At 45.9% G+C, this 144179-nt stretch overlaps 4 protein-coding genes across 4 annotated transcripts in view; all 4 read right to left on the bottom strand.

The window, feature by feature from the left end:
* LOC311188404 (E3 ubiquitin-protein ligase TRIM38-like) overlaps positions 1-5660 on the bottom strand; it is a gene marked incomplete at both ends in the record, with an annotated part of 8776 nt that extends 3116 nt beyond the window's left edge. Inside the window, 2 exons of the mRNA XM_084259504.1 lie at positions 3292-3387; positions 5253-5660. Of these exons, the coding sequence (XP_084115630.1) occupies positions 3292-3387; positions 5253-5660 (504 nt within the window). The remainder of the gene's footprint in view (positions 1-3291; positions 3388-5252) is intronic.
* Positions 5661-41317: 35657 nt separating this feature from the next.
* LOC311188403 (E3 ubiquitin-protein ligase TRIM38-like) lies at positions 41318-48799 on the bottom strand (the record flags this gene model as incomplete). The annotated part of the gene is made up of 5 exons (XM_084259503.1): positions 41318-41841; positions 43035-43147; positions 43248-43270; positions 44202-44432; positions 48392-48799. The coding sequence occupies 5 exons, from the start codon at positions 48797-48799 to the stop codon at positions 41318-41320; spliced, it is 1299 nt and encodes a 432-aa protein (XP_084115629.1).
* Positions 48800-58538: 9739 nt separating this feature from the next.
* Positions 58539-104508, bottom strand: LOC311188402 (E3 ubiquitin-protein ligase TRIM38-like; the record flags this gene model as incomplete). Its single annotated transcript, XM_084259502.1, is given in 6 exon segments — positions 58539-58675; positions 58678-59046; positions 98843-98955; positions 99056-99078; positions 100009-100239; positions 104101-104508. Coding segments are annotated over 6 exon segments (1281 nt in total).
* A 37444-nt stretch (positions 104509-141952) lies between these two features.
* The window catches only part of LOC311188401 (E3 ubiquitin-protein ligase TRIM38-like), a gene marked incomplete at both ends in the record, with an annotated part of 9158 nt that continues 6931 nt past the window's right edge, over positions 141953-144179 (bottom strand). Inside the window, 2 exons of the mRNA XM_084259501.1 lie at positions 141953-142479; positions 144019-144131. Coding sequence (XP_084115627.1) covers positions 141953-142479; positions 144019-144131 — 640 coding nt within the window. The remainder of the gene's footprint in view (positions 142480-144018; positions 144132-144179) is intronic.

Raw genomic sequence — 144179 nt, 5'->3', positions numbered from 1 at the left:
CTGGGCTGTTAAGTTAGAAATGAGGAAAATGGCAATGTCAGGTAATGTGTATTTAGCACAGACACCCCAGGAAAGTTTGCTGAGCTTCTGTGGGTCATTTTCCCCTGGGCCCTGGAGCTCAAAAAGCATCTAGCTCCCTCTGCAGAGTCCTGCCCAAGAGGCAGACACTCAGATGTGGGAAAGCTGATCCTAGCTCTGTTGGCAACTGTTCACTTTCCTTCATCTCATCCCAGAGATAAAAGAAGGAGAGGGTAGGAGTCGCAGAATCATGAAATTTGCCAAGATCAAAGAACTTATCATTTGTAAGAGAAAACCAAGCGTTAGTGGGGATGTAAGAAGCTATCTATGTTTGTGTGTATGTGGGGGGGCAATTTCTTCAAATAAAGGTTTGTAACAAATATAAATGATTCTGAATTGAAGACATCAGACTGGTAGGATCTATGATTTTCAACAGGGGAGGTCTGGATAGTTACCAGAAATATTATTTGCCGGGGACCAGCCTCCAGCAAAATGTCGTGTCAGGGGTTCCTGAAAGGATGAGACGGTGTCAGCGAAAACGAAAGGGCTGAAGGGAAGGGGATGAGGTAGTGAGGAGACACTGACACTTGGTAAGGTGCTAGTATCTTCTGCCGAGAGACTCAGCAGGTCTTTATTTATTCATTATTAGTAATAATAATAACAAAATACATTATCATGTGTAAAGCATAAACAATTAGTATATTCTGTTTCCCATAGACTACTGGCCCCTACAGGTCTCAGCTAGACGGCAGCTTTCAAGGTTAACAGATAATAAACCAAACCTAACATTAAAGCTACTTATTTTTTCATTTAGACAATTATTTAAAACAGTGAATAACCGCCAGTGCATCCCTATCAGCTAAAGCCTAAGCATCAAAGGACTATTCTATTCACATGACCTTCAGCTGGAGACCAGCTGCAGTTCAGCTATCAGAACTTTTTCTACCTAGAAATTCCTTAACTCAAATAGCTTCATATTAAAAACTTTCCCAAGAAACTTCAAGAGAAAACAAAATAGAAGGACCTACTATGATTATTGTATTGTAATGCTTGTCAGGCATGCTCAATAAGTTGTCTTCCATTGTCAAGTAGGCCAAATCATTTAATAATTAGTTTTTAATTTTCCATGCCGTTTATTTGCAATATACTGATGCATATAATATAGTGCCTAATGTACTTTTTTTGGGGAAATTTTTCTCTTATTTATGACCAAGAACAAAAAGTAAAGGAATGTTAGATCTTCAACCTCACGGTGTGAGGCACAAGGAATCTTCAGCCCCATGGTGTGAGGCCCTTTGGCTTTGGCCCCACGGTGTGAGGCCCTTTGGGCTTCGCTGCTTGCCAGTGTCTTATCTGGCTGGGGCATCAAGGCCTCCTGCAGCACCTCCCCCTTTTTTGTTTTTGGCCATCATTTGCATAGTTTGCAACTCAACATGTGTCTGATTGATAGCATGGAAAAGCAATTTAATAAACAATGGGAAGAGTATCAATATAATTATGGTGACAAGCAAAACAACACCTAAAGTAATAAATGATGGGAACCAGGCAGCCTTAGTGGTATAATGTTGCAAAGAATATAATGTATAATGGTATAATGTTCCTTTCAGGAACCCCTGACAAGACGTTTTGCCGGAGGCTGGTCCCCGGCAATTATTGCCTTAAGCCAGGATTCAGTTACCATCCTTATGGATGAGACTAAGAAAAACACTGAGAGACCGGTTTTCTCTGGGGAGGACAGAGTGTAATTTCCATGGGTGCTTTCTCAAGTCACACTGTGCTTCAGTGACTGTGGTGTTGTGGTAGATGTTGTGGCACTGACATGGTTCCTTATTTGATGTGTAGCAACAGAAGTTCTCCCCACTACCTGAGATTCCAGAAGGGAGGAGACAGCGGCAGTTGCAATGCCTACAGTGACAGGGATCTCCACCTGCCAGTTCCTAGTAAGGCCCACCAAACTTAAAGAGGATTTTAAAATGAGGATAGGAGGAGTTTAAATTTCACATGTGCACATCTACAAAGAATAGGAAAATGTGGGAAGAGACCCTGAAAGAGGAAAATGACTCATAAATTTGATTACTAAGGCATGGATTACATCCATATTTCCATAAAAGAATGTGTCTCTGATCCTGCAGGGACTGGTCAGCCACGGACACTGTCTTAGAGACCCACAGTCTACAGTGCAAGTGTGTAAGTTCTTGCAGAGCTCTATCCTCATCAACAGTCTCACAAGCTTGAGTTATGGGATTGTCTCCTGCACTGGTCCTCTTATTTGTATTCACTAAAGTTGATATTGGAAGCAGGAATGTAGAGGGTCAGACCCTGTACTGAGGTAAATGTGCCCAGGTGAGTTCATGATCTTCAGACAGGAGGTAATTTCAGTCATTGAAAACTTGAAAAGTAAGGAGCACAACATTTGTGATTCTCCTGACTGAGTTATTAGTGTAACAGTGTGGTCCCCAGGAAAGCGGGAGGTTCCAGGTTCCCTGCCCCACCCAAATGGAGAGGTGAGCTGAGCAGGAAGAGAAGAAGCTGGAGGAGACTGAGGAAGGAAGGAAGCAGGATGGAGACAGAAGGAGACCTGGAGGAGGCGCATGGAGCCTAGAGACACGTGAAGAACCTGCGCTTGTCTTTTGGTCGTGGACTGGGTGACACAGATGTGGGTGAGACCCGTGGGGAGGTGACAATGGCAGCTTTTATCTTGATGTTGATTTTGCTCTTTTCCTTCTGGGCTTGTCTGGTTGTTTCTGACCCTTTTCTGTGGGTCCCCACCGGAAGATGCTTTAGACTTGCAGCAGGCTTTGGGGCCTTGCTCTGGGCCAATCCCTTTTGTATGCAGTTTTACTCACGAGGGGACGGGTAACTTTGGGTGCCTGATTTAGAAACTAGATTCTTTGCCTTTCCTGTATTGTTTCCTAATTGTATTAAAGTTCCTTCCCATTAAAGTCTCCTATGTTTCGTGTTGATGCGGCGGATGGCGGATGGCAAAACCCATTTAGAATAGGCAGGTTTGCGGGGTTTGGGCTGCCCCTCTCCCTGCCCTGTAACATTAGGACACCTAGCTAATTACTATTAATAGAAACAGAAGGCAGAGGAAAATACTCCTAGATTCAGACAACGAACTGCAAATATTAAAGAAAAAGGCATATTCTTTGGGTTTCTACAGTTTTGTCTGATTTAGTGAGAATAAATCATCAACGAGTACTTTTCCCAATCACTATACGCCTATATTCTAGACTGGAAAATAGTTTGACAACAAGAAAATCAAATTCTTACCTCCCATTGTCTTATATCATCTTTTTGTAAAACCTTCAGAAACTTACAGTAGTCTTGCTCTCTCTTCAGTTTTGTCACAATTGCCTGGAGCTTTTCCTGAAGGAAAAATTGGGTGAGTTATGGCTTATCCACTTCACAACTCTCATTTGGTCCTAGAAGAATCCCAGCCTCCAAGATGTACAATAACATTGAATTTATTTTTGAGTCCTTAGACTTTGAGAAGAAGCAACATAAGGGCATTAATGTAACTCATGCCCTCAGTGGCCCTGGGCAGTGACAGGATTGTAACATCTTTCTGTGCTGTAGGCGATCTGTGATTCCCAGCTCATCTGTGGACCATAGACTAAGCTATTTACATTACTGCAGTCTGCCAGGGACATGCTGCATAAAGTACAAGATTAAAATCATCTAAAAGTATATTTTATAAAATAATGTACTGGACCAATCATAAAACAGAGTGTTTGAAACACATGAAAACTGTTTACATGTGACGCTGAGTCAGGTAGGAGAGCCAGTTCATGGAAGGGAGGGAGGGAGCTCTGCTGTCACCTGAAGAATTGTCATGAGGTCACCTTATAGTGATTAGTTTCCGTACTAAACTCTAGGGTTACTGTCACAGTTTCTCACATTTTCAGCCTCCATTGAGAGATGGGGAAACCATTCACGTAGACAATAACTAAGTTGCTCACAGCTTCCCATCTAGTAAGAACTGAAACTCTTACCATCTTTCGACCTGTGCAGTCTGACTCCTGAGGCCACGTCCATCACCTTTTGTTGCTTTTTTTAAACAACTTGGTGGGCAAGTTATGGGATCTGTCCCATTACAGAAATAAGCTGCTTATGAAGTTACAGGGCGAGGTGAGTGGGCTGATGGTGCTCCGGACTGACACACCCTGACACAGGATCCAGAACCGTCACACAAGACACAGGCACATCAAGGATGAGGGGACACAGAGCCCCACACTGGGGAGGTTTCCTTCAAATGTCAACAGGGCAGAGGAGGAAGGAATCCTGCTTCCTCATTCCTGCACAGCACAGGGAGCCTCACTTTAGCAGCTATTGTGTGAGAAACGTGGGAGGTGCCTGAACCTCTCAAGGCTTCATCACTCACTGTTTCTAAATCCTTTAACTGTCCTTCTTAATCCTTGCTAAAATGTGTTTCCATACCCTTTTCTTAGAGGACTAACTTTGATTTTACTCCTTGATGTTTATATTGTGAACTCAGAGGTTTCTTTTAAATGTCAACCTAGTATTTCCCTCCACAAATAAAATCCCAAATTTGGACCAGGATTTAGACTCTGAGAAATACCAAATTCCTTCTTAATTTCCTTTCTCACGGCCTCGCCTGCCTTTGCCATCACACACCCCCTGACCGAGTACTAGGTAGTCAGGTAAGCTCTCATGACACGGGTTCCCCTGAGTTGGAATCCTCACTCTTCACACACAGTTACTTTGTATGTGTCTTTCTGGATTCAGTTCTGGGCAGTCTCCCCCTGCACCCATTCCCGCCCCTTGGTGCCACCCTCACCACCCACACCAAAGGACATCAGGTGTCCTGTGTTTCTTCCTCACTCCTTATACCGTGGGTATCTAAAAGGCCATGGTTCTGACCCCTGGGGTTTCAGATTCTTCCCTGTGCTCTTGCAAGCTGTGGTGTCCCAATTAAATATGGGAGGTGAAGCCATGAACGAGGCTGGTGTGGCAGAGAGCAAAATCTATTGTCCAGGAAAAGATCATTACAGGAAGTTCTTACAGGAAAGGATTCTGCTCAACCTTGAAGGTCAATATGGACACGGGGTAGACCTGTAATAAATTCAACATGGATGTGTGATAAACTATTTCAGGAAAATGATATGGTCCAAATTTATTTTAGGGTCAGGATAATGGTTTTCACTCCAACTGATTGGAGTGAAAATGTGCAACCTGAGAGGCAGTCCTTGCAAAAGTCTCTGGCTACTCACCTTGTAGCCTGGATACACGTCCTCCACTAGAGCCGTGCGGTGTCCTCTGTGCTGGGGGGAGCGCTCACAGAGCAAGCAGATGGGCTGCCCATCGTCCTCACAGAACAGGTGGAGCCGCTCCCCATGTTCCTCACACAGTCTCTCACGGTCAATCTCCTTGAGAGTTTGAATGAGGTTTTCCAGTTGCTTGTTGGATCGGAGACTCGCCCTTTGAAATGGTGCCCGGCACAGGGGACATTGGGACTTCCTCTGGGATGGCATCCCTTGTAGGTTCTCAAGGATGACCTCTATGCACCGGCGGCAGAAGCTGTGCCCACAGTGGATGCTCACGGGCTCTGTCATCAGCTCCAAGCAGATGGAGCACGTGGCTTCCTCCCTCATCTTCTTGGTAGCTGTGGCTGAGGCCATGGCCCTTCCTGAAAAGCTCCAGTATCAGGTTAGAGGCAGAGATGAAGTTGACAGGATTTTCCAGAATGAAGGACAGAAACCTCACCTGAGCCTCTGCGCCTGCACAGGTGCTGAAGTCTCTCTGGAGAGAGAAATGGATGCAATTTGAAAGATGCCTCGCCTGTTCCTCTGTGGCAGAATAGGGTGATCCCAGTCATATTTGCCCACTTCAGTTTAGATTAAAATTCAGTCACATTTAAACTCAGTGTTTCAGTCTCACCAGCCATAATTAAAGGCTTAATATCTCAGAATGGTTCCAGGATATCCAAGTACAGAATATTCCATCATGGGAGAGAGTGACAGTGCTCCGGTACTAACAGAGCTAGAAAAGGAAAGAAGGGGCTAGCAAAAGTCGCAGGAGAGAAGAGAACTCTGGGAGGGAGAGTGAATCTCTCTCCATGTCTAATGAGCTTTAGGAGGAGTCGGCTCTGATTTACTGCTTTGTCCTGCTAGTAACACTGAGGTGAATGGGTGGGGAGCAGAGTCCAAGGGAACAATCACCCTTGACTCTCTGGTTCTCTGGACCCCCAAAGTAAAAGGGGCTCCAGGTTATTCAATTTCCCATGGAGCCCACACTGACGCAGGAGAGCTGGAGAGAGTGGTAGAGAAAGTGTTGGTGCTGGGAGCAGAGGCCTTTAGCACAAAGAAGGTCATGTCTCCATCCCAGGAGGACAGGTCTCCCAGGACAAAGTCGGGGTGCCTGAGGCAGATGGAATTGGCAGAACCAGGATGGGGGGAGGAAGGAAGCAGAGGACAAGGCCTGACCATTGTGGGCTCCTATCCTGGACCCCCAGTGTCCACCAGTGAGGACTGAGAGCTGGAGACAGAGGAGCAGGGACCAGAGCAGAGGGTCTGCCCTCCCCCACAGCGGCAGCTGCTCAGGCTCCCAGCCCTGCTGCCCTCCCCTTGCTGGGATTGTGTGGGGAGGTGCTGAGGGAGGAAGTAGAGATATTTACTTTGCCCTCACAGGGCCTGGACTAAAAGCAGATCCAAAACAAGGACCGGGATAGATTATTTCCCCCTATTTTCAGGTCTTGCCCTCGGAGCCAGAGCACATCTCTGCAGACTGCTCTCCCACGGAGGGGATTTCTCCCAGGGGCTGCACCAGCCTTCCTTATGCCTGGGGTTGTGCTCCTGGGGATGCCCTTCCTCTGAACCCCAAGTGCCTGCCCTTCACTCACCTCACATCCTGATCTGAGAAGTGAAATGGAGTCTTGAAAGGGAAAGCAGAGGGAGAGAGAGCTTGAAAGCAAGTCCTGACTAATTTGACTTGCCTGAGATCCTTTTATTGCCTCCCACCCCACACACCCAGACATCACAGAACACCCCAGAGCAAACCTTAGCCTGGACGTTTTCACTCCTCCTCACAGGGCAGTCAGTCACAAAATCTCTGCCAGTTGCTCTGCAGCTCCACTTCCGGATTCCTGGAGGGAAGTTCCTCTGACTAGAGTCAACTCTGAAATGAAACTCTGTGGGGGTGGGTCCAGACAGATGAGGGAGGAGAGTTGTCAAAATGCCAGAAGTTTTACACTCAGGAATCCTACCTGGAGGGCCTGGTAGGAACAGCACCCTTCCTTCAGAGCAACAGCAGAGGGGACAAATTAAAATCTCATCATGACCTGACACAGCATGTGAGGCTGGCCCTTCATGGGGAAGGGAGAGGCCCCTCTTGAGGCATCAGATGCACAGACAGAGGTCCCTGTTCCCATGATGACTCCTGGCATCGCCCTCCACTGTCACTGTCGTGGATGGGACTCTGCACCTGGCACAGCTCATCCCGAGTTATCTTGTCAAAGGACCAGGAAAGGAGATGACGGACCCCACAGGGGATTTACTACCAACTCTCCCTCCTCACAGCAGAAGCCAGACAAAGTCAAGCTCATGACAGGGTCTGTCCTGTGGCCTCTGCTCCCCGGCACCTGTTTACTGAAGGAGGGGATCATGCAGAGCTCAGGGCTGAGAGGGGTGGGACGCAAAAGAGGCTTCAGAGACATGTCCCCTAACTAGGGAGATTCCAGTGCTTCAGGTGATGTGTGTGATGTGGTGAGACAATTAGGCGAACAGTGGGAACAGAACCTGTGGGTGCTTACCTGTTTATGGGGAGTCTAGGATGTCAGATCTGTTCATTCTCTCTCTCTGTCCTTTCTCTGTCTCTCAGTATAGATGATCCTTTCAGCTGAGCTTGCTCTGATGTACGATGAAGCTGACACATGGTAATTTTTCTTCACTGGCCCTGAAACAGCTGGGAATTTATTGAACACCAACCTTGGGCCTGGCCCTATCCCAGTGCTCCCTGTGTGTTAATATAATCCTCCTCAATACAATTTCTGGAGTTTAAACATGGTAATATGAATAAAAATTTTCTAAGGAGCTCATAACTAATTTGAGCAGGCAGAAGAGTATGGTCCTCCCAGTCTGAGGAAAAGAATGAAGAAAATGTAAAGAGAAAGGAATAGCGCTGCAGAGACATGTGGATACCATCAGATATACCTTTTTACCTAGAATGACACTCACACAAGAAGAGCACAGGGTGAAAAATAAACAGCACACTCTCAATTATCAATGGATGAAAGAGAATACGACAAGGAAAGTTAGAAATATGGAGGCTTTGACATGAGTGAAGATGAAAGACAACACACCAAACCTTAGGGGCTGCCGTCACAGCAGGGCCTAGGAGATGACAGATGCAAAAGCCACTATCATAGTTTAAAGCTCTTAAGTCACTAGCTTTGCCTTCTTGTTCAAGGGCAGAAAGAGCAAATGAAAACCAAAGCAAGCAGAAGGACACCAAGGGCCGTGAGATGGGGGATCATGAAGAACAGGAAATCAGTGTCAACAAAGGTTAGTTCTTTTGAAAAAGACTAACGAATTCAAGAAATCTTTTAGCTGCAATAACCAATGACAATACAGTAAGACAGAAATTACTGAATTGTTCTAACTACTGAGAGTGGCACAACAGCACATCTGCAAGCAAAAGAATGAATATGGAGACTTGCATCATGTCATATACAACACTCAGAATGAATCACAGATATAAATGTACTAACAGAAATGGTTAAAACCTTTTGAGAGAAAGACAGGGAATAACCCTTGTTACATTGGGTTTTCAAAGGTTATTTGCATTTGCCGCTACACAGCAAAACACTGCGTAAGTCCTGAGCAGATGACCTAGCATGGGAACCACACAAAAAAGAACTACAAACCTATGAGCTAATGTGTGTTGTTTTAAGTGAAAAATATCTTTATAGCAATGCAGGATGATTATGGCCACCAAAACAATTCAGGTTCACTCTGATTTTACAGCCAAAAGAATTATTAAAATATATTGAGTGTGAATCTCTTAATTGTGGACATATGGATGATGACAAATACTAAGTAAAAATCAAGGGATTGGGGCCTCCCTGGTGGCACAGGCGGTTGAGCACAGCACTGTGAAGCTGTCTGCAGCCTCTGACATGCCGGTTCAATCCCCGCTGGCCTCGGAGCAGTGCACATGGCGAGCAGACCTCTCCTGTCTCTCCTGCTGCTCCCTTCAGCAGTGTATTTCGTCAGTCTGCCTGTTCTGCTCCCCTTTCTGTCTCTGGTGAATCCTCTCACCCTCTGGCGCATCTGGCCTGTACCCCAGTTCTTGTATAAATAAATCAATCTTAAAAAAAAAAAGATAACGACTGCCATTGTGTCTGCCAAGGAGGAGGTGCAGACTCGCAGGAATCTGTCACCCAGATGTGTCTTCCAGGCACCTCCCCTCCAAGTCCATGGGGCAAGTTCAAGGGGTAGAAGAAAGAGGGAGAGGGGCCACCTGCTTCTGTGTGATATAGACCCGGGGGGCCACTCAGCACCCATAGTTCCCACTAGTGCCTCTTGTTAGGAAGTCCAGTTCAGGGGCTACTGGGACTTGTCATCCAAGGAGGCTCATCTGAGCAGGGGCGGGGAGAAGAGAGCTTCCCCTGCACACATGTGAATCTGTAAATTTAGCCCAAGACTATTGTGCGCCTGTTGAACACTTACATCACAGCACCTGTACAAATGCTTTCTCCCTCATCTCTCTTTTATTAGTTGACCTTGTAAGGCCCTCCCTGCAGAGCCTATGATGAGTAAAGGAAAAGACTTTCTTGCCTCCGCTACACAGGAAACCGCAGTGTTGTTTGTTATTCCCGGAGGCCCAGTGTCCGGACCCGCTTCTGGAGTCTCAGAGCACTGGAGAGTGAGAGACCCCACCTTCCCGCTCTGGACACACTTGGACTCTCCCCGAGCTTATCGCCTCTCTAGGGTCCTGCAGGCCTCACTTTGGGATGGTCTCCCTCCTCTGGGCAGGCCATGTATAAAGTGCTCATAGGAAATGATGTTCCTGTCAGCATTTAGATTCTGAATAAGAAAAAAAAATTGATAATCGTTCAGATAAGGAAATTAAAAACTAATAATTTTTTGCAAACTGTAACAAAAAATAGAGGGAAAATTAGAAAGTGTTTTGCAATATCTCATCAGTCATCAATTCCCTTCCTGTACCTTTATTTCCTGTGCCTTAGTTTCCACTGATAGGAGTTTTTCTTGGAACTTTAAAAACTCGTTGAGGTGTCTACACAATTTTGAATATATGTAAATCACTTATAATAACTACCCATAGATCATTCTTTATAAGAGGTGTGTTGATGCTCGTCAATTTTGATTGATTGATTCTTGTCTGTATTGATTGTTTCTTGTCTCATACCATGTAACTCCCTTAAATAATGGACACTCTATCCTAGGAATGAAATTTTTTGTCAGGATATATTTTGTCAAATAAAATTCACTGCTTCATAATGCTGTAGTGGTTATAGCATATTCATGAAGTTGCAGAAACGGTACTGCTGTTTAAATTCCAAAACATTTTCATCTCTTCAAACACATACCTCATATCCTTAAACAAGAAATTCCCTGCCCCCATCAGTCAGACTCTGACAAGGACTAAGAATCTGTTTCTCTCTCGAGATTCTCTGTTTTAAGCATTTAACAAAAAGGATCATACAAAATGTGCCTTCTATCAAGTAGAGTAATGTTCTCAATGCTCATCCATGTTGGAGCATGAAGCATTATTTGAGTGTTTCTTATGGATGAGTAATATTCCATTGTGTGGATTTCAAACATTGCATGTGCCGATTCCCAATGGATGGACATTTGTGTTGTTACTGCTTCTGGTAGCACTAATCTTCTGTAGTTATTGGATTGTCTTGGAAACCTCGTCAAAATTCTTTGACTTTCAATGTGTGGATTTATTTCTGGACTCTGCCATATTTCATTGCTATGTATGTCTATCCTTACACTAACACCTCACATTCCTGACTTCATAGTGCTGTTGTATTTTCTGAAAAAGGAAAATGTGAGTCTTGCAACTCTGATCTACTTGGTGAAGATAGCTTTGGCTCTCCTGGGCCCTTTCATTTCAGATGGATTTTTGGACAAACTTGCCAATAATGCAAAATTCAAATCAAAAATCAAACCAACCTACAATATACCATCTCCCAACTACCTTCAGCTCTGGCATGATTCATCTGCCCAAGTGGTAAAACTGGTCCATTGTGCAACCCTTCACTTTCTTACAACCCAGCCCCATTAGCATGACTGGGAGACCTTTTGTTGCTGGGGGTGCAGCTGATAGTAGGAATTATTCTCTTTTCCTGGGTGGTTGCTCCTGCTATCTCTTCCTCATTTACCACTTCTTGGTAAGATGAAACAGAAGTCTTCAATGTCAGTGAACACAGACTTTATATATGAACTGCACATTATCGTAACTTTAAACAATTTGCAGCACGAGTTTGATCCCCAGCCAGGGAGATACCCACATGGTGCAGCAGACCTCTCCTGACTTGTCAGCTGCTCCCCTCAGCAGTATATTTCTGTCAGTCTGCCTGTATGCATAAGTAAATAAATGTTTAAAAAAAACAATCAGGTATTCATACCAGATGGTCTCAGTCATAACAGGAATTTAGAAAACCTATTAAGGGACCAGGAAAAGACTAATTATAATAAAGTAAAAATCAAAATCAACAAGCAATAGGGTCTAAATAAGGGGGTGGGAATTGTATGTGACTATAACCAAGATGAAAATGCATACATTGTGCAAAAATGAAAGATTATGTAAGAAATATATAAAATAAAAAAAATAAAAAAAATAATAAAAGTTATTCAGTATATTACCCTGCACTGGTTTTGTTCATTCTCGAGCACTGTGTCACAGAAGAGATTCCTGAGTCATTATTTCATCACTTCTTTCTATTGCTGCAAGCTGGATACAAAACATATGGGAGCGTCACAGATTCCTCCCTATGGCCAGGACTCTGACCCCATGTTAATTACATTTATAAATTTGCAGTACGTTGACTTCCTCGTCACAGCAGCAAGTAGCAGTGGCTACAAAGGGACTGGCTGGCAGTGCATGTGGGACTGAGTGGCAAAGGTAGTGACCAAATCCAGGCCCATGTTCGTGAGGGAATAGCTGTTGTCTGTGTGTGTCTCAGTGTGTGCAGGTGTGCAGTGAGCATGTGTGTCTGTGTATTAGATGGAAGGCAGTGAGGGAGGCCGGGAATCTAAAAGCTGTCAGGACTTGCTTGTTATCCCTTTCCCCTTGTCTCTTTCCTTTCACAGACCCCCTGCTCCACCTCGGGAGATCTAGGACATAAGGTGAGTGAGAGCCCATCACCGCACCCTGGGGGTCAGAGGAGGGAGATCCTCCTCTGCAGGGGCACAGTGCCCGGGTCAGAGAGAAGGCTGACACAAACAACGATGGAAATAACCTGCCAAGGAATCATAGTCTCTAGAAAAAATTCTCTCTGTCCACAGAAAGTTGTTTGACTTTTGAGGGTCGTGGCCTGATGGGTAATTTAATTGAATCCCAGTTTTCAATTCAGAGCACTGTCACTAGAAAAAAGCTTGTTAAGTTGCCCCATTCCACTGTCTCCCCAAAACCACCCAGCATGGGAAGGGGAAACTCTACAAGGTTCTCTGAGCAGCCCCAGCAGCGGCAGGGGCTGGGGGAAGAACCCCTTCTGCTCCTGTTCCTCCTCCCGTCTGGCTCTCAGATACTCATTGTGAGAATCTAGGGTTCCAGTCCCTAGTGTCCCACACACACCTGACCTCCCCCAGTGCTTCCCACCTCCTCACGCCTGGGTCCTGCAAACCCTGGATTCCCCACCACGGGACTTGCTCTGGGGCAAGTCATGGCTGAGAAGGGACTTGTCCTGGGTGTGCTGGAGCTTGACTCCGGGGATCTACCCTCGTCTTCCCGCTCTCTCCAGTACCCTTTTTCTCCCGTCCCTGAGAGTGGCAGATGGACAAACTGCTTCTGGTGGCCTTGTTGAGTTTATGACCGTCCACTTTATTACATTTTTTTGTTCATCCTTTAGGTGTGTGAGTTGGGGTGGAAACCTGGGTGCATGGAGGTCAGTAGAGTCAGATGAAATTTGTCTTGTTGGAATCCCTCACAGACCCCCATCCTAAGCGGCCCTACTGCTCACAGAGAAGCAGTTCCGGCACTGATTCTCTGGACCTTCACTCCAGTGTGAAGGAGTCTCCCTCTCCCTCACTGTGCTTTCTCTGGCTGCAACTTTTGTGAGGAGTCTGCCTTGCTTCTTTGTCTCTTGAGCACCTGTCTAGGAAGATTTTCCACATTGATGGAATGTTCTGTGTCTGGCGTATGATGCAGCCATGTTGACGGGCTGACATGAAGCAATGGAAACACAGCTAGTGAGACTGAAGAACTGAAATTTAAAATTTGCCACTCTTTTTTTTTTAAATAATAAATTTTATTTTTATATTCCCCATACAATTGCAACCCCCCCATTCTGCCCCCAATCCCTCCCCTCCCACCCCCACACCCCAAAAAGTGTCTCTGGTTCATAGCTTTTGTTGATTTTGATTTTCACTTTCTTATAGTTATTCATTTTCCTGGTCCCTTATTTAAGTTTTCTAGATTCCTGCTATGAGTGAGACCATCCAGTATTTTTCTTTTTCTTTTTGGCTTATTTCACTGAGCATGATCCCTTCCAGCGCCATCCATGTTGCTGCAAATTGCATGTGTTTATCTTTTTTGAATGCTGAGTAATATTCCATGGTGTATATGTACCACACCTTCTTGATCCAGTCATCTATTTTGGGCAGTTGGGTTGTTTCCAAAGCTTAGCTATTGTAAACAGTGCTGCTATAAACATAGGGGTGCAGGTGTTCTTTAGAATTGATGTTTCTGTGTCCTTTGGGTAAATACCTAGGAGTGGAATTGCTGGATCATATGGAAGCTCTATGTTTAGTAGGTCCAGAAATCTCCACACAGCTCTCCAGAGTGGTTGGACCAGTTTGCACTCCCACCAACAGTGTAGAAGAGTTCCTTTTTCTCCACACCCTCGCCAACATTTGTTGTTGCTAGTTTTTTAATATGTGCCATTCTCACTGGTGTAAGATGGTATCTCATGGTAGTTTTGATTTGCATTTCCCTGATTACAAGTGATGTTGAACATTTTTTCATATGCCTGTTGGCCATTTGCATTTCCTCTTCAGAGAAGTTTCTTTTTAGCTCTTCTGCCCATAAAATTTGCCACTCTTTAATAACAAATTTTAGTGGCCAGTTGTGATAGGGATCACCATTTTCTACGACACAGCCACGTGGCATGCACCTTCCAAATTCCAAACCTTTTCTTTTTCAGACACATTTCAAGACTTGTAGAGGCACCTATATGTCCTTCACTGTAGAATTCTCTCTACTTCATCTCTGCCTCTAAAGCTGATATTGGAGCTTTTCAGGAAGAGCCAAGGCCTCAGCCACAAAAACCAAGAGGATGATGGAGGAAGCCACATGCCCCATTTGCCAATAGCCGGTGACAGAGCCTGAGAGCATCAGCGGTGGTCACTGCTTCTGCCTCCTGTGCAGAGAGGAGAAACTGAGGAGCAACAATGAACATCATGGTTCAAGAGTGCCCTCTGTCCCTTGTGTCAGACACTGTGTCATAGGGGGAGTCTCCAGTCTGTAAAGCAGCTGGAAACCATGGTTGCAACCCTCAGGGATCATGAGAGGCTGTTTGAGGAACACGGAGAGCAGCTCCACCTTTTCTCTGAGACCACAAGGGAGCCCAACTGCTGGGAATGCAAATGGTCCCCCCCAGCACAGAGAACACCACAATGTTCTTGTCTAAGAGGCATGTCCAGGCCCCAAGGTGAGTGACTACCCTGAACTCCTGCTGCAGCCCTTGCTCTCAGGCTGAACTTCCAGATCTAAGGTTGTTTAGACTGAACACCGACATCATGATCGAGAGTTAAAACTTTCATCATCTCATTTTGTGAAAAACAGTTCATGTTGTTTCCCCAACAACACATTCCCCAGGTCATATGGACTTTCATGGGATGGTTAGAGTATTGTCCTTACTCTCTCTTGCTGTGATCACCCCTGCTGTAGAATATGGTTACTGAAATCCACACCTGCCTGTTGTATCTTCACATGTGTAAAATATCTGAGAAACCACATTGCGCATGGCCCTATGACAGCTTCTCAAAACAGGCACAGAGACCACAAGTGTTTAATTCTCCTGAAGTCTGCTAAGGCAAACCAATCAGCAAGGAACTGCCTGGAGTTCCTTGATGTGGGTGGTGGGTTTGGGCCCCACCAAATTGGGAGAAGTATAGGGGGGCTTTCTGGGAGAGACTCCTGATGGACACATACAACTTACCTTATACAGGAGGTGGAGAAAGGCTTCTTTTAGGTGGTTACTGTCTTGTTCTGAGTGCAGCATTTCCCAGCGAGTCTGTAAACGTCCAGGTAGCTCCGCCTGAGGATCAGCAGGTGAGGCTCAAGAAGCCAATAGTCATAGCCCTTGGACAGGTTAGTTACTCCTTCCCCAGCCTCCGATTCTACAGCAGACATGATGGCAGCCATCCTGCCACATGCTCTGGAAATGAGAGGTCAACTGATTCACTGCACAGAGTCCCCTGGGGAGCTCCTTTTGAAAGAGATAGGATTCAACAATATTTCATGTCATTAGCCTCTTGGAAGGCAGGGATTCCTCTCAGAAACCTGATGAATTTGTCATCCTAACTACACTTTCTTTCTTCACCTAATTTTTGACAGGAAAAGATCCAGGAGGTTGTGACAGGAACTCAGGAACAGAAGGAACAGTGCCAGAGTCTGAAGTTGAGCACAAGAGAACATACAAGGTAACACGAGGTAAGAAGTTGAGTCTTTTCCATCCCACAGCATACACAGAGCGCATGATAGTTTATTCTCACTAACCCACGAGAAATAGATGACCACCAAAGAAGCAATATGCTTTATTTTTATGTCCCTTGTGTCTATGAGAATTTCTGTATCTTTTCAGCCTTAAAATAGTGATTGGTTAGGGGCCTCCCTGGTGGTGTAGGCAGTTGAGCACAGCGCTCTGATGCTGTTGGCAGCTTCTGCAGTGCCAGTTCGATCCTGGCCGGCCGTGGAGCAACCCACGTGGTGTGGCAGACCTCTCCTGTCTGTCCACTGCTCCCCTCAGCAGTGAATTTCAGTCAGTCAGCCTATTCTATTCCCTGTTCTATCTCTGGTGAATCCTTTCACCCTCCCACACATCTGGCCTGTACCCCAGTTCTTGTATTCATAAAAAAAATAAATCTTTAAAATAAATAAATAAATAATAGTGATTGGTTAGGATGCCCAACACCTCAGGCTGTAGAAACAGAATTTTGATCTTCCTTGCATAGAACATCCTAGACTGGGCTTCACATTACAAATACCTCAGTTTAAAAAACTGAAATGTTAAATACCTTTATGACTTGAAGACCTAAAGAATACTACTTCACACTTTCACCACAGTACAGGATTTGCATTGGCCCCGACATCTCTCCCAGGTTCCAGAGACTGTTCTTTGTGAGCAATGAGAACAGGGTCCCTCCAGGTGAGCATGTGTTACTCCAGCTCATGAGGCTGGTGATGTGGACAGATCTGCTGCTGCTCATGCGCACTTGCACTGGGCACACTGGGGTCTCTAAGACTTTCCATAGCTGCCCATCTCCTACCATGTGAGACCCCGCCTTTAGCGATAGGTTGAGGTCATCCCTCAGTTGGCAGTTAGTCCTACAGACTGTTTAGTCATCCTGCCTCTCTCAGGGGCCTTTTCCAGCCTCTGCACTTATCCTTTATGTGTGGATGTTCTACTTATCACTTAATGGACAGTCACAGTTCTCTCATTTTAAGTTGTTTGCAGAGTGGGGAGAACCTCCATTGTTACCAGCATGAAGGGAAACCATGTCAATACCAGAGTTGAGCTGTCCTCTCCCACCAAAGTTCCATTTCATCCTGTGCAGTGACCCTTGACCACAGTATCACAGTCAGGGCGACACTGCGTGAGCTGATACCACAGCAGTAGAAATTGCAATTCTGTATCTGCCATGTGAAAGTGAGTCCCACCAAGTAGGTTGTTTGGTTTCTCTTAGTTGTAAACATACAGATGATAAATGGGCTCTGGCTGGTGGGTGATTGTTGCTGGTAACTATGATCAAATTCTGGCACACGGTCTTCCCCTCTGAGGACATGGCAGTCACCTGCCATCCTTGCCTGGTGTGTTCATCAAAAGCCTTCCGAAACGGAGAATTACTTGTCTCTGTACCTGGTGGGGCCCAGGTGGGGGAAGAACAATAGGGGTATTGGCTTACTGGGGGAGAGTTTCAGGTTGGGAGGATGAACTCGTTGTGCAGATGGAGAGTGGAGATGGGGGTGTTAGGGAGAAATGATGTCCTGAGTTAATCCCATACAGGCTTTGTGGACTCCACCCCGACTCCAGACTAAAGCCATCAGGACATTGGGAAAGACAAGTCCCATCAGCACCAAAGGGAGGGTGGCTGGGACCTGAGGGTGGAGTTGGGGCACCCCGTTTTGTATCGGGGTTGCTCTACAACAGGGGCATCACAGTGTGAAGGTTGCTGTGAGCCAGCCTCAGCAGCCTAGGTGTCAGGGGTTCTTGAAGGATGGGAATACATTGGTGCAATTGTGGAAATGAGCAGGAGGGGGAGTGAGGAGATGCAGACACTTGATCATGGTGCAGACATCATCCTGCTGAGGATCTCAGCAGCCCTTTATTTATACATTACAAGCAAACCAGGAGAGTGCATAAGCATATGCATTAAGGCAGGAAGATAACAATCATCACATCTTTCTCAAGATCAGCCAAGGGTCAATATGCCCTCCTGCAGATGTCCTGACATTTATTATTTTTTGTTTTAAAGAGGCACAGTTGCTGAACAAAAGTGTTCTTAGAATAGTCATTTACCTTAAATAGTCATTTTATTACTAGCGAAAAACTTATGTGACTGCATCTAATATTTCTAAGTTTGTCACAGTGAAGGATTAACTAAGCACCAGGGGAAACAAAGCACAAGGAGTTACCTGGGGGAAAGGAGATGCACTGACTCTTCCCTAGCCCCAAGCCCTCAATTAAGGGAGGAATTCTCCTAATCTAACAGAAGAGTTTTTCTACCTATTACTCCTCTACTTATCTCCTCAGCCTAGTTTCTGTATCTAACTTTAAGATCAAGGGAAAAATTCCTTTTTCTGTAAGATTGCTGATTGTTGTTTTACGGAACTACAAACATTTCATCGGAGGCAGGGCCGGGGATGGTTATAGCTTTGGGTTCCCAGAATGGTTAATACGTGACATATCAGTGTTGTAACATTGACTATTTCCAAGTACACATTACTTGTGCTGCCGTGGGTATTGAAATGTTGGGCGCGGTAAAGAAAAGGAGAGCCAGGCTAGATTTCTCAAAGGCAGGGAAAATTTATTGCGCCCAAGGTGGACCTCATGGACCCAAGGTGGGTTCTGTGAAGCCGCGCCTCTTGTGGGAAGAGATGTCCCTTTTATAGGGTGAGGAACCGTTAGGCAGGAACACTGGGTTGGCAGGGGGAAACAGGTTTAGGCTGAACAAAGTTGTTGTTCATGGAGCCGAATTGTTTTTCTCCTGTTTATGGCTTCAGTTTCAGTTTGATGGTATTGTTAGGGGGAAAGGATGTCCTGAGCTACTTCCATGCAGGCTTTGTGGACTCCACCCCCACTCCAGACCAAAGCCATCAAGACATTGGGAAAGACAAATCCTGTCACCAGCAAAGGGAAGGTGGCTGGGACCTGAGGGTGGAGTTAAGCAGTCAGGGTTGGTATAAAAACCAGACACTTGGGCCTTGGGACGCTCTCTCTTGCTCGCCTCCTGGCTTCATGGCTCCTGGCTTAGAGCCAGCTGTCAGAGTGCCATTTGGGATTCCAGATCGGCGGATTGGGTAGGACTCATTTAAAATTTTGTTTCCGATTTTTCTCCCTGAGCTGTACATTCCCTCATTTCCCCTTCCCTTTAAATAAACCTTTTATTAACCTTTCGTGTGTGCCTGCAGTAGAGTATTGATAAGTCCTTTTAAGCGTGAGGGTGAGGACCCACTGTCAGGCACCACGTTTTGTATCGGGGCTGCCCTATAACAGTATCAGGTGTCCTGGTGTCAGGGTCATCTTGTCTTTTTCTATGTGGGCTTCCTCATTCCTGGCGCCTGCATCTACCTCTCAGTTATTAGCTCGACTAGTCACAAAATTGTTGTTGACTTATTCTTGAAAGCACACTCTAACAGCTACCATATCATTTGTCACCTCCAGGGGAGTCAGCCCTAAACAAACAGGAAGAATTTAGCAGGAGCTGGCTATGGGGCCTCCTGGCTTATTAAGAATTCTCTTACACTTGGAGCATGGCTCCCGTCTGCCACCCAACTGTTATCTTCAACTTTATTTTATTTTATTTATTTATCTTTCCCAGCATCCATATGTTTGATCTTCATCACCATGGAAATGGTGGCAAAAAGTGAAAAGGGGGAATTGTTAGGGGGAAAGGATGTCCTGAGCTAATCCCATACAGGCTTTGCGGACTCCACCCCAATCCAGACCAAAGCCATCAGGACATTGGGAAAGACAAATCCCATCATCACCAAAGGGAGTGTGGCTGGGACCTGAGGGTGGAGTTGGGCAGCCAGGTTGGATATAAAAACCAAACACGTGGGCCTTGGGGTGGCTGGCTATCGCTTGCCTCCTGGCTTCAGGGCTCCTGGCTGGTGGCCAGCTCTCAGAGTGCCATTTTGGGATTCCAGATCGGCGGATCGGGTAGGACTCATTTAAAACTTTGTCTCCCACTTTTCTCCCAGAGCTGTACATTTCCTCATTTCCCCTTCCCTTGTAAATAAGCCTTTTATTAACCTTTCGCGTGTGCCTGCAGTAGAGCATTGATAAGTCCTTTTGAGCGCGCGGGTGAGGACCCACAGTCAGGCACCCTGTTTTGTATCAGGGTTGCTCTACAACAGGACCCTCGCAGGCTGCCTGGGAATGAACCAGTGCTGCAGAGGCTGCAGGCAGCCTCCCAGCCCAGCACTCAACAGCTGCACCACCAGGGGAGGCCCTGCTATCTTCAATTTTCAAGTAAAAGAATTTCCTTCTCCATTTAGCCCTTGCCTCAAAAGCCCACATCTCCATATTAAAGACTTGGCCAAGGGATGTTTACAGCCTTTTGTTCCCAGGAGTTTTTTCACTTGTTAATGTAAGGCCCAATGATGAATTACTGCCTTTTGGCAGAGAAATACTTATTTTATAAAAAATGTAATATTTGTATCACGCAGTGCCATTCGCCATCAAATCGGTTATTCAGTAATTGATCAAACAGTATTTGCAGTTTTACTTTAAAATGTGTATTTTAACAATGGTAGAATCTAGCCATAAACAAAAGGAGAAGAATCTAGCAGGAGTGAGCTAATGAGATTCCTGACTTTTCAGGAATCTGCCCCATGCCTGGTCCTTTGTCAGACAACATGAGTAGCCTGGCTCCCAGCAGAGCCCCTCACTGCTGTTAGGACAGAGGGCATCTATCTGACCAGTAACTGCTTCCTGCTGAAAATGGGTGACGCAGGCAAGCAGTCTGGGCTCCACTGCAGGGCAGCCATCTAAGGGCCCTGGGAGGAAGGTCGGAGGAGGCGTCCTATCAGGCTCAGTCTGAAGGACCATCTGATGTCTGCTGGCTTTGAGGCAACAGGAGATGATTCTGACTAGTATGTTGAGGATGCAAGGCCCAAACAAGAAAATCATGAAGAAAATAGTGAGGAAACGAGAAAGAGGAGCAACCAGGACAGAACTTGGTTTCTTATAGAGGCCATGATTGATTGTAGCCAACGAGGCCTTTGCCCCGCCTGTAGGCCATCTGTAATACAGATATATTTTAATAACTTTAAGGTTTCTTTGATCTCACTAGAAGTGTGAAAGTGTCCTGGCTCAGGTTAGTCATCAGGAGGCCAGTCCAAGGAAAATGGAGCAAGGCAGAGTAAGTGCCCCCTGATTCACCAAGAAGGTGATTTGTTTTGGTCTGCTACTGTAAGGGTCACCTTACAGCTTTTCTCACCTCTGGGCTTCTTTAAAAAAAATCTTCTGGGCCTCCCAGGTGGCTCCAGGGGGTTAGCACAGCACTATGAAGCAACCCACAGCCTCTGCAACATGAGTGTGAGGCCCTGCTGTAACAGGGTGGTCCCCAGGAAAGGGGGAGGTTCCCTGCCCCACCCAAGGGAGGGTGGAGCTGAGCAGGAAGAGGAGAAGCTGCAGAAGAGACTGAGGAAAGAAGCAGGATGGAGCCAGGAGACCTGGAGGAGGCACATGGAGCCTAGAGACACGTGAAGAAACTGCGCTTGTCTTTTGGTAGTGGACTGGGTGACACAGATGTGGGTGAGACCCGTGGGGAGGTGACAATGGCAGCTTTTATCTGGATGTTGATTTTGCTCTTTTCCTTCCGGGCTTGTCTGGTTGTTTGTGACCCTTTTCTGTGGGTCCCCACTGGAAGATGCTTTAGACTTGTGGCAGGCTTTGGGGCCTTGTTCTGGGCCGATCCCATTTGGATGGAGTTTTACCCACGAGGGGATGGGTAAATTTGGGTGCTTCATTTAGAAACTAGACTATTTGCCTTTCCTGTATTGTTTCCTAGCTTTATTAAAGTTCCTTCCCCTTAAAGTCTCCCATGTTTTCTGTTGATGTGGCGGATGGCAGAACCCATGTAGAATAGGCAGGTTTGAGGGGTTTGGGCTGCCCCTCTCCCTGTTCTATAACACTGCCAGCCAGGGAACTACCCACATGGCGCAGGAGACCTGTCCTGTCTTGCCTGCTGCTCCCCTCACAGTGTATTTCAGTCACTCTGCCTGTTCTGGTCCCCACTCTGTGTCTGGTGAATCCTCTCATCCCTGGCAGCTCTGGTCTGACCCAGTTCTTCTATGCAAAAATAAATAAATAAATTCTTTGAGAAAAATATAATCCTCATAGGTGTGTGTGTGTGTGTGTGTGTGTGTGTGTGTGTGTGTGACTTGTGAACATGGAAATGAGACACAGGGCAAGCTAGGGTTATTAGGCAGTTTCAGGGACAGTGCAGGAGGGGACCTCTGAAGAATTTAGGGAGGCTTCAGAGATAAGGACAACCAAGGGAATGGAACCAATTCCACTAGGAAAAACAAACATCCCAGGACCACGGACAATATTAATACTGTTAACGATGGTCCTGGTTTTCTTCAGGTGATAAAGGAAGGTGTAGACTAGAGAAATGGAGAGTGGTTTAATTTATGGACAATTTAGAAAGGCAGCTGTTTAACTTCAATGTAGAGATGCTCACCTGGAGGACTAGGCCATAAAGATAAAGTGACAAGCATGACAAATGGGGAAAGGGAAAGCTGTTAGATAAGGAATGTGAAATTCCCCCACTTAGTAAGTGTGAGACCCTCTGGGAGTTAACCAATCAGGGAGAGAGAGAGTAAAATTTAAACATAACGAGGGAGAGAAAGTATATATTGCCAATGTAATATCCCAAACCGGCTCATCTTGGCCCCTCCCAGGTACCTTATACCTGGGAGTCTTTCTTCTTTGTCTCTTTTCTTCCTGAATAAACTCTTGTTTCAAAGACAAGTATTGTCTCTCTCTGCTTACTTACTTCAAAAGGTCTGTGAATTCCTTTCTATGGTTTCAAGAACTCCTGGTAAGGCTGGGGCAGTTGTTACACACGCTGGCATCAGAATGCAGTTATAAAACTTCCTAAAAGTCCTTTTCTACTTATTCTAGCAGGTGGGTCAGTCTGGGTACATTTTGATTAATTCCTCCCTCTCTTCATTATGAATCACTCTTGTCCACAGGCAGGGACTTCCGTTTTCAGACTGCTCCTTCCTGCAACCTTGCATTTCAGGCACCTTCTCCATTGCTCTCTTCTTCCAGCCCAGAACTCTCAGAGGATGGTGGGAATGTGTGGGGTTGGTTGTTTTTACATGGTGCTACCACTCCTGAGCACCAGTTTTAGTGAGATGGACACGCTGGGTCTAACGAAGGTACCAGATGGAGATAAAAATAAATTTTTCCAATGCAGAGCCTGATTTATGTCTGATTTGATTTTCTTTAAAACTGCACAAGTGACACCATCCATCTAGGCCTCGGTTTCCTCCATGTAATACTGGGGCTCTCCTCCCAGGTGGTTGTGAGATGTGCTCAGGCACAAAGCCTGAGGCACGGAGCATAAAAACAGGGTTTTGGGGGTGTTAATTCATATAAAAATGCAGAGAACTTTCACATGTGTGACCTGCTAATGAGGGTTCCTGGGCACCATCATTTCATGTCTGTGGATTCCCGGGGAATTTTCTCCCTTCTTTAGGTTCCATTTCTCCAGAAAAAGAGGGAACTTCAGTTAGAAATCTAGACAGAGGAAAGAATTCCTTCCTGACTTGGATTTAGCCCAGATTAGAGGTTCTTGTCGCTTGCTGTGTATCCCGGTCACCTGGGAAGCTGCCTGATAACACAGTGACCCTCAGCCTGGGCCACACATATGCAAAAGGCCGTGAAGAGGCCCCAGGCAGAGGACTGCCATGTAGTGGAGCTTCCACAGGGACATGGAGGGTCTCTTTTCGCAGAAGTGGTGCCCATGGTCACTTCTTGCTCCTTACTCAGGTCCACGGGAGGCTCCCAGGGAGTGGGGTGAATGATTTGTCTGCAAGTCCCCTCACAGAGCACTGCCTCTGTGTACATGTTGTGGGTGCTGTAGACATTCAAGGTAACACACAGGCTCGGGCCTCTACCCTGGGGCCCCAGGTGGGGGACATTCCTGAGCCACATGCGAGCAGGATAGTGGTATGGCAGCGCCTGGGGCTGTCTTCGACCTCAGTGCCCACTTCCATCCACAGGGAACCCATAGCAGAGGATGAAATCCAGTCTCTGCACAGCCCATGAGCTGACAAGGGTGTTGCCTGTGAGGATGCAGGAATTTCAGAGACAGCCTGTCCCTGGCATTGGCAGCGACATCGTCCTGGAAACTAAAGTGATGAAAGGCCGTGGGGCAAGTTTCTCTCTGATAAAGATGCTTGTCATGACTGGCTCTTGTCTGAGAACAACCCACCATGCTCTCAGGTGATTCTCTCACCGGATGGTCAGTTATTGAGGAGACGCCCGCAGATGAGAAACAAGAGCCCAGAGGCAGGGGCTGCTTAAACAGGGGGGGCTGCGCTTTCCAGTCCCCACAGCACGCAGAGGGAGGAGAACAAGCAAGGGCCCCGCCAGCATCTATGGGAAAGGAAAGCTCCAGGGAGCGCCTACTGGGGGCTCTTTCCTCCCCACCTCCGACCCCCCATCCTCACTTCCCAACTCCCCCCTCCCAAGCCTAACCCCCCTCACAGGGAGCCCCGCCAAGTGCTGGCCCCACCCCGCCAGCCCCCACCCTGCAGCCCCAGAGGTGGATCTGGAAAAGGGAGACACCTAGTCTGACTGGGGGAGTGAAGAGAAGGGAAGAGGGTGTCCTTGTGGGGTGGGGCGGGTCTGCCCGGGGAGCAGAGGAGGGGGAGACAGAATCGGGGTCCTGGGGGCCAGGCTGGTGCTGAGCCAGAGAACCCCCCTCCCCCTGCAGCTTCCTCTGCAGTGACTGTGAGTGATTCTAATGGAAAAATTTAAAAAGTAGAATAATGAAAATCTGCATGTTCAACTATTAATTTAAAAAAGAAAGTGAATATTTCCCTGCTCCCTCAGGTGGTTTGAGAAGGAGGAGGAGAAGGTGAACTCGGGAAGCCCCTCGCCCTCCAGCACAGCCCTGCTCTGGGAGGGGCTGATCAGGCCCGGGAGGGTCACAGGTGTGATACAGGGGAGTCTCCAGACACGGGGCGGGGCCGGCAGCGCCAGGAAGTGGAGACAAGGTCCCTCCCCAATCCGGGCTCCATGGACCCCAAGTCTGGTCCTTCCACCACCCTACTTGGGCATGAACTACAAGTCCCAGTGCTGTGAAGTATAAATGTCAGCCCCTGGTGAATTACAAGTCACTGTGGGAATTGTTAGGGGAGACGGATGTCCTGAGCTCATTCCATACAGGCTCTGTGGACTCCACCCCCAAGACACTGGGAACTACAAATCCCATGATCACCGAAGGGAAGGTTGTGAGGAGGAGTTAAGCAACTAGGCTCTAGGTTTGAGTATTTCACTGACCATGTGGCGGGGATCACTCTCTTGGCCACGCACATGCTGGATTCCTCACCAGCTCAGCTGGTCTTTGGGATTCCAGGTCAGCAGGATGGGTAGGATGCATTTATGAACTTAAAGATAAGTTTAGTGTTAATGATGGGGGACCCCTTGGTGGAAAGGAACCCCCGTTCCTGCCAAATCGCAGCATGACTGGGAGCGATCAGGAAGGCATATGTTGAATCCATATAGATGATGACTTTATTATGTTTGCTGAGGGTGAGGGCCCTGGGAAGTGCTATGAGTTCTGCCCTTTGGGAGGTGATTCCCAAAAGTGCAGCTTTCCTGCCTCGATTACCTAGTAGATGGTGACAATGGCACGGGCAGCCCACGCCGACCTCGCGCATCTCCGCAAGAGCTGCTGTCTACAGGCAGCGTCCAGCAGGCATCTGATAAAGGGGAGTCGGCCAGACCCAGTCTGGAGGTTTGCAGTTTGTCCAGGATGTCAGGACACAAATGAGCGGCAGAAGGGGCGCCAGAGACAGGCAGGCGAGGGGCTGGGCTGAGAGAATTTGACTGAGTGAGACTCACCAGAAGGTTTTTGATAAGGAGCATGTGGAAATCCTGTAAGCGGGAAGGCGTAGGGTGGAGAGAGAGCCGTGAGGCAGGAGGTCCTGAAGGCGGTGCGGGGAATGTGCTTGGACGGGTCTTCCCAGAGTAAGTTTCAGGGATCCCGGGAGAGCAGAGCTGCCGTCACCGGGGCTCTAGGGCAGGGTTGCCAGCCCCTGACGGCGGGATCCATCTGCCTGGAGAGAGAAGCTACAGGACGCAGGGCGGGCCCGAGAGGGGGGGAAAGGCCACCTGCCGCAGTGCCCCGACGTTCGTCTGTGACCAGGAGGAAAGGCTTTTCTGGGTCAGGAAGGGCAAGGACAGGTGCCTTAAGAAGGGTATTTCTGAGTGAAAGGAAGGCCCGCGGACCTCCTGGGGGGATGGGAGAGGGCCTTCAGCGAGGCTTTTGCTGTGTCAGTGGCTCGGCTGGGAAAGCAAAATTAGGGCCCCAATGACGGAAGAATCTGACCAAACCTAGGAAGGAAAGGATTTGTTCTGCGGATTCAGGGGAGGGAAGGTCCCGGATGGCCTGTTTGCAGTCCACTGTCAGCTGTTTGGAGGAAGGAGTCAGTCGAAGACCCAGATAGATGACTGTGGGAACTGAGAGTTGGGCTTTGAACGGGGAGACATGGTATCATTTTGGGCACAGGGAGGTGAGGAGTTGTGCAGTGTGTTGCTGAGACGGTGGCAGAGAAGGCCTGCAGAGGAGGAGTCAGCAACACACTAGAGGAGAGTGCTGGGTGGAGATGACATGATGAGAGATCACTCGCTAATGCCTGACTAAACACATGAGGGCTGTCCCGGAAACCCTGAGGCAGGACTGTCCAGGCCAGTTGCTGGGAGGTGTGTGTGTCCAGATCTTCCCAAGGCCAAGCAAATAGGATGTAACCTTGAGGATCCAGAGGGATGGTTAAAAAAAGCATCTCTGAGGTCAAGTACAGAGAAGCGTGTGGTAGAAGATGGTGTATGAGACGGAAGGGTGTAGGGTTTGGCACTATGGGATGGATAGGCACCACCGCCTCGTTGATGAGTTGAAGGTCTTGAACTAGGTAATAAGAACCATCAAGCTTTTTAATGGGGAGGTTGGAGTATTACAGGGCGGGTTGACATGAGTAAGGAGTCCCTTCCCAGGAGTCTTTGGATGATGGGTCTGAAACCCTGACGGTGAGTGAGGGAAATTGGAAACTGGGGGCGAGGGGGTAAAGAAGAGGGATCCTTAAGGTGAATGAGAACTGGGGTAGGATGGCGACAATTAGGGTAGAGACATCCCATACTACAGGGTCAACAGTAGAAGGAGACTGCGAGTAGGATAAGGAGATGTTTGGAGCAGAATCAGGAGATGTTTATAGAAGGATTAGGAGAAGGGTTAGGAGATGTTTGGAGCGGTCAAGGATGAGAGCAGTGCTGGGGTCTTGGAACCATGAGAGAGTAGCCCTGAGTTTGGTTAGGAGGTAGCGACCCAGGAGTGGTGTGGCCCAAGAAGGCAGGAGTAGGTAGGAGGAACTAAGGGCTTGTTAAGCAGACATTGAAGCGGTCCAGTGGTCCTGAGCAGAGAAGGAACTGAGACCTGAGAAGTTTAAGTTTGACCGGAATAGGAGGGTAGGACAGAGAAAGTAGCCCCCATGTCAACCAGAAAGGAGATGGACTTATCTGCTACCTTGACCATCACCCTGGGCTCCTCGAAGTTTATCGGGGTCAACGAGTCTGGGCCTCTTCAGCCCTCAGCCGCCAAACCCAAGACCTGCCGGTGGCAGAGTTGCAGGACTGGAAGGACTGGCCCACCACGGCTAGGCATGGAGGGACAGTCACTCTTTCAGTGACCCTGGACACCACAGATGGGGCACAGTCCTGGTGGAGGGCGGGGGTTGGTGCAATGTTTGGACAGGTGGCCTTCCAGGCCATGCTTGAAGCAGTCACCTGGGGGTGGTCCACTGGGGCCCACGGCCGTCCTCTATCAGGCAGCAGGCCCTGAGGTCATTGGAGGAGCAGGGCCTGACGGTCTTAAGGAAGCTATTAGGGCCTGAGCTTGAAGCTCAGCCTTCTGGAGACTATGGGTCTCTCTATCCATTCTGTCCTGTTCCTCCCGCTTATTAAATACTTTAAAGGCCATATTTAGCAGATCCTGGAAAGGGGTTTGAGGAATGACCTCAGCCTTGTTAAGCTTTTTTCTCATATCAGGGGCTGACTGAGATATAATATGGGCAGCTAGGGCCTCCCCGGTGGCGCAGGTGGTTGAGCACCACACTGTGAAGCTGTCCACAGCCTCTGCAGCGCGGGTTCAATCCCGGCTGTCTGGTGAGAATCCCTCATGGCATGGTGCATCTTCCTGTCTTGCCCGCTGCTCACCTCAGCAGTGTATTTCATCAGTCTGCCTGTTCTGTTCCCACTCTGTCTCTAGTGAATCATCTCACCCTCCTGCGTATGTGGCCTGTACCCCGGTTCTTGTATAAATAATTAAATCTTCAAAATAAAATGGTTAGCCAAACTGTGGCGCCTCCAGAGAGTCAGAGTCAAGCCTGGTATAACGCTGGAGTGCCTCAGTGAGGCGGCTAAGGAAAGCAGCAGGGTTTTCTGAGGCAGACTGGACAATTTCCCTGAGTTTATCAAAGTTTACAGATTTATTGCCTGTCCACTTGGAGACCAGCTAGGAGACAGGTAATAAAACCATCTGTGTGAGCCTAACTCCGGGGCTGTGTCTGTGTCAGTCTGGTAGTCCCACCCTGGCTCCTGGCTGGGAACTGCTGCAGAGCCTGGGGCCATGGCTGCATCAGTCAAATGGACCTGATCTGCATGGTCTTGGGCAGACCTAGAACAACAGAGAGAAAGGAACGTGGACCCTAACTACTCCTTCAGTCTCTGCCACTTCCCGAGAAGAGGATGATCGCGAGAGCAGGTGTGGCGGCTAGGAGGTGAACAAAGGGGGATTGGATTGGGGAGCTGAAGGGGGTGAAGGCAATCTGGAGGATCAGAGAATGTTCAAGGGAGGTCCCGAGAAGGCAAAGAGTGAGAGGAGTCTCAAGGCTTGGAAAGTATGGCAGGTTTTCAGGAGGGCGGGTTGGTTGGGAGGGAGGGATGGGAGCACAAGAGAAAGGAGGCCTGGACATAAGGGATCTCTGACCATTTTCCACTGTGGTGACAGAAATTGTTTGGGTCAGGAAGGACTGAGAAGTCAAAGTGCCAGGCTCGGGCTAGTGAGAGCCATTGTCCAATTGATATTGGGGCCAAACAGTGTTGCAATAAAAAACAAGATGCTTAGGACATATGTCTGGCCTAATTCCCAATGGATCGAGGTTGAGAGAAGCATCCCAGCGGAGTGGCAGGGCTAGGCTTAGAATTGGCGGTCCCCATCTCCATGGCTAAGTCGACTCCTTTCCCAACTAACCTGGGCACAGAGTCAGGAACACAGCATCCCACGAACCTGATCTGCCATCAGGGGCACAGACCACGAATTGTGGCGTCCCACGATTCTGTCCTGGCCTTTGGAACGGGGCAAACAAGCGAGAGGGATGTCTCCACTACTCGTTTGTTGCCTAGGATTCGGGCACCTAGGCTGGACGGGTGTCCCCAATTCCAGGTCTAGGTGTCATGGGAGTCAACTGACGTGGGCCCACAGTTTACCGGACAGCCAACGGAGGTAAGGGGTTAGGAGAGGAGCTGGAGAGCCAGAGGCGAGGACCTCCTAGGAAGGAGGGTCAGGCAGGTGACTTACTCCAAGAATCAAGGCCGGTGGTGGATGGGAGGTGTCTGCAATGGAGAGGAGAGGCCCCAGGACAGGAAGGTGGCCCCAGCACCAGGGGACACAGTCTTCCTGGGTGTTGGCACCAACATGAAAGTATTGGTGCAGTAAAGAAAATGAGAGCCAGGCCACCTTTCTCACAGGCGGGAAACTTGTCAGGGTGTGTCAGTCCTGACCACTGCTTAGCACACTCACCTCCTCCTGTAACCCCATGAGCAGTCAGGGCTGTAATGGGGCAGGTCTCATTGCTTCACACCATGTCATAAAATAGGAGCAACACAGGATGATGGACTTAGCCTCAAGAGTCAGACTGCTGAGGTCATATATTACTTTAGCCTCTTCCTAGAGGGGCAACTGTGAGCAAATCTGTTCTTGCTTCATAACTTCATTTTCCCATCTGTAAATGGAGAAAAGAGCTGTCTCCTCCCACCTGACACACACACCAGGAGGTTGTCATAAGCTGTAAGAGTTGAGAATAGCACTGTGCTCATAGCAAAAACAAATCAGTATTTTGGTAACTACTCTCCTGAGCACTGTCTTGAGAGCACTGTGATGTTATATTTGTGAGTTTGCAGAGGGCAGGAGGCAATTCCTTTACTGTGGACAACAATGAGCAGTTTAGTAAGCTTCAGATCCCTGCTTTTGAAAATGTGAGAAACGGACGCCTACCTGGTAGCACAGGGGTTTGAGTCTCAGGGCTATCAAGCTATCCCCAGCCACTGCAGCATGAGTTTGATCCCTGGCCAGGGAGAAACCCACATGGCTCAGACCTCTCCTATCTACCCTGCTACTCCCCTCAGCAGTGTATTTCAGTCAATCTGCCTGTTCTGCTCCCCACTCTGTCTCTGGTGAATCCTCTCACCCCCCACACCTCTGACCTATGCCCCTGTTCTTGTATGCATAAATAAAGAAAAAATAAATCTTTAGTAAAAGAAAAAAGAAAATGTGAGAAACTTTTGAATAAACCCTAGAGATGGATGTGGACACTAATCACTGTGAGGTGACGTCATGACACTGTTCTTCAGGTGATAGCAGGGCGCCCCCTCCATGACCTGGTTCTGTAACTTCAGCTGCCATCTTGGGCTTTTTGTCCTGACTCAGTGTTACGTGTGAAAAGTTCCCTGTGTATCAAACACTGTGTATTATCTATGACTGGTCCACCATGTTATTTTATAAAATTTGCTTTTCAGTGATTGTAACCCAAGCATATTCTTGGTTAAATATAGTGGTGGATATAGTCCAATCCCTAGATCCGTGATGGGTATTACATCTCCGCCACATTCCAGTGAGGGCCCCTTGAGCAGGCCCCTTGGGCAGGTTACTGCTCCCTTCCTAAGCCTCTACTTCTACAGAACAGAAAGATGTTACAATCCTAGCAACTGCTCAGGGACTCCTAGGGAATGACTTATGCTATTGCCCTCATGTTGCTTCCTCTCAAAGTATAAGGTCTCAAAAATATACTCAATGTTACTGTATACCTTGGAGGCTGGGATATCCCGTAAGTACCAAATGGAGATTTTGTAATTGATTAGCCAGACCTCACCCAATTTTTCCTGCAGGAAATTCTCCAAGACATTGTGACAAAAAGAAGGGAGTACAAGACTTCCAAGTTGTTCACGACAGAGCAAATAACTGAATGGGAGGTAAGAATTTTTAGTTTAGTGATCACAAACTATTTTTGATCCTGAATTCTTGTATAGGCTATGACTGGGCATAATACTCATTGATTTTTTTTTTTTTTTGGTGCTCTCATTAAACCAGTACAAACTGCTGAACCCCAAAGAATATGCCAGTTTTAAAAAAATAATTCCATTTTTTGTCTAATCTAAGAGAATTTCCCTCTACTTTCCTCAGCCTTGCAGTAGAAACTTACTAGGTGTTCCATTACCTTAGTCAGGAGAAACAGCCTGTTGTGCCCCTTACCTTCAATGGGCTTCATGTTTTAAATAACTGAGATTACCTCCTGTCTGAAGATCATGAACATGTGTACATGGTAAATGTCCTCATTTACCAGAGTATAGGGTCAGACATCCTGGTTCCAACCAACCTTAGGGAACACAAATAACAGGACCAGTGCAGAAGACCTTCCCATAACTCAGGCTTGTGAGGTTGTGATGAGGATAGAGTTCTGCAAAACTTGCATACACTTGCACTGCAGACTGTGGGTCTCTAAGATAGTGTCTGTGGCTGACTAGCTTTGCAGGATCAGAGACACATTCTGTTATGGATATGGATGTACTCCATGATTTAGTAACCAAATTCCCCAGATGTATGAGCCATTTTGCCTCTTTCAGGGTCTCTTCTCACCTTGACCTTGCTTCTTTATGAGTGGATGTGAAACTTGACTCTTCCATCCCTCATTTCGAGATCCTTCGAAGGTGGAGGACCTTATTTGGAAATGACAGGTGAAGTTTCCTGACACTGTAGGTTTACAATGCCTCTGTCTCCTCATTCCTGGAATATTAGGTCATAGGAAGAACTTCTGTTGCTTCAAACCATATAAGGAAACCATGTCAATGCCAGAGTCCACCTGTCCCATGTCTCCTACAAAAAGTTCCACTTCAGGGCTTCCCTGGTGGGGCAAGGGCATAAGTCTCAGATGATGAAGGTATTTGTAGCCACGGCCGCATGAGTTCGATCACTGGCCAAGGAGGTGACCACAGTGCACCCGCCGCTCTGCTCTGCTGTGTATTTAAGTCACTCTGCCTGTTCTGCTCCCCACTCTGTCTCTGGTGATTCCTCTCACCCCCACACCTCTGGCCTGTACCCCAGTTCTTATACGCATAAGTATATAAATCTTTTTTAAAAAGTTCCACTGCGTCCTAATCAATGTCCCATCTACCACAATATCACTGTCACTAAAGCACTGTGGGAATTGAGAAAACAAATTGCAATGCAGATTGCAAATATATAGGCCACAAATGAAAACTGAGTCTCCCAATTTTTTTAAGTGTTACATGTAGAGATGAAAAATGAATCCTGGCTAAGTGCTATAATATATCTGGTAACTCTTCAGGCTTCCCCCTACGAGCCTGATGACTTAAATTCAGTATTGGTTATATTCACTATTACCATTTTACTGAAGAAATTGCCTCAGAACATATATATAGCGTGTCACTTGCCCATAGTTCTTGGTTTTATCTTCATAAATGATAAGTTAATTGGTGTTGGCCAAATTCCATTATTCTCCTATTCAGCATTCCAGGATGCTTCTTCTTCTGCATCGTGGATGAGAAAGAAGGAAATAGATCAGGTGGCTGCAGCTTTGTGATCACCTTTCCACATCAGAGTGCCAGCCTTTAGGTCATTTCTAAGTGTACAGTCCAGTGGCATGAAATGCAATTAGTTCCTTTGCAGCCATCACCACCCTCCATCTGCAGAACTTTTTCAGCATTTGAAATGGAAACTCTATGTCCATGAACAATAACTCCATTACTCCATCCTTCGAGATTGGGGGCCACCATTCTACTCTTGTTTCTCACTGATGAGGGCCAACATATGATAAGACTCATAAGGTCTTTCTCTTTTGTTCTTTGGCTTATCTCCTTCTGCATGAATCTTCAGTGTATGTCCAGTTGGGCACGTGTCACAGTTTGCTTTCCTCCTGTGAGTGTGCAGATTTGCACTGTGTTCGGTCCCACCTGTGTTTACTGACTCACCATAGAAGTACATTTGGTTTGTTTCCCCCTTTTCTGTCTACTTTCTTGATTTTAGGAGAACATAGAGATTCGGAGACAAGAAATCTAGTCTGAGTTTAGGAATCTCCACAACTTCCTCCATGTAGAGAAGAGGGCTTATCTATGGAGACTGGAAAAAGAGAAAAAGAAGCTGCTGGGGAGACTGCAAGACAGTGAAGCCAGTCTGGACTATCAGAGCCGTGAACTGGAGCGCCTCCTCCTGGAACTAGAGAAGAAATGTCAGGGCTCAGCCCAGAATTTATTGCAGGTGAGGGAGACTGTGAACTTGGAGGAAAGAATGTGTCTGTTTCTGATCTATTGAGAGGAGAATGTGGAGGGAGCCTGGGAAGTCTGGCGAGTCTTCTCTGACTCATTCAATATTTAAAGTAATAAATGTTGAAGACTATAGCAGCAGCAGCCCTTTTGCCCATTTGTGTCTATGCAAGTGTCCTTTACTCTTCTCCCCCTTTTTATTATAAACCTCCCCTTCTAGGAACCAAAGAAAAAATCAATATCAATGTCAGATGGTGGCCTGTGCAGGTATCCACAGGGGCAGTATGTGATTCAGACTCTAGGTTCTCTGGGTTGAATGTAGGGTTCTTGGCCAAATAGAACTGCAGAATAACCTTCGTCCCATTTATTCACCTTTGTCAGTTGTTCATGGAACCTTCTTCCCATCTCTTCAAAATGACTGGTATATAGAGAGGGGCAGCCAAGATGAATGATAACCTTCTCCTGAATCACTTGTCTTGAGCAATTAGGGAACCTCATTTCAGCTTCCTGAAGCTTCCAGCCGGTGAACATAATTGCCTGGACTCCAGTTGCTGTTGCAGGACTGGTTGCACTGTGAGTGTGAGGATGTAGCATGACAGCACTCTCAGCAGGTGACACCTGCTGCCTCTGCCTCAGTGAACCAGAGCCAGGGGCTGGGCATGGATTCCCCACTGAGGACCTTTGTCATTAGTGAGAGAGGTGATATGGACTCCTCAGAAGGAAATTGGGTCACTAATAGCAGAAGGGAACACAATCTTGCTCCTGGCCTCGTCCCAAAGGTCACGGGCTAATGAGAATGCAGACTTCACGACTCCCCACAAGCCTGAGCAAGTGCGATCACACACTCACACACACTGGCAGGGACTATCCTACGGGACAGGGATGGGAATCGTTCTATCTGGGTATGTGTGAGTGTGTCAGGCTTTGTCACTCTACTTCCTGGGGTGGAGTGTTCATAACAAGTACCCCCATATGTCAAGTGACACGAAATACTGATTTTCCCACACTCACATTTGTCTTTGTTCGCACTGTAGGATGTAAAAGACACATTGAACAGGTGAGTGTGTATGAATGTGGGAGTGTGAGGAGGTGGGCAGTTGTGTGGCTACCCAGAGCTGAATGGAATGTCCCCTGTTCCTTGTAGGAATTCAGATGTGAAGCTGGAACAGCCCGAGCCTCAAACTGTGTGCCATGCTCATGAGCTTTACTTTGATGTGAAGAAAATGTTAAGGTGCTTCCAAGGTGTGTCAAGTCAAGAGTTCCCTTCATGCTTCACGTAAAATGCCCCTTTGGTGGTAAGAAACTCAGCAGCTGTCCCTGGGTTGACTCAGATATAGAGGCTGTTCAGCTATTGTCAGTGGAGCTGAAACTCTCCCCCTCCTGGGCAGGCAGGGATGTAGCTTCCTGGTGAACTCTTTTTTTTTTTTTTTTTTTTTTTTTTATCCACTTTTTTATTTTATTTTTTTTTTTATAAATCTTTTTTTTTTTTTTTATAAATTTTATTGTTATATTCCCCATACAATTGCAGCCCCCCATTCTGACCCCAATCCCTCCCCTCCCGCCCCCGCCCCCCTAAAAGTGTCTCTGGTTCATAGTTTTTTGTTGATTTTGATTTTCACTTTCTTATAGTTATTCATTTTCCTGGTCCCTTATTTAAGTTTTCTAGATTCCTGCTATGAGTGAGACCATCCGGTATTTTTCTTTTTCTTTTTGGCTTATTTCGCTGAGCATGATCCCTTCCAGCGCCATCCATGTTGCAGCAAATTGCATGTGTTTATCTTTTTTGAATGCTGAGTAATATTCCATGGTATATATGTACCACATCTTCTTGATCCAGTCATCTATTTTTGGGCATTTGGGTTGTTTCCAAAGCTTAGCTATTGTAAACAGTGCTGCTATAAACATAGGGGTGCAGGTGTTCTTTGGAATTGATGTTTCTGTGTCCTTTGGGTAAATACCTAGGAGTGGAATTGCTGGGTCATATGGAAGCTCTATGTTTAGTAGGTCCAGAAATCTCCACACAGCTTTCCACAGTGGTTGGACCAGTTTGCACTCCCATTCCTGGTGAACTCTTCAGGCTCTTCACATTCCTCCTCTCCCAGGCTAATCACCTGCTCATTCTCCCCATCTGAAAATAGCAATATAGAAGATGTCACTTCCCTCACGTAGCATGACATTTAAGAGCATCACTGTCTGTAGTGTTTAGAATGTGTCTACAACCTAATGTTTATTAACATGTCATAAACTCTCAGCACTGCAAGAAAAAGAGATCAGTATTCTAGACTGTGATGAAATGGTTTTAAGGCCTGGAACCCCTTAAATGTTAGAATACTAATTGAAAGGTCGATGCAGGTGCAAGAATATGGGTGGAGAAGGAGTTGGTTAAAGGTGGTGCGGGATATTTCCTGAATGCTGTTACTACATTAAGGGATCGGGCATTGTAGAACAACATGCGGAGTCTTAAAGAAATTACACAGAGACTACAATGGGAAAGAGGGGGCTCCAACTCCTCGCTAACATGGCTACACAATCCCATAATCTCCTGGCTCCCCCGCTCTTGGGGACAATACTAATGATAACATTATTTTTATTTATTTATTTATTTATTTTTAAAGTTTGCTGCTTCTTTTTTTTTTTTTTTTTTTTTTTTAAGATTTATTTATTTATTTATACAAGCACTGGGTACAGTCAGAAGCGCGGAAGGGTGAGAGAATTCACCAGAGACGGAGCAGGGAACAGAACAGGCAGAAGGACCGAAGCACACTGCTGAGGGGAGCAGCGGGCGGCAGGAGAGGTCTGCGCGCCATGTGGGACCCTCGCAGGCGGCCTGGGATTGAACCGGCACTACAGAGGTTGCGGGCAGCTTCGCAGCCCAGCACTCAACCGCTGTGCCACGAGGGGAGGCCCGATAACTTTATTTTTAATATTGCTCCTTGCCTCCTGAAATTTATACAGGCTCACTTTCAGGAAATACCCTGCACCCCTTTAACCAACTCCTCCACTCATTCTCGCCCCTACATTGACCTCTCAAAGTCCACTTTATTTCACGAAAAAATCTGAACCATATACAGCAAAACAACATTCTTCAATCTGGGGTTTGAACATGCAGATTTGCATTACCTTATTTTTGTGTTTTCCACTAGAAGGCTTCCACAGGAGAGCCCAGTAACCGCAGACCACAGCTATAGGCTGGAGGGGTGGGGGATTCTCTGGCTCAGCTGGCTCCAAGGATCCCCAACATCTGTCTCCCCCTCTATTTTCAGGGCAGACCCGCCTCCTATCTTACCAAGGGGTACATTCTTTCCCTTCACCTCTTCATTCTCCTGCCAAGCCAGATTCGGAGTCTCCATTTCCGTGACCTGAAAGTTCCACAGGATCAGCCCCTTTCTCAAGAGCCCTCTCATTCAGCAGGATGGAGAAAGCATCGTTGAACACCCTGCAGGCTCAGGCCTCAGCGCGCTATCCCCAGTGGCTCTAGTGAAGAAGGGTGAGTCCCAGTCAGGTGAAAGGACACTGGGCCTGTTTCTACCAGCCCCTGTCCCTGTGCCCTTGCTTCTCATCTGTGCGCATCTGCTAAATAATTGATCTTAGAGATGAACCCAATAAGCCAAGCATCTTCATCAGAGATAAATGAATTTGTGACCCTGTCCTTTTAAAACTTTAGTCTGTTTCCAGAGCTACATTGCTGACAACGATAGGGTCAGTCCGTAACTTAAATCCACTGCACCCTCATAGGTAACAGCCCTTGCCAGCTCATGGATCTCTTGGAAGCTGGACTTCATCCCGGGACCAAGAGATCCCAGGTATGGAAGGGGAGCCCCCACAGATAAACAACAGTCAAACATGTCATGCCATCCACCCACATTCCTGGTACAGGCACCTCCTCACCACAGGGGGCACAGGGGAGAGGCTTGAGTAGGGGTGGAACCCTGAATGCTCTAGGACCCAGCACAGGAGTGAAGGCGGTGCTCAGTGAAGGTTGTGTGCTCAGATCATCCCCACGACTTTCTGGGATGCTCATGTGGTCCTGGATAAAGAGAAAGACGTGACTTTGGTCACCCTTCTAGAAAAAAGAGACTCTTCAGTGTCCCTATGGAAGCACCACGGGATGGCAGTCCTCTGCCTGGTGCCTCTTCACGTCATTTTAAATATGTGTGGCCCAGGCTGAGTGTCACTGTGTTATCACACAGCATTCCAGATGGTCAGAGTAGACAGCAAGAGTCCGGACCCTCCAATCTGGACTCAGTCCAACCCAGTAAGGAATGCTTTTCCCTGTCATTTCTGAACTGAAGTTCCATCTTTTATGGAGAAATGGAGGCTGAAATAAGGGAGCAATTTACCTGGGATTTTCACAGAGATTAAATAATAGTGGCCCAAGAATTCCTCCTTAGAAGGTGACCCAAGTGAAATTCTTTTAAGTCTTTATAAGAATTAACCCCCCCAAAAGCCCATGTCTTGTTTTATGACTCGAGCTTTGTACCTGAACACTTCTCACAACCCCACACAGCCCCAATATCACACTTTAAGAACTGAGGCCCAGATGGGTGCTGTCACTTTTCCTTTTAGAAGTAAAATCAGAAATTGGAGATAAGTCATTGGAAGGTGGGAAAGCTTATTTCAATCTCCATGTAGTAACTTCATCAGACCCAGCATGTCCATATCTCACTAACAGACACTCAGAGTGGTAGCAACATGAAAAAACAGCCAACCCCACACATTTCCATCACCTTCAGAGAGTCCAGGTCTGGGAGGACAGAGACAAGGGACAAGTCAGAGGGAAGGTGCCGCAGACCAGCACAGCAGTAGACGATGAGGCCGTCTCAGGGTTGAGAGACTGCGCAGGGTGGTCAGGGATTCGGCTAAAGAAATGACAAACAGACACACTTCAAGAGAGAGTGTAAATCTGAGTGCGTCTTTATTAAGCTAGTGGTCAGTATATATATGTTTTTCTAAAAGCATCAAAAAGAGATCAGTTTGCTCATAAATTTAGCTTAATTGACAGGGCAGTGATTTATGTCCGAAGTTACATCTAGCCTCATTCCTAATTGGACAGGCTATAAATTCTTTTTACTGTTCTATATAATTATTTTCTAGTTGCACTAACTATCATAATTAATTGTCATGGGTGAATTTATTTTATAATGCAGTTAATATCAAAGGTACTAAAGTTAAGCACATAATAGAAAGATTATTAAACTAACAATTCTATTATAACACAGTGTTTAGTAATGTTTCATTTGCATTAACCTAATTATTAAATTAGGTATGTTTTTTAATTAGCAATCAATGACCAGAAAAAGGAAAGATTTTAGAAAGACAGTTGTAGCAGAATAAAGTTTGTGGGCCTTGAGAAAGCGAGATAAGGTTCCAGGTGGTCAGCATTTCTTTTAATCATCTTTGTGGCAGCTTCTGGTGGTCATTATTTCTTGGCAGGCATTCGGCTTCTCCGCATCTTAGGGAGTTTGCTGTTCTCCCCCTGCGCGCATGGTTCCTTGCCCACGCTGGACCTCAGGGACCATGGCAACAGCCATTAGCCCTGAGGGTCACTGCAGGGGGAGGTGCAGCAGGAAGGAGCCTCAAGCTGCAGCCTCAAGCCTGGGGACAGGAGTGACAAGGCGACACAGTTTCCGAGAATTGGACATGTTGGCTCAGTGTCCTTGTCATAAGAAACTCAGGATAAACTCAAAGATTTTAGCATATTCCCTTAACCACACGCTCACCAACACGCCACGCATTTTCCTGAACAGTCATCTCTTCGTCTCTTTGTTCCTGGTGAAGAGACTATCCAGGGTGAAGGACCAGCAGTGTATTCTTCATGTCCAATTCCAAGGTCTGGTAATTCCTTCCCACCTTGGAAGTCCCAGAAAACCAGTGCACAGACTCTTCTTAGGTTTTGATGCCAGGGGCCTGATGGTCTAGTCTAGGCTAGAAATGGCGGATGTAAGAATCAGTTCTGCAGAATCTGAGGTGTAGAACCTCGTGTGGGGCAAAGACAAAAGAGTGAGTAACTATGGAATTGAGACTCTGATGGGCCTGGCACCACAGTGTGGTGAGAAGCCCGAGGGTGAATGGGAGGCCCCGTCTCACACTCCCTGGAACTCTCATGAATCTTCTCAGAATCTGAACAAGAAAGTGCTCCAATAGTCACCCACCATCTGGAACAGTAAACTAGTGAGGAAAGTACTGGGGTGTCAGAAAAGTCATGACATATTTTCTAGGGCCATCTGCTGCAAAAATGCATCATGACTTTTCCAACACCCAGTATCTCCCTCAGTTCTGTGAACGTTTCTAGCAAATGATGGAACTGGAAGAGGAAGTCAAAGGCACCTTTGATTCATAGCCAGTTAGTCAGAAGCACAGGTGACAATGTGGGCTTGTGACAGGTGTGAGGTCAGGGGTGGGGTTGGAGACTGTGTGGCACTGAGCCCATATCCTGGGGGTAGGGGGCCCTGTTGGAACTCCATTATATCAGATTTGATTTGGATTGTGAGACACTCAGGTCGATGGAGAAAACTCGCACATCAGGAGAGCAGAGTGAAGAGACGTGGTGTGAATGGGGTAGCAGCGGAAGAGGAAGGAGAAGCAGGAAGTTTTCCTGGACACACGTGCACCGCTATTACTCACAGGAACTCAGAGACTAGGAACACAGGTGGTGTTTAGAACTGAAGCTCCTGGAGAAGGTAACTAATGAGCAGTAGATTCTTAGAGAATTGATAAGACAAAGAGAGATGAATTTCTAGGTGAGGAATGTTGGGAAGGCAAAGATATGGGGCAAGCATGGAAGACAAGGGTTAGTGTTACCTGCTGGTTATGCGGATGCCTGTAGTGCTTTCTCAGGGTCTAGATGTGTCTCTGGTAATTCTGGTAGTTCTATCCTTCCTCTTTGGCAAACAAGGTGAGGGTCAAGAGCTTCTCTTGAACATGTTTTTACACAATTGCCTTTGTCCCCAAATAATTTTTATGCCTAAGTGGGATAACAGGGCATTCTCCTTTCAGGATGAGATATTCAGTAACCTCTGTGCTCACATCTTTCATACACACAGAGCTGCCTCTCTATGAGCTGTGTGGAATAAAGTGGTTGTTGTGAAGTGGGAACAGTATTTCTCCTTTCTCAGCTAACTGAGGTTGACAGGAACCACACTCCCTCAGTGAATACCATTGTTGGAAATTCAGTAGATGTCTTTTCTGCTTCAGTAAGAAAAAACAGTATGTTCTCTTTCTGTGCATGTAATTTCCATGAATAAACCTGGGCCCGAAACTTCAGGTGAGTGACCAGTCAGTCACTCAAGAAATCTGAGGCTGGTCTCCTGAGCCCAGGCCTCAGTTTGACTACATAATCTCTTCAAGAAAATTTCTGTTGTACTAAAAGTAAATTTGCTTCATAATAATAGTTCTCTCAGTTAATGTAACCATCATGTCAGTGGTGAAAAGAAATATTATTTTTGCTGTCCTGCTCTTCTATGCAGCTGACAGATACAATGCAGCTTCCCCTCATCTCCACGGGAGACTCTGCTGGTATCAAACACAATGGGAGCACTCAGCACTCTAGATGTCTGCTCACCCTGCTGGTCAGACCAGGACCCTTGGAATTCAGAGATCTGACCTCGCAATGGAGTGGGTGTTGCATGATCATTGCTGTGCACTTGCTTCCCTGCAAGTCAGGCTGATCTTCTGTAGTGTCTGTACAGTGGCTGTATCCACTCATTCATTGCATAGTCATTGAGTGCCCACTGAGAACTCAGAAATGCTCCAGTTTAAGGGAAAGAGCAGCAAGGAAAACAGATGATATTTCTTTGCCAGTACAACTCACATTATATTTCTATAATGGTTCAACAAAAGAGACTGTTCTTAAAATTACTGCAATGGTGGAGGGAGGAATAAAGAAGAACAATGATTAACCTGGAAATAAGGCCGAAGAGTACCAGAGAAGGAGGCCCTTGGGAAGGTGAAGATGAGGGAGCCTGTGGTCATGTTGTAAAAGGACACAAGTCCAGCCTCATAGTCCAGAAGAACCCCCACCAGCAGGGGCGGCTCCTTCAATGTAAGAGAAGTTGGGGGAGAGGTGAGGGCCATGTAGCCATTCTCCTGGCAGAGTCTGATGTACCAGAATCCAGACTGAGGCCCTCTGATTATTTCCCAGATCTTCTGCACATTTTTCCCACAAACTCCTAACTCCCACCCAGATCTTGCTGCTCCCACATCCACTTCGAAGTAATGTCTTCCTGAGGTGAAGCCCTCACAGCCCAGGACACAGGCTAAGGCATAGAATCCGCTAAAACGGAAATGCTTCTCCTGGGGGCTGCCGCGGGTCACACGTCTCCGTTCCTCAGACAGAATTAATTCATGATGAGCTGTGTCTGGATCCAGAGTCACGCTGACTGATAAAAGAGAAAGACACATTTTATTTGCTGAGAATACAGAACACTTCAAGTACAACCATCCTGGATTCAAGTGCAGCCTAGTTCTTTTACCTCTGTGACTCACTTTCTGAGACTGCATACTATAGTAGGAAATGATCATACCTGAACAGTAATGGTGGGGAGGTTTGAAGGAGCTAATGGACGCCTAGTGCTTGGAGAAATTCCTGGTATTTGGTAAGTAACCAATATGTGGAAGTAATATACTTGAGCTTATTTGAAGACATAATGGCCTTGCTATGCAATCTAAGGGGTGCCTTATAGAGCTGACAGTGTTCCAGAAGATGAGGACACAATCTCTTCAATAGAAGAAAGCCAGGGTCATAAGTTCTATAATCATAAGAGGTGAATTCTGCCAAGTATCAGAGGCAGCTTGGAGGTAGATTATTCCCCAGTCTAGTCTCCAGATGGGAACACAGCCCAGCCAACACATTAACTGCACTCTGTAAGGCCCTATGCATAAGTCCTAGCAGATGTGAGCCACACATATCTGAACCACAACCCTGTGAGATAATATGTGTGTTGATTGACGCAACCGAATATTCTTATAGCCATAGAGACTCATTTCAGCTTCAGTTTTTACAGCCAGAGGAATTATTAAAACAATTTAGTTTGAATAACTAATTGTGGATATGCGGAACATGGCAAGTACTAAATAAGAACCAAGATTTTGGAATTTGTAATGCTGGCTTTCATTAAGATTCAAATATTTATGGCGTCACAATCCATTTTCTCTTTAATCCTGAATACTGATCTATCTTTCTTTAATTTTGCTGAATGTTTAACGAAATATTAACAATAAACATTATGGTGCAGATTGTTCTAAACACTTTACACCTGCTATTGCATTTAATTTTCATGAAAACTCACTAAATAAAGATCTTTTCATATTTTTATTTTTCAGGATGGGAAAATGAGGTAGTGGCTGGCCAGGTTAATACAGCAAATCAACTGGAGAGGAGGAATTCGAAGAGCCTGAAGAGAGAACAGTTTGCTGCTTCCCTGTCTACACTGAAGGGAGAGTTTTCCGGACTCACTGAAAACAGCTCAGCAAGCTCTCTGAGTTTGAGTCTGAGCAGGACAGGTAGGAAGCTTGGCTACCACTTAAGGGGTCTTTGCTGTGAAGCATAAAGGCAGTTATTTCCTTCACATACCTTGGTAGCGCTGTAACATTTTCCTCACATCACAGTAAAGCTCAGAAACATTGCACACAGTTTGAGGGTCCAGAGAGAGGTCCTCTGGTATTTTCAGCTCCACATCTGAATGCCTAGAATAAACAGACAACAGACCTTCTGCAGTGGACGTTCCATTCAGCTCTGGATCCCGTCACATCCTCACTTCTTAACCATGTGTTCAGACAGACTTACCTTTTCATTGTGTCTTTCACACCCTACAGTGAAAACAAAGACAGAAGGTGAGTGTGGGAAAATCAGTATGTCATGTCACTAGACACATGGGGTTACTTGTTACGAACACTCCACCCCAGGAAGCAGAGTGACCCAGCCTGAGACACCCACGCATACCAAGATAGAACTTTCCCATCCCAGTCCCCTAGGATAGTCCCGGCCAGTGTGTGTGAGTGTGTGATCGCACTTGCTCAGGCTTGTGGGGAGCTGTGGAGTCTGCATTCACAGTAGCCTGTGACCTCAGGGACTTGATCATGTTACCTTTTGCTAGAAGTCACCTAATTTCCTTCTGAGGAGCCCGTATCAGAGATCACAGATGACAAAGGTCCTCACTGGGGAATCCATGCCCAGACACTGGGGCTGGGCCACTGATGCAGAGGCAGCAGTTGTCACCTGCTGAGGGCTCACTCTCATGCTACAACCTCACCCTCACAGTGTAACTACCAGTCCTGCAATAGCAGCTGGAGTCCAAGCATCTATGATCACCTGCTGGAAGATTCAAGCAGCTGAAAGCAGGTTCCCTAAGAGCTTATGGCCCAAGACAATATGCATCAGGAGGTTATCATTTATTTCGGCTGCCCCATTCTATTCAAGAGATGGTTAGAAAGGGTCCCACGAACAGTTGACAAGGGCGAATAAATGGCAGGAAGTTTTGCTGTGGTTCCATAAAAACAGGAAGCCTCCACATCTACCCAGAGACAGTTTAAATTTCTGATTCACATGTGACTCCTGGACCTGCAAGACCACAGCGACATGAATATAGATTTTAAAGAATGTTTCTTTAATGTCGGTGCCACAATTAAGTGGAGTAGACAGGTCTCAGAAATCTCCCCAGGCTCCCTCGTCATTCTCCACTCAATAGTCGGGAACAGATGACACCTCCTTTCTTTCCTACAAGTTCTCAGCCTCTCTTACCTGCAGCAAATTCTGGGCTGATTCTTGACATTTCTTCTCTAATTCCAGGATGAGGCTCTCAAGTTCAGAGCTCTGCTTTACCAGACTGGCTTCATCTTCCTGCAGTCTCCTCAGCAGCTGCTCTTTCTCTTTCTCCAGTCTCCTTAAATAATCTCTCTCCTCATCATCGAGGAAGTTGTGGAGATTCCTAAACTCAGACTGGATTACTTGTCTCCGAAGCTCTATGTTCTTCTAGAATCAAGAAAGTAGGCAGAGAGGGGGAAACAAACCAAACATACCTCTATGGTGAGTCAGTAAACACAGGTGGGACCCAAACACTGTGCAAATCTGCTCACCCACAGGAGGAAAGCAAACTGTGACACGTTCCCGACTGGATGTATCTTGGAGATTCATGCAAAAGGACATGAGCCAAAGAGCAAAAGCGAAAGAACAGGGCCTCCCCGGTGGCGCAGCGGTTGAGCGCTGGGTTGCGAAGTGCCCGCAGCCTCTGCAGCGCCGGTTCGATTCCCAGCTGCTCCCTGGCCACCATAGGTCACCATAGGGTCCCACATGGCGCGCAGACCTCTCCTGCCGCCCGCTGCTCCCCTCAGCAGTGTACTTCGGTCCTTCTGCCTGCTCTGCTCCCCGCTCTGGCTCTGGTGAATTCTCTCACCCTCCCGCGCTTCTGACTGTACCCAGTTCATGTATAAACGGAACAAACAAACAAATAAATAAAACATGCCTCTATAAAAGAAAAAAAAATAAAAAAAAAAGTCATTTAAAAAAAAAAAAAGCGAAAGAACATATGAGTCTTCTCATATGAGGTCCCTAGTTAAATTGAGAAATAAGAAGTAGAATGTTGGCCACCAAGAGCTGGGAGGAGGGAGCAATGGAGTTATTGTTAATGGACATAGAGTTTCTGGTTCAAATGCTGAAAAAATTTTGCAGAGGGAATGTGGCAACAGCTGGAAAACAACTGAACATAATGCACTGGGCTATTCAGTTAGAAATGAGGAAAATGGCAATGTCAGGTAATGTGTATTTAGACAAACACCCCAGAAAAGTTTGCTGAGATTCTGTGGATCATTTTCCCCTGGGCTCTGAAGCTCAAAAATTGTCCAGCTCCGTCTGCAGAGTCCAGCCCAAGTGGCAGACTCTCAGATGTGGGAAAGCTGATCCTAGCTCTGTTGGCACTTGCTCACTTTCCTTCATCTCATCCCAGAGATAAAAGAATGAAAGGGTAGGAGTTGCAGAATCATGATAGTTACCAGAAATATTATTGCCTTAAGCCAGGATTCAGTTATCATCCTAAGGATGAGACTAAGAAAAACACTGAGAGACTCGGTTTTCTCTGGGGAGGACAAAGTGTAATTTCCATGGGTGCTTTCTCAAGTCACACAGTGCTTCAGTGACTGTGGTGTTGGGGTAGATGTTGTGCCACTGTCATGGTTTCCTATATGGTGTGTAGCAATAGGAGTTCTCCTCACTACCCGAGATTCCAGAAGGGGGAGACAGAGGCAGTTGCAATGCTACAGTGACAGGGATCTCCACCTGCCAGTTCCTAGTAAGGCACCCAAACTTCCAAGGATTTTAACATGAGGATAGGAGGAGTTTAAGTTTCACATATGCACATCTACAAAGAATAGGACAAATGTGGGAAGAAACCCTGAAAGAGGAAAATGACTTTTAAATTTGATTACTAAGGGATGGATTACGTCCATATTTCCATAACAGAATGTGTCTGATCCTGCAGGGGCTGGTCAGCCATGGACACTGTCTTAGAGACCCACAGTCTGCAGTGCAAGTGTGCAAGTTCTTGCAAAGCTCTATCCTCATCAACAGTCTCACAAGCTTGAGTTATGGGATTGTCTCCTGCACTGGTCCTCTTATTGTGTTCCCTAAAGTTGATATTGGAACCAGGAATGTAGAGGGTCAGACCCTGTGCTGTGGTAGATGTGCCCAGGTAAGTTCATGATCTTCAGACAGGAGGTAATTTCAGTCATTGAAAACTTGAAAAGTAAGAAGCACAGGCATGTTTTATTCTCCTGACTGAGGTGTTAGGATATCTAGCCAATTATTATTCATAGAAACAGAAAGCAGAGGAAAATTCTTCTAGATGCAGACAACTAATGGCAAATTTTAAAGAAAAAGGCCTATTCTTTGGGTTTCCACAGTTTGGTCTGATTTAATGAGAATAAATCTTCAAAAATTACTATTCCCAATCACCTAATGCCTGTATTCTAGACTGGAAAATAGTTTAATATCAAGAAAATCAAATTCTCACCTCCCATTGTGTTCTTTCATTTTTCTTGTCCAACTTCAATATCACACAGCGGTCTTGCGCTGCTTTCAGTTTTGTCACAATTTCCTGGAGCTTTTCCTGAAGGAAAACTTGGGTGAGTTATGGCTTGTCCATTTCACGACTCTCATTTGGCACCTAGAAGAATCCCTGCCTCCAAGATGTACCATAACGTCGAATATATTTTTGAGTCCTTAGGCTTTGAGAAGAAGCAACATAAGGGCGTTAATGTAATTCATGCCCTCAGTGGCCCTGGGCAGTGGCAGGATTGTGGCATCTTTCTGTGCTGTGGGCGATCTGTGATTCCCAGCTCATCTGTGGACCACAGACTAAGCTATTTACAATACTGCAGTCTGCCAGGGACATGCTACATGTACAAGATTATAATCATCTAAAAGTAAATTTTATAAAATAATAGGCTGGACCAATCATAATACAGAGTGTTGGAAACATGTGGAACTTTTTACATGTTAGGGTGAGTCAGGTAGGAGAGCCCAGGATGGCAGCTGAAGTTACAGAACCAGTTCATGGGGGAGGGGGAGCTCTGCTGTCACCTGAAGAACTGTCATGAAGTCAACTTAGAGTGATTAGTTTCCATACCAATCTCTAGGGTTACTTGTCACACAGTTTCTCATGTTTTCAGCCTCTATTAAGAGATGGGGAAACCAAGTCATGAAGGCAATAACTAAGTCGCTCACACCTTCCATCTAGTAAGAACTGAAACTCTTACGATATTTCAGCCTCCACAGTCAGATTCCTGAGGCCACGTCCATCACCTTATGTTGCTTTTTTTCAACTACTTAGTGGGCAGGTTATGGGATCTGCCCCATCACAATGATGAGCTGCTCGTGGGGTTACAGGGGGAGGTGAGTGCGCTGATGGTGCTCAGGACTGACACGCCCTGACACAGGATCCAGAACCTTCACACAAGACACAGGCACCTCAGGGATGAGGGAACACAGAGACGCACACTGGGGATGTTTCCTTCAAATGTCACCAGGGCAGAGGAGGAAGGAATCCCGCTTCCTCATTCCTGCACAGCACAGGGAGCCTCACTTTAGCAGCTATTGTGTGAGAAATGTGGGAGGTGCCTGCACCTCTCAAGGCTTCATCACTCACCAATTCTTTCTAAATCCTTTAACTGTCCTTCTTCATCCTTGCTAAAACGTGTTTCCATCCCCTTTTCTTAGAGGACTAACTTTGATTTTACTCCTTGATGTTTATTTTGTGCATGCAGAATGTTCTTTTAAATGTGAACCTAATCTTTCCCTCCACAAATAAAATCCCAACTTTGGACCAGGACTTAGACTCTGAGAAATACCAAGGTTCCTTCTTAATTTCCTTTCTCACGGCCTCACCTGAGCAAGTGAGAAGAATCCTCACTCTTCTCCACACATGGTTATTTTGTATTTCACCTCTGGGCTCACTTCTGGGCAGTCTCCCCCTACACCCATTCCCGCCCATTGGTGCCCCCCTCGCCACCCACACCAAGGGACATTAGGTGTCCCGTGTTCCTTCCTCACTCCTTACACTGTGGCTAACTAAAAGGACGTGGTTCTGACCCCTGGGGTTTCAGATTCTTCCCTGTGCTCTTGCAAGCTGTGGTGTCTCCAATTAAATATGCGAGGTGAGGCCATGAATGAGGCCGGTGTGGCAAAGAGCAAAATCTGTTGTCCAGGAGAAGTTCATTACAGGAAGTTCTTACAGGAAAGGATTCTGCCCAACCTTGAAGGTCAGGATGGACACGGGGTGGACCTGTAATAAATTCAACATGGACGTGTAATAAACTAATTCAGGAAAATGATATGGTACAAACTTATTTTAGGGTCACGATAATAGTTTTCACTCCAACTGATTGGAGTGAAATGTGCAACCTGAGAGGCAGTCCTTGCTAAAGTCTCTGGCCACTCACCTTGTAGCCTGGATACACGTCCTCCACTAGAGCCGTGCAGTGTCCTCTGTGCTGGGGGGAGCGCTCACAGCGCCAGCAGATGAGCTGCCTGTCGACCTCACAGAACAGGTGGAGCCGCTCGCCGTGCTCCTCACACAGTCTCTCACGGTCTATCTCCTTGAGAGTTTGAATGAGGTTTTCCAGTTGCTTGTTGGATCGGAGACTCGCCCTTTGAAATGGTGCCCGGCACAGGGGACATTGGGGCTCCCTCAGGGATGACGTCCCTTGTGCGTTCTCAAGGATGCCCTCTATGCACCGGCGGCAGAAGCTGTGCCCACAGTGGATGCTCACAGGCTTTGTCATCAGCTCCAAGCAGATGGAGCACGTGGCTTCCTCCCTCATCTTCTTGGTAGCTGTGGCTAAGGCCATGGCCCTTCCTGAAAAGCTCCAATATCAGGTAGAGGCAGAGATGAAGTTGACAGGATTTTCCAGAGTGAAGGACAGAAGCCTCACCTGAAACTCTGCGCCTGCACAGGTGTCGAAGTCTTCTCTCTGGAGAGAGTAATGGATGCAATTTGAAAGATGCCTCACCTGTTCCTCTGTGGTAGAATAGGGTGATCCCAGTCATATTTGCCCACTTCAGTATTTATCTATTTTTTAAATATCTATTTATTTATATATATATATATATATATATATATATATACAAACACTGGGTACAGTCAGAAGCACGGGAGGGTGAGAGAATTCACCAGAGCCAGAGCAGGGCACAGAACAGGCAGACCGATGAAATACACTGCTGAGGGGAGAGTGGGTGCAGTAGGAGAGTTCTGCGCGCCATATGGGACCCTCGCTGGTGGCCGGGGATCGAACTGGCGCTGCAGAGGCTGCGGACAGCTTCCCAGCCCAGTGCTCAACCACTGCACCACCAGGGAATACCCTGCCCACTTCAGCTTAGATTAAAATTCAGTCACATTTAAATTCAGTGTTTCAGTCTCACCAGCCATAATTAAATGCTTAGCATCTGAGAATGGTCCCAGGATATCCAAGTACAGAATATTCATCATGGGAGACAGTGACAGTGCTTGGGTACTAACAGAGCTAGAATAGGATTGAGGTGGCTCACAAAATTCTCAGGAGAGAAGAGAACTCATGGAGGGAGAGTGAAACTCTCTCCATGTCTAATGAGCTTCGGGAGGAGTCAGCCCTGATTTCCTTCCTTGTCCTGCTAGCAACACTGAGGTGAATGGTTGGGGAGCAGAGTCCATGGGAACAATCACCCTTGACTCTCCTCACACCCCCATGTCTGGTTGTCTGGACCCACAAAGTAAAAGGAGCTCCAGATTATTCAAGTTCCCATGGAGCCCACACTGTGGCAGGAGAGCAGGAGAGAGTGGTAGAGAAGGTGTTGGTGCTGGGAGCAGAGTCTCTGGGCACAAGGGAGGTGACTGTCTCCCTCCAGGGGAGGACAGGTCTCCCAGACAAGTTCAGGGTGCCTGAGGCAGAGGGAATTTGCAGAACCAGGTTGTGGGGAGGCAGGAAGCAGAGGGCAAGTCCTGACCATTGTTGGCTCCTTGTTCTGGACACCCGAAAGCCCACCAGTGAGGAATCAGAGCTGGAGACAGTGGAGCAGGGACCAGAGCAGAGGGTCTGCCCTTCCCCACAGCTGCAGCTGCTCAGGCTCCCAGCCCTGCTTCCCTCCCCTTGCTGGGAGTGTGTGGGGAGGTGCTGAGGGAGGGAGTGAGAGGCCTTTCCTTTGCACTCACAGGGCAGATCCAACCCAAGGAACTGGATAGATTATTTCCCCCTATTTTCAGGACTAGCCCTCGGAGCCAGAGCACGTCTCTGCAGACTGCTCTCCCGTGGAGGTGATTTTTCCGAGGGGCTGCACCAGCCTTCCTTATGCCTGGGGTTGTGCTCCTGGGGATGCCCTTCCTCTGAACCCCAAGAGCCTTCCTTTCGCTCACCTCCCACTCTGATCTGAGATGGGAAATGGAGTCTTGAAAGAGAAAGCAGAGAGGGAGAGAGCTAGAAAGCAAGTCCCCACCAATTTGACTTGGCTGAGCTCCTCTTATTGCTCCCACCACACACACACAGACATCACAGTCCACCCCAGAGCAAACCTTGGCCTGGACTTTTTTACTCCTCCTCCCAGGGCAGTCAGTCACAAAATCTCTGCCAGTTGCTCTGCAGCTCCACTTCCGGATTCCTGGAAGGGAAGTTCCTCTGACTAGAGTCAACTCAGAAATGAAACTGATGTAGGGCAGGTCCAGACAGATAAGGGAGGAAATGTGTCAATATACCACAGGTTTTGCATTCAGATATCCTGACAGGGAGGTGCTTGATAGGAACAGTGCACATCTTTCAAGGCAACAAGAAGGGACTATATAAAATCTCATCGTGACTTGGGACAGTCGGGGAGCAGAACTCTCACGGGGACAGGACACCCCTCCTGAGGCATCCAGCTCACAGACAGAGGGAGAATGTGCGCCTGGGTCCCTGATCCCATGATGACTCCCTGCCTCTCCCTCCACCGTCAGTGTCGTGGATGAGTCTCTGCACCAGGCACAGCTCATCCCGAGTTGTCTTGTCAAAGGTCCAGGAAAGGAGAAGAGGGACCCCACAGGGAATCAACCACCCCACACAGCAGCAGCCAAAGACAAGCTCATGACAGGGTCTGTCCTGTGACCATTGCCCCCTGGCACCTGCTGTGTGAAGGAGGGGATCATGCAGAGCTCAGGGCTGAGAGGGGTGGGAACACAGTAGAGTCTTCAGAGACATGTCCCCAATGTGGGAAGAGCCCAGTGCTTCATGTGAAACTCTCATTAAATTTTGACCACCGCAGTCTCACCCCTGAGGCTACGTCCATCACTTTGTGTTGCTTTATTTTTTACTTCTTGGTGGGAAAGTTATGGGATCTGCCCCATTACAGTGATGAGCTGCTCATGGGCTTACAGGGGGAGGTGAGTGCTCTGATGGTGCTCAGGACTGACACGCCCTGACTCAGAATCCAGAACCTTCACACAAAACACAGCCACCTCAAGGATGAGGGGACACAGAGACACACACTGGGGATGTTTCCTTCAAATATCACCGGGGCAGAGGAGGAAGGAATCCCGCTTCCTCATTCCTCACAGCAAAGGGCAGCCTTACTCAGAGCCACTGAGTATGAAACTTTGAAGGTTCCTGAACCTCTCTCAAGGCTTCAGCACTCACCAATTATTTTGAAATCCTTCAACTCTCCTTAATCCTTGTTAAGACCTGTTTCCATCCCCTTTTCTAGAGGACTAACTTTGATTTTACTCCTTGATGTTTACTTTGTGCACGCAGAATGTTCTTTTAAATGTCAGCCTGATCTTTCCCTCCACAAATAAATCCCAACTGTGGACCAGTAGACTCTGAGTGACACTCAAGTTCTTTCCTTGACTTCCTTTCTCATGCCCTCACCTGCCAGTCCCATCACACACCCCCTGACAAGGTACTAGAATGTCAGGCAAGCTGCCGTGACAGGTGGTCGGCTCGAGGGAAATCCTGTTTTTTCTCCACACACGGTTATTTATATTTTCTGGTGAGGACTCACTTGTGGGCAGTCTCCCCCACCTACACCCATTCGAACCTCTTGGAGCCCCCCCCCCCACCTGTCACCACCCACACCAAGGACCGTCAGGCGTCCTGTGTTCCTTTTCTACTCCTTGTCGACTGTAGGCTATCTAACAGTTGGTGGTTCTGACCTCTGAGATTTCAGATGATTTCCTGTGCTCCTGCATGAGTGGTGTCTCCAATTATATATTCGAGGTGAGGCCATGAGAGAGACCAGTGTGAGGCCATGAATGGCAAAGAGCACAATGCATTGTCCAGGAGAAGTTCATTACAGGAAGTTTTTACAGGAATAGGTTCTGACCAACCTTGAAGTTTGGCATAGAAAATCAGGACCTGACTCACTGGGGTCAAAATAAAAATATTCAGAAAATAACATGATGGAAAAACATTTTTAGCATCACAATCATGGTGTTCAGACTAACTAAATTCAATAAATATGTGCAACATAAGGAAGTACTTGCTGAAAGGTATGGCCACTCACTCACCTTGTAGCCTGGACATATGACCTCTGCTAGAGCCCTGCTGTGTCCTCTGTGCTGGGGGAGCACTCACAGTGCCAGCAGATGAGCTGGCCATCATCCTCACAGAACAGGAGGAGCTGTTTCCCATGTTCCTCATACAGCTTCTCATGCTCCAGCTCCTTGATGGTCTCAATGAGGTTTTCCAGTGGCCTGTTGGGTTGGAGACTCTCCCTTTGAAATGATGTTCCACACAGGGCACAGGGACACATCATCACAATAAATGCCCAATAGAAACTGTGACCAATGTAGCCAGTTATGCACCGGTGGCAGAAGCTCTGCCCACAGTAGATGCTCACAGGCTCCATCATTAGCGGCTGGCAGACGTAGCACGTGGCTTCCTCCCTCATCTTCCTGATACTTGGGATTGAGGCCATGGCTCTTCCTGAAAATTCTACTGAGTAGCTATAGGCAGAGATGAATCAGACAGGATTTTCTGAGTGAAGGATTAAGCCTGACCTGAGCCTCTGAGCCTGCACAGGTGTTAAGTCGTCTCTCTGGAGACATAATGAATTACAATTTGAAAGATGCCTCACAAGTCCCTGTGTGGCAAAATAGGGTGATCCCTGTTACATTTGCTCCATTCAGTGTAGATTAAAATTCAATAATCACATTTAAATTCAGTGTTGGAGTCCCACCAACCATCATTCAATGCTTCATACCTGCCAATGGTCCCAGAATATCCAAGTAAAGTACATTCCCTTGTGGCAGAAAGTGTTCTCATCAGGTACTATTAGAAATAGAGAAGCAGACAGGTTTTCTAGCAAAAGTTGTAGGAGACAAGAGAAGTCAGGGAGGGAGAATGATAGACTCTCTGTGTCAAATGAACTTGGGAGGAGTCTGCCTGTCCTGGTAATAACAGAGGGGAATGGTTTGGGAGCAGAGTGCATGGGGTCAGTGATACGACTCTCCTCACACCCCCATGTCTGATTCTGTGGACCCCACAAAGCCTCAAAGAAAAAGTTTAGTCCAGTTTCCATGGAGACCACACTGAGGCAGGATTGCTGGAGAGAGTGGTAGAGAAGGTGTTGGTGCTGGGAGCAGAGGCCCTCGGCACAAGGGAGATGACTATCTCCCTCCGGGGGGGACAGGTCTCCCAGGACAAGGTCAGGGTGCCTGAGGCAGAGGCAATTTGCAAAACCAGGATGTGGGGAGGCAGGAAGCAGAGGGCAAGGCCTGTCCATTGTGGGCTCCTGTCCTGGACCCCCAGTGTCCACCAGTGAGGACTGAGAGCTGGAGACAGAGGAGCAGGGACCAGAGCAGAGGGTCTGCCCTTCCCCACAGCTGCAGCTGCTCAGGCTCCCAGCCCTGCTGCCCTCCCCTTGCTGGGAGTGTGTGGGGAGGTGCTGAGGGAGGAAGTGAGAGACCTTTCCTTTGCACTCCCAGGGCCTGGACTAAAAACAGATCCAACCCAAGGAACTGGATAGATTATTTCCCCCTATTTTCAGGACTAGCCCTCGGAGCCAGAGCACGTCTCTGCAGACTGCTCTCCCATGGAGGGGATTTCTCCCAGGGGCTGCACCAGCCTTCCTTATGCCTGGGGTTGTGCTCCTGGGATGCCCTTCCTCTGAACCCCAAGTGCCTGCCCTTCGCTCAACTCACACCCTGATTTCTGATGTGGCATGGAGTCTCCAAAGAGAAAGCAGAGGGAGAGAGATAGAAAGCAAAGTCCTGATTATTTTCACAGTTGGGAGTAATCTTTATTGCCACCCACCACCCACGCATGCGCTCGCGCGCACACACACATACACACACACACACACACAGAAATCACAGTCCACCCCAGAGCAAACCTCGGCCTGGACTTTTTCACTCCTCCTCACAGGGCAGTCAGTCACAAAATCGCGGCCAGTCCCTCTGCAGCTCAACTTCCAGATTCCTGGAAGGGAAGTTCCTCTGACTAGAGCCAACTCAGAAATGAAACTGATGTGGGGGCAGGTCCAGACAGATGAGGGAGGAGACTTGTCAAAATGCCAGAGGTTTTACACTCAGGAATCCTGCCTGGAGGGCCTGGTAGGAACAGCACCCTTCCTTCAGAGCAACAACAGAGGGGACAAATTAAAATCTCATCATGACCTGACACAGCACATGGGGCAGGCCCCTAATGGGGAAGGGAGAGGCCCCTCTTGAGGCATCAGATTCACAGACAGAGATCCCTGTTCCCATGATGACTCCTGGCATCTCCCTCTACCGTCACTGTCGTGGATGAAACTCTGCACCGGGCACAGTTCATCCTGAGTTGTCTTGTCAAAGGACCAGGAAAGGAGACGAGAGACCCCACAGGGGATCAACCACCCCCATACAGCAGCAGCCAGACAAAGACAAGCTCATGACAGGGTCTGTCCTATGACCTCTGCCCTCCTGGCATCTGCTGTGTGAAGGAGGGGATCATGTAGCGCTCAGGGCTCAGAGGGCATGGGACGCAGAAGAGCCTTCAGAGACATGTCCCCTAATGGGGAGAGTCCAGTGCTTCAGGTGATGTGTGTGATGTGGTGCGACAACTAGGCGAGCAGTGAGAGCAACACTTGGGGGAACTTACCTGTCTATGGGGAGTCTAGGTTGTCAGATCTTAACGAATTAGCGTGGGAGACATCACTGGAGTCCCTTAATAGGGCTGAAGTCCTACTGATAACTTTTTGGGGAACCATCACCCCAGATCCCTAAGGTGTTTTTCCTCAAGTCCTTCAACTGTCCCCTTAACCAGGACTAGTTGGGGACACCATTAAACAGGAGGTCACCATTAAACAGGTGACCTGTTTAATGGTGTCCCCTTCCCCAGGCCCAAACCTTCTCACAGGCTATTTTGTTTCCATTACACTGATCACTGAGTATTTATTTATCTTGCTTACTTTCTGTCTTCCTCATGAGCATGCAAGTCCCACAAGATCATGGGTTTGTGCTGGCATCTTTCACTGATGATCCCCAGTATCTAGTAGCTTCAGCACAGAACTGTGAAATAAGAGATTTTCTAAGCTGCACTCAGCAGTATTGATGACGTGCATGCAGACTGGGTGATGTGTTGTGATTGGGAATATTTGAGGGGTGTGATGGTGTGTGTTGCATGTAAGTGATACAGCTTGTGTGTGTGTAATGTCATGTGTTATGTATGATTATTACCAGCAAAATCCATGTTTGTGTTTTAGAAGTTCTGGGTTTTGTGCGCTATGTTAGAAGGGGCTTTGTAGCAGTGTGATGGATTCTCTGTGGAGTGCTGAGTGGCTGTGTTTGTTGTGTGTGTTTGTGGGATGTGCCCACAGATTAAACTAGAAGTGGTCCAGAAATTACCAGAATCCCTGGAGTGAGAGAACTGTTTCTTACCCTCCCCAAAAATAAAATTGGGAAAAACTAGCTGGGACTGGGAAAGTAGCCTTGAGGAGGTTTGAGGAGACCATATTACAAAAGTGATGACTGCAGGGAGAAGAGAGTAGGATCAAAACAAGTGTGTTGGGAATTTTACAGGGATGATAAAAAAGATGAAAGTGCATAAGTTTTACAAAAATGAAGAATGATGTAAAAATATATCAAATAAAATTAAAACAAACAAGCAAAAAACAAAAGTGATGGCAAACTAATGATTACAAAGGGGGAGAAAGAAGCAAGAATTAGAGGAAGGAAGGGAGAGCCCAGGATGATGGGTGTAAACAATGCAGGTTGGGAGGAGTCTGATAATTCAGAATGATGGTATAACAAAGGACTTCCTCAGGAGAAATCTTAGCATCCTTTGTAACTGTGCATTCTCTCTCTCTCTGTCCTCTCTCTCTATCTCTCAGCATAGATGACCCTTTCAGTTGAGCTTGCTCTGACGTGCGATGAGGCTGACACATGGAAATTTTCCCTCACTGGCCCTGGAACAGCTGGGAATTTATCGAACACCAACTTTGGGCCAGGCCCTAGCCCAGTGCCCCCTGTGTGTTAATATAATCCTTCTTAATACAATTTCTGGAGTTTAAAACATGATAATATGAATAAAAATTTTCCACAGGGCTCAAAACCTAATTGGAGCAGGCAGAAGAGTATGGTCTTCCCAGTCTGAGGAGAAGAATGAAGAAAATGTAAATAGAAAGGAATAGTGCTGCAGAGACATGTGGGATACCATCAAATATACCTTTTTACCTAGAATGACACTTACGCAAGAAGGGCACAGTGTGAAAAATAAACAGCACACTCTAAATTATCAATGGACTAAAGAGAAAATGACAAGGAAAGTTAGAAAATATGGAGGCTTTGAAATGAGTGAAAATGAAAGTCAACACAGCAAACCTTAGGGGCTGCCGTCACAGCAGGGCCTAGGAGATGACAGATGTAAAAGCCACTATCATAGTTAAAAGCTCTTAAGTCACTAACTCAGCCTTTTTGTTCAAGGGCAGAAAGAGCAAATGAAAACCACAGCAAGTAGAAGGACACCAATGGCCATGAGATGGGGGTTCATGAAGAAAATCAATGTCAACAAAAGTTAGTCCTTTTGAAAAGACTAACAAATTCAAGAAATCTTTTAGCTACAATAACCAATGACAATACAGTAAGACAGAAATTACTGAATGGTTCTAACTACTGAGAGTGGTACAACAGCACATCTGCAAGCAAAAGAATGTATGTGGAGACTTGCATCACATCATATACAGCACTCAAAATGAACCACAGATCTAAATGTAATAACAGAAATGGTTAACACCTTTTGAGAGGAAGCACAGGGAATAACTCTTGTTACATTGGGCTCGCAAAGGTTATTTGCACGGCAGCAAAACACAAGGAATAAAAGAGGAAATACCTGAGATGAACAGCAACAATACTGAAGGTTCTTGAGCTTCATTGGACTCCATCCAGAATGTAAAAAGACAACTCAGAGAATGACAGAAAGATTCTGAATAATACAGGTGATAAGGGACATACCTAGAACTGTAATTAGTATGTAAAAGTTTTCACAGGGCCTCCCTGGTGCACAGTGCTATGAAGCTGTCCGCAGCGACTGCAGCTCAAGTTCCAAGCCCAACCAACCAGGTAGCAACCTACACGGCACAGCAGACCTCTCTTGACTCGCCCAATGTTCCCCTTAGCAGTGCATTTCAGTCAGTCTGCCTGTTCTGTTCCTCACTCTGTCTCTAGTGAGTCCTCTCACCCCCCACACCTCTGGCCAGTATCCCAGTTCCTGTATGTATAAATAAACAGATCTTTAAAAAAAAGTTTTTACAATCCAAAATACAAATAACCCAACTAAAATGGGCAAAGCAAATGAATAGACTTTATTCCAAAAAACACCAAATAGCCAATAAATACATGAAGCTGTCACCATCACCAGTCATTAGGAAAATGCAAAAGCCAGAAGGAAACAAAATCTCAAGGAGAGAGCACTTAACATCCACTAGTATAGTCACATTTACAAATAGCCCCAATACAAGGTGGAGAAACTGCAATAGCATATGCAGCTTGTGAGCATATACAATGTTGTAGCTTCTTTGGAAAAGAGACAGTTCCTTATAAAGTTGAACAAGTTACCACAGGAAGTGGCAATTCTACTCCTAGGTACAAACCTCCAAATTTGACCATAATCACACAACATCTTGTACAACACTGTTCACAGTGGCATTGTTTGAACTCGCCGCAAAGTGGAAACATCCACAGTCCATCCTTTGAGGAACGGGCACACACAATGTGTGACATCCATACAGTGGGATGGTTTGTCCATAAACAGAAGCAAATACTGACCCAAACTACAACAATGATGAAGCGTGAAAACTTGACATGAAATGGAAGAGGCCAGACACCCAGCATGAGACCAGGACCCTGGCAGCTCAGAGATCTGACCCAGTGATGTGGGGAGAGCACGAGGGATGGCCCTGCTGTTCGCTCGCTTCCCCGCAGGTCAGGCTGATCTTCTGTGCTGTCTGCACAGTGGCTGTGTCCAGCAGTCATGGCACACTCACTGAGTGTCCACTGAGAACTCAGTGCCGGTCCAGGTAAAGGGAAATAGCAGATGACAAAACAGACCAAGTCCTGTCCTAACATGACTGACGTTATATTTCTAGGACAGGTAAACGAAAGACCATATAAATTTACTCCAGTTTTGGAGGAGAAGAATGATTAACCTGGAAATAAGGTCGAAGAGGAACAGAGAAGGAGGCCCTTGGGAAGGTGAAGATGTGGGAGCCAGTGTTCATGTTGTAAAAGGACACAAGTCCAGCCTCACAGCCAGAAAAACTCCCACCAGCAGGGGGCACTCCCTCATGGCAAGGGAAGTTGGGGGGAAGGTAAGGGCCATGTAGCCATTCTTCTGGCAAAGTCTGATGGCCCAGAAGCCAGACTGAGGCTCTGGGGTCATGTCCTTTTTCCTCCGCACATTTTCCAGACAAACTCCTAAGTTCGACCCAGATCCTTCTCCCACATCCACTTCAAAGTAATGTCTTCCTGAGGTGAAGCCCTCACAGCCCAGGACACAGGGTAAGGAACAGATTCTCATAGAACTGAAATGCTTCTTCTGGCTGCCTCCTTGGGTCGCATGTCTCTGATCCTCAAACAGGATTAGTTCATGATGAGCTGTGTCTGGGTCCAGAGTCACGCTGACTGAGAAAAGAGAAAGACACATGTTATTTGCTGAGAAGACAGTGCACTTCAAGTACAACCTTCCTGGCTTCAGGTGATGCCTACTTCTTCTAGCTCTGTGAGTCACTTTCTGAGACTCTGCACATAGTAGGAAATCATCATACCTGCCATCATACATACAATCCTCCCAATGGTGGGGAGGATTGGGAGCTAATGCACACCTAGTGCTTGGAGAAATTCTTGGTATTCGGGAAGTAAGCAGTAAGTGGAAGTGATATCCTCTCCATTACTGTCACCATCACCAACTCAGTGCCTCAGAGAAGGCAAGGGACTGACTAACCAGAGTGGATGTTGTCCTCTCCACAACCCTTTCCCCTTGCAGGACTACCAAGAATCACGGAATATTGAAGCAAAAAAGAAGCTTATCCCCATTTTTTAGTGATAACCTTTCACACTGATTATCAGAAAGCAAAAGAACATCGGCCCTGTCATATTTTGTTATTGAAACAGTTACCTCAGAACCCAGTATTCTATTCAGTTCTCAGAGCACCTGTCAGTCCCATGAGTTTAGGTGTGAAGTCTTTTATGTTTCTGCAGATGACAGTCCATATTGTCCCAGGGATGAGTAAAAAGTCATACAATGTATACTGGAATAATAATGTACATCAATATGATCTGACTAGCATAAGTAATAAAACATATACTGATCTTTTTAAGTGTGATGCTGGCCAAGAGTGTATTTTGTTATTTTTTAAAAAGATTTATTTATTTATGCAAACAAGAACTGGGGAACAGGCCAGAGGTGTTGGGGGGTGAGAGGATTCACCAGACACAGAGTGGGGAACAGAACAGGCAGATTGACTGAAATACACTGCTGAGGAGAGCAGTGGGCAAGACAGGAGAGGTCTGCTGCGCCATGTGGGTTGCTCCCAGCATAACTGACAGATGAGGCTGGCCAAAAAGTTCACTAAAGTGGGGAAGACTTGGACAATTCAAACAGACCAATTTAATAGACAAATAAAAAGACCAGCAATTAATAAGTAGAGAAAATGCAGTTCACATCACATTTTCTACATGGACTATGTAGTCATGAATAAGACTAGTCAAAATGAAAGAATGAACATATATCTGTAGATCTATATTACATAGACCGGTTATTTGAATGCAATTCAGTATAATACAATAATAAAAACACCAATAAAATTGCTAAGATTCTACAGTCAAAATGCTTATAAATGATAATGAGTAGATATGGGAAAGTCCCTGCAGAAGCAACTTAAATAGAAAATAGTTGACTCCCTCAGGGCACTAGGGGTTAAGCACAGCCCTGTGAAGCTATCCTCAGCCTCTGCAGCATGAGTTCGATCCCTCACTGGACATGGAGCCAACCTACATGGCACAGCAGACCTCTCCAGTCTAGTCAGCTGCTCCCATCAGCAGTGTATTTCCTCTGTCTGCCTGTTCTGTTCCCCACTCTGTCTCTGATGAATGCTTTCACCACCGCCCCAACACCGCTGTCTTGTGCCCCAGTCTTGTATGCATAAATAAACAAAACTTAAAAAAACAAAAAACAAAGTGGAATAAAATACATGCTTTCTATAGCATCACACCAGTGCAATGAATTCAGGTTTGGTCTCTATCAACAAACAGATCATGGGTGGCCTTGCATGACCCCTGCTTCCTGGAATTTGCACTATTATAAAATTCCTTCCACTTGAGTGTGGGCAGGACATGAAAAATGCCTCTTACCAATATGTTTAAAATGACCGGCTATTAGGTCTATGCCTCTTTGTGATTACACAAGACTCCATTCTGCTACCTGCCTTGCTCTAGAGACTGTCCTTCAGATGACTTAAAGACATATGACCACATAAATGAACATTTGTACAAGTAGTCGAGCCTCCAGATGCAAACACAGCCCAGCCACACATTCATTACACTCCGTAAGGCCTGAGTATATGACCTAGCATATATGAACCACACATACCTGAACCACCAACCTGTGAGCTAATATGTGTTGTTTTAAGTGAACAGTATTTTTATAGCAATGCAGGATGACTATGGCCACCAAAACAATTCAGGGTCATTCTGATTTTACAGCTGAAAGAATTACTAAAAAATATTGAGTGTGAATCTTCTAATTGTGGACATACCAAAAATGACAAACACTATGTAAGAATCAAGGGTCTGGAAATCAGGATTGGAATTGGTCATAGTGGATTTCATTAGGATTCTAACATTTAAAGGGGTTAAGACCTTAAAACCATTTTCATCACAGGTTAGAATACTAATCTATCTTTCATGGCTGAGAATTTAATGAAATGTTAATAAACATGGAAAAGACAACTGTGTCTCTGGCCTTGCTAAAAGACAACTTACCTCACTAGCACAGGTCCCTCTCCAAAACTGGCGGGTTCTGGACTTGTGAGTGGCTGACAAGGGGGCACTTGCCTGTTCCTAAGGGAAGAATGCTGTTACTACATTAATGAATCGGGCATTGTAGAACAAAATGTGGAAGCCTTAAACAAATTATGCAAAGACTTACAAAGGGAAAGAGGGGGCCCCAACTCTCTGCTAACATGGCTACAAAATCACATGATCTCATGGCCCCTCCCACTCTTGGTGCCAGTACTAATGATAACCTTACTGTTTCTTTTTGCTGCTTGCCTCCTGAAAGTCATACAGGCTCGCATTCAGGAAATAGTAGTCTGGGAATAGTCCTCTTGCTTCCCAGGCGGCCCAAACTTGCCCATCTCCATCCAGAACACCCTTCTCTCCTTTGCTGATTGGTACAATTCTACTTGTCCTTCCAGATTTGATGTAACTCACATCCCTCTATCTGGGAGTCCATAGACAGTGCTTTCCTCTGTACCAAGTCTCCTTGTTATACCTATCCTGCCATTGTCCGGGTTAATGGATAATATTCTGGATGACTTCCCCTACACTGAAATTCTAGCAGTATAGGGGAAGCATTTCCAACTGACCAAAGGATGGCAAGGCCCTCTGGACTCAGAATTAAGTGACCTGCTCATGGGCTCTTGGTTAATGATAACCAACTCCTCCACCCATACTCCTGCCCCTAAATCTACCTTTCAGATGTGATAATGTTAGGAGTTGGCACCTCAACTCCGTCCGGGGTTCCCAAAGACCACACGGAGCCAGAGATGCAAAAGCAAAAAGGCTTCATTGCTAGTTTAAGTTCGGGCCCAACTCTGCCTGGTGTAACTGACTCAGCAGCCTCACCAGGTTGAGAGAGGGACCCCCGCCCAGAGCAACCAGCTGTTTTTGTACTTTGTTGACAGGATGTGGGGACTTTTCACACCGGGGGCAGGGTCCACCCTGATTGGCTAGCTCTCATGGTGCCAGCTAGGTTTCGTTTCTCCTTATGTTGTGGTTTCTGCCCAGAAACAGAACTAGCTGGGACTTGTAGGCCGGGACCTGCTGGGACTTGTAGGCCAGGGCCTGCTGGGAAACTAGCTGTGCCCTTTTGAGATGGCAGTTATTTCTCAAAATGGCTGCAGTCTTGTTCATCTTACAATAAGTTTAAGGAAGAAAGGCCCCTCCTACCCATTCATGCAGCCATATTTCTGAAATGGGTTTACTGGGTTTCAGATTTGCAGGTTTACAGCTACACGGAGGAGGAGCTTGTAGCCAAGTGATCCCCAGTTCTCAGCCCCCACTCCCGTGGCCTTGGCCTACAAGTCCCAGCAGGCCCTGGCCTATGAGTCCCAGTAGGCCCCAGCCTACAAGTCCCAGCAGGCCCTGGCCTATGAGTCCCAGCATGCCCTGGTCTACAAGTCCCAGCAGGCCCGGCCTACAAGTCCCAGCAGGCCCTGACCTATGAGTCCCAGCATGCCCTGGTCTACAAGTCCCAGCAGGCCCTGGCCTATGAGTCCCAGCATGCCCTGGTCTACAAGTCCCAGCAGGCCCTGGACTACGAGTCCCAGCAGGCCTTGATGGGACTTCCTGTGGAGCCATACTTGGTGCCTGAGTCCCTGCATGTGGGCGCGCGGTTCCTGCTTCTGTGCCCCGGGACTGTGGAGCTTACCTGTTGTTCAGGTGTGTGTCTTGTTAAGGACATGGTGTTTGACAGCTTGTTGGTCTATGGAGTCTCTCCCTCTCTCTCTTGTTTTCTCTCACAACAAACTTGTGACCTCGTCCCTCCTGTCCCTCACACCTGCCCCCGCCACACCCCAGCTGAGTTTGTAAATAACCTTTTTTTGTTTTTGTTTTTGTTTAACCCCTGCATTCTCCCCGGGAGTCTGCTTTTGGCAGGGGAGGATTCACACCCAGGTCTCTGCGTTTCCCCCTAGGGCTGCCCTGAAACACATTCACTGAAGTTTTAGAATTTTTGTCAGCTATTTGTTTTAAAGTTTCTTCTCTTGTAAAGTTTCTGTCTCCCTCTCCTCCGCGCATGGCCAGAGGTGGATTTCATGCCTGTCATGGGCGTTGTTTTGTCTTCAGGTTTCATTTTCCAGAGTTGCTATTGCTGTGTTTCCAGTTCCCATGGGTTCTTCTGCAATGTCTGATCAGCCCTTAATCCTGTTCTTCTGCTTTTGTATCATACGCTGTAATTTCTTTTATTAGAGATTTAAGATGAATGTAAGAGTATCACGGTGACCATAAGAAGACAAATAGGTGAAAAGGAGGTAAGAATTTGAGGTTAATTTTTTCAAGCTATTTTCCACCCTAGAGCATAGCCAGAGGGGACCCACTCAGTAAAACACTTGAAGGTTTATTCTCACTAGACTAGAACAAATAGATGACACCCAAAGAAGAAATATTCTTTGTGAACACTGAAATTGGGCAGTCCAGGTGACATCATACTACACAGCTTTATGAGACTGATGATGAGGACAGAGCTGCTATGAGAACAGACTGTTTTGACTGCAGACTGTGTTTCTCTAAGACTTTCTATGTCTGACCGGTGTCCTACATCAGAGACCTATGCCTTCCAGAAATACTGACATGGAAATTTTGGGAGGAGGCAGATCAACATGGCGGCGAAGAGACACTGCAAGTAAGATCTCTCATTAAAAACAGTTAATAGGGAGGAAAAGCGGCAGGTCCCAGTGAGAACTGGGACACAGAAGATAAACGGATGACTCCAGCAAACTACCCGAAGAAGAAAGTTGCCATAAAAGAGGACTAGAAGGGAGAAAAGCGCAGAACCCTGCTACCCTCCCCCACCCACAAAGTCGGCACTCTCTGACCAACAGAGAGGAGGAAAAAAAACAAACTAAAACGACCAACAAGAACAAAGTACGCATCAAGCGGGACTGTGAGTGGAAAGGAACTATTTCAGCCACCACACCCTGTGAACTGGAGCTGTGGAGAACCCTGTAGGATTCGCCGCGGAGGTGAGCAAACAATTCAGGCGCCATTAGAGAACAACAGAGACCCCCGGAGACCTGCACCACACAGCCCCAGGCCGGCCGGTAAGCTTTCGCGGAAAAGCGGCAGGCTTGAAAAGCAAATGCGGATCGCGGCTGCCCAGGTCGACCTAGGCTTGTGGGTTAGATGCATGGGGGCCCTCACTGAGGTGAAAGTCCTTCACTGAGTAATCAGGAACCAGTGCCCAGGCACGGGAGCGGGGTGCAAAAGGCGCCATTTCTGCGGTCATTGAACTGGGCTACAGCCCGTGTCCTGGACCTGAGGGCTTTGGAACTGAGACCTGGGGCACGAAATTTGGGGCGTGGATTCTCCACGACGGTGGGGCACAAGGCAAACACAGCACCCCAAAGCCGTTGAGGTTTACCCTACCATTCCCGCTCTGTTCCCTGTCCCATGGGGTGAAAAAAACAGCTCCCCAAGGACATTAGGAGAGTACTCTGGCGCCACCTAGCAACCAGAAAAAAAGTCACTAACACCCCATAAAACGGGGACCTTTCTTCAGAAAAGACTGCTTGGAAACGGCAGAAGACTCACGGAGGAGCCAGTGTCCAGCCTGGAAGTTAGCCCATGCCAGGCCCCATCTAATCAGCAGTCTGAGCCCACAGGGAGAAGCGGGCACCCACGGCCGGGGCAGACTGGGCACACAGAAGAGTGTGCCTGAGACTGGACGCGCAGGGAGTGCGTCCCGCATCGCCATTTTAGAACAGGGACATTTCTTCAGTAAAGACTGCCTGAAACCAACAGAAAGCTCCCTCAGGAGCCAGAGGTGAGTGGGGAAGTTCGCCCACGCCAGGCCCCTTCTGGCCTGCAGTCCAAGCCCAGAGGGGGAGCGGGAACCCAGCGCCGGGGCAGACCAGGCGCACAGGGGAGTGTGTCCCCACATCGGCATTTTAGAACAGGGACCTTTCTTTAGTAAAGACTGCTTGAAACCAACAGATGGCTCCCAGACGAGCCAGAGGGGGAGCAGAGAAGTTCACCCAAGATGCCGGCCACTCCCAGCAACACAGTGTCCCAATGCATACGACAAATTAGAAAACAGACAGTAGGGAGTAGAAGAACTGCACGCAACATAACAACTCCTCAGGAAAAAACCACACCACAGAAAGAAAACCAGCCCCCAGATTGCAACGACAGTAACTTGGAAGAACTTCTGAGCCTTCCAGAAAGAGAATTTAAATTGCCATGATTAAAAAAGTGACAGAACTCATAAAGGAAAACGATGATATGAGAAAAATAATCAACGATCAGAAGAAGGAAATTGAGTCGCTAAAGGGGAAGCAAAAGAAACGCAGGATATCAAAGAATTAATGGAGGAACTAAAGAACTCTGGGAAAAGCAATGAAAGCAGAATAGATGAAATGGAAGAATGAATAAGTACTCTTGAAGACACAGAAATAAAAAGAACCAAAACAGAAAAGGAAAGAGAAGTACGAAGGAAAAAGAACGAAGAAAGACTTCGGGAACTATCTGACTCCATGAGGAAAGGAAATAAAAGAGTTATAGGAATACCAGAAGGAGAGGAGAGAGATGTAGGAACGGAGAAAATATTCAAAGAGATAATTGAAGAGAACTTCCCAAATGTGAAGGAGCTGAAAATTGATATACAAGAAGCAAGAAGAACACCAAACTTCGACGACGAAAGGAAAATACAGCAAGACACATAATAGTAAAGCTCCCAAGAATCCAGGACAAGGAAAAAATAATGAAGCTGACAAGAGGGAAGAAACAGATAACATTCAAAGGAAAACCAATAAGGCTGACATCAGACTTCTCTGAAGAAACACTATGGGCAAGGAGAGAGTGGAGGGACATAGTCAACAGACTCCAAGATAACAGATGCCAACCAAGAATACTCTATCCTGCAAAGCTCTCCTTCCTCTATGAAGAAAGAATAAGGATCTTCCCAGACAAACAGAAATTCTGGAATTTCATTACGACTAAACCCCCGCTCCAAAAAATACTACAAGGAATCCTAAAGCCAGAACCTCAGAGGGACGAATAACAACGAAAGAAGGCCAAAAAAAAAAAGTTATTAAAAGAATAAATAAATAAAATCAAAGGAAAGACAAACACAATGGCAAATACAGATGTTAACATATCAATATTAACTCTAAATGTAAATGGACTAAACTCTTCAATAAAAAGACACAGAGTTACAGCCTGGATTAAGAAACAAAACCCAACCTTTTGCTGTCTCCAGGAAACACATTTAGCTACAAAAGATAAAAATAGACTCAAAGTTAAAGGATGGAAAACAATCCTATAAGCAAATGGACCAAAAAAGAAAGCAGGAACAGCTATACTTATATCAGATAAAACAGATTTCAAACTCAAAAAGACAAAAAGAGACCCCAATGGTCACTACATTATGAGCAAGGGGACAATACTTCAAGAAGAAATAACACTCATTAACATATACTCACCAAATGAAGGAGCACCAAATTATATCGGACAACTGTTGTCCTCTCTGAAAACAGACATCAGAGAAAACACATACATAGTGGGAGACTTCAACACACCACTATCAACAATGGATAGATCAACAAGACAAAAAATAAGCAAAGAAACTAAAGCACTAAGTAAGGACCTAGAGCATTTGGGCTTAACAGACATCTATAGAACAATAAACCCCCAAAAAATGGAGTACACATTTTTCTCAAGTGCACAAGGATCATTCTCCAGGATCGATCACATACTGGAGCACAAGACATACATCAACAGATACACTAAGATTGAAATCATACCAACCATCTTTTTTGACCATGAAGGCATCAAACTAGAAATAAACCATAAAAAGAAGGCAAGGAACTTTCCTACCTCATGGGGATTAAAAACCACACTACTGGAAGACCACTGGACTAATGAGGAGATCAAAGAAGAAATTAAAAATGTCTTTGAATTGAATGAAAAGGAGGACACCAATATCCTAAATGTATGGGATGCAGCAAAAGTAGTAATAAGAGGAAAATATATAGCAATAGAAGCTCACATCAAGAAGCAAGAAAGAACTCAAAGAAACAAACTAATCTCGAAGCTCAAAGATCTAGAAAAAGAACAACAAAAAAACCCAAAACCAGTAGAAGAAAAGAAATAATAGAAACCAAAGCAGAAATAAATGAAATTGAAACTAAAAAAACAATCCAAAAGATCAATGAAACCAAGAGCTGTTTCTTTGAAGAAATCAATAAAATAGACAAACCCCTAGCCAGGCTCACAAACGAAAAAAGGGAGAAAGCACAAATAAACAGGATCATCAATGAAAGAGGAGAAATCACAACGGACACAGCAGAAATCAAAAGAATAATCAGTAACTACTATGAACAGTTACATGGAAACAAGTTCAACAATCTAGAGGAGATAGACAAATTCCTACAACTCTACAGTCACCCAAAGCTAGATAAAGAAGAAATAGAACACCTAAACAGACCAATTACAAGCAGCGAAATTGTAATGGTAATCAAAAACCTCCCCAAAAACAAAAGCCCAGGACCTGATGGATTTACAAATGAATTCTACCAAACATTCAGAGACGAATTAGTGCCTATACTTCACAAACTCTTCCAAAAATTGAGAAGGAAGGGACAATACCAAACACGTTCTATGAAGCCAACATTACACTAATACCAAAACCGAACAAGGACAACACAAAAAAGGAAAACTACAGGCCAATCTCCCTAATGAACACTGATGCAAAAAGCCTCAATAAAATTTTAGCTATCAGAATCCAACAATGTATCCATTAGATAATTCACCACGACCAAGTAGGATTCATTCCAGGGACACAAGGATGGTTTAACATCTGAAAATCAATCAACATTATCCAACACATCAACAAAAAGAAATATAAAAACCATATGATAATATCAATAGATGCTGAGAAAGCTTTCGACAAAGTGCAACACCCATTCATGATAAAAGCCCTTGAAATTCTTGGGATACAAGGAACATACCTCAACATCATAAAGGCCATCTATGACAAGCCAACAGCCAGTATCATTCTCAATGGAGAAAAGCTGAAAGCAATTCCATTAAGATCTGGAACAAGACAAGGATGTCCACTCTCACCATTGCTTTTCAATATAATACTGGAAGTCCTAGCCAGAGTAATAAGACAAGAGAAAGACATACAAGGAATCCAAATAGGAAAAGAAGAAGTCAAACTATCACTATTTGCAGATGATATGATAATATACATAGAGAACCCCAAAAACTCCACAGTAAAACTAATTCAACTCATCAATCAGTTCAGTAAAGTGGCAGGATACAAAATCAACACGCCTAGTCAGTAGCCTTCCTATACACAATCAATAAATCTGAAGAAGAAGAAATCAAAAAAACCATCCCTTTTATTATTGAAACAAAAAAAAATCAAATATTTGGGAATAATTCTAACAAAAGAGGTAAAGGACCTATACAAAGAAAACTATAAAACACTGTTAAAAGAAATAGAAGAAGACACAAAGAAATGGAAAGACATCCCCTGCTCATGGATTGGAAGAATAAACATTATTAAAATGGCCATCCTACCAAAAGCAATATACAGATTCAATGCTATTCCAATAAAAATATCAATGTCATTCTTCAAAGAAATAGAACAATTATTGATGAAATTCATATGGAACCACAAAAAACCCTGAATAGCCAAAGCTCTCCTGAAAAAAAAAAAAAAAAAAGAAGGGAATGGAGGCATCACACGCCCAGACTTCAAACTATACTACAAAGCCATAATCATCAAAACTGCATGGTATTAGAACAAGAACAGACATACAGACCAATGGAATCGAATAGAAAATCCCGAAATAAACCCACAGATTTATGGTCAACTAATCTTTGACAAAGGAGCAAAGACTGTGCATTGGAGCAAAGAAAGTTTGCTCAATAAATGGTGCTGGGAAAACTGGGTCGCTACATGCAAAAGAATGAAGCTTGACCACTACCTCACACCATACACAAAAATCAACTCAAAATGGATTAAAGAACTAGACATAAGACCTGAAACCATAAAATACATAGAAGGAAATATAGGCACATCAAAGACATCTTTACAGACACATCACCCAAAGCAGTGATAGTGAAGGCAAAGATAAACAGCTGGGACTACATCAAATTAAAGAGCTTCTGCACAGCAAAAGAGACAATAACAAAAACAAAGAGAAACCCCAGCGACTGGGAGAACATCTTTGCACACAACACTAATGATAAAGGACTGATCATAAAAATCTGCAAAGAGCTGATGAGACTCAACAACAACAAAGAAAATAATCCAGTCAAAAAATGGGCAAAAGAGCTAAAAAGTAACTTCTCTGAAGAGGAAATGGAAATGGCCAACAGGCATATCAAAAAATGTTCAACATCCCTTGTAATCAGGGAAATGCAAATCAAAACTACCATGAGATACCATCTTACACCAGTGAGAATGGCACATATTAAAAAAACTAGCAACAACTAATGTTGGCGAGGGTGTGGAGAAAAAGGAACTCCTCTGCACTGTTGGTGGGAGTGCAAAGTGGTCCAACCACTATGGAGAGCTGTGTGGATATTTCTGGACCTACTAAACATAGAGCTTCCATATGATCCAGCAATTCCACTCCTAGGTATTTACCCAAAGGACACAGAAACATCAATTCCAAAGAGCACCTGCACCCCTATGCTTATAGCAGCTCTATTTACAATAGCTAAGCTTTGGAAACAGCCCAAATGCCCAAAAATAGATGACTGGATCAAGAAGATGTGGTACATATATACCATGGAATATTACTCAGCATTCAAAAAAGATAAACACATGCAATTTGCAGTAACATGGATGGCGCTGGAAGGGATCATGCTCAGCGAAATAAGCCAGAAAGAAAAAGAAAAATACCAGATGGTCTCACTCATAGCAGGAATCTAGAAAACTTAAATAAGGGACCAGGAAAATGAATAACTATAAGAAAGTGATAATCAAAATAAACAAAAAACTATGAACCAGAGACACTTTTTGGGGAGTAGGGGGCGGGAGGGCAAGGATTGGGGTCAGAATGGTGGGGTTGCAATTGTATGGGGAATATGAAAATAAAATTTATTATTTAAAAAAATGTAAAAAGAAAGGGATAGCGATTCAGAGACATGCGGGATACCATCAAATATACTTTTTTACCTAGAATGACACTCATACAAGAAGAGCACAGGGTGAAAAATAATCAGCACACTCTAAATTATCAATGGATGAAAGAGAATATGACAAGGAAAGTTAGAAAATATGGAGGCTTTGAAATGAGTGAAGAAGAAAGTCAACACAGCAAACCTTAGGGGCTGCCGTTACAGCAGGCAGGGCCTAGGAGATGACAGTTGTAAAAGCCACTATCATAGTTAAAAGCTCTTAAGTCACTAACTCAGTCTTTTTGTTCAAGGGCGGAAAGAGCAAATGAAAACCAAAGCAAGCAGAAGGACACCAATGGCCATGAGAAGGGGCTTCATGAAGAACAGAAAATCACTGTCAACAAAGGTTAGTCCTTTTAAAAGGACTAACAAATTCAAGAAATCTTTTAAAAACTCATTGAGGTGTCTACACAATTTTGAATATATGTAATTCAGTTATAATAACTACCTGTAGATCTTTCTTTATAACAGGTATGTTGATCCTCGTCAATTTTGATTGATTGAGTTTTGTCTTTATTGATTGATTCTTGTCTCATACTTTCTTACTCCCTTGCATAATGGACACTCCATCCTAGGAATGAAATTTTTTGTCAGGATATATTTTGTCAAATAATACACTGCTTCATAATGCTATTGTGGTTGTAGTGTATTCATGAAATTGCACATCATTTCCACTGTTTAAATTCCAAAATATTTTCATCTCCTCAAACACACACTCACATCCTTAAACAAGGAATTCCCTGCCCTCATCAGTCAAACTCTGACGAGGACTAAGATACTTTCTCTCTGAGATTCTGTGTTTTAAGCATTTAACAAAAAGGATCATACAAAATGTGACTTCTTTCAAGTAGAGTAATGTTCTCAATGCTCCTCCATGTTGGAGCATGAATCATTATTTGATTCTTTCTCGTGGATGAGTAATATTCCATTGTGCGGATTTCACACATTGCATGTGCCCATTAGAGGATCAACCAGGGATGTCAAGGGAGCAATCCACGTGGAGGAGATGTCCCTTCTACCATCCTTTGATTCAGCAATCAGTTCTTAGGGAGGCTATGCAGCATTTAGATGAAGCCATCAATGCAGCCCACAGGGACTTAGAGGGTGTGAAGCTGTGTGAGATACACGCAGTGCGGCTCCGCCTGTTCTGTGAGGACACCGGGCAGCTCATCTGCAGGTTCTGTGCACGGTTACGCCAGCACAGAGGATACAAACATGTCCGTTCCACAGATGTGTGTCTGCGCTCCAAGGTGAGTGAGGGGCCCGAACTCCTGCAGCAGCACCTGCCGTCAGGCTGAACTCCCAAATCTAAGGTTATTTAGATCAAAAGTCAAGTTTATGATCCAGAAATAAAACTTTCATCGTCTCATTCTTCTGAAAATTAGTTCATGTTAGATCCCCAAAACACATTCCCATGGTCCATATGGTCTTTCGTAGGGTGGGGAGAGTCTCGTTCCTGTCACTCTTGCTGTGATGCCCCCTGCTCTAGAATACAGTTGTCCAAACACACACTGGCCTGTTGTATCTTCACATGTGTGTAAAATTAGAGAATCCATGATGTGCGAGGCCGGTGACAGATTCCCAAAACAGGCACGGAGACCACCAGATTTTATTTCTCCTGCAGTCTGCTAGGGTAAAAAATCAGCAAAAGAAGACTGCAAGAGTTCCTTCATGTGGGATTGGGCCCCACCAATTTGGAAGTGAATCTGGTGAGCTTTCTAGAAGAGAGTCCTGATTTTCCATATAGGATGTGGAGAAAGCCTTCTTTTAGGTGCTGACTGTCTTCATTTGCATCTGAATAAATACACTCAGTGAGTGTGGGTGCATGTGGTGGGTTCTTTGGCCAGAGGGAACCATGGAGAAAATTTTACTCCCGTTAATCTCAGCTCCATGTGCATAGAACTCTGATTGTCAAACTCTCTGCTGAGAGACTGCTAGAGATGACTGGAGCATCCAGGAGTTGTGGGGCATCCATGTGTACGAGAACTTCCTCTATTTGTGGATTGCTCACTTGCTCCAAGAAGCCTGCCTGGATCTTTTTCCAAGGCATTAGGGATCAACCCCAGAAACCTTAATTGCAGGAGCTGTTCATTGTAGTTGCCACTCAGTCCCTCTGAAAAATTTCCATGTCACTGAATTGCTCCACCTGCATGGGCCACCTGCCACCACCACAGTGGCCTCTCTCATGAGCTGTGTGTGGATCTTCAAAGGATAGGCCTGTGTATAAGTGATTTAATGTAGATTATCTGAAGGCAGGCAGGTCCCTGAAAGAGCATCTTGCAGGGGGAAGCACAGGGTCTTCAGGCCTCCTCCTCAGGCCACCACATGCTGCTATGATCACAGTCACAGCAAGCAGGTTCCCAGGCTCTAGGAGGATCAACTTGCTGCTGTGCTCTCAACCCTCAGGGGTGAGGATGGGACTCATCAGACCTGGGCGTCCATCAGCATCAGATGGGCTCACTGCTTTCCTTGTTGGATGGAGGGTTTACAGAGACACCACTCATGCCAAGCCCCATGACATGGGTATTCCTTAACTCTCCTTTTGTCCTTGTGTCTTTGTAGGATGTGAAAGACACCTTGACCAGTTAAGCTCTATCCTTATTTGGAGGGAAGGGGTATGAGTACGTCGAGCTTAAGGAATGCCCCGCTGAAGAAATCCGTCCTCTTCTGACTCTAGGAGCTCAGTCCCAGAGGCGGTGTCTTCGGAACCTCACACTGCAACATTATCTGAGCTCCACTGTGATACGAAGAAAAAATTAAAGACCTACCCAGGTATGGAAAGTCAAGAATTCTTCAGTGCTGGGGATGGAAGTTAACTCCAGTGTTAACCACGTTCACAACCTAACAAGGACAGGCTGAGAGACAGACAGGCTGTGTAGTTGTTCCAGTGGAGGGTTTAGGATGCCCCAGTGCTTCCTCGGGGACACAGGATCCTGGGAACCTCTGGGGCCTCTTCTGATGCCTGCTCGCCCATTGATTAACTGTGTCCCCAAGTGCATCAATTCCTTGATTCCACTTTCCCTTTTGCCGGTTGTCATGAAATTAAGTGCCTCAGCCTTTGTAAGGAGCTTAGTGCAGTAACTGGGCCATAAAGTTTACTGCTCATATTTCAGGAAGTCTGAGAACAATGCAAGAAAGTTGGATGAAGCAAATAGTTTTAGGACCTTGACCCAAATCACATTTCAAATCCCTCATCCGCAATTGCAGAGCTCGAAGGCTCTAAAAACTCAATGTTGCCCCCTAACTCATTTCTGTGCTAAATTAGACCTAACCAGATATTTTTTTTGTTGGTGACTTATTCAGTTATATGTTGCGGTAAAACACTTTAGTGACTTATAGCTAAATACACACATTTTCCTTTTTTTTTTTTTTTAAAGATTTATTTATTTATGTGTACCAGAACTGGGGTACAGGCCAGAGGTGTTGGGGGTGAGAGGATTCACCAGAGAGAAAGTAGGGAACAGAACAGGCAGATGTACTGAAATACACTGCTGAGGGGAGCAGCAGACAAGGCAGGAGGTCTACTGCGCCATGTGGGATGCTCCCTGGCCAGGGATTGAACTCCTGCTGCAGTGGCTGCATCTTAACCCCTTGCGCCACCAGGGAGGCCCTAAATACATACTTTTTCTGAGCAAATCTTCTGTGGGAAATCTGGGCACAGGTGGGGTCACAAAGAGCAGTTATGGGGCTGGCTGGGCTATGTGTCATCTGGAGACTAATGGGGGAATAATCTTCTGCCAATTTTCTAGTGGGCAGAATTCCTTTTTTTGTGAATGTAAGACTTAGGACCTGCTTCTTGTCACCTGAGAGCTGCCTCAGCTTCTGGAAGCCACCACTCCTCACATCGCACATGGGCCTTCCACATGGCCAGTTATTTCTTTAAAGTGATCTGAGCTGAGGAGATAGTCTTTAAGTCAACTGTAATATGGGGTCCTACTTAAGGAAACATGACCATAGTGGCACATCCCATCATATTTGCCATTGCTCAGAGGCAATTCTCAGGTAATGCCCACACTTCCATGGAGGGAGTTTTACCAGAAGGGAAAATGAGAAGTGCGGGATCATGCCAACACCCTGGAGTCATCCTCCATTGTGTTCCTTCCTGAATTGCCCTCATCTGACTCTACTTAACAGCTTTATTAGTCCTACTTGGTACTGAACTGTCAACTACTGCTGACCCTGCTGGAGGTGGGCACATAATTTACAGGATCTGTAGTTATGTCATTATAACCTCAACACTATTCTGAATTTTTATATTTGGCCCTAAGGGTTTCAGATAAGGGATTATGAACCTGTAAGAGATTCCTCTCACCTGTCCTGACTAGTGAATAGCACCAGCAATTTAAAAAAGAGTATCTCTGAGTTTGATCAATAAAGACACATTGAAGGGAAGAGCAGGAATTGATGTGATTGGTGTTCAGATTTCACTGAGTTGATTTATCTAGTGTTACCTTTCATGCAAGGCATTACTTCATGGTTCAGTGTATTTCTGAAATGAGCTTGTGTTGCCCCTAAAGAATACTTTATCTTTTAGAAGCCCTCATTATTAAGACATTTCTTACTATGTAATTGTTACAAATAAACTGTAATCAGTTAGATGGTATTTGTGGAGGCACAGAGGCCCAGGTCACAGTGTGTCCTTCACTGTGAAGAATTGAGTCTCCTTCATCTCTGCCTCTAACCACAGTCTGGAGCATTTCAGGAGGAGCCACGGCCTCAGCCCCCACAGCCAGGACATCAGGAAAACAACCAGGGAAATCAGAGGAACAACCAGAGACATCAGGGGAACAACCACAGAGGAAGAGACCATGTCAGAGGAGATCACCCTCCAACTGTCCTTTGAGTGAGGCAAGAACCCAGCATTTAGAAGAATGCATTGCAGCCTGCAGAGAGGTGGACCGTCAGAATTTGGGTGAGAAACACAGAGAGCAGCTCCACCTATTCTGCAAGAACACTGGGCAGCTCCTCTGTCGGCGCTGTGCACAGATCCCCCAGCACAGAGGACACAACCATGTCCTTGCCAATGATATGTGTCTGCACTCAAGGTGAGTGAGGGCCCGGACTCCTGTAGCAGCACCTTCTCTCAGGCTGAACTCCCAGATCTAAGTTTATTTAGGCTGAACCCAAAGATTGTGATCCAGAAATACACCTTTCAACCTCATTCTTCTGAAAATTAGGTCATGGTAGGTCCCCAAAACACATCCCCACAGTCCATATGGACTTTCACAGGGTGGTGAGAGTTTTGTCCCTGTTCACTCTTGCTGTGAAGCCCCTTGCTGTAGAATACAGTTGTCCAAAGCACACCGGCTGGTTTTATTTTCACATGTGTGTAAACCTGGAGAAACCATGATGTGCAAGGCCATGTGACAGATTCTCAAAATGTGCACAGACACCACCAGATTTCTCCTGCAGTGGGCTAGGCTAAACCAATCAGCAAAAGAAAACGCTCCGGAGTTACTTCCTCTGGGTTTGGGCTCCACCAATATGGGAGTGATTCCAGGGAGCTTCCTGGAAGAGAGTCCTGATGCACACAGACAACTTTCCACATAGAGGAGGTGGAGAAAGTCTTCTTTTAGATGGTTGCTGTCTTGTTCTGTATGCAGAGCTTCCCGGCAAGGCTGTAGAGGTCCATATAGCTCTGCCTGAGGGTCAGCAGATGAGGCTAAAAAAGCTGGTAGTCATAGCCTTGGGCAGGATAGTTACCCCTTCCCCACTCTCCGATCGGAGAGCAGACATGATGGCAGCCATCCGCCACTTGCTCTGGGAATAAGGGGTCACCTGTAATATGGCACAGAAAGTCCCTGGGGTGCTTATATTGAAAGCTAAGGATTCAACTATATTTCATGTCATTCTAGTCTCTTGGAGGTCACGGATTCCTCTCAGGGACCTGATGAATCTGTCATCTTAACTATGCTTTTTTCTTCACCCAATTTTGGTCAGAAAAATCTCCAGGAAGCTGTGACAAAACTGAGGGAACAGGAAGACCAGTAGAAGAGTCAGAAGTTAGGGCCTCCCTGGTGGTGCTAAGGAGCATTATTAAGCACAGCACTGTGAAGGTATCTCCAGCCTCTGCAGCAGAAGTTCCATCCCCTGCCAGCCCGGGAGCTACACACATGACAAGGCAGATGTCTCCTGTCTTGCCCACTACTCCCCACAGCAGTGTATTTCAGAAGATCTGCCTACTCTGTTCCCCAGTCTTTCTCTGGTGAATACTCTCACCACCCCACACACACCTCTGGCCTGTGCCTCAGTTTTTATATGCATAATAAAAAAAATTAAAAATTAAAAAAAAAGTGTCTGAAGTTGAGCTCAAAAGAACAAACAAGGGAATGGGAGGTAAGAACTTGAGTCTTTTCCATCCTAGAGCATTCACAGAGGGCGTGGTTGGGCAGAGCATGAACTTGATTGTTTAATCTCACCAGCCCATGAGAAACAGATGACAGCCAAAGCAACATGCTTTCTTTTTGTGTCCCTAGTGTCTGTGAGAAATTTTCTGTGTCTTTTCAGCCTTATAATAGTGATGGGTTAGGATGCCCAGCACCTCAGCCCGTAGAGACAGAATTTTGATCTTTCTTACACAGAACATCCTAGACTGGGTTTCACATTATAAACAGCTCAGTATCAAGACTGAAATGCTAAATAACTTCATGACTTGAAGACCTCAAACATATCACGGTGACAGCTTCGTTCACCACTGTGCAGGGTTTGCATTTACCCCCACTCTCCCTCCTGCATGTTCCACAAACCATTCTTGTGGGCAGTGAGAACAGGGTCCCTCCAGGTGAGCTCAAATCCCTGCCACTCATGAGGCTGGCGATGAGGACAGAGCTGCTGCAGCTCATGCGCACTGAGACTTTCCACAGCTGCCCCTCTCCTGGCAAGAGAACCGAGCCTTTTGTGAAAGATTGAGGTCATCCCTCAGTTGGCAGTTAGTGCTCCAGACTATGTAGTCATCCTCCTCTCTCAGGGGTGTCTTCCAGCCTCTGCACTAATCCCTTGTGTGTGGATGTTGTAAAAAAATCACAAATGTACATGCTCCCCTTCTTACACACTGTCATTGCTGGCATCAGCTTCACAAGGTGGAGCCCCCAACTCCACTCTGTCTTTAAGGTGACAGTGTTCAAAACATTCATGAAATTATTGTCCTTTTGTCTCTGCCCATAGTGTCTTCCCGGCTCATTCATGTTTTGACACATATCAGAGATTCCTGTTATTTTAAGCTTGAAAGGTTCTGGCAGATTGTCATGAGGGAGCAGGCAGCACTCAGAGAGGAGGAGGAAAGCTCTTTATTTACTCTGGCGGCTTCACACCTGCAGCGGGAAGGAGATCTCTCTCCACAATCTGAGCCCCAAGCAACTAAGTTACAGAGTATTTATTGAGTAAATGGAGAGACACAGCAGCTGGGGATGTGTGACTCAGGGCGCATGTTGCCTGGAGTGCGCTTATCCTTTGTTCCCTGAAATTCTCAGTCTACAGGCTCTGTCCCGACTTCAGCTCATCCAAAGTCAGCCTCACATTTTCCAGTTCATTTCCCCCTTTTTCATTTTTATTGCATCATATCTCTGGTGCACAGATCTCAGGGTGCAACCTTCAAAGATAGTTTTATTTTTAGGGTTCCAGTGTGTGTGAGAGAAACTACAGTCCGTCACCAGGGACTGCCCAGTGTACTGTTTTTGTTCAATTCTCTTGGCCTTTCTGACCTCCCCTCTGGTGTATGTGTGGGCTAGCACCCAGAATTTACTGTCCTTGTCTCAGAAGCCTCTTTAACTCTCCTGAAGTCCCTGCCTACACTGTCCCTGAAGCTGCCTAATTAACCCTAACTTGCCCTGGGACTCAGTATCACTTCTACGGATGGAGCCCCTCACTGCTGTTAGGACAGAGGGCGTCGATCTGACCAGTCACTGCTTCCTGCTGAAAATGGGTGACACGGGAGGGCAGTCAGGGCTCCACTGCAGGCGGTGATCTAAGGGCCCTGGGAGGAAGGACGGAGGAGGATTCCTATCAGGTTCTGTCTGAAGGACCACCTGATGTCTGCTGACTTTGAGGCGCGAGGAGATGATTCTGACGAGGGTGTTGAGGATGCAAGGCCCAAACAAGAAAATCATAAAGAACATAGTGAGGAAACGAGAAAGAGTACCAACCAGGACAGAAATTGGTTTCTTATACAGGCCACAATTGATTGTAGCCAACTGTAATACAGATATATTTTATAACTTTAGGGTTTCTTTGATCTCCCTAGAAGTGTGAAAGTGTCCTGGCTCAGGCTAGTCATCAGGAGGCCAGTCCAAGGAAAATGGAGCAAGGCAGAGTAAGTGGCCCCTGATTCACCAAGAAGGTGATTTGCTTTGGTCTGCTACTTTAAGGGTCATCTTATAGCTTTTCTCACCTCTGGGCTTCTTTAAAAAACATCTTCTGGGCTTCCTAGGTGGCTCCAGGGGTTAAGCACAGCACTATGAAGCAATCCACAGCCTCTGCAACATGAGTGTGAGCCCCAGCCAGCCAGGGAACTACCCACATGGCACAGGAGACCTGTCCTATCTTGCCTGCTGCTCACCTTAGCAGTTTATTTGAGTCACTCTGCCTGTTCTGGTCCCCACTCTGTGTCTGGTGAATCCTCTCATCCCTAGCACCTCTGGCCTGACTCCCGTTCTTGTACGCAAAAATAAATAAATTCTTTGAGAAAAAAAAAAATCCTCTTAGGGGTGTGTGTGTGTGTGTGTGTGTGACTTGTGAACATGGAATGCAGTTATAAAACTGCCTAAAAGTCCTTTTCTACTTGTACAGTCCTTTTCTACTTCCACTTTCTACAGGTGGGTCAGTCCTGGTACATTTTTTTAATTCCTCCCTCTCTTCATTATGAATCACTTTTGTCCACAGGCAGGGTCTTCAGTTTTCAGACTGCTCCTTCCTGCAGACCTTGTATTTCAGGCACCTTCTCCATTTCTCTCTTCTTCCAGCCCAGAACTCTCAGAGGATGGTGGGGGTGTGTGGGGTTCGTTGTTTTTACATGGTGCTACCACTCCTGAGCACCAGTTTTAGTGAGATGGACACACTGGGTCTGATGAAGGTACTAGAAGGAGATAAAAATAAATTTTTCTACCTTCCAATGCAGAGCCTGATTTATGTCTCATTTGATTTTCTTTAAAACTGCACAAGTGACACCATCCATCTAGGCCTCAGTTTCCTCCATGTGATACTGGGGCTCAACTCCCAGGTTCCTGTGAGAAGTGCTCAGGCACAAAGCCTGAGGCAAGAGCACAAAAACAGGGTTTGGGGGTGTTAATCCATATAAAGATACAAAGCACTTTCACATGTGACCTGCTAATGAGGGAACCTGGGCACCATCATTTCATCTCTGTGGATTCCTGGGGAATTTCCTTCCTTCTTTGGGATCCATTTCTCCAGAAAAGAGGGAACTTCAGTTAGAAAAGACAGAGGAAAGAATTCCTTCCTGGCTTGGACTTAGCCCAGTGTAGAGGTCCTTGTCCCTTGCTGTGTATCCCGGTCACCTGGGAAGCTGCCTGATAACACAGCGACACTCAGCCTGGGCCACACATATTCAAAGGGCCATGAAGAGGCCCCAGGCAGAGGGCTGCCATGTCGTGGAGCTTCCACATGACACTGAGGATCTCTTTTCCCAGAAGTGGTGCCCATGGTCACTTCTTTCTCCTTACTCAGGTCCACGTGAGGCTCCCAGGGAGTGGGGTGAATGATTTGACTGCAAGCCCCCTCACAGAGCACTGCCCCTGTTTACATGTTGTGGGTGCTGCAGACATTCAAGGTAACACTCAGGTTTGGGCCTCTACCCAATGAGGCGGGGACATTCCTGAGCCACAGGTGAGCAGGATGGAGGCAGGGCAGCACATGGGGCTGTCTTAGACCTCAGTGCCCACTTCCACCTACAGGGACCTGTGGCAGAGGATGAAATCCAGCTCTGCACAGCCCATGAGCCGACAAGGGCTGTTGCCTGGGAGGATGCAGGAATTTCAGTGACAGCCTGTCCCTGGCATTGGTAGCAACATCGTCCTGGAAACTAAAGTGATGAAAGGCCGTGGGGCAAGTTGATCTCTGGTAAAGACGCTTGTCATGACTGGCCCTTGTCTGAGAACAACCCACCATGCTCTTGGGTGATTCTCTCACCGGATGGTCAGTTATTGAGGAGACGCCCGCAGATGAGTAGCAAGAGCACGGAGGCAGGGACTGCTTAAACAGGGGGGGCTGCGCTTTCCAGTCCCCACAGCATGCAGTGGGGAGCAGAACAGGCAAGGGCCCTGCCAGCATCTATGGCAAAGGAAAGCTCCAGGGAGCGCTTACTGGGGCCTCTTTTCTCCTGACCTCCTCTCCCCCTTCCCCATGGCCCTTACCTCTCAACCTCCCTTTCCAAACCTACCACTGTGACCAGGAGCCCAGCCCCAGCACTGATTTGGCCATGGGACCTGTTTGCCCTGTCCCCACCAGCCCCCACCCTGCAGCCCCCAGAGGGGGGTCTGGCAAAGGGAGAAACTGAGTCTGAATGGGGGGTGAAGAGAAGGGAATGAGGGTGTCCTTGTGGGGTGGGGCGGGTCTGCCTGGGGAGCAGAGGAGGGGGAGACAGAATCGGGGTCCTGGGGGCCAGGCTGGTGCTGAGCCAGAGAAACCCCCCTCCCCCTGCAGCTTCCTCTGCAGTTTCTGTGAGTGATTCTAATGGATAAATTTAAAAAGTAGCTTAATGCAAATCTGCATATTCAACCGTCAATTTAAAAAAAATTAACATTTCCCTGTTCCCTCAGAAGGTTTGAGAAGGAGGAGGAGAGGAGGAGAAGGTGAATTTAGGATGCCCCCTCGCCCTCCAGCACAGCCCTGCTCTGGGAGGGGCCTGGTCAGGACATGGAGGACCAAGGGTGTGATACACATGAGTCTCCAGACATGGGCCAGGGCAGGGCCGGCAGGGCCAGGCAGTGGAGACAAGGTCCTGCCCCAATCTGGGCTCTGTGGGCCCCAAGTCTGGTCCTTCCACCACCGTACTAGGGGCATGAACTACAGATCCCAGCGCTGTGAAGTATAAATGTCAGCCCGTAGTGAATTACAAGTCACTGTGTTAAGTGGAAAGGATGTCCTGAGCTCATTCCATACAGGCTTTGTGGACTCCAGCCCCACTCCAGACCAAAGCCATCAAGACATCAAAGACAAATCCCATCTTCACCAAAGGGACAGTTGCTGGGACCTGAGGGTGTAGTTAGGCTGCCAGGTTTGGTATAAAACGTGACACATGGGCCTTGGGTCTCTCTCTTGGCCTTATGGCTTTTGGCTCTCTGCCAGCTCTCAGCATGCCATTGGGATTCAAGGTGCCACTGAACTGGTAGTGATACCAGAATTGTAGGTTTTCAGGCCTAGTCTCCCAGCCAGGAATGATGCAGTGCTGATCCCCAGCCACTAGACCCACTTGGGTCTAGTGAAGCCGCAGCAGGAACTTCGCAGACGCTCAGGCAAGCAAGCAAGAAGAGGCAGGTTTGTTTAGAGAAAGAAAAAGTTTTTTGAGGAGAAAAGGAAAGAAATAAAGCTGGACTCCCAGGCCATGAAACCAGGCCAGAGAGGGGCAAGGCAGCCAAAGTGGAGTCGTGTCTCTGGGAATATAGACCTTCTTTCCCTCATTGTTCTAAGGCCCCACCAGTCTCTCTGTGATTGGTTAGTTCTCGGCTGTCTGGCTGCTGCCTAAATGTCTCTGTGCCAGGAACTAAGTGTCCCAGCCCGTATCATTTTTCTTCATTGTCCTCTATTTGGAATATCTTGCTGAGCCTAAGGTCATAAAATAAGTCCCTAATGTCATAAGTCCTGGGTGTTTGATGAGTCCCCTTTGGAATTTGTGGCCCTTATCTCTGAGTCTTCCTTCACTCTCCTGAAGTCCCTGCACTGTCCTTGAGGCCGCCTGATTATCCCTAACTTGCCCTAGGAGTCAGGAGGACGCATTTAAGACTTTATCTCCCTCTTTTCTCCCTGAGTTGTACATTTCCTCATTACCCCTTCCCTGTAAATAAACCTTTTATTAGCCTTTTGTGTGCGCCTGCAGTGGAGTATTCATAAGTCCCTTTTAAGCGCGTGGGTGAGGACACAGTCAGGCAACCCATTTTATATCGGGGCTGCCCTGTAACAAGTGCAGGCCGGGAATGGACTTTCAGTGGTGGCGTCTGTGCTGCAGAAATAAGGAGCTCTTCTGCCATGGAGATCCCGCTCCTGCCAGTGCCAAGTCCCTGTCAGCAGGATGGAGGTTGTACCCACTGTTGGTCCACAAAGGCTTGCTCTCCAGTGCCTGCTCCCCAGGAACTCCCTCTCTCTCCCTCCCCCCTCCCTCTCCCCCCATCCCCCACCCTCCTCAGCTCTCTCCCCCTCCTGCTCTCTCCCCCCAACTTCCTCTTTCTCTCTCTCTCCCTCCCTGCTCCCCTTCTCAGCCCCTCTCCCCTACCCTAGCTACTTCTTTAAATAAAATCCACCCTTCACCCCCCTTCATTCTCTCAGTGAGTCTGTTTTGGGTGGGGTGAGGGGGAACCTGGGTGGGGGGGGACCCACCCCCTGGTCACTCTTTCCCCTGGGGGCATCCTGGGTCATTTCAGGGAAAGCTTTAACATGTTTCCAGCTGTTATTTCTCCTCATGTTCTTTCTGCTCCTTCCCCTGTTCTCTCCTTTACAAAAGGCCGGTTGCAGTTGTTGCCTTGCAGAGCTCACAGATACCTTGGTCATTATTGGATTTTTGTTCTCTTTCCCTTTCATTGTCTAGAGTCTCTGTTGCTGGGCCTGCTGCTTCCTCATTGGTTTCCCCCAAGGGAAATTGCAGAAATCAGTGCTCACCTTCACCCAGGCAAGGGAAGAACAAGTGGTCCTGCAGGAGTGGGGAGGTCAGGAGCAGCTTTAGGCTTTGGGGCCTTGTTCTGGGCCAGTCCCGCTTGGGTGGACTTTACCCAGGAGGGGACGGTAACCTTGTGATACAGGTAACAAGTTTGTCTTTCCCCCATTTCTTGCAATTCCCCCTTATCTAGCACTAACAAGCTTAATAGCTTGTCTTTCCCCAGTTGTTGCAGCTTCCCCACCTCAATGAGAACCAGCTGGTAATCACCCCTCTCCATGCTGACCCCCTCCCTTAAGAGGATAAATGAGCTGACAACATCAGTCTCTGTGCAGACCCTGCCCCCCCCCCCCCCATGAACCCAGTTGGCACTCCTTCCTCTTCCTGTGGAGCTGCACCCACTTGTCTCCATATGGACCCCCCCTTCCCCTTCGCAGACCACGGCCCATCTCCCCCTTGTGTACACACCCCTGCACTCTGCCAGAGAGCAGGACAGGTCTTTCTGACATGAGTCTGCCGCCCTCCTCACTTGTCCACAAGTAAAACCGTTTTCCTTTTCCTCAAACTCGGTTTCCTTTTACCGACTGAGGGAAGCTGAGGCTGCGTTTGGTAACACTTGGGTTCTTGATTCAGAAACTATATTCTTTGTCTTTTTTGTTTCATTCACTAATTGTATTAAAGTTCCTTTCTGATGTGGTTTGAGTGAGTGCGGGGTCCTTGGGGTCACCCGGGGAAAGGTGTCCCCAGAGCTCCCCTTTCAGCAGCAATCGGCGAGTTCTCCAGGAGACACAGACAGTCCTTATATTGAAAGGGCAGGTTTATTAGGAAAAGGGTCAAAAAAGTGTAGTACACTAGCGCAGACACAGCGGGCAGGAAGAGCTGCCCCAGAAGGGACAGGTTTTCTGAGAGAGGCCTGCATGGTTGCAGGCAGGAGGCCTTGACAGGTCACTATAGGATTTTGAAACCATGTCAGCGGAGAGTTGGAGCCCCCGCTTTTCCTACTAACAACATTCTTTCCTGAGGAACAGGCAGGTGCCCCCTTATCAGCCAATAACAAGTCCAGAGCCCGCCGGTTTAGGATAGTGACCTGTGCCACGGAGATGAGCTGTCTTTGTTATGATGCTAAAGACACAGAGGTTTTTTTCTAAGGAGGCATCTATTCGTTCATAAAAATCCTGGGCAGAAATAAGGCTGTGTCCCAGCACCCCACCTGCCACACCTGAGGCCGCCATCGATGATCCCAGGCTGATTCCAACCATGACTGGAAGAAAGGCCGCCCGCTTAGTCTGGTGTGGTGAGAGTAGCCACCCAGCTCAGACCATCTGTACAGAATTACCTGTGGGGTCCCCAGGACTTGGATACATGGGCCTGGAGTGGGAGAATGAATGCACCGAGAGCCATTGCACCAGAAAAAGTTCCCCTTGTTGTTTGGAGCGCAGAAGTCACTGAAATGTTAGAAGTGCAGGAGTGAAAGCCGACAAGGGCATCAGTTTGCTAGCAGGGGCAGCTGTGATCGGAGTCCCATAGGGGGACTGAGAGTTGGGGAGTCTGGCAAGCAGCGTCCATTATCTTGGTCGTAGTGGTATTGAGAGTAATTGGAACTGCTGCCAGTAGAGGCCTCTGAAGGGAAGCGCAGAGGAAACAGGAGGAGGCATTAGTCTCGAGTCATTTAGGAAGGTTATAGCGTTTTGGATTATAGGAATCCAGATTGAGGGTGTCTTGGTCTTTTCTGATGATGTCAGCTGGTTTTGCAGGACTTGTTCTGAGTGAAGGATATCTTGGCAGACCTGGACGGGAGCATTTTGTGTTGGGACATAGGCTCTGACTATGTCAAGGGCCGCAACGGGTAGGAGCTGTGTCCTGAAGCATGTAGTTTAGCTACCACTTCAGCTACCCATCTGGTGTCCCAGGGGTCCTTTCTGTAGTAATCCCGGCTTTGATCATAGATAAAGCAGAGGAAAGGTTGGCACATGGTGCTTACCGAGCCAAGTTTAAGAGTTATTGAGATTCTGCAGAACAGCCAGCTAGGGGGCAGTCCGCTGTGCCCAAGTGGGTGGGCTCGGTAGACCCTGAGACATAGGTCTCCCTAACTTTGAATTTCCATACATAGGACACTGGGCTAGGGGAGATTTTGATAAGAAATGTGCATCCTAGTAGGACCCAGGTTATGACATACATACTGTTGGTCTTCGGGGGCATCTTTGACCCGTGAGAGCTGGTGCCAGGAGGGGTCTCCCAGAAGTTTTACTGCTGTAGGTGTGGTGAGGATGACCATGTGCGGTCTGGTCCACCGAGGCTGCAGTGGTGAGCAGGAGTTTGTCTCCTACATGCAGTGGTGGAGAAGGTCGGTTGAGAAGGTCGAGATCTGAGGCAGGATGGGGTAAGTTCCAGTCTGCATGTTCCCGGAGCAGTTGCCTGAGTAGGGAGAGGTCAATCCTGTCCAGGAAAGTGTCCACGCTGTTGGTGAGCTGCAAAAGAAGGTGGGCAATTTCCCCCTTGAGGTGATGCATGAGCACAGGTTTGACAACAGGAACATTCTGCCAGACTTCTGCACTCAGGGCGGGGTGGAAGAAGAGTGGACTCAGGACTTGGGTAAGTGGGTGAGGCCAGATGTGGAGTTGAATGACCCAGTCAGCCTGCTTGGCAGGTAAGGCCAGTTTGTTATTTACATAATCCAGCCCTGGGCTAATTCAGGTCCTCCTTTTGAAGTGAGGAATTGATGTTCATGAGGCTCCTAAACTGGAGTGATGAGGGGATTGATAGAAAGAGACTAGGGGCAGGGTCTGCAGCAGAGTCAGTCATGAGAGCCCTTGCCGCTGCATCAGCCTTGTTAGTACCTGTGGGAATATGAGAATTGTCAGTTGGTGTCCTTTACGGTGGATAATGGCGACTTCAGTTGGAAGCTGCAAGGCCGCTAGAAGCTTAAGGATAAGTTTAGTGTTAACGATGGGGGACCCCTTGGTAGGAAGGAACCCCCTTCTAGCTGATCGTGGCATGACTGGGAGCGATAAGGAAGGCATATGTTGAATCCGTAGAGATGCTGACTTTCTTGTGTTTGCTGAGGGTGACATGTCTGTTCTTGCTTCATGACTTGGTTTTCCCATGTGTAAATGGAGAAAAGAGCTGTCTCCTCCCACCTGACACACACACCAGGAGGTTGTCATAAGCTGTTAGAGTTGAGCATAGCACTGTGCTCATAGCAAAAGCAAATGAGTCTTTTGGTCACTACTTTCCTGAGCACTGTCTTGAGAGCACTGTGATATTATATTTGTGAGCTTTCAGAGGGCAGGAGGCAATTCCTTTACTGTGGACAACAATGAGCAGTTTAGTACACTTCAGATCCCTTCTTTTGAAAATGTGAGAAATGGGCACCTACCTGGTAGTACAGGGGTTCAAGTCTCAGTGCTATCAAACTATCCCCAGCCACTGCAGCATGAGTTTGATCCCTGGCCAGGGAGAAACCCACATGGCTCAGACCTCTCCTGCCTACCCTGCTATTTCCCTCAGCAGTGTATTTCAGTCAATCTGCCTGTTCTGCTCCCCACTCTGTCTCTGGCGAATCCTCTCACCCCCCACACCTCTGACCTACACTCCACTTCTTGTATGCATAAATAAATAAAAAATAAATCTTGTAAAAGAAAAAAGAAAATGTGAGAAACTTTTGAATCAACCCTAGAGATGGATGTGGACACTAATCACTGTGAGCTGACGTCATGACACCATTCTCCAAGTGACAGCAGGGCACCCCCCTCCATGACCTGGTCTGTAACTTCAGCTGCCATCCTGGGCTCTCCTTCCTGACTCAGTGTTACATGTGAAAAGTTCCCTGTGTATCAAACACTGTGTATTATCTGACTGGTCCAGCACGTTATTTTATAAAATTTGCTTTTCAATGATTATAACCTAAGCATATTCCTGGCTGACTATAGTGGTGGATGTAGTCCAATCCTTAGATCCGTGATGAGCTGAGAATTACATCTCAGCCACCTTCCAGTGAGGGCCCCTTGGGCAGGTTACTGCTCCCTTCCTAAGCCTCCACTTCTACAGCACAGAAAGATGTTACAATCCTAGCCACTGCTCAGGGACTCCTAGGGAATGACATGCTACTGCCCTCACGTTGCATCCTCTCACATTGTAAGGTCTCAAAAATATACCCAATGTCATTGTATGGCTTGGAGGCTGGGATTCCCTGTAAGTACCAAATGAAGATTTTGAAATGGATTAGCCAGACCTCACCCAATTTTCCTGCAGGAAAATCTCCCAGACATTGTGACAAAACTGAAGGGAGCGCAAGACCTCTTTACGAGTGCAAAGTTGTTCACGACACACCAAATAACTGAATGGGAGGTAAGAATTTTGAGTTTAGTGATCACAAACTATTTTTCATCCTGAATTCATGTATAGACTATGACTGGGCATAACACTCATTGATTTTTTTTTTCACTGTCATTAAACCAGTACAAACTACTGAACCCCAATGAATATGCCAGTTTTTTAAAAATAATTCCATTTGTTCTCTAATCTAAGAAAATTTCCCTCTACTTTCTTTAGCTTTGCAGTAGAAACTTGCTAGGTGTCCCATTACCTCAGTCAGAGAAACAACCTGTTGTGCCCCTTACCTTCAATGGGCTTCACATTTTAAATAACTGAGATTACCTCCTGTTTGAAGATCATGAACATGTGCACATGGTAAATGTGCACATTTACCAGAGTACAGGGTCAGACATGGTGGTTCCAACCAACCGTAGGGAACACAAATAACAGGACCAGTGCAGAAGACCTTCCCATAACTCAATCTTGTGAGGCTGTGATGAGGATAGAGCTCTCCAAGACTTACATACACTTGCACTGCAGATTGTGGGTCTCTAAGATAGTGTCTGTGGCTGACCAGCCTCTGCAGGATCAGAGACACATTCTGTTATGGATATGGATGTACTCCATGATTTAGTAACCAAATTCCCCAGATGTGTGAGCCATTTTGCCTCTTTCGGATCTCTTCTCACCTTGACACTGCTTCTTTGTGAGTGGATGTGAAACTTGACTCTTCCATCCCTCATTTCGAGATCCTTGGAAGTTGGAGGTCCTTATTTGGAAATGACAGGTGAAGTTTCCTGACACTGTAGGTTTACAACTTCCTCTGTCTCATTTCTGGAATATTAGGTCATAGGGAGAAGTTCTATTGCTACAAACCATATAAGGAAACCATGTCAATTCCAGAGTCCACCTGTCCCATGTCTCCTACAAAAAGTTCCACTTCAAGGCTTCCCTGGTGGCACAAAGGCATAAGTCTCAGATGATGAAGCTATTCGTAGCCACGGCTGCATGAGTTTGATCGCTGACCAAGGAGGTGACGACAGGGCACCCGCTGCTCTCCTCTGCTGTATATTTAAGTCACTCTGCCTGTTCTGCTCCCCACTCTGTCTCTGGTGATTCCTCTCACCCCCGTACCTCTGGCCTGTACCTCAGTTCTTGTATGCATAAGTAAATAAATCTTTTTAAAAAAGTTCCACTGCATCCTAATCAATGCCCCATGTTCACGATATCACTGTTATTAAAGTATTGTGGGAATTGTGAAAACATCAATGCAAATTGCAATTTCATATGCCACAAATGAAAACTGAGTCTCCCAATTTGTGTAAGTGTTACACGTAGAGATGAAAAATGAATCCTGGGTAAGGGCTATAATATATCTGGTAACTCTTCAGGCTTCCCCATATTGAGTATTATAGACTCTCCTACGAGCCTGATGACTTAAATTCAGTATTGGTTATATTCACTAAAGCCTTTCATTGAAGAAATTGCCTCAGAACATATATATAGTGTATCGCTTGCCCACAGTGCTTGGTTTTATCTTCCTAAATGATAAGTTACTTGGTGTTGGCCAAATTCCACTATTCTCCTGTTCAGAATTCCAGGGTCGTCTTCTGCATTGTTGGCTGAGGAAGAAGGAAATGGACCAGGTGGCTGCTGCTTGTGATCACCTTTCCACATGAGAGTGCCAGCTTTAGGTCATTTTTAAGTGTACAGTCCAGTGGCATGAAATGCATTTAGTTGCTTTGCAGCCATCACCACCCTCCATCTACAGAACTTTTTCAGCATTCGAAGTGGAAACTCTATGTCCATTAAAAATAACTCCATTATTCCATCCTTTGAGATTGGGGGACACCATTCTACTCTTGTTTCTCAATTTGACTAGGGCCCACATATCAGAAGACTCATTGGGTCTTTCTCTTTTGCTCTTTGGTTCACGTCCTTCTGCATGAATCTTCATGATAAGTCCAGTTGGGCACATGTCACAGTTTGCTTTCCTCCTAGGGGTGAGCAGATGTGCACTGTGTCTCAGGCCCACCTGTGTTTACTGACTCAACATAGAGGTATGTTTGGTTTGTTTCCCCCTTTTCTGCCTACTTTCTTGATTCTAGGAGAACATAGAGCTTCGGAGACAAGAAATCCAGTCTGAGTTTAGGAATCTCCACAACTTCCTCAAAGAAGAGGAGAGGGCTTTTCTATGGAGACTGGAGAAAGAGAAAGAGCAGCTGCTGAGGAGACTGAGGACTGTGAAGCCAGTCGGGACTATCAGAGCCGTGAACTGGAGCGCCTCCTCCTGGAACTAGAGAAGAAATATCAGGGCTCAGCCCAGAATTTATTGCAGGTAAGGGAGGCTATGAATTTGGAGGAAAGAAAGAAGGTGCCTGTTTCTGATCTACTGAGAGGAGAATGTCGAGGGAGCCTGGGTAGTTGGCAAGTCCTCTCTGCCTCATTCAATATTTAAAGTAAAAATGTTGAAGACTATAGCAGCAGCAGCCCTTTTGCCCATTTCTGTCTATGCAAGTGTCCTTTACTCTTCTCTCTCTATTTATTATAAATGTCCCCCTTTGGGAACCAAAGAAAAAAATCAATATCAATGTCAGCTGGTGGCCTGTGCAGGTATCTACAGGGGCAGTATATGATTCAGACTTTATCTTCTCTGGGTCAAATGTAGGTTTCTTGGCCATATGGAACCTCAGAATAACCTTCATCCCATTTATTCACACTTGTCAGTTGTTCATGGAACCTTCTCTCCATCTTTTGAAAATGACTGGTGGTATAGAGTGGGGCAGCCAAGATGAATGATAACCTCCTGAGTCACTTGTCTTGGGCCATGAATTCTTATGGAACCTCATTTCAGCTGCCTGAAGCTTCCAACCGGTGAACATAATTGCCTGGACTCCAGTAGCTATTGCAGGACTGGTGGTTGCACTGTGAGGGTGAGGATGTAGCGTGACAGCGCCCTCAGCAGGTGACACTTGCTGCCTCTGCCTCAGCGGCCCAGAGCCAGGGGCTGGGCATGGATTCCCCACTGAGGACCTTTGTCATAAGTGAGAGAGGTAATATGGGCTCCCCAGAAGGAAATTGGATCACTAATAGCAGAAGGGAATACAATCTTGCTCCGGGCCTCTTCCCTAAGGTCACAGGCTAATGATGAATGCAAACTCCACAACTCCCCACAAGCCTGAGCAAGTGCGATCACACACTCACACACAGTGGCAGGGACTATCCTAGGGGATGGGGATGGGAATCATTCTACCTGGGTATGTGTGTGTGTGTCAGGCTTTGTCACTCTACTTCCTGGGGTGGAGTGTTCATAGCAAGTAACCCCATGCATCAAGTGACACAAAATACTCATTTTCCCACACTCACATTTGTCTTTATTCGAACTGTAGGATGTGAAAGACACATTAAACAGGTGAGTCTGTATGAATGTGGGAGTGTGAGCATGTGGGCAGTTGTGTGGCTACACAGAGATGAATAGAATATCCTCTGTCTTGTAGGAATTCAGATGTGAAGCTGGAACAGCCGAGACCTTCTGTTTGGACCCTCAAACTGTGTGCCATGCTCCTGAGCTTTATTTTGATGTGAAGAAAATGTTAAGGTGCTTCCAAGGTGTGTGAGGTCAACAGTTCCCTTCATGCTTCACGTAAAATGCCCCTTTGGTGGTAAGAAACTCAGCAGCTGTCCTTGGGTTGACTCAGATATAGAGGCTGTTCAGCGATTCTCAGTGGAGCTGAAACTCTCTCAACCCTCAGTAGGCAGGGATGTAGCTTCCTGGTGAACTCTTCAGGCTCTTCACATTCTTCCTCTCCCATAATCACCTGCTCATTGTCCCCATATGAAAATAGCAATATAGAAGATGTCACTTCCCTCACGTAGCATGACATTTAACAGCATCGCTGTCTGTAGTGTTTAGAATGTGTCTACAACCTAATGTTTATTAACATTTCATTAAACTCTCAGCACTGCAAGAAAGAGAGATCAGTATTCTAGACTGTGATGTAAATGCTTTTAAGGCCTGGAACCCCTTAAATGTTAGACTCCTAATTGAAATGTTGATGTAGGTGCAAGAATATGGGTGGGGAAGGGGTTGGTTACAGGGGGTGCGGGATATTTCCTGAATGCTGTGACTACATTAACGAATCGGACATTGTAGAACAACATGTGGAAGCCTTAAACAAATTACACAGAGACTACAAAGGGAAAGAGGGGGCTCCAACTCCCCACTAACATGGCTACAAAATCCCATAATCTCCTGGCTCCTCCCGCTCTTGGGGACAATACTAATGATAACATTATTTTTATTTATTCATTTATTTATTTTTAAAGTTTGCTTCTTTTTTTTTTTTTTTTTAAAGATTTATGTATTTATTTATACAAGCACTGGGTACAGTCAGAAGTGCGGCAGGGTGAGAGAATTCACCAGAGCCAGAGCGGGGAGCAGAGCAGGCAGAAGGACCAAAGCACACTGCTGAGGGGAGCAGCGGGCGGCAGGAGAGGTCTGCGCGCCATGTGGGACCCTCGCAGGCGGCCTGGGATTGAACCGGCGCTGCAGAGGTTGCGGGCAGCTTCGCAGCCTAGCGCTCAACTGCTGCGCCACCAGGGGAGGCCTGATAACTTTATTTTTAATATTTGCTCCTTGCCTCCTGAAATTCATACAGGCTCACATTCAGGAAATACCCGGCACCCCTTTAACCAACTCCTTCTCCACTCATATTCTCGCCCCTACATTGACCTTTCAAAGTCCACTTTATTTCTAGAAAAAATCTGAACCATATACAGCAAAATAACATTTTTCAATCTGGGGTTTGAACATGCAGATTTACATTACCTTATTTTTGTGTATTTCCATTAGAAGGCTTCCACAGGAGAGCCCAGTAACCGTAGACCACAGCTATAGGCTGGAGGGGTGGGGGATTCTCTGGCTCAGCTGGATCCAAGGATCCCCAACTTCTGTCTCCCCATCTATTTTCAGGGCAGAGCCGCCTCCTGTCTTACCAAGGGGTACATTCTTTCCCTTCACCTCTTTATTCTCCTGCCAAGCCAGATTCGGAGTCTCCATTTCCGTGACCTGAAAATTCCACAGGATCAGTCCCTTTCTCAAGAGCCCTCGCATTCAGCAGGATGGAGAAAGCATCGTTGAACACCCTGCAGGCTCAGGCCTCAGCGTGCTGTCCCCAGTGGCTCTAGTGAAGAAGGGTGAGTCCCAGTCAGGTGAAAGGACACTGGGCCTGTTTCTACCAGCCCCTGTCCCTGTGCCCTTGCTTCTCATCTATGCACATCTGATAAATAATTGATCTTAGAGATGAACCCAATAAGCCAAGCATCTTTATCAGAGATAAATGAATTTGTGACCCTGTCCTTTTAAAACTTTAGTCTGTTTCCAGAACTACATTGCTGACAATGATAGGGTCAGTCCCTAACTTAAATCCCCTGCACCCTCATAGGTAACAGTTCTTGCCAGCTCATGGATCTCTTGGAAGCTGGACTTCATCCCGGGACCAAGAGATCCCGGGTATGGAAGGGGCGCCCCCACAGATAAACAACAGTCAAACATGTCATGCCATCCACCCACATTCCTGGTACAGGCACCTCCTCACCACAGGGGGCACAAGGGAGAGGCTTGAGTAGGTGTGGAACCCTGAATGCTCTAGGACCCAGCACAGGAGTGAAGGCGGTGCTCAGTGAAGGGTGTGTGCTCAGATCATCCCCACGACTTTCTGGGATGCTCATGTGGTCCTGGATAAAGAGAAAGACATGACCGTGGTCACCCTTCTGGAGAAAAGAGACTCTTCAGTGTCCCTGTGGAAGCACCACTGGATGGCAATCCTCTGCCTGGTGCCTCTTCACATCATTTTAAATGTGTGTGGCCCAGGCTGAGTGTCACGGTGTTATCAGACAGCGTCCCAGATGATCAGAGTAGACAGCAAGAGTCCAGACCCTCCAATCTGGACTCAGTCCAACCCAGTAAGGAATGCTTTTCCTTGTCATTTCTAAACTGAAGTTACATCTTTTCTGGAGAAATGGAGGCTGAAATAAGGGAGCAATTTACCTGGGATTTTCACAGAGATTAAATAATAGTGGCCCAAGAATTCCTCCTTAGCAGGTGACCCAAGTGAAATTCTTTTAAGTCTTTAAAAAATTAACCCCCCAAAGGCCCATGTCTTGTTTTATGACTCGAGCTTTGTACCTGAGCACTTCTCACAACCCCACACAGTCCCAATAACACACTTTAAGAACTGAGGCCCAGATGGGTGCTGTCACTTTTCCTTTTAGAAGTAAAATCATAAATTGGAGATAAGTCATTGGAAGGTGGGAAAACTTCTTTGGAAGTTGGGAAAACTTATTTCAATCTCCATGTAGTAACTTCATCAGACCCAGCATGTCCATATCTCACTAACAGACACTCAGAGTGGTAGCAACATGAAAAAACAGCCTACCCCACACATTTCCATCATCTTCAGAGAGTCCAGGTCTGGGAGGACAGAGACAAGGGACAAGTCAGAGGGAAGGAGCCTCAAGCTGCAGCCTCAAGCCTGGGGACTGGAGTGACAAGGCGGCACTGCTTCAGAGAATTGGACATGTTGGCTCAGTTTCCTTGTCATAAGAAACTCAGGATAAACTCAAAGACTTTAGCATATTCCGTTAACCACACGCTCACCAACACGCCACACATTTCCTGAACAGTCATCTCATTGTCTCTTTGTTCCTGGTGAAGGGACTTTCTGAGGTGAAGGACCTGCAGTGTTTTCTTCATGTCCAATTCCAGGGTCTGGTAATTCTTTCCCACCTTGGAAGTCCCAGAAAACCAGTGCACAGACTCTTCGGTTTTGATGCCAGGGGCCTGAGGGTCTAGTCTAGGCTAGAAATGGCGGATGTAAGAATCAGTTCTGCAGAATCTGAGGTGTAGAACCTCATGTGGGGCAAAGACGAAAGAGTTAGTAACTATGGAATTGAGACTCTGATGGGCCTGGCACCGGAGTGTGGTGAGAAGTCCTGGGTGAATGGGAGGCCCCATCTCACACTCCCAGGAAATCTCATGAATCTTCTCAGAATCTGAACAAGAAAGTGCTCCAATAGTCACCCACCATCTGGAACAGCAAACTAGTGAGGAAAGTACTGGGGTGTCAGAAAAGTCATGACATATTTTCTAGGGCCATCTGCTGCAAAAATGCGTCATGACATTTCCAACACCCAGTATCTCCCTCAGTTCTGTGAACTTTTCTAGCAAATGATGGAACCGGAAGAGGAAGTCAAAGGCACCTTTGATTCATAGCCAGATAGTCAGAAGCACAGGTGACAATGTGGGCTTGTGACAGGTGTGAGGTCAGGGGTGGGGTTGGAGACTGTGTAGCACTGAGCCCATATCCTGGGGGTAGTGGGCCCTGTTGGAACTCCATTATATCAGATTTGATTTGGATTGTGAGACACTCAGGTCGATGGAGAAAACTCGCACATCAGGAGAGCAGAGTGAAGAGACGTGGTGTGAATGGGGTAGCAGCGGAAGAGGAAGGAGAAGCAGGAAGTTTTCCTGGACGCACGTGCACCCCTATTACTCACAGGAACTCAGAGACTAGGAACACAGGTGGTGTTTAGAACTGAAGCTCCTGGAGAAGCTAACTAATGAGCAGTAGATTATTAGAGAATTGACAAGACAAAGAGAGTTGAATTTCTAGGTGAAGAATGTTGGGAAGGCAAGATATGGGGCAAGCGATGGAAGACAAGGGTTAGTGTTACCTGCTCGTTATGCGGATGCCTATAGTGCTGTCTCAGGGTCTAGATGTGTCTCTGGTAATTCTGGTAGTTCTATCCTTCCTCTTTGGCAAACAAGGGGAGGGTCAAGAGCTTCTCTTGAACATGTTTTTACACAACTGCCTTTGTCCCCAAATAATTTTTATGCCTAAGTGGGATAACAGGGCATTCTCCTTTCAGGATGAGATATTCAGTAACCTCTGTCCTCACATCTTTCCAACACACAGAGCTGCCTCTCTATGAGCTGTGTGGAATAAAGTGGTTGTTTTGAAGTGGGAACAGTATTTCTCCTTTCTCAGCTAACTGAGGTTGACAGGAACCAACCTCCTTTAGTGAATACCATTGTTGGAAATTCAATAGATGTCTTTTCTGCTTCAGTAAGAAAAAACAGTATGTTCTCTCTCTGTGCATGTAATTTCCATGTATAAACCTGGGCCCGAAACTTCAGGTGAGTGACCGGTCAGTCACTCAAGAAATCTGAGGCTGGTCTCCTGAGCTCAGTCCTCAGTTTGACTACATAATCTCTTCAAGAAAATTTCTGTTCTAACAAATGTTGGCGAGGGTGTGGAGAAAAAGGAACTCTTCTGCACTGTTGGTGGGAGTGCAAACTGGTCCAACCACTGTGGAAAGCTGTGTGGAGATTTCTGGACCTACTAAACATAGAGCTTCCATATGACCCAGCAATTCCACTCCTAGGTATTTACCCAAAGGACACAGAAACATCAATTCCAAAGAACACCTGCACCCCTATGTTTATAGCAGCACTGTTTACAATAGCTAAGCTTTGGAAACAACCCAAATGCCCAAAAATAGATGACTGGATCAAGAAGATGTGGTACATATATACCATGGAATATTACTCAGCATTCAAAAAAGATAAACACATGCAATTTGCTGCAACATGGATGGCGCTGGAAGGGATCATGCTCAGCGAAATAAGCCAAAAAGAAAAAGAAAAATACCGGATGGTCTCACTCATAGCAGGAATCTAGAAAACTTAAATAAGGGACCAGGAAAATGAATAACTATAAGAAAGTGAAAATCAAAATCAACAAAAAACTATGAACCAGAGACACTTTTAGGGGGGCGGGGGCAGGAGGGGAGGGATTGGGGTCAGAATGGGGGGCTGCAATTGTATGGGGAATATAACAATAAAATTTATTAAAAAAAAAAAAAAAAAAGAAAATTTCTGTTCTACTAAAAGTAAATTTGCTTCATAATAATAGTTCTGTCAGTTAATGTAACCATCATGTCAGTGGTGAAAAGAAATATTATTTTTGCTGTCCTGCTCTTCTATGCAGCTGACAGATACAATGCAGCTTCCCCTCATCTCCACGGGAGACTCTGCTGGTATCAAACACAATGGGAGCACTCAGCCCCCCAGATGTCTGGTCACCCTGCTGGTCAGACCAGGATTCTTGGAAATCAGAGATCTGAACCCCGCAATGGAGAGGGTGTTGCATGATCGTTGTTGTGCACTTGCTTCCCCGCAGGTCAGGCTGATCTTCTGTGGTGTCTGTACAGAGGCTGTATCCACTCATTCATTGCATACTCATTGAGTGCCCACTGAGAACTCAGCAATGTTCCAGTTTAAGGGAAAGAGCAGCAAGGAAAACAGATGATATTTCTTTGCCAGTAGAACTCACATTATATTTCTATAATGGTTCAACAAAAGAGACTGTTCTTAAAATTACTGCAATGGTGGAGGGAGGAATAAAGAAGAACAATGATTAACCTGGAAATAAGGCCGAAGAGTACCAGAGAAGGAGGCCCTTGGGAAGGTGAAGATGAGGGAGCCTGTGGTCATGTTGTAAAAGGACACAAGCCCAGCCTCATAGTCCAGAAGAACACCCACCAGCCGGGGCCGCTCCTTCAATGTAAGAGAAGTTGGGGGAGAGGTGAGGGCCATGTAGCCTTTCTCCTGGCAGAGTCTGATGTACCAGAATCCAGACTGAGGCCCTCTGATTATTTCCCAGATCTTCTGCACATTGGTCCCACGAACTCCTAAGTCCCACCCAGATCCTTCTCCCACATCCACTTCAAAGTAATGTCTTCCTGAGGTGAAGCCCTCATAGCCCAGGACACAGGCTAAGGCATAGAATCCCCTAAAATGGAAATGCTTCTCCTGGGGGCTGCCGCGGGTCACACGTCTCCGTTCCTCAGACAGAATTAATTCACTATGAGCTGTGTCTGGATCCAGAGTCACGCTGACTGATGAAAGAGAAAGACACATTTTATTTGCTGAGAATACAGAACACTTCAAGTATAACCATCCTGGATTCAAGTGCAGCCTAGTTCTTTTACCTCTGTGACTCACTTTCTGAGACTACATACTATAGTAGGAAATGATCATACCTGAACAGTAATGGTGGGGAGGTTTGAAGGAGCTAATGGACGCCTAGTGCTTGGAGAAATTCCTGGTATTTGGTAAGTAACCAATATGTGGAAGTCATATACTTGAGCTTATTTGAAGACATAATGGCCTTGCTATGCAATCACTAAGGGGTGCCTTCTAGAGCTGATAGTGTTCCAGAAGATGAGGACACAATCTCTTCAATAGAAAAAAGCCAGGGTCATAAGTTCTATAATCATAAGAGGTGAATTCTGCCAAGTATCAGGCAGCTTGGAAGTAGATTATTCCCCAGTCTAGTCTCCAGATGGGAACGCAGCCCAGCCAACACATTCATTACACTCTGTAAGGCCCTACGCATAAGTCCTAGCAGATGTGAGCCACACATATCTGAACCACAACCCTGTGAGATAATATGTGTGTTGATTGAAGCAACCGAGTATTCTTATAGCCATAGAGAATCATCTCAGCTTCAGTTTTTACAGCCAGAGGAATTATTAAAACAATTTAGTTTGAATATTCTAATTGTGGATATGCAGAACATGGCAAGTACTAAATGAGAACCAAGATTTTGGAATTTGTAATGCTGGCTTTCGTTAAGATTCAAATATTTATGGTGTCATAATCCATTTTCTCCTTAGTCCTGAATACTGATCTATCTTTCTTAAATTTCGCTGAATGTTTAACGAAATATTAACAATAAACATTATGGTGCCGATTGTTCTAAGCACTTTACACCTGCTATTGCATTTAATTTTCATGAAAACTCACTTAATAAAGATCTTTTCATATTTTTATTTTTCAGGATGGGAAAATGAGGTAGTGGCTGGCCAGGTTAATACAGCAAATCAACTGGAGAGGAGGAATTCGAAGAGCCTGAAGAGAGAACAGTTTGCCGCTTACCTGCCTACACTGAAGGGAGAGTTTTCCGGACTCACTGAAAACAGCTCAGCAAGCTCTCTGAGTATGAGTCTGAGCAGGACAGGTAGGAAGCTTGGCTACCACTTAAAGGGTCTTTGCTGTGAAGCATAAAGGCAGTTATTTCCTTCACATACCTTGGTAGCGCTGTAACATTTTCCTCACATCACAGTAAAGCTCAGAAACATTGCACACAGTTTGAGGGTCCAGAGAGAGGTCCTCTGGTATTTTCAGCTCCACATCTGAATGCCTACAATAAACAGACAACAGACCTTATGCAGTGGACGTTCCATTCAGCTCTGGATCCCGTCACATCCTCACTTCTTAACCATGTGTTCAGACAGACTTACCTTTTCATTGTGTCTTTCACACCCTACAGTGAAAACAAAGACAGAAGGTGAGTGTGGGAAAATCAGTATGTCATGTCACTAGACACATGGGGTTACTTGTTACGAACACTCCACCCCAGGAAGCAGAGTGACCCAGCCTGAGACACCCACGCATACCCAGGTAGAATGATTCCCATCCCCAGCCCCTAGGATAGTCCCTGCCAGTGTGTGTGAGTGTGTGATCGCACTTGCTCAGGCTTGTGGGGAGCCGTGGAGTCTGCATTCACAGTAGCCTGTGACCTCAGGGACTTGATCATGTTACCTTTTGCTAGAAGTCACCTAATTTCCTTCTGAGGAGCCCGTATCAGAGATCACAGATGACAAAGGTCCTCACTGGGGAATCCATGCCCAGACCCTGGCGCTGGGCCACTGATGCAGAGGCAGCAGTTGTCACCTACTGAGGGCGCTCTCATGCTACAACCTCACCCTCACAGTGTAACTACCAGTCCTGCAATAGCAGCTGGAGTCCAAGCATCTATGTTCACCTGCTGGAAGATTCAGGCAGCTGAAAGCAGGTCCCCTAAGAGCTTATGGCCCAAGACAATATGCATCAGGAGGTTATCATTTATTTCGGCTGCCCCATTCTATTCAGGAGATGGTTAGAAAGGGTCCCACGAACAGTTGACAAGGGCAAATAAATGGCAGGAAGTTTTGCTGTGGTTCCATAAAAACAGGAAGCCTCCACATCTACCCAGAGACAGTTTAAATTTCTGATTCACATGTGACCCCTGGACGTGCAGGACCACAGCGACATGGATATAGATTTTAAAGAATGTTTCTTTAATGTCGGTGCCACAATTAAGTGGAGTAGACAGGTCTCGGGAATCTCCCCAGGCTCCCTCGTCATTCTCCACTCAATAGTCAGGAACAGATGAAACCTCCTTTCTTTCCTAGACGTTCTCAGCCTCTCTTACCTGCAGCAAATTCTGGGCTGATTCTTGACATTTCTTCTCTAATTCCAGGATGAGGCTCTCAAGTTCACAGCTCTGCTTTACCAGACTGGCTTCATCCTCCTGCAGTCTCCTCAGCAGCTGCTCTTTCTCTTTCTCCAGTCTCCTTAAATAATCTCTCTCCTCATCATCGAGGAAGTTGTGGAGATTCCTAAACTCAGACTGGATTACTTGTCTCCGAAGCTCTATGTTCTCCTAGAATCAAGAAATTAGGCAGAGAGGGGGAAACAAACCAAACATACCTCTATGGTGAGTCAGTAAACACAGGTGGGACCCAGACACTGTGCAAATCTGCTCACCTACAGGAGGAAAGCAAACTGTGACACGTTCCCAACTGGACGTATCTTGAAGATTCATGCAAAAGGACATGAGCCAAAGAGCAAAAGCGAAAGAACATATGAGTCTTCTCATATGAGGTCCCTAGTTAAATTGAGAAATAAGAAGTAGAATGTTGGCCACCAAGAGCTGGGAGGAGGGAGCAATGGAGTTTTTGTTAATGGATATAGAGTTTCTGGTTCGAATGCTGAAAAAAATTTGCAGAGGGAAAGTGGCAACAGCTGGAAAACAACTGAACATAATGCACTGGGCTATTCAGTTAGAAATGAGGAAAATGGCAATGTCAGGTAATGTTTAGACAAACACCCCAGAAAAGTTTGCTGCGATTCTGTGGATCATTTTCCCCTGGGCTCTGAAGCTCAAAAATTGTCCAGCTCCCTCTGCAGAGTCCAGCCCAAGTGGCAGACTCTCAGATGTGGGAAAGCTGATCCTAGCTCTGTTGGCACCTGCTCACTTTCCTTCATCTCATCCAAGAGATAAAAGAAGGAGAGGGTAGGAGTCGCTGAATCATGAAATTTGCCAAGATCAAGGAACTTATCATTTGTGAGATAAAACCATGCGTTAGTGGGGATGTAAGAAGCTATCTATGTGTGTGTGTGTTGGGGGGAGATATCTTCAAATAAAGGTTTGTAACAAATATAAATGATTCTGAATTGAAGACATCAGGCTGGTAGGAATCTATGATTCTCAAAGGGGAGGTCTGGATAGTTACCAGAAATATTATTGCCTTAAGCCAGGATTCAGTTATCATCCTACGGATGTGACTAAGAAAAACACTGAGAGACTCGGTTTTCTCTGGGGAGGACAAAGTGTAATTTCCATGGGTGCTTTCTCAAGTCACACAGTGCTTCAGTGACTGTGGTGTTGAGGTAGATGTTGTGCCACTGTCATGGTTTCCTATATGGTGTGTAGCAATAGGAGTTCTCCTCACTACAAAAGACTCCAGAAGGGGGAGACAGAGGCAGTTGCAATGCTACAGTGACAGGGATCTCCACTTGCCAGTTCCTAGCAAGGCCCTCCAAACTTCCGAGGTTTTTAACATGAGGGTAGGAGGAGTTTAAGTTTCACATGTGCACATCTACAAAGAATAGAACAAATGTGGGAAGAAACCCTGAAAGAGGAAAATGACTCATAAATTTGATTACTAAGGGATGGATTACATCCATATTTCCATAACAGAATGTGTCTGATCCTGCAGGGGCTGGTCAGCCATGGACACTGTCTTAGCGACCCACACTCTGCAGTGCAAGTGTGCAAGTTCTTGCAAAGCTCTATCCTCATCAACAGTCTCTCAAGGTTGAGTTATGGGATTGTCTTCTGCACTGGTACTCTTATTTGTGTTCCCTAAAGTTGATATTGGAACCAGGAATGTAGAGGGTCAGACCCTGTGCTGTGGTAGATGTGCCCAGGTAAGTTCATGATCTTCAGACAGGAGGTAATTTCAGTCATTGAAAACTTGAAGAGTAAGAAGCACAGGCATGTTTTATACTCCTGACTGAGGTGTTAGGAGACCTAGTCAATTATTATTCATAGAAACAGAGAGCAGAGGAAAATTCTTCTAGATGCCGACAACTAATGGCAAATTTTAAAGAAAAAGGCCTATTCCTTGGGTTTCCACAGTTTGGTCTGATTTAATGAGAATAAATCATCAAAAATTACTATTCCCAATCACCTTATGCCTGTATTCTAGACTGGAAAATAGTTTAATATCAAGAAAATCTAATTCTTACCTCCCATTGTGTTCTTCCATTTTTCTTGCCCAACTTCAATACCATACAGCGGTCTTGCGCTGCTTTCAGTTTTTACACAATCTCCTGGAGCTTTTCCTGAAGGAAAAATGGGTGAGTTATGGCTTGTCCATTTCACAACTCTCATTTGGCACCTAGAAGAATCCCAGCCTCCAAGATGTACCATAACGTTGAATATATTTTTGAGTCCTTAGGCTTTGGGAAGAAGCAACAAAAGGGCATTAATGTAACTCATGCCCTAAGTGGCCCTGGGCAGTGGCATTATTGTGGCATCTTTCTGTGCTGTAGGCGATTTGTGATTCCCAGCTCATCTGTGGACCATAGACTAAGCTATTTACATTACTGCAGTCTGCCAGGGACATGCTACATGTACAAGATTATAATCATCTAAAAGTAAATTTTATAAAATAATAGGCTGGACCAATCATAATACAGAGTGTTGGAAACATGTGGAACTTTTTACATGTTAGGGTGAGTCAGGTAGGAGAGCCCAGGATGGCAGCTGAAGTTACAGAACCAGTTCATGGGGGAGGGGGAGCTCTGCTGTCACCTGAAGAACTGTCATGAAGTCAACTTAGAGTGATTAGTTTCCATACCTATCTCGAGGGTTCCTTGTCACACAGTTTCTCACGTTTTCAGCCTCTATTGAGAGATGGGGAAACCAGGTCATGAAGGCAATAACTAAGTCGCTCACACCTTCCATCTAGTAAGAACTGAAACTCTTACAATATTTCAGCCTCCACAGTCAGATTCCTGAGGCCACGTCCATCACCTTATGTTGCTTTTTTTTAACTACTTGGTGGGCAAGTTATGGGATCTTCCCCGTCACAATGATGAGCTGCTCCTGGGCTTACAGGGGGAGGTGAGTGCGCTGATGGTGCTCAGGACTGACACGCCTTGACACAGGATCCAGAACCTTCACACAAGACACAGGCACCTCAAGGATGAGGGGACGCAGAGCCCCACACTGGGGATGTTTCCTTCAAATGTCACCAGGGCAGAGGAGGAAGGAATCCTGCTTCCTCATTCCTGCACAGCACAGGGAGCCTCACTTTAGCAGCTCTTGTGTGAGAAACGTGGGAGGTCCCTGAACCTCTCAAGGCTTCATCACTTACCAATTCTTTCTAAATCCTTTAACTGTCCTTCTTAATCCTTGCTAAAACGTGTTTCCATCCCCTTTTCTTAGAGGACTAACTTTGATTTTACTCCTTGATGTTTATTTTGTGCACCCAGAATGTTCTTTTAAATGTGAACCTAATCTTTCCCTCCACAAATAAAATCCCAACTTTGGACCAGGACTTAGACTCTGAGAAATACCAAGGTTCCTTCTTAATTTCCTTCTCACGGCCTCACCTGCCTTTGCCATCACACACCCCCTGACCAGGTACTAGACAGTCAGGTGAGCTCTCGTGACACGGGTCCCCCTGAGTGGGAATCCTCACTCTTCTCCACACATAGTTGTTTTGTATTTCACCTCTGGGCTCACTTCTGGGCAGTTTTCCCCCTACACCCATTCCCACCCATTGGTGCCCCCCTCGCCACCCACACCAAGGGACATCAGGGGTCCAGTGTTCCTTCCTCACTCGTTACACTGTGGCTAACTAAAAGGCCGTGGTTCTGACCCCTGGGGTTTCAGATTCTTTCCTGTGCTCTTGCAAGCTGTGGTGTCTCCAATTAAATATGCGAGGTGAGGCCATGAACGAGGTCGGTGTGGCAAAGAGCAAAATCTGTTGTCCAGGAGAAGCTCATTACAGGAAGTTCTTAGAGGAAAGGATTCTGCTCAACCTTGAAGGTCAAGATGGACACGGGGTGGACATGTAATAAATTCAACATGGACGTGTAATAAAGTATTTCAGGAAAATGATATGGTACAAACTTATTTTAGGGTCATGATAATGGTTTTCACTACAACTGATTGGAGTGAAATGTGCAACCTGAGAGGCAGTCCTTGCTAAAGACTCTGGCTACTCACCTTGTAGCCTGGATACACGTCCTCTGCTAGAGCCGTGCGGTGTCCTCTGTGCTGGGGGGAGCGCTCACAGCGCCAGCAGATAAGCTGCCCGTCATCCTCACAGAACAGGTGGAGCCGCTCCCCGTGTTCCTCACACAGCTTCTCACTGTCTATCTCCTTGATGATCTGAATGAGGTTTTCCAGTTGCTTGTTGGATCGGAGACTCGCCCTTTGAAATGGTGTATGGCACAGGGGACATTTGGGCTCCCTCAGGGATGACGTCCTTTGTGGGTTCCCAAGGATGCCCTCTATGCACCGGCGGCAGAAGCTGTGCCCACAGTGGATGCTCACGGGCTCTGTCATCAACTCCAAGCAGATGGAGCACGTGGCTTCCTCCCTTATATTCTTGGTAGCTGTGGCTGAGGCCATGGCCCTTCCTGAAAAGCTCCAATATCAGGTTAGAGGCAGAGATGAAGTAGGCAGGATTTTCCAGAGTGAAGGACAGAAGCCTCACCTGAGCCTCTGCGCCTGCACAGGTGTGGAAGTCTTCTCTCTGGAGAGAGAAATGGATGCAATTTGAAAGATACTTCGCCTGTTCCTCTGTGGTAGAATAGGGTGATCCCAGTCATATTTGCCCACTTCAGTATTTATCTATTTTTTAAATATTTATATATATATATATATATATATATATATATATATATATATATATATATATACAAGCACAGGGTAGAGTAAGAAGCACGGGAGGGTGGGAGAATTCACCAGAGGCAGAGCAGGGCACAGAACAGGCAGACCGACGAAATCCACTGCTGAGGGGACAGTGGGTGCAGTAGGAGAGTTCTGCGCGCCATATGGGACCCTCGCTGGTGGCCGGGGATTGAAGTGACGCTGCAGAGGCTGTGGACAGCTTCCCAGCCCAGCACTGAACTGCTGCGTCACCAGGGAACACCCTGCCCACTTCAGCTTAGATTAAAATTCAGTCACATTTAAATTCAGTGTTTCAGTCTCACCAGCCATTATTAAATGCTTAGCATCTGAGCATGGTCCCAGGATATCCAAGCACAGAATATTCATCACGGGAGACAGTGACAGTGCTCGGGTACTATCAGAGCTAGAAAAGGAAAGAGGGGGCTCCCAAAAGTGGCAGGAGAGAAGAGAACTCAGGGAGGGAGAGTGAAACTCTCTCCATGTCTAACGAGCTTCGGGAAGAGTCGGCCCTGATTTCCTTCCTTGTCCTGCTAGCAACACTGAGGTGAATGTTTGGGGAGCAGAGTCCATGGGAACAATCACCCTTGACTCTCCTCACACCCCCATGTCTGGTTGTCTGGACCCCAAAAGTAAAAGGGGCTCCAGGTTATTCACATTTCCATGGAGCCCACACTGAGGCAGGAGAGCTGGAGAGAGTGGTAGAGAAGGTGTTAGTGCTGGGAGCAGAGTATCTGGGCACAAGGTAGGTGACTGTCTCCTTCCAGGGGAGGACAGGTCTCCCAGGACAAGGTCAGGGTGCCTTAGGCAGAGGGAATTTGCAGAACCAGGATGTGGGGAGGCAGGAAGCAGAGGGCAAGGCCTGACCATTGTGGGCTCCTGTCCTGGACCCCCCAGTGTCCACCAGTGAGGACTGAGAGCTGGAGACAGAGGAGAAGGGCCCAGAGCAGAGGGTCTGTCCTTCCACAATGCTGTAGCTGTCAGGGTCCCAGCCTGCTGCCCTCCCCTTGCTGGGATGTGTGGGAGTGTGTGGGGAGGAGCTGAGGGAGGAAGTGAGAGACCTTTCCTCTGCACTCACAGGGCCTGGACTAAAAGCAGATCCAACCCAAGAAACTGGATAGATTATTTCCCCCTATTTTCAGGACTAGCCCTCGGAGCAGGAGCACGTCTCTGCAGACTGCTCTCCCACGGAGGTGATTTCTCCCAGGGGCTGCACCAGCCTTCCATATGCCTGGGGTTGTGCTCCTGGGGATGCCCTTCCTCTGAACCCCAAGGGCCTGCCCTTCGCTCTCCTTACTCCCTGTTCTGAATGTGAAATGGAGTCTTGAAAGAGAAAACAGAGGGAGAGAGAGCTAGAAAGCAAGTCCCCACCCATTTGACTTGGCTGAGCTCATCTTATTGCTCCCACCACACACACACAGACATGACAGTCCACCCCAGAGCAAACCTTGGCCTGGACTTTTTCACTCCTCCTCACAGGGCAGTCAGTCACAAAATCGCTGCTTGTCTTTGCAGCTCCACTTTCGGATTCCTGGAAGGGAAGTTCCTCTGACTAGAGTCAACTCAGAAATGAAACTGATGTGGGGCAGGTCCAGACAGATGAGGGAGGAAATTGCCAATATACCACGGTTTTGCATTCAGATATCCTGACAGGGAGGTGCTTGGTAGGAACAGTACCCTTCTTTTAAGGCAACAAGAAGGGACTATATAAAATCTCATTATGACCTGGGGCAGTCAGGGAGCAGACCCCTCACGGGGACAGGACACCCCTCCTGAGGCATCCAGCCCACAGACAGAGGGACAATGTGCCCCTGGGTCCCTGATCCCATGATGACTCCCTGTCTCTCCTTCCACCGTCAGTGTCGTGGATGAGACTCTGCACCGGGCACAGCTCATCCCGAGTTGTCTTGTCAATGGTCCAGGAAAGGAGACGAGGGACCCCACAGGGGATCAACCACCCCACACAGCAGCAGCCAAAGCCAAGCTCATGACAGGGTCTGTCCTGTGACCATTGCCCCCCGGCACCTGCTGTGTGAAGGAGGGGATCATGCAGAGCTCAGGGCTGAAAGGGGTGGGGACAAGGTAGAACCTTCAGGTACTTGTTCCCAATGTGGGAAGAGCCCAGTGGTTCATGTGAAACTCTCATTAAATTTTGACCACTGCAGTCTGACCCCTGAGGCTACGTCCATCACTTTGTGTTGCTTTATTTTTAACTACATGGTGGGAAAGTTATGGGATCTGCCCCATTACAGTGATGAGCTGCTCATGGGGTTACAGGGGGAGGTGAGTGCGCTGATGGTGCTCAGGACTGGCACGCCCTGACACAGGATCCAGAACCTTCACACAAGACACAGGCACCTCAAGGATGAGGGGACACAGAGCCCCACACTGGGGATGTTTCCTTCAAATGTCACCAGGGCAGAGGAGGAAGGAATCCTGCTTCCTCATTCCTCACAGCAAAGAGCAGCCTTACTCAAAGCCACTGAGTATGAAACTTAGGAGATTCCCGAACCTCTCTCAAGGCTTCAACACTCACCAATTATTTTGAAATCCTTCAACTCTCCTTCTTAATCCTTGTTAAAGCCTGTTTCCATTCCCTTTTCTTAGAGGAGTAACTTTGATTTTACTCCTTGATGTTAATTTATTATTTAAAAATTTATTATTTAAAAAAATGTAAAAAGAAAGGAATAGCGATTCAGAGACATGTGGGATACCATCAAATATACTTTTTTACCTAGAATGACACACACACAAGAAGAGCACAGGGTGAAAAATAATCAGCACACTCTAAATTATCAATGGATGAAAGAGAATATGACAAGGAAAGTTAGAAAATATGGAGGCTTTGAAATGAGTGAAGATGAAAGTCAACACAGCAAACCTTAGGGGCTGATGTCACAGCAGGCAGGGCCTAGGAGATGACAGTTGTAAAAGCCACTATCATAGTTAAAAGCTCTAAGTCACTAACTCGGTCTTCTTGTTCAAGGGCAGAAAGAGCAAATGAAAACCAAAGCAAGCAGAAGGACACCAATGGCCATGAGATGGGGGTTCATGAAGAACAGAAAATCACTGTCAACAAAAGGTTAGTCCATTTAAAAAGACTAACAAATTCAAGAAATCTTTTAACTCATTGAGGTGTCTACACAATTTTGAATATATGTAAATCAGTTATAATAACTACTGTAGATCTTTCTTTATAACAGGTATGTTGATCCTCATCAATTTTGATTGATTGATTCTTGTCTTTATTGATTGATTCTTTTTTTTTAAATAATAGATTTTATTTTTATATTCCCCATACAATTGCAGCCTCCCCATTCTGACCCCAATCCCTCCCCTCCCACCCCCCGCCCCCCAAAAAGTGTCTCTGGTTCATAGTTTTTTGTTGATTTTGATTTTCACTTTCTTATAGTTATTCATTTTCCTGGTCCCTTATTTAAGTTTTCTAGATTCCTGCTATGAGTGAGACCACCCGGTATTTTTCTTTTTCTTTTTGGCTTATGTCGCTGAGCATGATCCCTTCCAGCGCCATCCATGTTGCTGCAAATTGCATGTGTTTATCTTTTTTGAATGCTGAGTAATATTCCATGGTATATATGTACCACATCTTCTCGATCCAGTCATCTATTTTTGGGCATTTGGGTTGTTTCCAAAGCTTAGCTATTGTAAACAGTGCTGCTATAAACATAGGGGTACAGGTGTTCTTTGGAATTGATGTTTCTGTGTCCTTTGGGTAAATACCTAGGAGTGGAATTGCTGGATCCTATGGGAGCTCTATGTTTAGTAGGTCCAGAAATCTCCACACAGCTCTCCATAGTGGTTGGACCAGTTTGCACTCCCACCAGCAGTGCAGGAGAGTTCCTTTTTCTCCACACCCTCGCCAACATTTGTTGTTGCTAGTTTTTTTAATATGTGCCATTCTCACTGGTGTAAGATGGTACCTCATGGTAGTTTTGATTTGCATTTCCCTGATGACAAGTGATGTTGAACATTTTTTCATATGCCTGTTGGCCATTTGCATTTCCTCTTCAGAGAAGTTTCTTTTTAGCTCTTCTGCCCATTTTTGGACTGGATTATTTTCTTTGTTGTTGTTGAGTCTCATCAGCTCTTTGCAGATTTTTGTGCTCAGTCCTTTATCATTAGTGTTGGTTGCAAAAATGTTCTCCCAGTTGGTGGGGTTTCTCTTTGTTTTTGTTATTGTCTCTTTTGCTGTGCAGAAGCTCTTTAATTTGATGTAGTCCCAGCTGTTGATCTTTGCCTTCACTCTCACTGCTTTGGGTGATGTGTCTGTAAAGATGTCTTTGATGTGCAAATCACGCAGTGTTTCACCTATATTTCCTTCTATGTATTTTTATGGTTTCAGGTCTTATGTCTAGTTCTTTAATCCATTTTGAGTTGATTTTTGTGTATGGTGTGAGGTAGAGGTCAAGCTTCATTCTTTTGCATGTAGCGACCCAGTTTTCCCAGCACCATTTATTGAACAAACTTTCTTTGCTCCAATGCATAGTCTTTGCTCCTTTGTCAAAGATTAGTTGACCATAAATCTGTGGGTTTATTTCTGGATTTTCTATTCGATTCCATTGGTCTGTATGTCTGTTCTTGTTCCAATACCATGCAGTCTTGATGATTATGGCTTTGTAGTATAGTTTGAAGTCTGGGAGTGTGATGCCTCCATTCCCTTCTTTTTTTTTTTCAGGAGAGCGTTGGCTATTCGGGGTTTTTTGTAATTCCATATGAATTTCATCAATAATTGTTCTATTTCTTTGAAGAATGACATTGAAATTTTGATTGGAATAGCATTGAATCTGTATATTGCTTTTGGTAGGATGGCCATTTTAATAATGTTTATTCTTCCAATCCATGAGCAGGGGATGACTTTCCATTTCTTTGTGTCTTCTTCTATTTCTTTTAACAGTGTTTTATAGTTTTCTTTGTATGGGTCCTTTACCTCTTTTGTTAGATTTATTCCCAAATATTTGATTTTTTTTGTTTCGATAATAAAAGGGATTTTTTTTTTGATTTCTTCTTCTTCAGATTTATTGTTTGTGTATAAGAAGGCTACTGACTTTTGCGTGTTGATTATGTATCCTGCCACTGTACTGAACTGATTGATTAGTTGAATTAGTTTTTCTGTGGAGTTTTTGGGGCTCTCTATGTATATTATCATATCATCTGCAAATAGTGATAGTTTGACTTCTTCTTTTCCTATTTGGATTCCTTGGATATCTTTCTCTTGTCTTATTGCTCTGGCTAGGACTTCCAGTATTATATTGAAAAGCAGTGGTGAGAGTGGACATCCTTGTCTTGTTCCAGATCTTAATGGAATTGCTTTCAGCTTTTCTCCATTGAGAATGATACTGGCTGTTGGCTTGTCATAGATGGCCTTTATGATGTTGAGGTATGTTCCTTGTATCCCAAGAATTTCAAGGGCTTTTATCATGAATGGGTGTTGCACTTTGTCGAAAGCTTTCTCAGCATCTATTGATATTATCATATGGTTTTTATATTTCTTTTTGTTGATGTTTTGGATAACGTTGATTGATTTTCGGATGTTAAACCATCCTTGTGTCCCTGGAATGAATCCTACTTGGTCGTGGTGAATTATCTTATGGATACATTGTTGGATTCTGATGGCTAAAATTTTGTTGAGGATTTTTGCATCAGTGTTCTTTAGGGAGATTGGCCTGTAGTTTTCCTTTTTTGTGTTGTCCTTGTTCGGTTTTGGTATTAGTGTAATGTTGGCTTCATAGAACGTGTTTGCTATTGTCCCTTCCTTCTCAATTTTTTGGAAGAGTTTGTGAAGGATAGGCACTAATTCGTCTCTGAATGTTTGGTAGAATTCATTTGTAAATCCATCAGGTCCTGGGCTTTTGTTTTTGGGGAGGTTTTTGATTACCATTTCAATTTCGCTGCTTGTAATTGGTCTGTTTACGTGTTCTATTTCTTCTTTATCTAGCTTTGGGTGATTGTAGAGTTGTAGGAATTTGTCCATCTCCTCTAGATTGTTAAACTTGTTTCCATATAACTGTTCATAGTAGTTACTGATTATTCTTTTGATTTCTGCTGTGTCCGTTGTGATTTCTCCTCTTTCATTGATGATCCTGTTTATTTGTGCTTTCTCCCTTTTTTCCTTTGTGAGCCTGGCTAGGGGTTTGTCTATTTTATTGATTTTTTCAAAGAACCAGCTCTTGGTTTCATTGATCTTTTGGATTGTTTTTTTAGTTTCAATTTCATTTATTTCTGCTTTGGTTTTTATTATTTCTTTTCTTCTACTGGTTTTGGGGTTTTTTTGTTGTTCTTTTTCTAGATCTTTGAGCTTCGAGATTAGGTTGTTTCTTTGAGTTCTTTCTTGTTTCTTGATGTGAGCTTCTATTGCTATATATTTTCCTCTTATTACTGCTTTTGCTGCATCCCATACATTTAGGATATTGGTGTCCTCCTTGTCATTCAATTCAAAGAATTTTTTAATTTCTTCTTTGATCTCCTCATTAGTCCAGTGGTCTTCCAGTAGTGTGGTTTTTAATCTCCATGAGATAGGAACATTCCTTGCCTTCTTTTTATGGTTTATTTCTAGTTTGATGCCTTCATGGTCAGAAAAGATGGTTGATAAGATTTCAATGTTGGTGTATCTGTTGATGTTTGTCTTGTGCCCCAGTATGTGATCGATCCTGGAGAATGATCCTTGTGCGCTTGAGAAAAATGTGTACTCTGTTTTTTTTGGGTTTAGTGTTCTATAGATGTCTGTTAAGCCCAAATGCTCTAGGTCCTTATTTAGAGCTTTGGTTTCTTTACTTATTTTTTGTCTTGTTGATCTATCCATTGTTGATAGTGGTGTGTTGAAGTCTCCCACTACGTATGTGTTTTCTCTGATGTCTGTTTTCAGAGAGGACAACAGTTGTCTGATATATTTTGGTGCTCCTTCGTTTGGTGAGTATATGTTAATGAGTGTTATTTCTTCTTGAAGTATTGTCCCCTTGATCATAATGTAGTGACCATTGGGGTCTCTTTTTATCTTTTTGAGTTTGAAATCTGTTTTATCTGATATAAGTATAGCTGTTCCTGCTTTCTTTTTTGGTCCATTTGCTTGTAGGATTGTTTTCCATCCTTTAACTTTGAGTCTATTTTTATCTTTTGTATTTTGTAGCTAAATGTGTTTCCTGGAGACAGCAAAAGATTGGGTTTTGTTTCTTAATCCAGGCTGCAACTCTGTGTCTTTTTATTGAAGAGTTTAGTCCATTTACATTTAGAGTTTATATTGATATGTTAACATCTGTATTTGCCATTGTGTTTGTCTTTCCTTTGATTTTATTTATTTATTCTTTTAATAACTTTTTTTTGGCCTTCTTTCATTGTTATTCGTCCCTCTGAGGTTTTGGCTTTAGGACTCCTTATAGTATTTTTTGGAGTGGGGGTTTAGTTGTAATGAAATTCCGGAGTTTCTGTTTGTCTGGGAAGGTCCTTATTCTTTCTTCATAGAGGAAGGAGAGCTTTGTGGGATAGAGTATTCTTGGTTGGCATCTGGTTTCTTGGAGTCTGTTGAGTATGTCCTTCCACTCTCTCCTTGCCCGTAGTGTTTCTTCGGAGAAGTCTGATGTCAGCCTGATTGGCTTTCCTTTGAATGTTATCTGTTTCTTCCCTGTTGCCAGCTTCATTATTTTTTCCTTGTCCTGGATTCTTGGGAGCTTTACTATTATGTGTCTTGCTGTATTTTTCCTTTCGTCGTGGAAGTTTGGTGTTCTTCTTGCTTCTTGTATATCAATTTTCAGCTCCTTCTTCACATTTGGGAAGTTCTCTTCAGTTATCTCTTTGAATATTTTCTCTGTTCCTACATCTCTCTCATCTCCTTCTGGTATTCCTATAACTCTTATATTTCCTTTCCTCATGGAGTCAGATAGTTCCCGAAGTCTTTCTTCGTTCTTTTTCCTTCGTACTTCTCTTTCCTTTTCTGTTTTGGTTCTTTTTATTTCTGTGTCTTCAAGAGAACTTATTCGTTCTTCCATTTCATCTATTCTGCTTTCATTGCTTTTCCCAGAATTCTTTAGTTCTTCCATTAATTCTTTGATCTCCTGCATTTCTTTTACTTCCCTCTTTAGGGACTCAATTTCATTCTTCTGATCGTTGATTATTTTTCTCTTATCATTGTTTTCCTTTATGACTTCTGTCAGTTTTTTAATCACGGCAATTTTAAATTCTCTTTCTGGAAGGCTCAGAAGTTCTTCCAAGTTACTGTCGTTGCAATCTGGGGGCTGGTTTTCTTTTTGTGGTGTGCTTTTTCCCTGAGGAGTTGCTAGGTTGCGTGTGGTTCTTCTACTCCCTACTGTCTGTTTTCTAATTTGCCGTATGCGTTGGGACACTGTGTTGCTGGGACTGGCCGGCATCTTGGGTGAGCTTCTCTGCTCCCCTCTGGCTGCTCCTCCGGGAGCCATCTGTCAGTTTCAAGCAGTCTTTACTGCAGAAAGGTCCCTGTTCTAAAATGCCGATGTGGGGACACACTCCCCTGTGCGCCTGGTCTGCCCCGGCGGTGGGTTCCTGCTCCCCCTCTGGGCTTGGACTGCAGGCCAGAGGGGGTCTGGCGTGGGCGAACTTCCCCCGCTCACTTCTGGCTCCTGAGGGAGCCTTCTGCAGGTAGTCTTTACTGAAGAAATGTCCCTGTTCTAAAATGGCGATGCGGGACACACTCCCTGCGCGTCCGGTCTCAGGCACACTCTTCTGCGCGCCTGGTCTGCCCCGGCTGTGGGTGCTCGATCCCCCTGTGGGCTCAGACTACTCAGACTACTGGTCGGAAGGGCCCGGCGTGGGCTAACTCCCCAGCTGGCCACTGGCTCCTCCAGGAGCCTCTGCTGGTTTCAAGTCGCTAGGTGGCACCAAAGATCTCTCCTAGAGCCCTTGGGGAGCTGATTTTTCCCTCCCGTGGGACAGGGAACAGAGCGGGAATGGTAGGGTAAACCTCAACGGCTTTGGGGTGCTGTGTCTGCCTTGTGCCCCACCGTCGTGGAGAACCCACGCCCCGAATTTCGTGCCCCGGTCTCAGTTCCAAAGCCCTCAGGCCCAGGACGTGGGCTGTAGCCCAGTTCAGTGTCCACAGAATGGAGTCTTTTGCACCCCGCTCCCGTGCCTGGGTTCCTGGTTCCTGTTTACTCAGTGAGGGACTTTCACCTCAGTGAGGGTCTTCGCACGCGTCTCCCCGCACGCCTAGGTCGCAGGCGTGGGGACCTGGGCAGCCGCGATCCCGATCCGCGTTTGCTTTTCAACCGCACTGCTTTTCCGCGCAATCCCGATCCCGATCCGCGTTTGCTTTTCCAGCGCGCCGCTTTTCCGCTCAAGCTTACCGGGCCCGGGGCTGTGTGCTGGTGCTGGTCTCCTCCTGGGGGGGGCGGTCTCTGTTTAATGGCACCCGGAGCTCACCTCCGCGGCGAATCCTGCAGGGTTCTCCGCAGCTCCCGTTCACGGGGTGTGGTGGCTGAAATAGTTCCTTTCCACTCACAGTCCCGCTTGCTGCGTAGTTTGTTCTTGTTGGTCGTTTTGGTTTGTTGTTTTCTTCCTCTCTGCCGGTCGGAGAGTGCCGGCTCTGTGGGTGGGGGAGGGGAGCAGGGTTCTGCGCTTTCCTCCCTTCTGGTCCTCTTTTATGGCCACTTTCTTCTTTGGGTAGTTTGCTGGAGTCGTCCGTTTATCTTCCGTGTCCCAGTTCTCACTGGGACCTGCCGCTTTTCCTCCCTATTAACTTTTTTAATGGGAGATCTTACTCGCAGTGTCTCCTCGCCGCCATGTTGCTCCGCCCCCTTTTATTGATTGATTCTTGTCTCATACTTTCTTACTCCCTTGCATAATGGACACTCTATCCTAGGAATGAAATTTTTTGTCAGGATATATTTTGTCAAATAATACACTGCTTCATAATGCTATAGTGGTTGTAGTGTATTCATGAAATTGCACATCATTACCACTGTTTAAATTCCAAAATATTTTCATCTCCTCAAACACACACTCATATCCTTAAACAAGGAATTCCCTGCCCTCATCAGTCAAACTCTGATGAGGACTAAGATACTTTCTCTCTGAGATTCTCTGTTTTAAGCATTTAACAAAAAGGATCATACAAAATGTGCCTTCTTTCAAGTAGAGTAATGTTCTCAATGCTCCTCCATGTTGGAGCATGAATCATTATTTGATTCTCTCTCGTGGATGAGCCATATTCCATTGTGTGGATTTCACACATTGCATGTGCCCATTTGAGGAGCAACCAGGGATGTCAAGGGAGCAATCCACGAGGAGGAGGTGTCCCTTCTACCATCCTTTGATTCAGCAATCAGTTCTTAGGGAGGCTATGCATCGTTTAGATGAAGCCATCAATGCAGCCCACAGGGACTTAGAGGGTGTGAAGCTGTGTGAGATACACGCTGTGTGGCTCCGCCTGTTCTGTGAGGACACCGGGCAGCCCATCTGCAGGTTCTGTGCACGGTTCCACCAGCACAGAGGACGCAAACATGTCCGTGCCACAGATGTGTGTCTGCGCTCCAAGGTGAGTGAGGGCCCCGGACTCCTGCAGCAGCACCTGCCGTCAGGCTGAACTCCCAAATCTAAGGTTATTTAGATCAAAAGTCAAGTTTATGATCCAGAAATAAAACTTTCATCATCTCATTCTTCTGAAAATTAGTTCATGTTAGATCCCCAAAACACATTCCCATGGTCCATATGGACTTTCGTAGGGTGGGGAGAGTCTCGTTCCTGTCACTCTTGCTGTGATGGCCCCTGCTCTAGAATACAGTTGTCCAAACACACACTGGCCTGTTGTATCTTCACATGTGTGTAAAATTAGAGAATCCATGATGTGCGAGGCCGGCGACAGATTCCCAAAACAGGCACAGAGACCACCAGATTTTATTTCTCCTACAGTGTGCTAGGGCAACAAATCAGTAAAAGAAGACTGCAAGAGTTCCTTCATGTGGGTTTGGGCCCCACCAATTTGGAAGTGAATCTGGCGAGCTTTCTGGAAGAGAGTCCTGATTTTCCATATAGGATGTGGAGAAAGCCTTCTTTTAGGTGCTGACTGTCTTCATTTGCATCTGAATAAATACACTCAGGGAGTGTGGGTGCATGTGGTGGGTTCTTTGGCCAGAGGGAACCATGGAGAAAATTTTACTCCCGTTAATCTCAGCTCCATGTGCATAGAACTCTGATTATCAAACTCTCTGCTGAGAGACTGCTACAGATGACTGGTGCATCCAGCAGTTGTGGGGCATCCATGTGTATGAGAACTTCCTCCATTGTTTGTGGATTGCTCACTTGCTCCAAGAAGCCTGCCTGGATCTTTTTCCAAGGCATTAGGGATCGACACCAGAAACCTTAATTGCAGGAACTGTTCATTTTAGTTGCCACTCAGTCCCTCTGAAAAATTTCCATTGTCACTGAATTCCTCCACCTGCATGGGCCACCTGCCACCACCACAGTGGCCTCTCTCATGAGCTGTGTGTGGATCTTCAAAGGACAGGGCTGTGTATAAGTGCTTTAATGTAGATTCATCTGAAGGCAGGCAGTTCCCTGAAAGAGCATCTTGCAGGGGGAAGCACAGGGTCTTCAGGCCTCCTCCTCAGGCCACCACATGCTGCTATGATCACAGTCACAGCAAGCAGGTTCCCAGGCTCTGGGAGGATCAACTTGCTGCTGTGCTCTCAGCCCTCAGGGGGGAGGATGGGACTCATCAGACCTGGGAGTCCATCAGCATCCAGATGGGACTCACTGCTTTCCTTGTTGGATGGAGGGTTTACAGAGACACCCCTCATGCCAAGCCCCTGACATGGGGATTCCTTTACTCTCCTTTTGTCCTTGTGTCTCTGTAGGACAAGAAAGACACCTTGACCAGGTAAGCTCTATCCTTATTTTGAGGGAAGGATATGATTACTTAGAGCTCAAGGGATGCCCCGCTGAAGAAATCCGTCCTCTTCTGACTCTAGGACTCAGTCCCAGAGGCCGTGTCTTCGGAACCTCACACTGCAACATTATCTGAGCTCCACTGTGATACGAAGAAAAAATTAAAGACCTACCCAGGTATGGAAAGTCAAGAATTCTTCAGTGCTGGGGATGGAAGTCCACTCCAGTGTTAACCATGTTCACAACCTAACCCGGGACATGTTGACAGACAGGCAGGCTGTGTAGTTGTTCCAATGGAGGGTTTAGGATGCCCCAGTGCTTCCTAGAGGACACAGCATCCTGGGAACCTCAGGGGACTCTTCTGATGCCTGCTCACCCATTGATTAACTGTGTCCCCAAGTGCATCAATTCCTTGATTCCACTTTCCCTTTTGCCGGTTGTCATGAAATTAAGTGCCGCAGCCTTTGTAAGGAGCTTAGTACAATAACTGGGCCATAAAGTTTACTGCTCATATTTCAGGAAGTCTGAAAACAATGCAAGAAAGTTGGATGAAGCAAATAGTTTTAGGACCTTGACCCAAATGAAATTTCAAATCCCTCATCCACAATTGCAGAGCTCTAAGGATCTAAAAACTCAATGTTGCCCCCTAACTCCTTTCTGTGCTAAATTAGCCCTAACCAGATATTTTTTTTGTTGTTGACTTATTCAGTTATATGTTGCGGTAAAACACTTTAGTGACTTATAGCTAAATACAAACATTTTCCTTTTTTTTTTTTTTTTAAAGATTTATTTATTTATGTGTACAAGAACTGGGGTACAGGCCAGAGGTGTTGGGGGTGAGATGATTCACCAGATAGAAAGTAGGGAACAGAACAGGCAGATGTACTGACATACACTGCTGAGGGGAGCAGCGGACGAGGCAGGGGGTCTACTGCGCCATGTGTGTTGCTCCCTGGCCAGGGGTTGAACTCCTGCTGCAGTGGCTGCATCTTAACCCCTTGCGCCACCAGGGAGGCCCTAAATACACACTTTTTCTAAGAGAATCTTCTGTGGGAAATCTGGGCACAGCTCTGGTGGGGTCACAAAGAGCAGTCATGGGGCTGGCTGGGCTACGTGTCATCTGGAGACTAATGTGGGGAAGAATCTTCTCCCAGTCTTCTAGTTGGCAGAATTCCTTTTTTGTGAATGTAAGACTTAGGACCTGCTTCTTGTCACCTGAGAGCTGCCTCAGCTTCTGGAAGCCACCACTCCTCACATGGCACTTGGGCCTTCCACATGGCCAGTTATTTCTTTAAAGTGATCTGAGCTGAGGAGATAGTTTTAAATTAAGTCAACTGTAAAATGGGGTCCTACTTAAGGAAACATGACCATAGTGGCACATCCCATCATGTTTGCCATTGCTCAGAGGCAATTCTCGGGTTATGCCCACACTAACATGGGGGGAGTTTACCAGGCTGGGAAAATGAGGAGTGCGGGATCATGCCAACACGCTGGAGTTGCCCTCCATCGTGTTCCTTCCTGAATTGCCCTCATCTGACTCTACTTAACAGCTTTATTAGTCCTACTTGGTCCTGAACTGCCAACTACTGCTGACCCTGCTGGAGGTGGGCACATAATTTATAGGATCTGTAGTTATGTCATTATAACCTCAACACTATTCTGAATTTTTATGTTTGGCCCTAAGGGTTTCAGATAAGGGATTATGAACCTGTAAGAGATTCCTCTCCCCTGTCCTGACTAGTGAATACCACCAGCAATTTAAAAAAGAGTATCTCTGAGTTTGATCAATAAAGACACATTGAAGGGAAGAGCAGGAATTGATGTGATTGGTGTTCAGATTTCACTGAGTTGATTTATCTAGTGTTACCTTTCATGCAAGGCATTACATCATGGTTCAGTGTATTTCTGAAATGAGCTTGTGTTGCCCCTAAAGAATACTTTATCTTTTAGAAGCCCTCATTATTAAGACATTTCTTACTATGTAATTGTTACAAAGAAACTGTAATCAATTAGATGGTATTTGTGGAGGCACAGAGGCCCAGGTCACAGTGTTTCCTTCACTGTGAAGAATTGTGTCTCCTTCATCTCTGCCTCTAACCACAGTCTGGAGCGTTTCAGGAGGAGCCACGGCCTCAGCCCCCACAGCCAGGACATCAGGAAAACAACCAGGGACATCAGAGGAACAACCAGAGACATCAGGGGAACAACCACAGAGGAAGAGACCATGTCAGAGGAGATCACCCTCCAACTGTCCTTTGAGTGAGGCAAGAACCCAGCGTTTAGAAGAATGCATTGCAGCCTGCAGAGAGGTGGACCGTCAGAATTTGGGTGAGAAACACAGAGAGCAGCTCCGCCTATTCTGCGAGAACACTGGGCAGCTCCTCTGTTGGCGCTGTGCACGGACCCCCTCCAGCACAGAGGACACAACCATGTCCTTGCCAATGATATGTGTCTGCGCTCAAGGTGAGTGAGGGCCCGGACTCCTGTAGCAGCACCTTCTCTCAGGCTGAACTCCCAGATCTAAGTTTATTTAGGCTGATCCAAAGATTGTGATCCAGAAATACAACTTTCAACCTTATTCTTCTGAAAATTAGTTCATGGTAGTTCCCCAAAACACATCCCCACAGTCCATATGGACTTTCATAGGGTGGTGAGAGTCTAGTCCCTGTTCACTCTTGCTGTGAAGCCCCCTGCTGTAGAATACAGTTGTCCAAAGAACACCAGCCAGTTTTATTTTCACATGTGTGTAAAACTGGAGAAACCATGATGTGCAAGGCCATGTGACAGATTCTCAAAATGTTCACAGACACCACCAGATTTCTCCTGCAGTGGTCTAGGCTAAACCAATCAGCAAAAGTAAACGCTCTGGAGTTACTTCCTGTGGATTTGGGCTCCACCAATATGGGAGTGAATCCAGAGAGCTTCCTGGAAGAGAGTCCTGATGGACACAGACAACTTTCCACATAGAGGGGGTGGAGAAAGTCTTCTTTTAGATGGTTACTGTCTTGTTCTGTGTGCAGCGCTTCCTGGCAAGGCTGTAGAGGTCCATATAGCTCTGCCTGAGGGTCAGCAGATGAGGCTCAAGAAGCCAGTAGTCATAGCCTTGGGCAGGTTAGTTACCCCTTCCCCAGCCTCCAATCGGAGAGCAGACATGATGCAACCATCCGTCACTTGCTCTGGGAATAAGGGGTCACCTGTATTATGGCACAGAAAGTCCCTGGGGTGCTTATATTGAAAGCTGAGGATTCAACTATATTTCATGTCATTCTAGTCTCTTGGAAGGCAGGGATTCCTCTCAGGGACCTGATGAATCTGTCATCTTAACTATGCTTTTTTCTTCACCCAATTTTGGTCAGAAAAATCTCCAGGAAGCTGTGACAAAACTGAGGGAACAGGAAGACCAGTAGAAGAGTCAGAAGTTGGGGCCTCCCTGGTGGTGCTAAGGAGCATTATTAAGCACAGCACTATGAAGGTATCTCCAGCCTCTGCAGCAGAAATTCCATCCCCTGCCAGCCCGGGAGCTACACACATGACAAGGCAGATGTCTCCTGTCTTGCCCACTACTCCCCACAGCAGTGTATTTCAGAAGATCTGCCTGATCTGCTCCCCACTCTTTGGTGAATACTCTCACTGCACCCCCCCACACACCTCTGGCCTGTGCCTCAGTTTTTATATGCATAATAAATAAAAAATTTTAAAAATTAAAAAAAAAAAGAGTCTGAAGTTGAGCTCAAAAGAACAAACAAGTGAATGGGAGGTAAGAACTTGAGTCTTTTCCATCCTAGAGCATTCACAGAGGGCGTGGTTGGGCAGAGCATGAACTTGATGGTTTAATCTCAGCAGCCCATGAGAAACAGATGACAGCCAAAGCAACACACTTTCTTTTTATGTCCCTAGTGTCTGTGAGAAATTCTCTTGTGTCTTTTCAGCCTTATAATAGTGATGGGTTAGGATGCCCAGCACCTCAGCCCATAGAGACAGAATTTTGATCTTTCTTACACAGAACATCCTAGACTGGATTTCACATTATAAGCTGCTCAGTATCAAGACTGAAATGCTAAATAACTTCATGACTTGAAGACCTCAAACATATCACGGTGACAGCTTCGTTCACCACCGTGCAGGGTTTGCATTTACTCCCACTCTCCCTCCGCCATGTTCCACAAACCATTCTTGTGGGCAGTGAGAACAGGGTCCCTCCAGGTGAGCTCAAATCCCTGCCACTCATGAGGCTGGCGATGAGGACAGAGCTGCTGCAGCTCATGCGCACTGAGACTTTCCATAGCTGCCCCTCTCCTGGGAAGAGGACCCAGCCTTTTGTGAAGGATTGAGGTCATCCCTCAGTTGGCAATTAGTCCTCCAGACTATGTAGTCATCCTGCCTCTCTCAGGGGTGTCTTCCAGCCTCTGCACTAATCCCTTGTGTGTGGATGTGTTAAATCACAAATGTACATGCTCCCCTTCTTACACACTGTCATTGCTGGCATCAGCTTCACAAGGTGGAGCCCCCAACTCCACTCTGTCTTTAAGGTGACCTTGTTAAAAACATTCATGAAATTATTGTCCTTTTGTCTCTGACTGTAGTGTCTTCCCGGCTCATTATGTTTTGACACATATCAGAGTTTCCTGTTATTTTAAGCTTGAAAGGTTCTGGTAGATTGTCATGAGGGGGCAGGCAGCACTCAGAGAGGAGGAAGGAAGCTCTTTATTTACTCTGGCAGCTTCACACCTGCAGCGGAGGAGATCTCTCTCCACAATCTGAGCCCCAAGCAACTAAGTTACAGAGTATTTATTACTAAATGGAGAGACACAGCAGCTGGGGATGTGTGAGTCAGGGCGCATGTGGCCTGGAGTGCGCTTATCCTTTGTTCCCTGAAATTCTCAGTCTACAGGCTCTGTTCCAACTTCAGCTCATCCAAAGTCAGCCTCACATTTTCCACTTCATTTCCCCCTTTTTCATTTTTATTGCATCATATCTCTGGTGCACAGATCTCAGGGTGCAGCCTTCAAAGATAGTTTTATTTTTAGAGTTCCAGTGTGTGTGAGAGAAACTACAGTCAGTCACCAGGGACTGCCCAGTGTACTGTTTTTGTTCAGTTCTCCTGGCCTTTCTGACCTCCCCTCTGGTGTATGTGTGGGCTAGCACCCAGAGTTTACTGTCCTTGTCTCAGAAGCCTCTTTAACTCTCCTGAAGTCCCTGCCTACACTGTCCCTGAAGCTGCCTAATTAACCCTAACTTGCCCTGGGACTCAGTATCACTTCTACGGATGGAGCCCCTCACTGCTGTTAGGACAGAGGGCGTCGATCTGACCAGTCACTGCTTCCTGCTGAAAATGGGTGACACGGGAGGGCAGTCAGGGCTCCACTGCAGGGCGGCGATCTAAGGGCCCTGGGAGGAAGGACGGAGGAGGTGTCCTATCAGGTTCCGTCTGAAGGACCACCTGATGTCTGCTGACGTTGAGGCGACAGGAGATGATTCTGACGAGGGTGTTGAGGATGCAAGGTCCAAACAAGAAAATCGTAAAGAAAACAGTGAGGAAATGAGAAAGAGTACCAACCAGGACGGAAATTGGTTTCTTATACAGGCCACTATTGATTGTAGCCAACTGTAATACAGATATATTTTAATAACTTTAGGGTTTCTTTGATCTCACCAGAAGTGGAAAGTGTCCTGGCTCAGGTAGTCATCAGGAGGCCAGTCCAAGGAAAATGGAGCAAGGTAGAGTAAGTGGCCCCCTGATTCACCAAGAAGGTGATTTGTTTTGGTCTGCTACTGTAAGGGTCAACTTACAGCTTTTCTCACCTCTGGGCTTCTTTAAAAAACATCTTCTGGGCCTCCTAGGTGGCTCCAGGGGTTAAGCACAGCACTATGAAGCAATCCACAGCCTCTGCAACATGTGTGTGAGCCCCAGTCAGCCAGGGAACTACCCACATGGCACAGGAGACCTGTCCTGTCTCGCCTGCTGCTCACCTTAGCAGGGTATTTCAGTCACTCTGCCTGTTCTGGTCCCCACCCTGTGTCTGGTGAATCCTCTCATCCCTAGCACCTCTGGCCTCACCCCAGGTCTTCTACGTAAAAATAAATAAACAAATTCTTTGAGAAAAAAAATCCTCTTAGGGGTGTGTGTGTGTGTGTGTGTGTGTGTGTGTGTGTGTGTGTGACTTGTGAATATGGAATGCAGTTATAAAACTGCCTAAAAGTCCTTTTCTACTTGTACAGTCCTTTTCTACTTCCACTTTCTAGCAGCTGTGTCAGTCCTGGTACATTTTTTTAATTCCTCCCTCTCTTCATTATGAATCACTTTTGTCCACAGGCAGGGTCTTCCGTTTTCAGACTGCTCCTTCCTGCAGACCTTGTATTTCAGGCACCTTCTCCATTTCTCTCTTCTTCCAGCCCAGAACTCTCAGAGGATGGTGGGAATGTGTGGGGTTCGTTGTTTTTACATGGTGCTACCACTCCTGAGCACCAGTTTTAGTGAGATGGACATGCTGGTTCTGATGAAGGTAGTAGAAGGAGATAAAAATAAATTTTTCTACCTTCCAACTTAGAGCCTGATTTATGTCTGATTTGATTTTCTTTAAAACTGCGCAAGTGACACCATCCATCTAGGCCTCAGTTTCCTCCATGTGATACTGGGGCTCTACTCCCAGGTTTCTGTGAGAAGTGCTCAGGCACAAAGCCTGAGGCAAGAGCACAAAAACAGGGTTTGGGGGTGTTAATCCATATAAAGATACAAAGCACTTTCACATGTGTGACCTGCTAATGAGGGAACCTGGGCACCATCATTTCATCTCTGTGGATTCCTGGGGAATTTCCTTCCTTCTTTGGGATCCATTTCTCCAGAAAAGAGGGAACTTCAGTTAGAAAAGACAGAGGAAAGAATTCCTTCCTGGGTTGGACTTAGCCCAGATTAGAGGTCCTTGTCGCTGCTGTGTATCCGGTCACCTGGGAAGCTGCGTGATAACACAGTGACCCTCAGCCTGGGCCTCACATATTCAAAAGGCTGTGAAGAGGCCCCAGGCAGAGGACTGCCATGTAGTGGAGCTTCCACATGACACTGAGGGTCTCTTTTCGCAGAAGTGGTGCCCATGGTCACTTCTTTATTCTTACTCAGGTCCATGTGAGGCTCCCAGGGAGTGGGATGAAAGATTTGACTGCAAGCCCCCACACAGAGCACCCCCTGTGTACATTTTGTGGGTGCTGCAGACATTCAAGGTAACACCCAGGTTTGGGCCTCTACCCAATGAGACATTGGGATATTCTTGAGCCACAGATGAGCAGGATGGAGGCAGGGCAGCTCCTGGGGCTATCTTGGAGCTCAGAGCCCACTTCCATCTACAGGGACCCGTGGCAGAGGATGAAATCCAGCTCTTCACAGCCATGAGCTGACAAGGGCTGTTGCCTGTGAGGATGCAGGAATTTCAGTGACAGCCTGTCCCTGGCATTGTCAGCGACATCGTCCTGGAAACTAAAGTGATGAAAGGCCGTGGGGCAAGTTGATCTCTGGTAAAGACATATTTCATGACTGGCTCTTGTCTGAGAACAACCCACCATGCTCTTGGGTGATTCTCTCACCGGTTGCGGTTGGTCAGTTACTGAGGAGACGCCGCAGATGAGAAACCAGAGCTCAGAGGCAGGGGCTGCTTAAACAGGGGGGGCTGCGCTTTCCAGGCCCCACAACACGCAGAGGGAGGAGAACAAGCAAGGGCCCCGCCAGCATCTATGGGAAAGGAAAGCTCCAGGGAGCGCCTACTGGGGGCTCTTTCCTCCTCCCCTCCTCTCCTCCCCCCACCCCCATGGCCCTTACCTCTCAACCTCCCTTTCCAAACCTACCCCTGTGACCAGGAGCCCAGCCCCAGCACTGACTTGGCCAGGGCCCTGTTTGCCCTGCCCCCAGCAGCCCCCATCTTGCAGCCCCCAGAGATGGTTCTGGCAAAGGGAGAAACTGAGTCTGACTAGGGAAGTAAAGAGAAGGGAATGGGGGTGTCCTTGTGGGGTGGGGGCGGGTCTGCCCAGGGAGCAGAGGAGGGGGAGACAGAATCGGGGTCCTGGGGCCAGGCTGATGCTGAGCCTGAGAACCCTTCCCTCCCCCTGCAGCTTCCTCTGCAGTTACTATGAGTGATTCTAATGGATAAATTTAAAAAGTAGCTTAATGCAAATCTGCATATTCAACTGTCAATTAAAAAAAAAGTTAACATTTCCCTGTTCCCTCAGAAGGTTTGAGAACGAGGAGGAGAAGGTGAATTTAGGATGCCCCCTCGCCCTCCAGCACAGCCCTGCTCTGGGAGGGGCCTGGTCAGGACCGGGAGGGCCACGGGTGTGATACAGATGAGTCTCCAGACACGGGCCAGGGCAGGGCCAGCAGGGCTAGGAAGTGGAGACAAGGTCCTGCCACAATATGGGCTCTGTAGGCCCCAAGTCTGGTCCTTCCCCCACCCTACTGGGGGGCATGAACTACAGGTCCCAGCGCTGTGAACTATAAATGTCAGCCCGTAGTGAATTACAAGTCACTGTATTAAGTGGAAAGTATGTCCTGAGCTCATTCCATACAGGCTTTGTGGACCCCAGCCCCACTCCAGACCAAAGCCATCAAGACATTGGGAAAGACAAATCCCATCTTCACCAAAGGGACAGTTGATGGGACCTGAGGGTGGAGTTAAGCTGCCAGGTTTGGTATAAAACCTGACACGTGGGCCTTGGGTCTCTCTCTTGGTCTTATGGCTTTTGGCTCTCTGCCAGCTCTCAGCATGCCATTGGGATTCAAGGTGGGCTGAACTGGTAGTGATACCAGAATTGTAGGTTTTCAGGCCTAGTATCCCAGCCAGGAATGATCCCAGGCTGCAGGGGCAGCCCTGAGCCCCAGCCACTAGACCCACTGGGGTTGATGGCTCATGAAGCCGCTGCAGGAACTTCACAGACGCTCAGGCAAGCAAGCGAGAGCAAGCGAGAAGAGGTAGGTTCGTTTAGAGACACAAAAAGTTTATTGGGGAGAAAAGGAACAGAAATGAAGTGGGACTCCCAGGCCAGGAAACCAGGCCAGGGAGGGGCAAGGAAGCCAAAGTGGAGTCGTGTCTCAGGGAATATAGACCTTCTTTCCCTCATTATTCTAAAGCTCCACAGTCTCTCTATGATTGGTTAGTTCTCGGTGGTCTGGCTGCTGCCTAAATGTCTCTGTGCCAGGAACTAAGTCTCTGTGTCCCAGCCCATATCTTTTTTTTCTTCATTGTCCTCTATTTGGAATACCTCGTTGACCCTAAGTTCATAAAATAAGTCCCTAATGTCATAAGTCCTGGGGTGTTTGATGAGTCCCCTTTGGAATTTGTGGCCCTTTTCTCTGAGTCTTCCTTCACTCTCCTGAAGTCCCTGCACTGTCCTTGAGGCCGCCTGATTATCCCTAACTTGCCCTAGGAGTCAGGAGGACGCATTTAAGACTTTATCTCCCTCTTTCTCCCTGAGTTGTTCATTTCCTCATTTCCCTTTCCCTTGTAAATAAGCCTTTTATTAACCTTTTGTGTGCGCCTGCAGTGGAGTATTAATAAGTCCCTTTTAAGCGCGCAGGTGAGGACACAGTCAGGCAACCCATTTTATATCGGGGCTGCCCTGTAACAAGTGCAGGCCAGGAATGGACTTTCAGTGGTGGCGTCTGTGCTGTAGAAATAACGTGCTCTTCTGCCATGGAGATCCTGCTCCTGCCAGTGCCAGGTCCCTGTCAGCAGGATGGAGGTGTCCCCACTGTTGGTCCACAAGGCTTGCTCTCCAGAGCCTGCTCCCCAGGAACTCCCTCTCTCTCCCTCCCCCTCCCTCTCCCCCCATCCCCCACCCTCCTCAGCTCTCTCCCCCTCCTGCTCTCTCCCCCCAACTTCCTCTTTCTCTCCCTCTCCCTCCCTGCTCCCCTTCTCAGCCCCTCTCCCCTTCTCTAGCTACTTTTCTAAATAAAATCCACCCCTTCACCCTCCTTCATTCTCTCTGTGGGTCTGTTTTGGGTGGGGGGGGAACCCTGGGGGGGAGGGACCCACCCCCTGGTCACTCTTTTCCCTGGGGGCGCCCTGGGTGGTTTCCGGGAAAGCTTTAACATGTTTCCAGCTGTTATTTCTCCTCATGTTTTTTCTGCTCCTTCCCCTGTTCTCTCCTTTACAAAAGGCCAGTTGCAGTTGCCTTGCAGAGCTCACAGATACCTTGGTCATTATTGGGTTTTTATTCTTTTTCCGCTTTCGTTGTCTAGAGTCTCTGTTGCTAGGCCTGCTGCTTCCTCACTGGTTTTCCCCCAAGGGAGTGTTGCAGAAATCAATGCTGGCCTTTAGCCAGGCAAGGGAAGAACAAGTGGTCCTGCAGGAATGGGGAGGTCAGGAGCAGCTTTAGGCTTTGGGGCCTTGTTCTGGGCCAGTCCTGCTTGGGTGAACTTTTATCCACAAGGGGATGGGTAACCTTGTGATACAGGTAACAAGTTTGTCTTTCCCCCATTTCTTGCAATTCCCCCTTATCTAGCACTAACAAGATTAATAGCTTCGTTGTAGTACGGCCCCGATACAAAACGGGGTGCCTGACTGTGGGTCCTCACCCACGTGCTTAAAAGGACTTATCCATGCTCTACTGCAGGCACTCGCGAAAGGTTAATAAAAGGTTTGTTTACAAGGGAAGGGGAAATGAGGAAATGTACAGCTCTGGGAGAAAAGTGGGAGACAAGGTTTTTAATGAGTCCTACCCGATCCGCCGATCCGGAATCCCAAAATGGCGCTCTGAGAGCTGGCCACCAGCCAGGAGCCGTCAAGCCAGGAGGAGAGCGATAGCAAGTCACCCCAAGGCCTACGTGTTTTGGTTTTTATATCCACCTGGCTGCCCAACTTCACCCTTAGGTCCCCGCCAACCTCCATTTGGTGGTGACGGGATTTGTCTTTCCCAATGTCTTGATGGCTTTGGTCTGGAGTGGGGGTGGGGTCCACAAAGCCTGTATGGGATTAGCTCAGGACATCATTTCCCCTAAGAGCTTGTCTTTCCCCGGTTGTTGCAGCTTCCCCTCCCCTTAATGAGAACCAGCTGGAAATCACCCCTCTCCATGCTGACCCCCTCCCTTAAGAGGATAAATGAGCTGACACCATCAGTCTCTGTGCAGACCCTTCCCCTCCCCTTAATGAAACCCAGCTGGCACTCCTTCCTCTCCTTGTGGAGCTGGCACCCACTTGTCTCTGTGTGGACCCCTCCCCTTCCCCTTCGCAGACCCCAGCCCATCTCCCCCTTGTATCAATACCCCTGTGCTCTGCCAGAGAGCAGGACAGGGCTTTCTGACATGAGTCTGCTGCCCTCCTCATGTGTCCACAAATAAAACCGCTTTCCTTTTCCTCAAACTGGGTTTCCTTTATGTGACTTAGGACAGTGACAAATTCTCAGTAAGAATCAAGGGATTGGGGCCTCTCCTGGTGGCACAGGCGATTGAGCCCAGGGCTGTGAAGTTGTCTGCAGCTACTGCAGTGCCGGTTCGATTCCCGCCTGCCTCAGAGCAACCGACATAGCAAACAGACCTCTCCTGTGTCGCCCGCTGCTCCCCTCAGCAGTGTATTTTGTCAGTCTGCCTGTTTTGCTCCCTGCTCTGTCTCTGGTGAATCCTCTCACTCTCTGGCACCTCTCGCCTGTACCCTGGTTCTTGTGTAAATAAATAAATCTTTTATTTAAAAAAAAGATAACGCCTGCCATTGTGTCTGCCAAGGACGAGAAGCAGCCTCGCAGGAATCTGTCACCAGATGTATCTTCCAGGCACCTCCCCTCCAAGTCCATGGTGCAGGTTGAAGGGGTAGAAGAAAGAGGGAGAGGGGCCGCCTGCTTCTGTGTGATATAGACCCAGGGGGCCACTCAGCACCCCCAGTTCCCAGTAATGCCTCTTGTTAGGAAGTCCGTTTCAGGGGCTACTGGGACTTGTCATCCAAGGGGGCTCATCTGAGCAGGGGCAGGGAGAAGAGAGCTTCCCCTGCACACACGTGCATCTGTAACTTTAGCACAGACTACTGTGTGCCTGTTGAACACTTACATCACAGCACATGTACAAATGCTTTTTCCCTCATCTGTCTTTTATTAGTTGACCGTGTAAGGCCCTCCCTGCAGAGCCTCTGATGAGTAAAGGGAAAGACTTTCTTGCCTCTGCTACACAGGAAACCCCAGTGTTGTTTGTTATTCCCGGAGGCCCAGTGTCCGGACCCGCTTCTGGAGTCTCAGAGCACTGGAGAGTGAGAGACCCCACCACCCCGCTCTGGACGCAGTCGGACTCTCCCCGAGCTCATCGCCCCTCTAGGGTGTGGCAGGCCTCACTTAGGGATGGTCTCCTTCCTCCGGGCAGGACACGTATAAAGTGCTCACAGGAAATGATATTCCTGTCAGCGTTTAGATTCTGAATTACAACAAAAAAAATGACAGTCCCAGTAGCCCCCAAAATTAAAAACTAATAAGGAAATTAAAAACTAATAATTCTTTGCGACTGTAACAAAAAATAGAGGGAAAATTAGAAATCGTTTTGCAATATCTCACAGGCCATTAATTCCATTCCTGTACATTTATTTCCTGTGCCTTAGTTTCCACTGATAGGAGTTTAACTTGGAACTTTAAAAATTCGTTGAGGGGCCTCCCCTGGTGGCGCAGGCAGTTGAGCACTGTGCTGTGAAGATGTCCACAGCCTCTGCAGCACTGGTTCGATTCCAGCCCACAGGCGAGAGTCCCACATGGCAAGCAGACCTCCTGTGGCACCCGCTGCTCCCCTCAGCAGTGTATTTCATCAGTCTACCTGTTCTGTTCCCCACTCTGTCTCTGATGAATCTTCTCACTCTCCGGGACCTCTGGCCTGTACCCCGGTTCTTGTGTAAATGAATAAATAAATCTAAAAAAAAAAAAAAGGAGTTAACCCCACCCAAAGGCCCATGACATGTTTTATGACTCCAGCTTTGTGCCTGAGCTCTTCTCACAACTGCCTGGGAACACAGCCCCAATATTACACTTTAGCAAACTGAGGCCCAGATGAATGGTGTTGCTTGTCATCTTAGAAGTAAATTCAGAAATTAGATCTAAGTCAGGCTCTGTGTTGGAAGGTGGAAGACTTATTTTAATCTCCATGTAGTGTCTTCATCAGACCCAGCTGTCCATCTCACTAAAAAGACACTCAAAGTGGTAGCAACATGAAAAAACAGCCAACCCCACACATTTCCATCATCTTCAGATAGTCAAGATCTGGGAGGGCAGAGACAAAGGGGGAGGACAGCTGAGATACAAGTCAGAAGGAAGGAGCAGTCTGCAGCCTCGAGCCCCTGCATAGGGCCTGGAGTGATGAGGCGACACCCGCTTCTGAGAATTGGACACATTGGCTCAGTGTCCTTGTCATAAGAAACTCAGGATAAACTCAAAGACTTTAGCATATTCCCTTAATCACATGCTCACCAACACGTCACTCGTTTTCCTGAACAGTCACCTCTTCGTCTCTTCATTCCTGGTGAAGGGACTTTCTTGGGTAAAGGACCCACAGTGTTTTCTGCACGTCCAATTCCAGGGTCTGATAATTTCTTCCCACCTTGGAAGTCCCAGAAAACCAGTGCACAGACTCCTCTTCAGGTTGGTGACACCAGGGGCCTGAGGGTCTAGTCTAGGCTAGGAATGGCAGATGTGAGAGTCAGTTCTCCAGAATCTGAGGTGTGGAGCCTCTTGTGGGGCAAAGAAGAGAGAGTGGGTAATGATGGAATTGAGACTCTGACAGACCTGGCACCTGGGTGTGGGGAGAAGTTTCAAGGGGGAATGGGAAGCCCCGTTTCACACTCCCAGGGGCTCTCATGAATTTTCTCAGAATCTGAACAAGAAAGTGCTCCCATAGTCACCACTGCTTGGAACAGAAAACTCGTTAGGAAAGTATTGGAGTGTCAGAAAAGTCATGACATATTTTCTAGGGCCATCTGCTGCAACAATGTGTCATGACTTTTCCAACACCCAGTATCTCCTTCAGTTCTGTGACTTTTTCTACCAAATGATCAAACCGGAAGAAAAAGTCAAAGGGATCTTTGATTCATAACCAGTTAGTGAGAAGCACAGGTGACAATGTGGGCTTGTGACAGGTGTGAGGCCGGGGGTGGGGTTGGAGAATGTGTGGCACTGAGCCCATAACTTGGGGGTCGGGGCTCTGTTGGAACTCCGTTATATCAGATTTGAATTGGAATGTGAGACATTCAGGTCAATGGACAAAACCCACACATCAGGAGAGCAGAGTGAAGAGATGTGGTGTGAATGGGGTAGCAATGAAGAGGAAGGAGAAGCAGGAAGTTTTCCTGGATGCACGTGCACCCTTATTACTCCCAGGAACTCAGAGACTAGGAGCACAGGTGGTGTTTAGAACTGAAGCTCCTGAGAAGCGAACTAATGAGCAGTAGATTCTTAGAGAAGTGACATGTAAAGAGATGAATTTCTAGGTAGGGAATGACGGGAAGGCAAAGATATGTGGCAAGTGATGGAAGGCAAGGGCTAGTGTTACCTGCTCGTTATGTGGATGGCTGTAGTGCTGCCTCAGGGTTTGATGTGTTCCTGGCAATTCACTTCTATCCTTCCTCATTGGCAAACAAGGGGAGAACCAAGAGTTTCTCCTGTACATTTTTTTACACAACTGCCTTTGGTCCTAAATAATTTTTATGCCAAAGTGGGATAATAGGGCGTGCTCCTTTCAGGATGAGATATTCAGTGACCTCTGTCCTCACATCTTCCCAAACACACAGCGCTGCTGCTCCACGAGCTGTGTGGAATAAAGTGGTTGTTGTAAGTGGGAACAGTATTTCTCCTTTCTCATTAACTGAGGTTTACAGGAACCAACCTCCTTTAGAGAATACCATTGTTGGAAATTCAGTAGATGTCTTTTCTGTTTTAGTAAGAAAAAACAGTATGTTCTCTTTCTGTGCATGTAATTTCCATGTATAAACCTGGGTCCAAAACTGCAGGTGAGTGACCCAGTCAGTCACTCAAAAGAAATCTGATGCTGGTCTCCTGAGCCCAGCCCTCAGTTTGACTAAATAATCTCTTCATTAAAATTTCTGTTCTACTAAAAGTAAATTTGCTTCATAATAATGATTCTCTCAGTTAATGTAACCCTCATGTCAGTGGTCAAAATAAATATTATTTTTGCTGTCCTGCTCTTCTATGCAGCTGACAGGAGTCTCCAGGGGAGACTCTGTTGGTATCAAACACAATGGGAGCACTCAGCCCCCTAGATGTCTGGTCACCCTGCTGGTCAGACCAGCACCCTTGGAAATCAGAGATCTGAACCCTGCGATGGAGAGGTTGATGTATGATCACTGCTGTGCACTCGCTTCCCCGCAGGTCATGCTGATCTTCTGTGAATCTGTGCAGTGGCTGTATCCACTCATTCATTGTGTACTCATTGAGCGTCCATGGAGAACTAGGCACCATTCCAGGTTAGGGGAGAGAGCAGCAAGGAAAACAGACCAAATTTCTTTGCCAGTAGAACTCACATTATTGCCGGGGACCAGCCTCCGGCAAAACGTCGTGTCAGGGGTTCCTGAAAGGATGAGACGGCGTCGGTGAAAACGAAAGAACTGAAACTTAAGGGCTGAGGGGGAGGGAAATGAGGAGACACCGACACTTGGTGAGGTGTTAGTATTTTTTGCCGAGAGACTTAGTAGGTTTTTATTTATTTATTATTAGTAATAATAATAAGGAAATACATTATTATGTGTAAAGCAAAAACATTTAGTATATTATGTTTTCCATAGACTACTGGCCCCTACAGTTCTTAGCTAGATGGCAGCTTTTAAGGTTAACAGATAATAAACCAAACTTAACATTAAAGTTATTTATTTTTTTATTTAGACAATTATTTAAAACAGTGAATAACCGCCAGTGTATTCCTATTAGCTAAAGCCTAAGCATTAAAGGACTATTTTATTTACATGACCTTTAGCCGGAGACCAGTTGTTGTTTAGTTATTAGAATTTTTTTTACCTAGAAATTTTTTAACTTAAATAGCTTTATATTAAAAACTTTCCCAAGAAACTTCAAGAGAAAACAAAATAGAAGGACCTATTATAATTATTGTATTGTAATGTTTGTCAGGTATGCTCAATAACTTGTCTTTTATTGTCAAGTAGGCCAAATTGTTTAATAATTAGTTTTTAATTTTTTATGTCGTTTATTTGTAATATACTGATGTATATAATATAGTGCCTAATGTACTTTTTTGGAAAATTTTTTTTTATTTATGACCAAGAACAAAAAGTGAAGGAATGTTAAATCTTCAGCCCCACGGTGTGAGGCACAAGGAATCTTCAGTCCCACGGTGTGAGGCACAAGGAATCTTTAGCCCCACGGTGTGAGGCTCTTTGGCTTTGGCCCCACGGTGTGAGGCCCTTTGGGCTTTGCTGTTTGTCAGTGTTTTATTTGGCCGGGGCATTAAGGCCTTCTGTAGCACTTTTTTCTTTTTAGTTATTATTTGTATAGTTTTTAACTTAATACGTGTTTGATTGATAGCATGGAAAAGCAATTTAATAAACAATGGGAAGAGTATTAATATAATTATGGTGACAAGCAAAACAATACTTAAAGTAATAAATGATGGGAACCAGGTGGCCTTAGTGGTATAATGTTGCAAGGAAGCCAGGAAGGAAGCAGCAACTTTTGTAGGTGTGGAGGAGGGGGCATGAGTTAAACTAATTGTCTTAATATTTTTTTGCAGAGTAGTAAGGTTCAGGGAAACGTTTGTATTATTCCAAACACCCAGTAAATGATTTTTGACATTATTTTAAGAAACAGAAGAAGAGTTATAAATATGTGGAGTGACACAAATTTATTTGTAATTAGAATGACATTTGGTAGTCAAATATGTTTTTATGTGTTGAATTTGATTGCCAATATGTAAAAGTGATTTCTCAAGAACATTTAAACGAGTTTTAAACTTATTATTAATGTGGTCTTGGATAATTAAAGCATGTGTGATGTTACGAGACAAATTATTAACATGGGAGGCAGTGTGAACTTGTTGCACGAGAGCAGTAGTAGAAACAGCAACAGAACTAATAATAGTAATAAGTGCCGCTACAAACCTTTTGGAGCAACGCAGTCCCTGTCCCACAAGCTGAAGAGTATACAGTCCAATGTTATTATACCACGGCTGTTGTAAGTTTACAGGGAGCATGACATAAGGAGGTTGATGTAAGATAACAAAAGTAGCTTTAGACAATGAGCCAACAGAGGTAATACAGTTGGTGAGAATACAGTCAGTACAATTAACATGAAAAGTATGGTGATGATAAGTAATGGTTAAATGTCCGGGGCCCTCAATGAGGAGGGCATGAGGGGGGCCCACACAAGCCCGCACGGTGACAGCATGAAGAGAATGTTTAGGTCGGCGAAAAAGCACAGGTGAAGTGGCGGCAAGGAGGCGAAATAAGTCCGGGTATGCACGGGAACCATTTGAAGTGTTGATGATGTAGGTGGGAGTAATTCATCTCGCTGAATACCATCGAGTGATAGGTTTAAGGGGTGGGATGAGGCGATTTTACTGGTTGTAGATGAGTGCATCCTGCAGAAGAAACCTATAATCCTTGGGGACATTAGTGGCAGATGTAACTGCTCCAAAAACTGAAAAATTATAAATAGAAAGGTTAGTCTGGTAAGGCTGGTAACGAATTTCTGCAGAGGGAAACCTACAATTATGCCAGGTGGGAAATCTGTGATTTGTGTTAATAATATTTTGGGAATTATTTGAGTTATAAATTGAACAGGCTGGGAGAGTGGAGGATACTGAAACTTGAGCTATGTTTTTATTAGTGTTGCGAGGACCAAGGAGAGCTATAAGCAGTACCCATAAATTACGGTTAGGTCCGGAGGAGGAAGGCTTTGAAGTTACTGTTAAAAAATATTTATCGTTAATAGGTAGGCAGCCAGGTAGTTGAGACTTTATATAGACAGGATTGGATGTAAAACACATAGGAGGCGAATCCATGCGTCCCTGAAAAGAAAAGTTATTAGTGTTTTTAAATAAAACAAAAGAGTTTGAATTTCCACCTAGTAAATCAGAATAATTAGTGAACACACGGGGTGAGTGAAATTCCCAAGGAGTGGGATGGAAAAAGGGGGGATCTGGGATGTAAGCCCAATAGGAAACAGAAGGCATGAGAGAAGCAGGAGAAGCTGGTGATATGCTATATGAGAAGATTGTTAGCACGGCAAGGAACATAATTTTTGGGGTGATGCGCGCATTTTGTTGTATAAGTAGTTGTTTAGAATTAGAGGCTAGATTTTTGAGTAAATTTTAATTGTCATGATGAGACGTTTTACGAACCCAAAGGTGGTGCAGGGAAGAGGACAATTTTTCAACAGGGGATCTGGAGCGATGACATCTTGGAGGAGGTGGGTGGTGTCCCAGAGGGCTGCACTTATTCATTTTGGAGCCTTGGTTGTCTGACGGGGGGCGTGTCGGTGAAGGCTTTTGAGACATGATGTCGGATCAGTCTGTCAGGAATTTAAATCGGGCTGTCCGAATTTTGTGGAAAGATACAAGTATAGCCTTTCCCATTTGCTAATAACACATCAGGGCCTTTTCATGTTCCGGAAAGGAGATTTTTTTACATAACTTGAGGTTTAGGGGCCAGTTGGTCAGGATCCCAATGTTTATTAATTGGTGACATTTTTTGAGAATTACAATTTAATTAATGACAAACATAGCATGAGTTAAAATATGATGAGCCGAACTATGTTTAAAATCAGATTGTTGTAGTTTATATATTTGAGACTTTAAAGTCTGGTGGGCTCTTTTAACAATAGTTTGTCCTTGTGGATTATAAGGAATTTTTGTAGAATGAGCAATTTGAAATGAAGCACAAAATTTTTTAAAGGCAGAGGATGTATATACAGGAGTATTGTTAGTTTTAATAGCACGAGGTTTGTCTGCGTAGGCAAAACAAAACATTAGATGTTGAGAGACATCTTTAAAAGCTTTTTCTGTCCGGGCAGTAGCCATAATAACATGAGAAAATGTATTTATGGAAACATGGACAAAACTGAGTCTCCCAAAACTAGTAACATGAGTGACATTTATTTGCCAGAGATTATTTGGTTTGAGGCCTCATGGGTTCACCCCCATCGGAAGTGAAGGGTGAGTGGTGGGGCAAACCGAGTATTTGTGAACAATTTTTTTGGCTGTTTTTTGAGTTAGATGAAATTGTTTCCGCAATGAAGCGGCATTTTGGTGATGAAGGGCATGATTATTAATTGCCTCCTGTACTGTGAATACTGTTGTTTGAGTCAACAAATTGGCCAATTTATTTCCACGAGCTAGAGGACCTGGTAATTTAGAATGACCATGAATATGGCCAACATACGCTTTGGATGTCCTAGATTTTATTAAAGTTTGTAGTTCCAATAGCTGTGGAGCAATGGTAGTTTTAGCATTAGTAATTACAGCAGTCTCAATATCAGGAAATAATCTGGTTACATATTGGGAATTAGTAAAAAGGTTAAATGGCTGATTTTGTAAAATTTTAAAAACTGTGAGAACTGTAAATAATTTAGTTTTTTGGGCTGAGGTTTTTGTTGTTTGGATGGACTCTGGTTTGTCATTGATAACGAAAGCAGCTCTACCGTTGGAGGAGCCATCCGTAAACACAAGTGCAGCAGGTTTTGGCAAAGGCACAGTGCTAACAATGGTTGGAAAAATAAAAGTTTGTTTCTTAAAGAAATGAAGCACAGGGTTGGGAGGCAAATGAAACTTTATTTTACCCGAAAAAGATTGCAGGGCTATTTGCCAGTCATTACTTAAACTAAGCAAGTTATTAAGTTGTTTTTTTTTGTAAGGTAAAACAAGAACAGGAAATTTTCGGCCAAAAAGCTCAATGTTCCTATGTCTTTTTTTAACAATTAACGCAGCCACTTGGGAAGCATAGGGACAAACAACCTTTTTTGCAGTAACTGGTAAATGTAACCATTTTAGTGGCCCCTTTTGCCACAAAACACCTGTTGGTGTGTGTGGGGTGGCCAAAATTATGAACTCTCAAGGCTTAGTATAATCTAGCCGTAACAGTTGTTGATTGTTGAGTGTATTATTTACCTTTTGTAAGGCTAGTGTAGCCTCAGGTGTTAATTGTCTAGGGGAGTTAGGATTAGAATTACCTTTTTTTTTTTTTTTTTTATAGAGGCATGTTTTTTTATTTATTTATTTATTTATTTATTTATTTTATTTGTTTGTTTTGTTCATACATGCACTGGGTACAGTCAGAAGCGCGGGAGGGTGAGAGAATTCACCAGAGCCAGAGTGGGGAGCAGAGCAGGCAGAAGGACCGAAGTACACTGCTGAGGGGAGCAGCGGGTGGCAGGAGAGGTCTGCGCACCATGTGGGACCCTCCTCTGGTGGCCGGGGAGCAGCCGGGGATCGAACCGGCACCGCAGAGGCTGCGGGCAGCTTCGCAACCCAACGCTCAACCACTGCGCCACCGGGGAGGCCCTAGAATTACCTTTTAACACATCAAACAGAGGACGTAAATCAGCAGTGGTTAGCTGTAGATGAGTTTTTATTTAATTTATGTCTCCAAGTAGTTTTTGAAAATTATTTAATGTTTGTAAAGAGTTTGTTTGTAGTTGCAGTTTTTGTGGTGTCACAGTTAAAGAACGAACAATCTTTTTTAAATAATTGATTGGTGGAGAAGTTTGAATTTTTTTTGGTGCCACCACAAGTCCATAACTTTGCAGCAAAGCCACCAGACGGGCCAAGGCCTGATTTAACAAGTTTACTTGAGCATTACTTATTAAAATTTATATAATGAACACAGTAAATGGAAGGGTACTCATCCCTAAAATGACAAAACCATATTTACAAATTTTTGACATAAAGTAGGACTGTTTTTCATGCCCTGAGGAAGAACTTTTTATTCATACCGTTGAAATGGCCTTTTTAAATTTACTGATGGGACACTAAATGCAAATTTTTTGCAGTTTTGGGGATGTAAAGGGATGGTAAAAAAGCAATCTTGTAAATTAATAACAATAACATGTTTATTTTTAGGGATGGCCACAGGTGATGGCAAACCTGGTTGCAAGCATTCCATATTTTGTATAGTGACATTTATTGTTCTTAAGTTTTGTAATAATTTTTATTTTTTTGATTTTTTTTTTATTACAAATATGGGAGTATTCTATGGGCTGGTAGTAGGGCAAATGTGTCCTTTTATCAGTTGTTTTTGAACCAAAATTGTTACAGCCTGGATTTTATTTTCTGTCAGGGGCATTGCTCTACCCATACTGGGTCATTATTTTTCCACACAATTGGGTCGGCTATAACCTTCACAATGGCCCTTTTTATAAATTTGATCCATATCCCAGGCCTTGTCGTGGCTCTCTCTGAGTAACCTCAATGGGAAATACTCGGCCCTCCAACCTTTTTCCTAAACCTTGATTTGGGTTAAAGCCCATTTGTAACATTTGAGCGGTTACCTTATCATTGGGGCTAAATAGGAGCACTCCCATTTGAGAGAGTATGTCTCTTCCTCACAATGTCATAGGAAGAGATGGGACAACATAAGGTTGAAAAGTCCCGGACACCTCTTTATTATTTTAATTTAAAATTTGAGAACTTTTTGTCACATTTTGTGCTGATCCCAATCCGACCAAAGTAGAAGGCGTAGCCTTTGTGGGCCAGGCATTAGGCCAATCACGCCCTGCTATGCAAGTAACATCAGTACCAGTGTTTAACAATTTTTTAATTGTTTTTTTTTTGAATTTTTATAACTTTGGTCGGTCTATTGTCTTTAATTTGTTGGACCCAAAAAGCCATGTCACTGGATTTAAAACTGGAATTATTTTGTGGTTTATTGGATGTAATTTTATTGCCAACTGACACCAGAGGCAGTAAAAGTAATTGAGCAATTTTTTGTCCTGGATGAATTTGTATAGTTTGTATTGGAGGCTTTAGTATAACTTTTATTTTACCAGTAAAATTAGAATCAACAACAACCGGTATTACTTTTATGTCTTGCAGAGACGCAGAACCTCGGCCAAAAACAAGCCCCATTGTATTTGGAGGGGGGGCCCATACACCCCAGTTGTCAACATGGTGTAAGATTGATTAGAAGTTAATATTGTGGCGGAGGTAGAATGTAAGTCCAAGCCCGCTCTGTCTGTGGCCCTGCGGACGAGATTAGAGATTGTTTGCCGCTCTGGTCGTTTAGGTTTCCAATTATTTGAGGGGCCTGGGTCGGGCCCCTTACCCAGTTTTTTGACTGTAAGATGTTTTTTGAAAAAACAGTTGGATTGGTGCCTGCAGTAAACTTTTTATTTGGTGTCAACAATGTATTATTTTTATGATATTTAGACCGACAGTTCTTCATTTAATGAAATTTTTTATTACAACGCGGGCAGATAGTTTTTGGAAGTATTATTTGAGAAGGAATTTTACTATTATTTGTTGTAACAGGCGTGTCAGACTGTTGAGGCAAGGCTGGAGGCGGCATAGAGATTACTTTGTTTGGGCAATTTTTACTATAATGCCCTGGCTGTCCGCAAGAAAAACAATTTTCAAAATTTTTGTTTCTTTTTCTTTTTTTTTGTTGATCAAGGGAGGCGAACCATTGGCTGCTGGTCTGTCCCTTTAAGGCAGCCGCAATGGCCACACCATGAAGATATGAGGGTGTCACCTCCGAACAGGTTTGAACATATTTATTAATGTCGCCTGTTCGTACAATGGGTCTTAACAATGCCTGACAAGGTGGTGAAGCATTTTCAAAAGTCAGCTGTTTAGTTATAATGTGAGCCGCCTCAGCATTAGGTATAGTTTTTTGGACAGCATTCATTAACCGTGATAAAAAGTTTTGATAAGATTCCTCAGGCCCTTGTTTAATGTTAGCAAGGCCAGAGGTTTTCACTTCACCAGCCGGCAACCGGCTCCATGCAGCAACTGCAGCTTCACGCACGAGACGAAAGACCGGAGGTGGCATACGAATTTGTACATTGTTTTCACACCAATTATCTTGACCCAAAACCATTTTAAGCAGAATTTTACTATTTTTTATTTTTATTTTTTTATTATTATATTTTTTTACCATCCTCCGTGCTTTTTCCTCATAATTTGTCTTTTACAACAAATAATCTCCACCAGACAGACTAGATCTAGCTGTCATCTGTCAATCAAGGGGTGTGAGGAAGCGACTGGCCACTGATTCTACGAGTTGCAAGGTATAAGGACATGTAGTCCCGTAATCGGCAGTTATTCTTTTTAATTTCTTTAAAAGCTCAAAGGGAAGGGGTTCCCATTGAGGCTGCTCATGGTCATTGTCTACATTGAGCACAGGAAAGCATTGAAAGGTAAAATCACCTTTTTTTTTTTTGTTTGTCTCACTGCACCAGCAAAACCAGCTCTAGACATACGAACCAAATCACCAGACAACATTTGTGGCATTGACCTGGACACAGGCTCTGCGTTTTCAAAGGGGTCTGATTGTATATTTGCAGAACAAGGCTTGAGATTAGTCTTAGCTCTAGCCAAATTACTGATATATTTTTTAACAATTTTAGCCAAGTCCGGGCTGGAAATTGAATCAGATTTAGGAATAGATTCATGAAAAGGAGCCGACGCTTCAGTAGAGAGGTTAACTTTGGCTCTAGAATTAATTTTTGACTTTTGAAAAACAATTTTATCATCCGAAGAATCCGAATTACTTTTTTTAATGCAGCTGGCCAATTTTTGTTTTATTTTTGGTTTTGTATTTTTTGTTTTGCCTCCAGCCTGGCTAAAGCAATTTATTTGTTCAGGCAATTGTTTTGTTAATGACGGGCTGTCAGCCGAGGACCCTTTAATGTCCTCCAAGGATAAGGAAGCAGTAGGCTCAGGTAGCCGTAATTTTTTGAGCTTTTTATTTATCTTTTTCAATTTAGACCCTTGATCTAGCATGTTTTGCAACAGACCCCACAATGAAAAGGCATCAATGGGGACCTTTTCTGGTCCATGGAGAGTATAATAGGATGTGATTTCCTTTCCTACTTTGGCCCAAGTTTTTGCATTCAGAGTACCATCCCTAGGAAACCAAGGACAACATATTTCAACAAAATTTAGGAAACTAGCCAATTGTGCATGAGAGATTTTAAGGCCTTTCTTTGCAAGAGTATACTTAATTATATTAATAAAGAGTCCTTTTTCCTTAGACTCAGTATGGCCCATAGCTTCTCAACGATAAGACACTCACTCGCCTTATTACGGTTCTGACTTACTGTTTCCCTCAAACCTGCTTTTTCTACAGGCGGGTATACGCCCTACCCTATGGAGCAGATCCTAGCCGTCCCCGCTCGGGAAAGAAATTTTAGCTTTCAAGTCCCTGTTCGGGCGCCACTTGCCGGGGACCAGCCTCTGGCAAAACGTCGTGTCAGGGGTTCCTGAAAGGATGAGAGGGCGTCGGCGAAAACGAAAGAACTGAAACTTAAGGGCTGAGGGGGAGGGAAATGAGGAGACACCGACACTTGGTGAGGTGTTAGTATCTTCTGCCGAGAGACTCAGCAGGTCTTTATTTATTTATTATTAGTAATAATAATAAGGAAATACATTATCATGTGTAAAGCAAAAACAATTAGTATATTATGTTTCCCATAGACTACTGGCCCCTACAGTTCTCAGCTAGACGGCAGCTTTCAAGGTTAACAGATAATAAACCAAACTTAACATTAAAGCTACTTATTTTTTCATTTAGACAATTATTTAAAACAGTGAATAACCGCCAGTGCATCCCTATCAGCTAAAGCCTAAGCATCAAAGGACTATTCTATTCACATGACCTTCAGCCGGAGACCAGCTGCTGTTCAGCTATCAGAACTTTTTCTACCTAGAAACTCCTTAACTCAAATAGCTTCATATTAAAAACTTTCCCAAGAAACTTCAAGAGAAAACAAAATAGAAGGACCTACTATAATTATTGTATTGTAATGCTTGTCAGGTATGCTCAATAAGTTGTCTTCCATTGTCAAGTAGGCCAAATCGTTTAATAATTAGTTTCTAATTTTCCATGCCGTTTATTTGCAATATACTGATGCATATAATATAGTGCCTAATGTACTTTTTTGGAAAATTTTTTCTTATTTATGACCAAGAACAAAAAGTGAAGGAATGTTAAATATTCAGCCCCACGGTGTGAGGCACAAGGAATCTTCAGCCCCACGGTGTGAGGCCCTTTGGCTTCTGCCCCACGGTGTGAGGCCCTTTGGGCTTCGCTGCTTGCCAGTGTCTTATCTGGCCGGGGCATCAAGGCCTCCTGCAGCACATTATATTTCTATAATAGTTAAACAAAATAGACTCTTCTTAAAATGACTCTTGTGGTGGAGGGAGGAATAAAGGAGAACAATGATTAACCTGGAAATAAGGCTGAAGAGTACCAGAGAAGGAGGCCCTTGGGAAGGTGAAGATGTGGGAACCCGTGTTCATGTTGTAAAAGGACACAAGTCCAGCCTCACAGGCCAGAAAAACTCCCACCAGCAAGGGCTGCTCCTTCAATGCAAGGGGAGTTGGCGGAGAGGTAAGGGCCATGTAGCCATTCTCCTGGCAGAGTCTGATGGCCCAGAAGCCAGACTGAGGCTCTGGGGTCCTGACAATGAAACTCTGCTCATTTGCCAGACAAACTCCTATGTCCCACCCTGATCCCTCTCCCACATCCACTTCAAAGTAATGTCTTCCTGAGGTGAAGCCCTCACAGCCCAGGACACAGGGTAAGAAACAGAATCTCCTAAAACTGAGATGCTTCTCCTGGGGGCTGCCACGGGTCACTTGTCTCTGATCCTTAGACAGAATTAGTTCACAATGAGCTGTTTCTGGATCCAGAGTCACGCTGACTGATAAAAGAGAAAGACACATTTTATTTGCTGAGAAGACAGAACTTCAAATACAAATACAACCAAATATAACCATCAAATAAAACCATCCTGGATTCAAGTGCATCTCAGTTCTTTTAGCTCTGTGAGTCACTTTCTGAGGCTGCATACTATAGTAGGAAATCATCACACCTGAACAGTGATGGTGGGGAGGATTGAAGGAGCTAATGGACGCCTGGTGCTTGGAGACATTCCTGGTATTTGGTAAGTAACCAATATGTGGAAGTCATATCCTTGAGCTTATTTGAAGACATAATGGCCTTGCCGTGAAATCTCTAGGGGATGCCTTCTAGAAGATGAGGACAGCATCTCTTCCATAGTCAGAAAGAAGCCAGGGTCATGGGCTCTATAATCATAGGAAGTGAATTCTGCCCACTATCAGAGGCAGCTTGGAAGTGGATTATTCCCCAGTCTAGCCTCCAGAGGGGAGCACAGCCCAGCCAACACATTCATTGCACTCTGTAAGGCCCTGAGCATAAGTCCTAGCAGATGTGAGCCACACATATCTAAACCACAAACCGCTGAGATAATATGTCTGTTGTTTTAAGTGACTGAATATTCTATAACCACAGAGAATCATGTAGCTTCATTCAGATATTACAGCCAAAGGAATTATTAAAACATTTAGTTTGTGGGCCTCCCCGGTGGCGCAGCGGGTGAGCGCTGGGTTGTGATGCTGCCCGAGGCCTCTGCAGTGCCAGTTTGATTCCCGGCTGCTCCCTGGCCACAGGAGGAGGGTCCCACATGGCGCTCAGACGTCTCCTGCCGCCCGCTGCTCCCCTCAGCAGTGTACTTCAGTCCTTCTGCCTGCTCTGCTCCCCTCTCTGGCTCTGGTGAATTCTCTCACCCTACCGCGCTTCTGACTGTACCCAGTGCATGTATAAACAAACAAACAAACAAATAAATAAATAAATAAATAAATAAATAAATAAAATCTAAAAAAAAAAAACAATTTAGTTTGAATTTTCTAATTGTGGACATATGGAATATGGCAAGCACCAAATAGGAATCAAGGTTTCTGAATTGGTAATACTGGCTTTCATTAAGATTCAAATGTTTGTGGCATCATAATTCATTTTCTCCTTAGTCCTGAATACTGATCTGTCTTTCTTAAATTTCACTGAATGTTGAATGACATGTTAACAATAATCATTATGGTGCAGATTGTTCTATATACTTTACACCTGCTGTTGCATTCCATTTTCATGAAAACTCACTGAATTAAGATCTGTTCATATTCATATTTTTCAGAATGGGAAAATGAGGTAGTGGTTGGCCTGGTTGATACAGCAAATCAACAGGAGAGGAGGAATTTGAAGAGCCTGAAGAGATAACAGCTTGCTACTTCCTTGTCTCCACCCAAGGGAGCATGTTCCTGACCCACTGAAAACAGCTCAGCAACCTCTCTGCCTACGAGTCTGAACAGGACAGGTAGGAAGCTTGGCTACCATTAAGGGGCCTTTGCTGTGAAGGATTAGAGCAGTTATTTCCTTAACATACCTTGGTAGCGCTGTAACATTTTCTTCAAATCAAAGTAAAGCTCAGAAAAATTGCATACAGTTTGAGAGTCCAGAGAGAGGACCTCTGGTATTTTCAGCTTCACATCTGAATGCCTAGAATAAACAGACAACAGACCTTCTGCAGTGGACGTTCCATTCAGC

This window comes from Talpa europaea (assembly GCF_964194135.1).
Source record: "Talpa europaea genome assembly, chromosome: 2".
NCBI lineage: Eukaryota > Metazoa > Chordata > Mammalia > Eulipotyphla > Talpidae > Talpa > Talpa europaea.
The sequence above is the reverse complement of the archived record's forward strand: the minus strand, read 5'-3'. Positions and strand labels throughout refer to the sequence as shown.